This window comes from Cervus canadensis, chromosome 10, assembly GCF_019320065.1.
Source record: "Cervus canadensis isolate Bull #8, Minnesota chromosome 10, ASM1932006v1, whole genome shotgun sequence".
NCBI lineage: Eukaryota > Metazoa > Chordata > Mammalia > Artiodactyla > Cervidae > Cervus > Cervus canadensis.
This window is the reverse complement of record NC_057395.1, coordinates 59,445,277-59,586,827: the sequence shown is the minus strand read 5'-3', so window position 1 is coordinate 59,586,827 and position 141,551 is coordinate 59,445,277. Positions and strand designations below refer to the sequence as shown.

The 141,551-nt window shown below is 47.4% G+C and overlaps 6 protein-coding genes across 17 annotated transcripts in view; 5 read left to right on the top strand and 1 right to left on the bottom strand.

Annotated features, from left to right (window-relative positions):
* Nucleotides 1-2,204, top strand: part of ZCCHC3 (zinc finger CCHC-type containing 3) — a 2,982-nt gene extending 778 nt beyond the window's left edge. Inside the window, exon 1 of the mRNA XM_043479829.1 lies at nt 1-2,204. This exon is cut by the window's left edge and continues 778 nt beyond it. Coding sequence (XP_043335764.1) covers nt 1-748 — 748 coding nt within the window. The 3' untranslated portion in view covers nt 749-2,204.
* A 19,039-nt stretch (nt 2,205-21,243) lies between these two features.
* Nucleotides 21,244-24,490, top strand: SOX12 (SRY-box transcription factor 12). Its single transcript, XM_043479755.1, has one exon. The coding sequence runs from the start codon at nt 21,676-21,678 to the stop codon at nt 22,618-22,620; it is 945 nt and encodes a 314-aa protein (XP_043335690.1). The 5' UTR covers nt 21,244-21,675; the 3' UTR covers nt 22,621-24,490.
* An 8,278-nt stretch (nt 24,491-32,768) lies between these two features.
* NRSN2 (neurensin 2) lies at nt 32,769-44,589 on the top strand. Of its 4 annotated transcripts, none has more exons than XM_043480419.1 (3): nt 32,769-32,874; nt 40,853-41,047; nt 42,685-44,589. In XM_043480419.1, exons 2-3 carry the CDS (start codon nt 40,862-40,864, stop codon nt 43,108-43,110), a joined length of 612 nt encoding a protein of 203 aa, XP_043336354.1. In that variant the 5' UTR covers nt 32,769-32,874; nt 40,853-40,861; the 3' UTR covers nt 43,111-44,589. The 4 variants fall into 4 exon arrangements, with proteins under 4 accessions (XP_043336354.1, XP_043336356.1, XP_043336353.1 ...); XM_043480421.1 differs by lacking the exon at nt 32,769-32,874 and adding an exon at nt 35,550-35,769; XM_043480418.1 differs by lacking the exon at nt 32,769-32,874 and adding an exon at nt 37,841-38,295.
* A 17,392-nt stretch (nt 44,590-61,981) lies between these two features.
* On the top strand, nt 61,982-83,823 carry TRIB3 (tribbles pseudokinase 3). Of its 5 annotated transcripts, none has more exons than XM_043480145.1 (5): nt 70,926-71,234; nt 72,889-73,089; nt 74,822-75,112; nt 78,846-79,138; nt 81,185-83,823. In XM_043480145.1, exons 2-5 carry the CDS (start codon nt 72,952-72,954, stop codon nt 81,672-81,674), a joined length of 1,212 nt encoding a protein of 403 aa, XP_043336080.1. In that variant the 5' UTR covers nt 70,926-71,234; nt 72,889-72,951; the 3' UTR covers nt 81,675-83,823. The 5 variants fall into 5 exon arrangements, with proteins under 5 accessions (XP_043336084.1, XP_043336080.1, XP_043336082.1 ...); XM_043480146.1 differs by lacking the exon at nt 70,926-71,234 and adding an exon at nt 71,523-71,689; XM_043480149.1 differs by lacking the exons at nt 70,926-71,234; nt 72,889-73,089 and adding an exon at nt 61,982-62,110.
* A 6,270-nt stretch (nt 83,824-90,093) lies between these two features.
* RBCK1 (RANBP2-type and C3HC4-type zinc finger containing 1) lies at nt 90,094-106,832 on the top strand. 5 transcript variants are annotated; one of them, XM_043478886.1, is made up of 13 exons: nt 90,094-90,148; nt 90,728-90,825; nt 92,229-92,373; nt 98,420-98,513; nt 98,617-98,815; nt 99,974-100,095; nt 100,171-100,344; nt 101,501-101,661; nt 102,672-102,783; nt 103,440-103,619; nt 104,312-104,491; nt 104,839-104,982; nt 106,143-106,832. In XM_043478886.1, the coding sequence occupies exons 2-13, from the start codon at nt 90,804-90,806 to the stop codon at nt 106,221-106,223; spliced, it is 1,614 nt and encodes a 537-aa protein (XP_043334821.1). In that variant the 5' UTR covers nt 90,094-90,148; nt 90,728-90,803; the 3' UTR covers nt 106,224-106,832. The 5 variants fall into 5 exon arrangements, 4 of the variants coding, with proteins under 4 accessions (XP_043334821.1, XP_043334822.1, XP_043334820.1 ...); XM_043478887.1 differs by having other exon boundaries at nt 90,122-90,148; nt 90,595-90,825; XR_006271482.1 differs by lacking the exon at nt 90,094-90,148 and adding an exon at nt 105,405-105,510 and having other exon boundaries at nt 90,190-90,825.
* Nucleotides 106,833-111,653: 4,821 nt separating this feature from the next.
* Nucleotides 111,654-129,528, bottom strand: TBC1D20 (TBC1 domain family member 20). Its single transcript, XM_043478884.1, has 8 exons — nt 129,314-129,528; nt 121,589-121,774; nt 119,311-119,391; nt 116,534-116,720; nt 116,276-116,377; nt 115,209-115,350; nt 114,196-114,383; nt 111,654-113,932 (listed from the first exon to the last, which is right to left on the bottom strand). The coding sequence occupies exons 1-8, from the start codon at nt 129,381-129,383 to the stop codon at nt 113,677-113,679; spliced, it is 1,212 nt and encodes a 403-aa protein (XP_043334819.1). The 5' UTR covers nt 129,384-129,528; the 3' UTR covers nt 111,654-113,676.
* Between the last annotated feature and the right edge of the window lie 12,023 nt (nt 129,529-141,551).

Sequence of the window (141,551 nt, the reverse complement as noted above, 5' to 3'; positions counted from 1 at the left end):
CCCCGCTGCAGGCCCTGGTAAGGGCCGCTTCCTCGTGCGCATCTGTTTCCAGGGAGACGAGGGCGCCTGCCCAACCAGGGACTTCGTAGTGGGCGCGCTCATCTTGCGCTCCATCGGCATGGACCCGAGCGACATCTACGCAGTCATTCAGATCCCAGGCAGCCGCGAGTTCGACGTGAGCTTCCGTTCGGCGGAGAAGCTAGCCCTGTTCCTGCGCGTCTACGAGGAGAAGCGCGAGCAGGAGGACTGCTGGGAGAACTTTGTGGTGCTGGGGCGGAGCAAGTCCAGCTTGAAGACGCTCTTCATTCTCTTCCGGAACGAGACGGTGGACGTGGAGGACATAGTGACCTGGCTCAAACGCCACTGCGATGTGCTGGCCGTGCCCGTGAAAGTGACCGACAGGTTTGGGATCTGGACCGGGGAGTACAAGTGCGAGATCGAGCTGCGCCAGGGGGAGGGAGGAGTCAGGCACCTGCCGGGAGCCTTTTTCCTGGGGGCCGAGAGGGGCTACAGCTGGTACAAGGGGCAGCCCAAGACGTGCTTTAAATGTGGTTCCCGGACCCACATGAGCGGCAGCTGCACACAGGACAGGTGCTTCAGGTGCGGGGAGGAGGGGCACCTGAGCCCTTACTGCCGGAAGGGCATCGTGTGTAACCTCTGTGGCAAGCGAGGACACGCCTTTGCCCAGTGTCCCAAAGCGGTTCACAATTCCGTGGGAGCTCAGCTAACCGGCGTGGCCGGGCACTGAACACCCGCCTTCCAACCAGGGTGAACACAGAGCCAGCTTACCCCTCTTAAGTGCCAAAACTTTTTTTTAAACCATTTTTTATAGTTTTTTGAAGGAGATCTTCTTAAACCTACAAAAGACATCTCACTCTGCCTTCCTAAATCGAGTTTACTCCTTTTGGCCTTTCCTGAATTTGGTGACTCTGTCATCAGTAATGACTACCGAGAACTGTAGTGTGCAGATATGTTGCCCTGCCCTTTTTTACATTTTATTTTCATTTTTGTATTCGGAGACCTTTTTTTTTTTTCCTGGTACTTTTTTACTTCCTACGCCGTGTCTTCTCCCTTGGTTTTTACCCTTGGAGCTGCCTTGCTCATCTTTATGCCCCAGTGCTAGGCAGGGGCCCAGCACATGGTAGGCACTCCATCATTGTTTGTTGAATTGAGAACATCGTTGACTCTGGCTTCTGTCAGGGTGTTTATCTTTTGCAGTTCATCCCGTTCCCTTTTAATTTGCTGCTTCTAATCTGTGTGGTCTTGAGAATTTTGTGAAACCAGTGTTGTTAGAAGTGTATGTAACCTGAGTCAATAAGCTCTGAATGGTGGCCACGGGCCTCTCCTATGGCATTAGAATGCATGGACTTTGTGACAGCGCTTTCAGTGGCTCAGAAGCCATTCTCACAGAATCATGGAATCTAGTTTTCCTGCTGGAAAGGACCTAAAAGTTGGTTAAGACCAATCCCCTGGTTTTCCAACAGATGAAACAGTACCAGAGAGGTTAGATGACTGGGTCAAAATCACATAGCTGTCTGGTGCCAGAGCTAGCCTAGAGTAGAGTTCCCTGACCCCAAGCCCGGTGCTCATTCCACTACCTCTCACACTTCACAACATTTTCCTCAACACTTGAGGGCCCAGAAAGTCTGCTCTTTCCAGAATAATGAGCCCAGGGAAATGCTAAGACATCATCTGGGGGAGGAAGCAGAAGATTTGGTAGGGGCTTCAGAACACTTGGGAGATATGGAAGGGACAAAGGAACACAATCCAGGGTGCACTCTGATGCCCAGGGTACCACATCTGGACTAAAGTGGCCCAGGTCTTTGTGACCTTTCCCCTCCCCAGCCATCAGTGAGAAGTAGAAGCCCTCCTGAGTAAAGAAAGGTTTACATTTGCACCTTAGCCTCAGTAGCTAGAGCCCCTAGAGAAGCAGCTAACTGGAGCTCATCTGCAACCTCCTGGCTCACAGGAGAAAATGGAATTCTAAGTGAGCTGTTAACTCTAAAATGTACTTGTTAAATAGGCCAAGCGAGAGAGCATTGGGTCTACTAAGTGTTACCGAGTTAAAGTAGAAAAGACAGTACACTGCTTTTCTTACAGTTTTTGTCTTTCCTTTATGTTTTGCTATTTCCTTGTGGCTTAGAATGTAAAATCGATTGTTTAAAGGTTTGTTCTGAATAAATATTTATCTTTTGTATTGCTAATGCTGCTGCACTATTTCCTTTCAAAATGTTGGCTGCATAGGTTCACAGACCCTAGTTCAACCAAGGCTTGCCACACACCATTTGTTTACCTTGCAAATACATGTCTAGCTCCACAGGCAGCATTTTACACCTACTATGTTGTCCCCTGATGCGGAGAAAGACTGAAGGCAAAAGGAGAAGGGGGCAGCAGAGGAGGACATGGTTAGATAGCATCACTGACTCAATGAACAATAATTTGAGGGAACTCCAGGAGAGAGTGGAGGACAGAGGAGCCTGGTGTGCTGTGACTGAACAACAACAAATGTTGTCCCAGGCCCTTGGGAGTTGTTACCTAAACCTCTGCATCAGAATCACTTAGTATATGAAACTAAAATGTTAAGTCTTAACTCAGCTCCAAGGAATCAGAATAAAAAATTCTGACTCCTGATCAGAATCAGGAGTGAGTGGAAATATATTTAATAAGCACCCCAAGCAACTCTTGATGGGCAGCCAAGTTTGAGACCACAGTTCTGAACAGTACTAACAGGAATGAGGGGGACTCTGCCCTCTGGAGGTTACAAACCAGTGGGATAGACAAGGTAAGGTGTCAATTTCATCATCTTACAGTTATTGTAGTTGTACTGAATTCGATACAGATTGTTCATGGGCTTAAAAATAAAATCCTGTCTCTTCCAGCCATAAGGGAGGAAGAAAGTCCAGGAAACTTCCCATAGAACGCCTCCAAGCCTCCCTGGAGACTCTAGACACAACCTTCTGAAGGAATTTCTGTCTCTGAGATGATGAGATGATCTGATCCTAAGAATTAACGTTCCCAGCGTATTGATTCTCGGACTCAGTGATTTGAGGGTATTTCCAGAGCTGATCTGGTGTAGTTGAGGCCTGGATGGCTTTTGGGAATCATGGGTTTCAGAGCCAGCTCAGCCCTTCTCCTTTCCCTCCCTTTCTCCCAAGGCAAACACACTCTTCCCTCCTCCATCCCTCCCTCCCTCTGTCCTCTCTCTCCCCCCTCTTCTACTCTGCCACAGGTTTCCCTCCCTCACAGTGCTGGAGGCCTGTTGGGGGTAAAAGCCTGCATTCATCATAGTCCCCTCCCCCTTCCTCCTAGCAGGCTCTGGGCCAAGGAGCCTCCTTGGAAGGAATCTTCCCTCTCTCTGCCCCTCCCCGCTAACTGCTAACTGGAGGGAGCAGAGGAACAAACTGTTTCCCTGCCCATGCTCTCCCCTCCACCCCCCACCAGCATCTGCTCCAGGGCCTCCTGCCTGGACTGGGCCATGGGCTGGAACAGAACAAACCTCCCCCGACTTCCTCTCCTGATCTAACAGTCCCCAAATTAACAATCCCTCACTGTTCATGGGCTCCTGGGGAGGGTGTCCAGATCCCCAGACTGAGGCTGATGGGCTAGCTGATTTTCATTTCTTCAACTTGCAACAGTACTGAAGGCCATTAGTGCAAGGCCCCAAACAAGGTGCTTTTATACACCTGTGAATAAGACAGTGCACTTGCAGAGGGAGCTACAGATAAGAAATAAGCAATTTTTAAAATAATATTAAGTATTTTTTAATGTTCTAAAAGTATAGAGTTGCCTCAGGGACAGGTCTGGCAGAAGACATGATGATGTCTGGACTGAAACCTGCAAGATGAAGAAGAGTCAGGTGAAGAAGGAAGAGAGATTCAGGCAACAGAAGCAGTCTATGCAAAGGCCTGGAGACTAGAACACAAGGTGTGTTCAGGCTGGCTGGAGAGTCGCAGGAAGATGTGGTTGGGAAATGGCCCAGAGGAAGTGACACAGGGCTTGTCAGTGTTAGAAGAGGCTTGATTTTGTCCTAACACCGTCCACTCTGGCCTCCTTCATTCTGTTCATTTAACACACCAACTCTTTCAAGGCAATGGATTACAGCAAACTAGTCAAGTCCTTTGGGGCTGAATTCTAGAGTCCTGCAAATATAGTTATAATCTGTAATTATACACTGAAAGAAACATACAGAGTGATATGTTTAATAAGGAATATTGATCTGTTCTTGGGGATGAGGGATACCTTCCCAGACAAAATGTTTGAACTGAGATCAAAAGACTATATAAGGAGTTAATTGAGAGATGGGGTTGGAGATTAAGTGGCATAAGGGTATGAGCCTAGGTTTCCATTAGGATGACAAGTATGACAAGCCTATAGTGGAAGGAGGCATGGCAGATTCTAGAAATCAAATGAAGTCCAGTGTTTAGACACACACCACTCTAGGCATTGAGGAAAGTGATGGGCTCTGGGCTGGATATTAGGAAGAATTCCTATAACACCACAGAAATGACCTACCAGGGGAGCTACTACCTCTCACAGAAAGGAGCCAGGAGGCCATCACTGAAAAGATTGAAAAGCTGCTACCCAAGGACAAGACGTCACTGCCAAGTGCTACTGCTAGAGCAGTGAAATGTCAAGACTTGAAGCCAGAAACCATATCCTAGAGTCTCCACAACCTTACTTCCAGGCAAAAACAGCCGACATTGTTTGACTTCTGCCTATTTCCACCTTCTAAACCTCATGCTAGCATACCTAATTGTTGGAGCCCTAGCTTCAATGGAATCAGGAAATGCTTTCGCTTTGCAGCACGTGTAGTACAGAAGGCACATAAATAGCAGGAATGGGAGCTATCTGCTTTCCAACCACACCTGGCACAACCAGTGTGGCAATAATGCAGAGAGGGGGCAGGGGGTGATGGTGCAAAATAAGACTGCAGATCTCTTGGGGAGGTCTGGTCAGCCACATTTAGAATTTGAGTCTAAGAATGATGAGGTGCCATTGAAAGATTTTTGAACAAGGAAGTGACATGTTCAGGGTCATATTTTTAAAAGACCAGCCAGGATACTTTGTAGAGAATGGGACAGAGGGAAGCCCAAGTGTAAAAAAGTCCACCAAGGTGACAGATCAGGGTACCTTGGACCCGGATGATGCAAACAGAGAAAAGCAGGCAGGATAAAGAGATTTCTAGAAGTTGTTAAGTCAACAAGACTTAGACGTGGGCTGGAGGAGAAGTAAGTATCAAAGATGACACCCAAGCTTACAGCCTCTGCACTTGGATAGATAGTGAGGCCATTCCCTGAGATGGAGAACAGAGGAGAAAATCCAAGTTTCGGATGAAGGTCTTGAGTCTGATTTTGGCTTTGTTGAGCTTGAGGTCTCTGTAGAGGATGTCTAAAAAGTGTGGAACGTGTGGTTCAATATCCATAGGTCTTAAATTCTAGCAAGATCTCCAGGTTGAGAAATAAACACAAATGTCCTATAGCAATGATTTTCAAACTACCCACATTCCACAGGTCATACATTTTACATTGCAGCCATCCAACATATACATGTGTATACTTACATATAAATGAAAAAGTTTGTATATAGAAAGAAATAATATTACCTCTGTGGGTGGCGGTGCACTCGTATCTTTTATTGCTTCATTCTTTTATAAATGCTTACATGACCCACAGATTGATTGAATGGGTGCCCATTGGATTGAATAACATAGAGGTCATTGGTGAAGGCATTTTAGAGTGTTGTGAGAAAGAGGTGGACTAAGGAACTAATAATCTTCCTATAATGCAGTCTAGCGTTCTACCCTGTTGCTCTTGGAGTCAGCCTAGCACACAACTCCTTTTCCAAAAGGCTTCCGGGCCCCTTTGGAACCTTGTTCTCAGCTAGAGTGCCCATTACCTTACTCTTTGTCAACTCCAGGTATGACTGGCAAAGAGCTACCAGGAGTTAAGTATGGAGTGGTACGGGAGGAAGCTAAGGGTGACCAGGGGTCTCATCAAACCAAGTTGAAGGTAGAGTTCCATGAGAGCGTTAGCCTTGGGCAAAGCCAGTGGATCAATACAGCACCACTTGCTGGCTTGTCAGCATGACTAAGAATATTTGGGGGAGGATATGTTTTGCGAAAGTAAACAGATACATTATGGAGGAGAATGCAAACTTTGTAGAGTTGTAAAATAAAACATGGACCAACATCTTTGGAAAGCGGTTTGTTTGGCACTATAAAAACTTTAAATTCACATAATCTTTAACACAACAGTCATTTATAGAAGATGAATCTATAGCTAAACTTGGACACAAAGATGTTATGTATCATGATGTTCACTGATGCATTACTTGGGGTACCAAGGACTGGAAACAACCTGATTATCAATTACCTATCAATAGTAATTAGATAGGCTATGGTACATTCAAATAGTGTAACACTATGAAGTTGTTAAAAGGAAGAGCTATTAAAGACCACCTAAGACACATTTTAAAGTGAACAAAGCAAGATATGGTGTGCTTCTGTTTACATTTCAATTTTACTTTTTTCAGCTTTGTTGAGGTATAATTGACAAAATTGAAAGTTATTTAAAGTGTACAATATGATAACTGATACACATATTACATGTTAAAATGATGGAATAAATATATACACATGCTTATTTATGTATAGAATAATCTGGAAGGATATTAGTGAAATTGATAACTATTGTAGCTTCTGAGAAGAACCTGCTATTTAGGATTTGGGATGGAAGGAAAACATTTTCCACAGTATATCCCTGGTAGGGGCTGTGGGGGGTTGTTTCTATTTCATGTATTATCGCTGGCAAAAAAAAAAAAATTAACAAAATGCAAAAGGCAACACAAGACTTGAAATTCCTGTGGACTCCTTAGAAACAGGAGTCCATTTTCTCTCACTTTAAAAATAAGACATTTTGATATGAAAGTTTAAGACTCTAGAGCAGCTGACTCACTGGTCTCCCTACTTCCAAGCTTCGCCTCCTTCCACCCAGGAAAACTGTCCCCCAGGTGAAATTTGATCACAGTAAGGCCCAGCTTAAGGACCTTCAAAGATTCTGTGTCCTGTGTTGGGGGGGTGCCACAGGCCTTGCCTGGCTGCCCAGCCTCCTCTGGGCCTCCCCCGCTCCCCCTGGCTGGGCTCCCAACAATCATTCCAGGAATTCACCCTTCTAGACCCATGGTTAACCCTTTGCCTTCCCTGGTGCTCAGCTCTAATGCCACTTGCTAACAACAGCCTTCCCTAACCTAGACCAAACTCTCTTACACTCTCCCCTCCTTTTTGTGGTCACTGCAGGTACAATATGTTTATTTATGCTGTGGTTTGATTAATATCTGTGTTGAGTTCCCAGAGGGCAAAGAACATGACTTTTTTTTTTGCCCTTGGTTTTAGTTCCAACATTGTGTACTGTACCTGGCATATAGTAAAAGCCCAATAAATATTTATTGCATGGATAATCTAGAGATTACTTAGCTACAGTTAAGTATAGATCAGGATATGTACCTCCTTATCCTTTTTTTTCTTTTATTAAATTGAAGTATAGTTGATTTACAGTGTTGTTAGTTTCAGTTGTACAGCAAAATGACTTTAGTTTTACATATACATATATTCTTTTTCAGATTATTTTCCATTATAGGTTATTATAAGATACTGAATGTACTTCCCTGTACAGTAGGTCCTTGTTTATGTTATATACAGTAGTCTGTAATCTTCCTTGTTCTATGTACATGACATTCAAAATATCCCTTAGCACACCTGTTACTGACTCTACTGAATAAGGGCTTATTCATTCATCTTTAAAAAGCAAATTCAAATTTTGAGATTAACAAATACACACTACTATATATAAAACAGACAACAAGGACCTACTGTGCAGCATGAGGGGTAGTAAACAATAACTTATAATAACCTACAATGGAAAAGAATCTGAAAGGTTTTCCATATACATAATATGTAATTGAATTCTTTGCTGTATATCTGAATCACTATAAATCAACTACATTTCAATTTTAAGATAATAATAATTTTTTTTTTAAAGCAATTCACTCCTTTGGTCTTCTTGCCTTTGGTAAGCCTGAAGGTCAGACCATTCTCCCCATTCCTCTGAAGGCATATCATTGAAACTTAGCCTGCATGGCTCCCACACTGTGAGGCCCAGTGCATTGTGAATGCCTAGCTTTAACAAAACACTTCCTTACCCATGGCAAGAGTAGCTCTGGCCCTGAGCCCTGCCCCTCCTCAGGGGGTGGGGTGGGAAACTGTGGGCACAAGAGGAGCTGCCCACCCAGAGTCTGTGCCCTCCTTTTACAGACCATTCTCTGAGGCCTCATAAGTCCCTTCCAAAATATCCCTACACTCATTTAGAGCCTCTGTGGGCCTCATCCCTGGGTTCATCTCAGCTGAGGGCAGTGCAGCCTGAGGCTTAGGTCTCAGAGTAGCTGTTTGTAAGAGTCAGATGGATGTGGGGGCTGGGGGGATTGCTCATGCATGCTGGGCCCCTCGCTGATGGGGTGGGAGGTAGCAGGACAAGGGTTAGAAACAGGATCCGGTGGGCAGCCCTCCCTGGGCAGACACATCCCGGCTCTGATCTTCAAGGGTCCTGGAATTTTAACTTGAACCTGGCCCTTCCAGGTGGTGGTGAAAATAGATCCAACAAGGAGGAGAAGATACCATATTTAACACATTAAATTGATGGATCACTTCTCACTATAGAGACACATGGTATATGGGCCTCCAGTCACACATTTGTCCTGGGCACTACAAATGTCCCTGTTTGGTGGTGTCATTTCTTAGCTCAGACAAGCCATTTCCTTACCAGAAAAGTAGATTTAATGGTAACTGCCTTATCAGGGCTGATAAGAAATTGAAATAAAAATTCATATAAAGGGTTTGGCAGAGTGCCAGGTCCTCAGTAAACAGTAGCTATCATCGTTATTTTTTCCTTTTTGTCCTCTGGCTATCATCTCCCATGATTCTTTTTTTTTTTTTCTCCATCTCTCAAGATTTTCTAGGTGATATCCAAACTGGTTTCTTATGTAAGATTTCCACACTGCTCTTTCCTCCTCCCTCGTTACCTACGAAATGATAACCTCCTATTCTCTCCACTTAGTCAAATCCAGTCTCTTCTTCAATTACAGGAATAGCTGCTGGTGACTACAGTTTACTGTGTTTCAGGCACCATATTAAGAGGTTGCCAGGCATTATCTCAACTCAGTTCTGACACCGACTTAACGAAGTGGGTACTGTTTATCATCCTCCAAACACAAAGACACTGGGAGCTGGAGAGTCGAAGCATTGCCATCTGGTAGGTGGTAGGGCCAGCGGGAATGAGAACCTGGGGGTCTTACTGCAGACAGGTCTCCCGAATGCCTAGTCACGATCCTGTTTGCCGCCCCCTCCGTCCTTCCAGTGTGCCGGCCAGCCCTCCCTCCTCCAAGCTCCCCAACTCCAGGCTCTTACACCCCTTCGGGTCTGTCTTTGCACTTTCCGCCCCAAAGGAAGGGCGCTTTGTCTCACGCCACGTTGCACACTCACATCAGGGATCCTCCCTCCTTCTGTCCTCTTCCTTCCTCCCTACTTAAGTATCGCTTTCCTACTCTGCTAGGCTTTGTGTTCGTTCACATGCTGAATGTTATCAATGAGAGGTCAAGGGAGGATGGAATTATTCGTCATTTTTCTCTTACATCTTTAACGGGCTGTTTGATTTTTTTTTTTTTTTCCAGTTAGTACGCAGGCCAGGTTTCTCGAACCCAGTTCAAATGCTGCTTGGCTAGGTTGGTTTCGTCGTAAGAAGGCCCTGTCCCCTTAACTCCCAGCCCCCACGCCTCCTCCACCAGAACTCAAATCCAGGACGCCCATCCCCCTCCGGAAGGGGGGAGTTGGGAACGAACGCCGAAATATGAGTGGCTCTTTCAAGCCTCCGTTGCCGTAGAAACCGGCGCACAGGCCTTGGCGGTCCTTTATACCATCCTCCAGCGACGCAGCCAATGGGCCACGAGCTCCATCCCAGGCGTCCCCGCCCCACAGCTGCCCAGCAACCCACCAATGGGCAGGTCTCTTGGCTTAGAGTCCTGCCTTCCGCTTAGGGACAGCACCAGTGAGCTTCGATCCTGCTCCCTCCAGATTCAATGTAGCAACAAGACTCGATTTTTCAAAAGAAGGAATTCTCCAAATTAGAAGGAACTAGAAGTAACGCCTCTGTCAGTTGCAGCCTGGATAATCTTTGGCTGCTATTTTATTTAAGGAGAACAAAACTGTTCCAATTACACAGTATATGTTGTTCTCTACTAAAACAATTTCAGGCAATGAAAATTTAGACAGTGGGGTTGATATCATCTCTATGTGGATTTCTTTCTTTATAGGTGTTTTCATTTAATTTAAAATGATCAAGAAGCTAGTCATCTTTCTTTCTTTGTATTTCAAATGCATACAAATGAAAGACACTGAGGTTTGTTACTGAGTTCCAAGACATTGACCTAAGCAATTGATACTCGACTTTTATTGGACAAAACATACTGAAACCATAGGATAAATGAATATTTCTTTTAATCCATTGAAGAAAATCCATTTTTAAGGCAGGCTGTGAAATTAACACTCTAAAGTCTAAACTAAACGTGTTTCTAAAACCTTATGCCATCTTTTTTAAAACAAACTTTATTTTTGAGAACAGTTTCAGATTTACAGAAAAATTGTTAAGAGATAATACAAAGTTCCTATATCCTCCACTCATCCTGTTTCCTCTATTATCAACATCTTACATTAATACGGGCTTCCCTGATAGCTCAGTTGGTAAAGAATCCGCCTGCAATGTGGGAGACCTGGGTTCCATCCTTGGGTTGGGAAGATCCCCTGGAGAAGGGAAAGGCTACCCACTCCAGTACTCTGGTCTGGAGAATTCCATGGGCTGTATAGTCCATGGGGCCTCAAAGAGTGGGACACGATTGAGCGACTTTCACTTATATTAATATGGTGTATTTGTTACCATTAATAAATCAACATTGATGCATTATTATTAACTAAATTTCATAGCTAAAGTTCAGCTGATGCCAATTTCCTTAGTTTTTACTTAATGTTCTTTTTCTATCCTGAGATCCCATTCAGGATGCCAGATTGCATCTATCTCATGTCTCCTTAGATTCTTCTTGGCTGTGGCCATTTGTCAGACATCAACAGGACGTATTACAATCAATATTGACCTTGATGCCCTGACTAAGGTAGTGTCTTAGGTTTTTCTGCTTTAAAGTTACTCTTCTTTTACCCCTTTCCTTGCTCTCCTCTTTGGAAAAAAGTAACTATGTTTAGCCCACAACATCCACTGGATCACCGAAAAAGCAAGAGAGTTCCAGAAAAACATCTATTTCTGCTTTATTGACTATGCCAAAGCCTTCGACTGTGTGGATCACAATAAATTGGAAAATTTTGAAAGAGATGGGAATACCAGACCGCCTGACCTGCCTCTTGAGAAACCTGTATGCAGGTCAGGAAGCAACAGTTAGAACTAGACATGGAACAACAGACTGGTTCCAAATAGGAAAAGGAGTACGTCAAGGTTGTATATTGTCACCCTGCTTATTTAACTTAGATGCAGAGTACATCATGAGAAACGCTGGGCTGGAAGAAGCACAAGCTGGAATCAAGATTGCCAGGAGAAATATCAATAACCTCAGATATGCAGATGACACCACCCTTATGGCAGAAAGTGAAGAAGAACTAAAGAGCCTCTTGATGAAAGTGAAAGAGGAGAGTGGAAAAGTTGACTTAAGGCTCAACATTCAGAAAACTAAGATCATGGCATCTGGTCCCATCACTTCATGGGAAATAGATGGGGAGACAGTGAAAACAGTGTCAGATTTTATTTTGGGGGGCTCCAAAATCACTGCAGATGGTGACTGCAGCCATGAAATTAAAAGACACTCCTTGGAAGGAAAGTGATGACCAATCTAGATAGCATATTAAAAAGCAGAGACATTACTTTGCCAACAAAGGTCCGTCTAGTCAAAGCTATGGTTTTTCCATTGGTCATGTATGGATGTGAGAGTTGGACTATAAAGAAAGCTGAGCACCGAAAAATTGATGCTTTTGAACTATGGTGTTGGAGAAGACTCTTGAGAGTCCCTTGGACTGCAAGGAGATCCAACCAGTCCATCCTAAAGGAGATCAGTCCTGGGTGTTCATTGGAAGGACTGATGCTGAAGCTGAAACTCCAGTACTTTGGCCACCTGATGTGAAGAGTTGACTCACTGGAAAAAGCCCTGATGCTGGGCGGGATTAGGGGCAGGAAGAGAAGGGGACGACAGAGGATGAGATGGTTATATGGCATCACCAACTCGATGGACATGGGTTTGAGTAAACTCTGGGAGTTGGTGATGGACAGGGAGGCCTGGCGTGCTGCAATTCATGGGGTCTCAAAGAGTTGGACACAACTGAGCCACTGAACTGAACTAGCAAGGAGGAATGTTCTATCCCCTTGAGTGTGGAATATCTATTATACTTCAGTTATTTGAAATTTTTCTGCACTGAAGGTGTGTTTCTTTTCCTTTATTTATTCATTATTTTTATTATTATTATATTATTTTATTACATCAATATTATATTTATTATTATATTATTATTTACTATTATTCATTATTTACATTTAGTCATTATTTACATCAGTGGACTCACAGATGTTTATTTCATACTTTAGGTTATAATCCAGTACTACTTAATTTTGTTGCTCAAATTGGTCCAGATTTGGCCTTTGGGAGCCTTTTTAGTTGGCTCCTGAGTCCCTATGATATATTCCCATCTTTGTGTCTTTTTGTTGTTGTTGAGCACTTACTTACTTTCTGGTAGTATATGTTACCTCAGACTCATCTCGTATATTCCCTGCCCCAGTCCTAAATTAGCTGTTTCTCAAAAGCCCGGATTCCTCTTTTTAGAGAATGGTATTAGAAACCAAGATTTCGACCCTAGGTGTGCTCATTGCTACTCAGATGTTGTTCCTTTTAAGCCTTCCCAACTAACAAAACAAAGAAATAAATGTATATATGCTAACCTGTGTACATACACGTATCTGTGAATATTTCTGTATGTAACCATCTATATCTATATTAAGCTATTAGTTATGAGGTCCTATTTATATTTTCAACTCTAAACTATTACCACATGAATCATTCTAGCCTCCTCCCGTTGCTTATCCATAAATTCCCACTCCAACAATGAGAAACCTGGCTCCCACCATCCACCAGCCATTTACTTAAAAAGTATACATGTATGTCAGTATCAGCATTGTTAACCCATACCCCTGTGTGAAAAGTTATCAACTTTCTGTACACTTTCTTTTGCTTTTAGTTTTACAGACTCTGCTCATTTCTAAAATTACTTAAGTCAGGATCCTCCCCCACCCCCCGACCCCCACCTCACCCCTGCCTTTAGTGGGGTTTTTTCATACGTTTGTGATACCGTTTGATTGCTTTGTCACATTCTGCTTTCCATTTTGGGATTCTCCCCATGTTCTAAATTATTTTTTATAATTTTTCATGCATTAAGATTTGCTGTTTCTATTGTATAGTTCCATGGGTTTTGACAAATGCATAAGGTCTTGTATCCACAGTTATACTACATATTAATAGAAGAGTTTTACCACCCTAAACATTTCTCTGTGCTTCACCTATTCAACCCTCTCTCCCCCAAAACCCTGACAACCATTAGATCTTTTTGCTATCTCTATATTTTATCTTTTTGTACCTTTTTTTAAAAAAGGGAATACACACAATAGAGTATTTTGGTTGTTGCTCATGTTACAATTCATTGACTGTTTACCATGTCCCATGTCCTGAACTATTATGCTCTCCCATTTTGCAGATGCGAAAACTGAGGCACATGAGTTGAAGTAACTTTGTAAAGTCTCATAATGTTGAACAAAGTTTGACTTCGGATCCTGGATGCTTTAATTGTTTAAAGCCCCAGTATGTCCATGCTTGACTTCTGAGTCATCTATGGGAGTCCTCTATAAGTAGCCAATAAGAGGAGAATAACTTATTTCCCAGTTTACCCAGGCACTCTCAGTTTATTTCTGTTGTTCCAGCATAATTAGTAATAGTATCCCCTTTCATGAGCCTGGAATCTTAACAACTGGACCACTAGGGAAGACCCCAGAAAAAATTTTGGTCACCTCCAAAGGAAAAATCTAATGAATTTCAGAGTCAGGTTGTGGGAGTAAGAGTTATATTCTAGGAGGTGTGGAAGTGTACCAATGGGGTGTGCCAGATATCCAAATAAAGTCAGCTCCTCATCTAGTCTCCTTCCCCTTCCTTCTCCCAATCTGATTATTCCCCAATTCCACCAGTCCTATTGGTGCTGCTGAAATGCCTCTGATGCTGTCTTCTTCTCCACATGAACATGCTCCCAGTTCTGGTCTTTCCTCTCTGCCTTGTGCTTCTCTGAATTTCAAACTATATCTCATGGACTGGAAACCCATAATTCCATCAGGATCTTTAATATTTTGGTGATTTCACAGAGAATTAAATGAAATAAAATAAAATCCTCCCTCCCTTGAAAAAAACTACTTATTTTAAAATTTGGAGATGGACAGAAGATTGCCAGCTTTTTATTTTTCCAAGTAAAAATGAGGAAAACCTCCATCTTCTGTATTAGTACTGCCTATTAGAAATATAATACAAGCCCTAAGTGTTATTTTAAATTTTCCAGAAGCTACATTTCATCTTTTTTTTTTTTTGGCCATGCCACGTGGCATGTGGAATCTTAGTTCCTTTGACCAGGGATGGAACCCACACCCTCTGCACTGACAGCCTGGAATCTTAACAACTGGACCACCAGGGAAGACCCCAGAAACCACGTTTTAAAAGGTAAAATAAATAAAGTTTTTGTTGTTTAGTTGGTAAGTCGTATCCTACTCTTTTGTGACCCCACAAACTGTAACCCACCAAGCTCCTCTGTCCATGGAATTTTCCAGGCAAGAATACTGGAGTGGGTTGCCATTTCCTTCTCCAAGGGGATCTTCCCAACCCAAGGATTGAACCTGTGTCAACTGTGATGGCAAGTAAATTCTTTACCACTGAGCAACCAGGAAAAACCACAAATAAATAGGTGAAATTAATTTTAATATACTAGATTTAACCTAATATAGCCAAAATGTTATAATCTCAAAAATATTAATGTGATAGTTTACATTTTTTGTGCTATTTGAAAACCGGTGAGAATTTTGTACTGAAGCACATTTCAATTTGCAGTAGCTATATTTAAGTGCTCGAGAGCAGTGCAGTTCTTTCATGTGCGGTTCTTTCCTGTTAGTCAGTAAAAGAACCCTGTAATGTATACACACATGATCATAATTGTTGAATTTTTCAGAGAAGACATTTAGATGAATCGAAAAATGAATTCCCTTGTTCTTATTGCTTTCTCGCTTTATTACGAAATGTCTTTGAGGACCATGCCAGTTCAAAGACTGATGTTTTAGAGCTAGACTCAGTTAGGGTGGGGAGAGTTGCATGGTGCTGTGACAGCCATGCCCACAGTCGAGTTGGCTCCTTCCTCTTCTCATTGCATGGATATTGAGAGGCTGTGCTGTGCCAAGATGTGCGAGGTGCTGGGGAAAGTGGAAATCAGGTGGGTCCTCTGGGCCCATGGAGCTCCTGCTCTACCATGGTGTACCAAGTAGGACCCTGTGGGCAATGAGAGGGTGTATTGTCTGCAGAGAATCTGAAAACAATAAAACTGATTGAATGTCTGTCTGCATTTTATTATTACCATGTGCCCACAATTCTAAACCATGTCACTGATTAAGACATTCCTCCCTGAAAATCAAGTTGTTGTTCTGAGTCCTATTGATATATTTGTAAGCTTCAAATTGGCATATTTTAATCACTTGTACACTAGTCGACATTATCACCCACGAGGGATTTATATCCCAGCACTCCCAGCTATACATTCAGCCCCTAACACACACCAAGCCAGACACAGTTATACGTGTTAGTTTTGAGAGTAAGTTCATAACAGTCCAGAATTGTTCAAGCTCGCTTCCTGAGTACTTGTGTCTCTAGCCCCTTTGGTACAACATATGGCTGGGTTTAAACAATAGATTGAAAATAAACAATGATAGCCCAGTGATTAGGAAGCTGAAGAACCAGAACTTGAGTTGCTTCAATTCTGTCATTCTATGTGACCACTTGAAGCTTTTGTATTTAAAATTCAAAACAGTGAAACAGTGAACTGCAGAGTGTGGTAACTGCAAATTTTATTATTTAGTAAAATAGTATTATATATAGTATTATTATTTAGAAAAATTATGTTTTACCAAATTTGAATCATATATTTAACATTAAAGTTGATTCTTATTTTTAAAGTATTTTCTTATTTGTTTTTAAATTTTAATGTAATTAATGGGATGGAATTATTGCAACAGACTGCTTTGTGGGTATGTTTTTTTATTTTCTTTATCTTTGCAAGGAAATATATTAAAGTGATTGGAAAGTATGGATCAAATACTCTTTTCCTTTTTTGTACTATAATATTTACTTTTACTGACATGATTACATATACAAAGTTCAATAAAGGAATATTTTCGCCATCCACATTTCTTATCTGGCCATTACCATTAGTATTATTCATTGTGTTTCATGCTTATTGAAAATATTGTCATTTAACAAAGGTGGGTGTTAAACAATTATCTGTTCTGGGACTTGCCTTGTGGTCCAGTGGTAAAAGATACATCTTGCAATACAGGGGACAGGGTTTGATCCCTGGTCAGGGAATTAAGATCTCACATGCCTTGGGGCAAGTACATGCACCTCAACTATTGAGCCCACAAGTGGCAACAAATAAATAAAAGCCCAAACCTGAGCACGCGAACTAGAGAGGAGTCCCCACTTCCCACAACTAGAGAAAGCCCACACACACAACAAAGAGCCTGTGTGCCGCAACTAAGACCCAGCACAGCCAAATAAATTATTAAAAAAATTTTTTTTAATTATCTAAGTATCAGACGAGCTAGGCAGGTCACTGGTGCTCTGAAGAAAGGGAACATGAGGTTAGGAGAGCTCTAAAGAGGCAGACAAGAGGCAGGAGTGCTGGAAAGGTGAGAGAACGGACTTTATAGCACCCTGTGTGGGGAGTCAGGCTTTTCCACAAATTGAAAGTGACTCAAGAAAAAAAAAAGTGACTCAAGACTGAGAAATTCAAAAGAGGAGAGTCAGATAGGTGAGCAGGGGTCAGAGCACGCTTGGCCTAGTGAAAGTCCGGTGTTTATCCTGAGAGTAATGGGAAAACCACTGATGGGTTTTAAGAAGGGAAGACGCATAAGCAGTTTTGTGACTGAAAAACAACATCCTTCTAGCTTCAGGGAGGAGAATGGAATGGAAGGAGACATGCTGGGTTCAGGGACCAGAAAGGAGGCTGGACAGGTACCACGTAAGAGATGATGGTGGTCTGGACTAGTGGGGCAGTGGTGGTGAGCATCTCTCTGACTATCTTTTTAAAGATTTTTTTAAGAATAATTTTTTGGGGAGCTGTATTGCATCTTCGTTGCTGTGTGCAGGCTCTTCTCTGGTTGCCATGAGCGGGGACAACTCTCTAGTTGCGGTGCTGGAGCTTCTCACTGTGGTGGCTTTTCTTCTGATGGAGCATGGGCTCTAGGGCTCGGGGGCATCAGTAGTTGCAGTTCCCGGGCTCTGGAACACAGGCTCAGTAGCTGTGGTGCACGGACTTAGTTGCTCCTCAGCACATGGGATCTTCCCAGACAGGAATCGAACCCATGTCTCCTGCACTGGCAGGTAGATTCTTATCACTGAGCCACCAGGGAAACCCCTGTCTGAGAATTTTACCATCTACCTGCCACAGTCTGGATTAAACAGTTCAGTGGTGAGCCCAACCTTGAACTCCTGTGGCCTGCAAGGTTTAGACTCTGGGACCCCTATTTGAAATAATTCAGGGTAGTCTGTGTGCACAGATAAATACCACATCTCAGTGGCAGCCTGGAGTTTTGGGGTTTGGGTTTCAAAATTTCACTTCCTTCCCTTGGCTCCCAGAGGAATCTGAGCACACTTATGTTAGACCACTGACTTTGATTCATTTAATAAATATGTATTGAGTACCCACTGTGCGCCAGGCACTCTCCTAGGGACAGAGCAGGAAACAAAAGACAAAAATCTCTGCTCTCTTGGAGCTGGCAGTCTGGTGGAGGGGAGATGGGCAAAAAACAATTGAACAAATAAAATATTCTGAAATGTGGTGAGTGGTACGAAGCAAAGAGAAAGGATGAGGAGTTAGAATAATGCAAGCAAAAATTAAAGAGTCTAACAATACCAGACTTTGGACAAGATGTCCAGATGAAGAGGATCTCTTCTATGTTGTTGGTGGAAAAGTAAATTGGTATGGCTTGGAAATTTGACATCACCTTGTAAAACTTAGCATTCATATATATCAGATGCAGCCACCACACTTCCCATAAGATACCTGGGAGACCTTCCAGCACTTGAACACCAAGAACACATTTAGGATTGTTAACAGGAACACTCTTTGTAAGACCAAAAACCTGGCAATAACACAAATGTCCAGGAATAGGACATTAGATAGAAAAAGTCTAGTACATCCATGCAGTGGAAAAATGAATGAACCCTACACAGGTGCAATCATTTAGATGAATTTTACTATAATAATGAGAAAGTAAATATCAGAGTATTACATGCAGCATGGGAAAGTTACTCAGTCAGGTCTGACTCTTTGCGATCCCATGGACTATACAGTCCATGGAATTCTCCAGGCCAGAATGCTGGAGTGGGTAGCCTTTTCCCTTCTCCAGGGGATCTTCCCAACCCAGGTCTCCTGCATTACATATAGCATACCTTTATGCTAAAGCTAAAGGTAAGATAATGTATTTTTAAGAAAACATTTTAAAAAGAGAAAGGAGACATTGAAACCCCCATACACTGCTGATAGGAATGTAAAATGGGGCAGCAAATCCATTGAGACAGAAAGTAGATTTATGGTTGCCTAGAGCTGGGGGTTACAGCAGAGGAAGAGATGGAGGAGTTAATGAGTAGAGTTTCTTTGGGGAATGATGAAAATATTCTAAAACTGATTGTGGTGATGGATACATAGCTCACTTAATATCTCATTTAATTACATATTTTAAATGGGTAAATAGTCTAGTATATAAATTATATCTCAATAAAGCTGCTCAGCTTTTTTTAAGTGTAAGAGAAGGTTTAGGATAGACATTACATCAGGTGAGAGGAAGCAGGGGATGGGATGGGAAAGGAGTTCATGGGGGAAGGTAGGTTATTATCCATGTTCCAGTTCTTGTGTTGGGCTGCTGATGTCACCAGGTTTTACTGTATTATATAAAAATAAGTATATACAACCATGACCCAAACCAATCATGGGCAATGATAAAATTGTCACAGACCAACAATTCTGTGTACCTGAGACACAGGGGAATGGGTGGGCAACAGCAGAGTGGTCAGGGCAGGCTATCTCCGGAGAGTCCGTGTGAACTGAGGCTAGAATGAGAAGGACCAGCCATGTGGGGATGGGGGTGAAGAATTTTCTAGGCTGAGGAGATAGCGTGTACAAAGGCCCTGAGGGTGGTCCAAGCCTTCTGTGTTTGAGGACTATTCAGGAGACCAGTACTTAAAATTCTAATATCTATATATCCCATTTAATCTGTAAAATAGCCATGAGGAAGAAACTGCTTTTTTCTATTTTAAGAACAAGCAAAAGGAGGCACCGGGATGTGAATACAGGAATCCTGACTCCATCGAGCATTGAACTGTTCAGGCTACCGCTGTGAAGGTTTAAACTCGGGGATCGCCAGACCTCAGCTTCCAATAAATGGCCGGAAGAACAGTTTGGTTGGGAGCAGAGCCTTTTCCTTCCGAGTGCCCTGTGCCTTTAAGAGTCGTCCCCTCCCGCCACCGAAGCTCCAATTTCCCTCCCGGGCACCCAGAGCATCACCCCGCCCCCAGCATCTGCGGAGCCGCACCCCGACCCTTCCTCCCCACCCCAGACTTTCCGGCTGCGCTCTCAGCCCCCGCCCGCCCAGGGGCGGGTGAGATCTACAGCCTGAGACAGGCACCTTCCAGCCTGGACACTGCCCACTATGCCCCAGCAAAATGCTACCCTAGAGACCCTCACCCCGACCCCTCCCAGCTCCTGACTCCGTGGAGCGACGCTTCAGCGCCCCAGGGCATCGCCGGGCCCACGTGCGTGCGGTGAAGGTGACCTCCCCCAGGGGCAGCACACGCCCCGCAGTGCCCGAGCGGGCTCACACGTGGTGAGATGGGAGCGCGCAGCCCCTCCCCGCCACGCGCCTCGAGCGTGCGCCTCGTACACGCCCCTTGGCCGGGCTCCGCCCCCGTGCCCGCGCACGCTTTTCCAGACTCGGGAGGGGCAATCGCGCCCCAGTCTGGCACCGGGCTGGCCGCGATGTGGTTGTGGGACCTGAGAATGGGGTACCCACGTAAATTCGAACCTCGCCTAAGAACTGTGAAAAGCGGGAAGTTCGCCCTACTCAGGACCCTCGGTTGGTAGGCGAGGTGTCCCGGCCCCTTCGTCCGCTGAGCAGGGAAGAGAGAGCTGGGACCGCGAGCCTAGGATACGAGTCCTAGTCTGCAGATCTTTGGTGTTTCGTACCTGGAAAGTGGGCGTCATGTGCCCTTCTTTCTCAAGACTCGCGTGGCACCTCAAAGGAGAAGAAAAATATGAAAGAGGTTTGGTTCATCGGACCCAAAATATTTGTTGAGCCCCTATGTGGCTGGATACTAGGCAGGGGTTACATCAATGACACGATGAGGTTGTCCCCTTAAGGAGCTTTCCTGAGCCTACGTCTCTCACCTTCTGTTCTGGGACGGTTCAAAAAGACGCCCCCTAAAAAGGAGGGAGCCGAGGTCCTACCTGGCGGCAGGTGTCACTAAGTAAGCTAAAATTTCAAAGGCAACGCGGGGCGGGGACTGGCTTTGGGAGCCAGATGGGAAGCCTGCTCGGCGTCCCCTCACCCTCCCGCTAGTCCCCAGCCTAAGAAAAGAAACCGACTTCATCCGACACCCCCAATCCCAGCCACCAGACCGCCCAGCCTGGCAGCCCGAGCCCCGCCCCGCTTCGGCAGCCAGCGATTGGGAGATGCAAATACCAGGTTCTCTGCCCAGCAACGGGTGACGCGCCGCCCGATCGCGAGGCGTGGCCCGGCCGCAGCCCGAGCGGGCACCTCGGTGTTTACACGGGGCGGCCCCGCGCGCGCCGCAGCGGCCCGCAGACGGCGAGGGGGAGGGGTGGCGCGCGCGCCGGCGGGGCCGCGCGGGGAGAAAGACACTGGAAGGCGGCAGGGTGGGGAGCGGCGCGCGCGGGCCGCAGCCGAGCAGGAGGCTGCAAGGAGAGCCCGCCGGGGCCTGAGGGGTGCCGTTCCTCCGCCCCCCGCAAAACAATGTGTGGCGTGCTGCGGGGCACAACTTGCCGGAGGCGGCGGGGGCGCGCTGAGCCCGCCTGAGACCGCGCCGCTGACCTTCTCCCCCCCGCCGTCCGTTGGGCCGGAGCGCCCAGCTCCTCACTCCCCAGCTCGCGGGGGCCGGGCTGAGCTGCGGGGCGGGGCCGCCCCTCCGTCGCTGCTGCCTCCTCCCCCACCCCCAGCCGCGGAGGATGCGGACGGCCCCCGGCGGCGTCTAGCGGCCCCGGGCCCAGGCGCGATGGTGCAGCAGCGGGGCGCGAGGGCCAAGCGGGACGGCGGGCCACCGCCCCCGGGGCCCGGGCCGGCCGAGGAGGGGGCGCGTGAGCCCGGCTGGTGCAAGACCCCGAGCGGCCACATTAAGAGACCGATGAACGCGTTCATGGTGTGGTCGCAGCACGAACGGCGGAAGATCATGGACCAGTGGCCCGACATGCACAACGCCGAGATCTCCAAGCGCCTGGGCCGCCGCTGGCAGCTGCTGCAGGACTCGGAGAAGATCCCGTTCGTGCGGGAGGCGGAGCGGCTGCGCCTCAAGCACATGGCGGACTACCCGGACTACAAGTACCGGCCGCGCAAAAAGAGCAAGGGGGCGCCCGCCAAGGCGCGGCCCCGCCCCCCCGGCGGCGGCAGCGGCGGTAGCAGGCTCAAGCCCGGGCCGCAGCTGCCTGGCCGCGGGGGCCGCCGAGCGGCGGGAGGGCCTTTGGGGGGCGGCGCGGCGGCGCCCGAGGACGACGACGACGAAGACGACGAGGAGCTGCTGGAAGTGCGCCTGGTGGAGACCCCCGGGCGCGAGCTGTGGAGGATGGTCCCGGCGGGGCGGGCCGCCCGAGGACCAGCCGAGCGTGCCCAGGGGCCGTCGGGCGAGGGGGCGGCTGTCACCGCCGCCTCCCCAACTCCGTCGGAGGACGAGGAGCCGGAGGAAGAGGAGGAGGAGGCGGCGGCGGCCGAGGAAGGCGAAGAGGAGAAGGTGGCGTCGGGGGAGGAGCCGTTGGGCTTTCTGTCCAGAGGGCCCCCCGGCCCCGCGGGCCTGGACTGCAGCGCCCTGGACCGCGATCCGGACCTGCCGCCCCCCTCGGGCACGTCGCACTTCGAGTTCCCGGACTACTGCACCCCCGAGGTTACCGAGATGATCGCAGGGGACTGGCGCCCGTCTAGCATCGCCGACCTGGTTTTCACCTACTGAGCCCATCGTCAGCGGGGCGCGCACGCCCCCAAACCAGCTGTTTACATACAGGAATCAGGTATTGGGGCCCCTCGGAGGCCGAGGCTGGCACCCCATCTCCCGCACAGCCTCCCCCCTCCTAGACGTGCCCATCCCCCTTCAAATCCAGACTAGCCCTTCCCCCGCAGACACACCCCAAGACAGCCCAACCCCCACCCTTTCTCCGACTTCCGAGCCCTTCCCCATCTTGCCCCCTCCCGCGAGGCACCAGCAGCCAGCCCCCCCCTCCGATACACCTCCCATCCTCTCCGAGAGACCTGTACCCCTCCCCCATTTTGCACACGCCCCTCCTCTTGGCCGGAGGACACGCCCCTGCCCTTGGCTCTAGACTCCCTCCGCCTGCTCCCGGCCCGCCTTCTGTCTCGTTTAGGGGGGCGCTGCAGCTGGGCGGCCCCGCGCCCTCCTCCCTTGCCCTTCCCTCCCGGGGAGGGGGAGGGGCACGCTCCTTTTCCCCCGGGAGCACTGGGACCCCGCCCCCTTCTCGCGCATGCCTAATGCTTCTTGGGAGGAGGGGGCTGGTCTCTGCTGAACCACAAGCCTTGGTCAGCCGCTCTGGGAAGAAGGGGGGCGGATATAGAGCGATCCTGAGAAATCGTTTGATCCAGGAGCCACGGCTTCCGTTCAACCCGACGGGGCGTCACTGCCTTAAATGGGAGGAGCAGTCGGAAGGGGGAGAAAGACTAGCCAGCCCGGAAGGGTTGGTGTGGAGCTTGAAACTCCCAAGTGGCATAGCCCCTTTCCCCTTACGGGGTCGCCCAGCCCAAGTGCACCCCCGCGCCCCCTCACCCCCCACCCCTCACCGACTGCTTGACTGCCTCAACAGCTTGTCTTGGTTCCAAGAAGCCAACCTTTCTTTCCCCCACCTGGGAATTGGGGGCAAGGTTTTTCTCTGGAAATCCTTCAGGAGAGAAAAAGAAAACTCAGAATCAAGACATGTAGTCGTTTGTGTGGGGACAGGGTCCTTTGGTCCGCCCCGCCCCACCCCACCCCCAAGTGCCCTTATCACCTCAGGGCACACTTCCAGCCTGGACTCCCTTCTAAGCCCACCGCCCCTTCGTGTCACCCAGATCCCTTTGCCTACAGTGACAGTATTCAGTGGGAGAAACAAACACGTCGGTACTCAACTAGGGGGTTGAGACTGAGGCATGATAGCAGATGAAGAGGCAAGAAGAGACCCCCCTTTTCAGCAGCTGGTTTGAGAGACCATCACCTGGGCCAGTGAGACTGAAGGGAGGTTCAGAGTAGTGGTGTGCCATTGGCTCCTAGCGCTACTGTGTCCAGTTTGGGGTGCCCTTCGGAAACTCTGCCCCTGATGCTGTTACCCCTCTCCCTCCAACTCCCAGCTCAAGCTCCGCCCCTCCGGCCTCCCCATGCCCCCTTTGCCCTCACTACCTGTATCTCACCGGCGTGTGTTCACCCTCCCGGGTGTGCACACACTCTCATTCACACACACAAATCTCAGGAACAAACGGTCCCAGAGTCCTCCGGGACCCCTGCCCAGGGTCTCTGCAGGGCTCTGCCCCACGCGTTCCCGTCGCTGACAAAGCCACCAGCTGCCTCCTTTAAGCTTGGTGCTCCGGCTCTGGGCCTTTTTGCGCGCGCTCTTTCTCTCTTCTTTCTCTCTCTCTCTCTTTTTTTTTTTTTAAAGAAAAATAACAAAAAAAAAAAGACAATGAAAAATCCCAGAAAACGTCATGTGAGTGAAGAGATGTCACTGTCTGTGGTCTTGGAGAACTAGTCTCGTAGCTGAGGGGAGGGGTCCCTCTGATCTGGGGCACTGGCACCCACAGCAGGACTTAACGCCAGGACTGAATAAAGTGTATTTGCCCCATCTTGCCCTGTGGTTCTACATGTCTTTGCCTTTCCTCAACCCTCCCCAAACAGTTGGACAGATTCAAGTCCCTGTGACTTAGCACCATGCAGGAAGAGCTCGAGGTTCCAGGCAAGGAAGCACCTGGCCCCTCTAGGCCTCTCTGCTCCCTCTGTCTCAGGACTCCTGGTCTTCATTAAGGATGGCAGACTTGTCCCTGCAGAGGCCAGGCAGGTGACATGAATGAATGAGAGTCTGGGTGGACACTGGCTTCATGACCCACTTCAAGGGGAGCAATTGCTCACCTCCTGCCAGTTGTGACCCTGTGGGAGCGCAGCCCACTGTGGCCGGGGGCTAGATATTTCAAGAGAAGATGGAAATCTGGATGTTTCTGTGAACATCTCAATTTCAAAATGAAAGCTGATTCAAATATTTTTTTATATCCTTAGGGACCAAGTGAAACACGTGTGTAGGCACACCTGGTTCCAAGGGCATCAGTTTGACCCTGACCTTAATGAAGATTAAGAATCAGGGTTGACCATGACTGACTTATGCTGATATTTGTTAGAAACCAACACAATACTGTAAAAGCAATTATCTTTCAATTAAAAATAAATAAATTTAAAAAAAAGAATCAGGGTTGAGTCACAATGTCTGGGCCCAAAGCCTGATACCACCACTGAACACCTGTGTGCCCCTGAGCACATTAACTTCACCCTGACTCTTTTTTTCCATTTATGTGACATGGGGATGATAATAACACCTGCTTCAGAGTAAAGTTTGAGGTGAGAGGCATTTAACATGGTGCTCCATAAATTGTATTATTCCACTGTCCAGAGGAGGGATATTAGGGCGAAGGTGCAGAAGCAACTTGTAAAGGGCCTTCAAACAGCCTGGGTCAGAGATAGGGCCCTAAATTTTGGTTTCTGTCTCCTGGTGAAGTGCTATTTTAGGGTGCTGCCTCTCCCTCCCAGCTTGATGGGTGCAGATGGTGTTAGACTGGTAGCTTGGGGTCTGGAGCTGTGTGGGGCTGGTCCTCACACCTAGCATGTAACTGGCCACTAGTGTAGACGTACTGAATGATTGAAGAAGAGCAGCAGAAGCTGCGATGATTCCAGTCCTTGAGATTCTTGCCAGTGTGTTTTGGGAACTGAGACCAAGGCTTTTCAAAATTTTTGTCCCACTGACCCCTGTCCCCCTTATTCTTCCTCTACCAGATCCAGTGAATTCCTTAGGTTGGACAAAGTGTGTCTCCCCAGTAAGAACCAAGGCCATGCGTTCAGACCTCATTTACAGAGGGTATTTTGGGACTGGAATACCCATAGATGTTTTAAAAGAGGACTAGAGCAGGTTTGGGAGGTCTGGGCATCTACAGAAAGGGGGTATGGGAGTACAGGAATTATAGTGAATGCTTCCTCATAGCCTCTGTGATTGGAAGCAAGATGGCCACAAAGCAAAACAAAACCTTTAAGAAAGAAAAGGTGAGGAAGAGAACTGGTTCACCCTGGGGCAGCCTGCATCTGGTATCTGAATGTATGCAATTATAAATCCCTGCCACTTAAGTTTCAACCTTCAGGTGGGACAGACACAGTATCTGACCTGCCCTGCACTGCTAGGTACTCACCCTAGGGCCCCTTCAGGGTGGCTTGGGCTTGTCCACGCTGGCAGCACAGTTTGACTTCCTGTACCCAATCCTGCCTCCACCCTCTTCTTTTCACAGGTCTTTATCCCTAATAAATATCTTGCACCTGAAACTCAGTCTCAGTGTCTGCTTCTGGAAAACTCAGTCTGCAACAGAGGGTGGATGGGACAGAACAAAGGGAATGGGGTCACTGGCCCAGCAACTGCAGCTGAGCTGGGCACCTTTGATGCCCACCCCATCAGGAGGAGTCTCGTTTCCACCAACACTGTCTCCCGACCCTGGGGCTGCACACGTTCCACTCTTTCCAGTCGGCCTCAATTAGAAACCCCAGCCTCAGCCTACAAGTCACTCCAGAGTCCTCAACTGGCGGTGTTCTCATTCGCAGTTCCCTCCCCTAGCCTAGGCTGGAGAGAGAGAGGCTAACGGTCTGTGTTTGCCCTTCACAATGCCCTGGGAGGGGGCAGGGCCGGGAGCGTATAAAACCCCGAGCCAGAGATGGTGCTAGAGTACTGCGGGCCTTGGGCCAACCGCCTCCCCTTCGGAGGCCTTAGTCCCACCCCGACTCCTCCAGTCCCCTGCTCCCAGGGTGATGCGGGGGAGAGGGAACTAGGAATAGAAGAGAGATCATTTATTGTTGTTTTGGTTCTTTCCACTTCAGAAGGAAATGGATTCTGACCTGTGAAAGGTGCAGGCAGACATGCTTATGTGGACTCTGGGGACACCTAGTGGCTGAAAGGAGTAGGACGCATTGGTGGGGGGTTGGCAGGGTGTGTCCCACCCACTCCAATCCTCCATTCATGCTCTCTGACACATCTCTGGGTCAGGTTCCTGGCATAGGCTGTTTGAACCATTGGGTTCCAGGGCTTTAAAAACGCTTATAGGCTGATGTATTGACCATCTGTTCCTATGTAACAAAATGCCACGAAGTTAATGGCATAAAACAACCTGCATCTATTATTTCATAATCTCCATGGGCCGGGAGTCCTTAGCTGGGTTCTCTGCTCAAGATCTCTCAAGGCTGCAGTCCAGCTGTTGGCTGAGCTGTGTTCTCTTCTGGAGCTTGGTGTCCTCTTCCAAAAATCACGTGGCAGTGGGCAGAACTCAGTTCCTTGTGGTTAAAAGACTGAGGCCACTGTTTTCTTCCTGTAAGCTGGTGCCACTCTGGATTCCTAAAAGCTATTCACAGTTTCTTTCTTCACAAGCCCCCTCCCAACATGGTGGCTTATTTTGTCAAGGCCAGCAGGAGAATCTCTGCAGCTTCAAGTCCCTTGGCTCAAGGAAGACTCTTTTAAAGGGCTCACCCAGGGAAATGGCCCTTTTGATTCATTAAATTCCGACTAATTTAATCACATTTACTTTGATCACATTTATGAAATTCCTTCTCCTTTTCCAATAATGTAACTTAATCAAAATAATGCTTATTAGGACTGGTGCTGAAACTGAAGCTCCAATACTTTGGCCACCCGATGAGAAGAGCCGACTCATTGGAAAAGACCCTGATGCTGGGAAAGATTGAGGGCAGGAGGAGAAGGGGACGACAGAGGATGAGATGGTTGGATGGCATCACCAACTCAATGGACATGAGTTTAGCAAACACCCCAAGGTGGTGTAGGACAAGGAAGCCTGGTGTTCTGTAGTCCGTGGGATCACAAAGAGTCAGAATGAACGCCTGAACAGCACTCACAATAATGACATCTATCATGCCCCTTGGTCTCACCCACGCTGGGAGGAGGCGTTTGTGTTAGGCACACACAGAGGGGAGAGGAGAATCTTGGGAGCCGCCTTAGAATTCTGTTTATCAGAACTGTAGAGTCTCAAGCCTTTATCTCCATCCCAACACTGTTAGAGTCAGTTTGTCTACCTGCCTTTTTGTCATCTCCCCTGGGATATCTAATTGGCATCTGAAACTTGGCATGTGTAAAAATGAAGTCTAGTTTCCACAATCCAGCCAAGCCCGCTGCTCCACCCACATCTTCACAACATCTTATATTACTAATAGGCCAACAACCTACAGTCCATGGGGATGTACAGAGTCTGACATGACTGAGCGAATAAGCACCACAACCTCTGGGTCATCCTTGACTCTTCTTTTCTTCACAGCTTCATTAACCTTATAGACTGTTGGTTTTATCTTCACAGTGTGTCCTATATCCTATTACCTCTCACCATTTTCGTGGCCACTCTCCTTGTCCTAGCCCCCACCATTTCTTGCCTGGTATTCTGTACCAGCCGTTTCACTGAACTTGCTTTGCCCTAATCAGTCTTGTTATCCACAGAGCCATCAGAGAAATCTGTTTCAACTATAGATCGGACTATATACCATCTCTGCTCAAAACTCTCCAGTGGATCCCATCTCATTCAGACTAAAAGCCAAAGAAAAAAAAAAAAGCCAAAGAAAATCCTCATCATGGCCTGTGAAACTCCGTGGGATCTGGCCACTCTGTGGCCTACGCTGGGACTCATCTCCTGCCACTTTTCCCTTCTCTCACCACACTCCACACTGGCTTCCTTGCTGTTCCTCAAAACTGCCAAGCACCCACCCACCAGAGGCCCTTTGCACGTGCTGTCCATGCTGCTTGAAATGCTCTTCTCCCAGATACCCACCTGGCTTACTCTCACTTCCTTTGGTCTCAGCTCCAATGTCACTAACTCAGAGTGGTCTTCCCTGACAGTTCATATAAAGTATTACTGTCCCCCTGATGCTAGCTCCTTACTTTGCTTCATTTTTCATAATAGCATTTGCCACTATCTGGCATTTATCACACACAGTTTTTATTTTGTATGTATCTCTCCAACTAGTGTGTAAACTTCATAAGCAAAGAATGGCGTCTGCATTGGGCTCCATGTCTTAGATCACTGAATCATTCATTTGCTTACCCAAGCAACAAACATTTATTAACATCCTGCTTTGCCTCACACTGCTAGCAGCTGGGTGTACAAAGGTGAAAAAAACAGACATGATCCATCCTCACTGAACCCTCAGGTCAGAGGAGCAGAAAGACCAATAAACACAGGAATGGAAATGCATTGATGGAGATGGACAGTGGGGCTTAGGGGGACACAGAGGAGGGCCTTAATCCAGTCAAGGAGCAGGAGGTGATTAGGTCACCTCCTTGAGGAAATGATGTGTAAGCTGTGACTGAGGCCTCCATGGGTTGTTGTGGTTTTAGGACATGGCTACAAGTTCTTTGACATCCCTCCCATGAATTTCCTTCCCCTTGAATCTGGACTGGTCTTTGTGATCCGCTTGTTACTGCTAGGATGCAGGAATGATGCTGTAGGTTTCCAAGCCTAGGTCACAGTGAACTACTGTAAGAAGTCTAACAACCCTGAGATTGTCACGTGATGAAGAAGCCCCCAAACACATGGAGGGACCACGTGGAGTTGTACCAGGTGATACAGACACTGTCAAGGCCCCAGACACATGAATGAAGAAGACTTCAGATGATTCCAGCCCCTAGTCATTCAAGTCCTCCCAGGCAAGGTTCATAGAGCAGAGAAAAACCACCCCCTCTTATTGTTGTTGCTAAGTTGTGCCCAACTCTTTTGTGACCCCATGGACTTTAGCTCGTCAGGCTCCTCTGCCCACTGTATTTCCCAGGCAAGAATACTAGAGTGGGTGGCCATTTCCTTCTCCAGGGGAATCTTCTTAGCCCAGGGATCAAACCCGTGTCTCCTGCTTGGCAGGTGGATTCTTTACCCATTGTGTCACCTGGGAAGCCCCCACCCTTTCTTGCGCTGTCTGAATTCCTGAACCACAGACCCCCATGAGCAAAATGAAACGTCAGCTACTAATATTTGCACTATTTAATTTCGGGGACAGTTTATTATGCACCAATTAAAGTCAGAAGAGTAGGATGAGGCAGATGCAGGGGAAGGAAAAAGCTTTCCAGACACCAGTAAGTTCAAGAGGGAAGACTTGGCAAGAGAGGCTGATATGGGACTTCCCTGGTGGTTCAGTGGTGAAAAATCCATCTGCCGATGCAGGGGGACATGGGTTAGATCTCTGATCCAGAAGATCTCACATGCTGAGGGGCAACTAAGCCCAGGCACCACAACTATTGAGCCTGTGCATAGCAACTACTGAAGCCCAAGCACCCTCGCGCCCACGTTCTGCAACAAGAGAAGCCACTGCAATGAGAAGTCTGCACACCGCAACTAGAGAGCAATCTCCACTCGAGGCAACTAGAGAAAGCTCTGGCACAACAACAAAGACCCAACACAGCTAAAAATAAATAAATTTTTTTTTTAAAGAGAGAGGCTGACATGGAAGGAAGTTGGTTGTGGCTAGAGGGAATGGTGGGGAGAAAGGAGATTGACCGGCAAGAGCATCAAGGGCCCTGAAGGCATTTAGACTTTATTCTGGATCTCCAGATCGCATCCCAAGGATCTTCTGAACACACAAACCTGACCACTGTCAAAAACTCTGTGGTGGCTCCCTATCACCTACAGGATAAAGTCTAAATTTCTTGGCCTGGTCTTCAAGGCTGTTTGTGGTTGATGTCTTTACCGATTTATAGACTTATTTTTCAGCTACCAGCTCTATCCAGTGACAATGCCCTCCCATGCCATTTGTCTTTACTTTTCTTGAGAAATTGGAGGGATTTGGGGCTAATCACCTTGCTGTTTGAGGTCTTAGTTTCCCCATATGTACAGTTAGGTGGTCGGACTAGACGTCTTTAGGAGAATATCCAGCCTGGCATTCCAGGAACCTATGAAACCTGCATGTCTAACTTCTTCCAGGTTGCCTAGCAATGGATGCCAACCCTCTCCCCCATCCTCAGAGGTTTCTTAGCAACCCAGTTTCTCACCCTTGGTTGTTTTCGGGGTTTCCTGTTAACTAAATGAATCTCAAGTTCTGCTTTTTCTCCTCAAAAAAAGTCTGAGACCAAGGAATCTCTTTGGAGACCTGGATACAAGCTCAGAATGAAAAGAAACCTTTTTGAGTCAGTGGAAGATTTGCTATGAGAGGTTACACAGCCCCCGCATAATTTAACATTTCTCCTGCTGAGTGTCTCCTTTTCTTGAATCCGGCCTCTGTGACAATAGACTAGAGTCGAAGCGACACTGGGCCACTTTCTAGACTCTAGTCTTGAGGAACTTGCAACTCTCACCTCTTCTTTCCTGGAATTCTCATTTTTGGGATCCAGTCACCAAGCTGTGAGGAAGCTCAAGAAACTGTGGAGAGTCTGCATGGAGAAGAACTGAGGCCGCTGGCCCTCAGCCCCAGCTTAGCTCCCACTTGACAGCCTTTACCAACTACTTGCCGGCCATGTCAGCAAGCCGTCTTGGAACTGGCTCTTCCCAGCCCCCCATCAAGCCACCACAGCTGATGCTAAATGGAGCAGGCTCAAACCTTCCCACTGAGGCCTGCCAGTTGCAGATTTGTGAGCAAAATAACGATCGTTGCTGTTTTAAGTTACTAAGTTTTGAGTTGGTTTGTTATATTAATAACAACCAGACAAATGCTTTGGCCCAGAAGTGACACGCATCATTCTGTTCATAGCTCACTGGCCAGAACAAATCCCATGGCTTTGTCTAACCTCAAGGGTGAAGCAGTGTATGTCTCTGTTACAGTGATGCAATAAAACCTCTTTGATAAGATTATATATGAGCAGAGCTCTGAATAAAGCCAGAAACTAGCTATGCAGATATCTAGAGAAACAAAAGAAAGAAAGACAGAGAAGCAAACGGGTGCAAAGTCTCTGAAGCCTTGAGGTAGGAGTCTGCCCAGGGTGCTGGGTTCATTCAAGGAAGAACAAGGAGGCCAGTGTGGCTGGAGCCCAGTGAGTGAGGGAATGGAAAAGATGAGATCAAAGACAGAAGTAAGGTTGGGGTTCAGTTCAGTTCAGTGGCTCATCTGTGTCCGACTCTTTGCAACCGCATGAACTGCAGCATGCCAGGCCTCCCTGTCCATCACCAACTCCCTGAATTTACTCAAACTCATGTCTATCCTCTGTCGTCCCCTTCTCCTCCCGCCTCCAATCTTTCCCAGCATCAGGATCTTTTCCAATGAGTCAGTTCTTCGCATCAGGTGGCCAAAGTATTAGAGTTTCAGCTTTAGCATCTGTCCTTCCAATGAATATTCAGGACTGATTTCCTTTAGGATGGACTGGTTGGATCTCCTTGCAGTCCAAGAGACTCTCAAGAGTCTTCTCCAACACCACAGTTTCAAAGCATCAATTCTTTGGCACTCAGCTTTCTTTATAGTCCAACTCTCACATCCATACATGACCACTGGAAAAACCATAGCTTTGACTAGATGGACCTTTGTTGGCAAAGTAATGTCTCTGATTTTTAATATGCTGTCTAGGTTGGTCATAACTTTTCTTCCGAGGAGCAAGTATCTTTTAATTTCAAGGCTGCAGTCACCATCTGCAGTGATTTTGGAGCTCAAAAAAGGTTGGGGGGTGGGGAGCAATTAGAGGCCACAGTAAGGACTGGTTTGCAGTATCTACCACTGCATAAGCAAACTATTACACAGCTTATACCTGAAAACAACACTGTTTTGTTATCTTTCAAGATTCTGTGGGTTTATGGAATTCAGTAGGATGGTTCTTCTGCTCATGTGATGTCCCCTGGGGGCTCAAGCAGGCTGGAACATCCAAGATGACTCACCCACATGATGCTAATACAGTAGTTGGTGCTCCTGTAAGCTGGAAGTTTGGCCGGGGCTATCAAATGCAGCATTTACAGATGGCTTCTTCACGTGGCTTGGATTTCTTCTGCATGGGACTGGGACCCAAGAGGGAGAATTTCACAAGTGAGTATTCCACAAGGGGGTTGAAAAGGAAGCTGTTCCCCTTGAAAGCCAGGTCCAGAGCATTACTTTCATCCCATTCTATTGGTTAAAGTGGATGCTGGGCCAGCTCAGAGGAGGAGGAACAAAGTGATGAAGAGTTTGTGGCCATCTTTAATCCACCAGTCTTTTCCTCTTACCCTGAGTAAGATGAGATGCTCTGGAGGGTTTTGAGCAGGGGAATGAGAGAATCTGACTCACAGTTTATTTATTTATGTTTTCCATTTATTTTTATTAGTTGGAGGCTAATTACTTTATAATATTGTAGTGGTTTTTGTCATACATTGACATGAATCAGCCATGGATTTACATGTATTCCCCATCCCGATCCCCCCTCCCACCTCCCTCTCCACCCGATTCCTCTGGGTCTTCCCAGTGCACCAGGCCCGAGCACTTGTCTCATGCATCCAGCCTGGGCTGGTGATCTGTTTCACCCTAGATAATATACATGTTTCGATGCTGTTCTCTCGAAACATCCCACCCTCGCCTTCTCCCACAGAGTCCAAAATTCTGTTCTGTACATCTGTGTCTCTTTTTCTGTTTTGCATATAGGGTTATCGTTACCATCTTTCTAAATTCCATATATATGCGTTAGTATACTGTATTGGTCTTTATCTTTCTGGCTTACTTCACTCTGTATAATGGGCTCCAGTTTCATCCATCTCATTAGAACTGATTCAAATGAATTCTTTTTAATGGCTGAGTAATATTCCATGGTGTCTATGTACCACAGCTTCCTTATCCATTCGTCTGCTGATGGGCATCTAGGTTTAAAGGCTCATCGTGGCTGCAATGCAGAGAAGAGGCCATTAGGGGCAGAGCAAAAGCATTGGGTGGATGGGAATGGGTGATGGGGGTCTAAGATAGCAGTAGTTGTGCCCAAAGTAGGGCCCTAGCAGCAAGATTTATACCACTGACACTTGGTTGTCCCATATGGTGGCCACTAACCACATGTGGCTGTTTAAAATTAAATTTAGAGGGAATTCCCTGGCTGTCCAGTGGTTAGGACTCTGTACTTCCACTGCAGGAGACCCTGGTTCCATCTGTGGTCAGGGAACCAAGATCCCACAAGTTTCACAGAGTGGCCTAAAAATGGAAACAAATTAAATTAAGTTTTAGAGTAACTAAAATTATATAAAATTTGGAATTTGCTTCCTTAGTTGCACTAGCCACATTTCAAGTACTTAATAGCCAAATATGGCCAGTTAGCTCTGGTATAGGCAGCACAGATATAGAACATTTCTGTCTTTGCAGAAAACTTTACTGGATGGTGCTGACCTGGACCTTCTCATCTCTTACAAGTTTTCACATCTAAAATCTTTGACTACAGGGTCCCACATTCTGACCTTGGACTCCCTTCCTTCCCGTCCACTTATTTTTGGACTGCACTGAGCTCCTCAGCCTGGAATCCTTGCATTTTCTCCAGGTCCATCTGCTCCCCTCCTAGGCTGCCTTCTTCAAGAAGCCAGGATCTGTTGTGAGGTCCATCACGGAATCTGCTCTCTCCCTTTCTCTCTGCACTCCCCATCACCCTCTCCTCTGCCCCACCCATTCGAGGGAACCCTAACCCAGGAGCTGGGGTATCAGCAACCTTCTTCTCTCCCAGTTCTGACATTGCCAAAGAAAGTCACAGCCAAGCAGACTGCTGTCTCCACAGATCATGGCCATAAAACCATGAGAGCAAATTCAGATTCTGCCACATTGTGGCAGACCTTGGGCAAGTGACTTACCTTCCCACACCCAGGGTTTACCATCTATAAAATGGGAATTATCATAGCTCCTGTCTCATAAGGTTATTGAGAAGTAAAATTTCCTGGCACATAGTAAATGCTTAATACGTGGTATCCATCACCATCATTATCATCACTGAGTGTCCAAATCCTTACTGCCCTTTAAAAAAATGGTAAAATATATACAACATGAAATGTATCATTAGCAACATGTGGTATATTTATAATGCTGTACAATCATCACCACTATCTAGTTCTGGGATATCTCCATCACCCCAAAAGGAAACCCACCATGCAGTCACTTCCCATTCCTCCCTTATCCCAGCCCCTAGGAAACAGTAATCTGCTCTCTGTTTCTATGGATTTTCTGAGCCTGGGTATTTCACATAGATGGAATCATAAAATATGTGGCCTTTGTGTCTGCTTTACCACCCTTGGAAAGGGTGCTTCAGAGGGAAGGTACTAAAACCTTCCTTTCTCTGCGGTCAGATGCTCTACCCTGGAGCTATAAGCCCTGTTTCTTAATTGATAACACCTCTTGTTTTCCTAAAGAACATTCAATTTATCACGTTTCTTGTCACTCAACTTCCTTCCCTCCTCACCCGCAAACAATAAAAATAGTAGTAATGACCATAATATATTGAGTTCTTATTCTGTTCCAGGTGCTTTGCTAAGCGTTATCTATACACATCTCATTTTCACTCTTATAACCCTTTTGAGAGGCAATTGTTAATATCGTCTCCATTTTATTTCAGTTAGGGAAACTAAGGTTCAAAGCATTGAAATCACTTAAGCAGAGAGTGGTAGAACTGGGGATTCAAGACTGGCTCTGTCTGACTCCAGAGTTCAACTCACAAACACCACGTCCCTATTCTCAGTGGCCTTCATTCTCTGCTTCCCTGGGTCTCAGAGGACACTGAATCCTGCCTATTCTGCTGGCTCAGTGCCAAACCACCTGCCTATTCATGTGACCTCATCCCTTCCCATTGACTCCCCAGTCCCATCCATCCCCTCTCTCATATCATCGGAGCTGAACCTGATTCAAACCACTGTGGACAGGAATCATCTGGCTGCTGCTTTGTTCACGTGTCTGATGCTTGAACCGGGATGACTCACAGACCAGGCTCAGGTGGGATGGTGGTTACTGCGGGCTCTCCATATGATTCTGGCTTTCTCACAGCATGGTAGTCTCAAGGCGGCAGACTTCTTGCATGGTACCTCAGGTCTCCAAAAGCTAGAGTTCCAGGGGAAGTGCCTGTCTTTTCATGTCCTGGCCACAGAATTCAGAGCATCACCTCCACCATATTCTATTGGTTGAAGCAGTCGTCGACTCACCCAAGATACAAAAGAGGGTACCTATATCCCACCTCATTGTAGGAGAAGCACTAAGGAATTTGCAGCCAGGTTTTAAAACTGCTGCAGGTTATTTCCAATCTTTTTTTTTTAAGTTTGTTTATTTAGTTAGTTATTTTTGGTTGCGCTGGGTCTTCGTTGCTGTGCCAGGGCTTTCTCTAGTTGTGGTGAGTGGAGGCTACTCTTGGTTACGGTGCCCAAACTTCTCATTGCAGTGGCTTCTTTTGCAGTAGAGAACAGGCTCCAGGCACCCGGGCTTGAGTAGTTGCAGCATGTGGGTCCAGTAGTTGCCACTCCCAGGCTCTAGAGCTCGGGCTCAGCAGTTCTGGGGCACAGGCTTAGTTGCTCCATGGCACGTGGCATCTTTCTGGACCAAGGAGCGAACCCATGTCCCCTGCACCGGCAGGTGGATTCCTATCCACTGTACCACCAGGGAAGTCCTGTTTCCAATCTTTTGCTAGTTCGGCACTTCCTTTTACCCCCTAACATCTCTGAGTCCATTCATTTCTGTGCAAGGAGACATCATCTCTAATATGGAGCCTCCTTTGTTCCTACGCTTGAGCTTTCTATCCTGTTCTTCCAAGGGATCAGCAGCCAGACAAACCTTTTCAGAGTGCAGATCAGAGCACATCCCTCCCCTCTTTACAACCTTTCCATGGCTCCCTACTACTCTTGGGTTGAAAGCCAAATTCCTTACCTTGGCTTGTGAGGCCTTGAAAGATCTCAGGTCTGCCTGCCTCTCCAGCTTCATCTCCTGTCACAGGGGAGGCCTTCAGTCTTGACTTCCAGGAATTCCTCTTCCTCTCTCTCTCACACACACACACAATTAAAAGTGTGTAAGTAGTGCATACAAAGCATTTAGAGAAGCCCTTTGCACGCCTGGAGCATCATATATTTGCTACTGTTAGTCTGTGTTCAATACGTGTTTACTGAGCTCCCAGTTCAACGCCAAGTGCCATGTGAGGCTCAGGGATACAATAGTGAGTGAAGAGGAAGTGTCTTCACTTTGCAGAGTTCATGCATCCCTGTGTCCCCCACTTCCAACCCAAGGAAAGACAGACTGGACACTCAGGGCATGAAAGCACATGTGTGCAATGGTGCCTGAAGAAGCTTGGAGAGGCGTGGTGACTTTGCCAAGACCATACAGTAAATGTGGGACAAAGCCAAGGCTGTGGGTGGACACATGACAAGGAATGAGGCTGCCTGGCTAAGGCTGGCTCTCCAGGGAGATGGGCCAGAAGACACACACTGCCCAGGATGGAGCTGGGGTAGGCTGGGAGAGAGAGCAAGGGAGGATCCTTCCAGAAGAGAAAGGACTTGTCTCCCCCAACACCTCCTCCCCCATACCAGCTCCCTTCTCAAGCTAAGTGGCGCGCATCCTCAGCAAGGGGTAGGGGCACACAGAGAGAGAATGGACAGAAGATGGGGGACTCAGGGAGAGGGTGAGGACTTCAGTCAGACAAAGGGCTTCTGATGCAAGCAGGAGGGGACTTCTTAGTAGGAACCCAGAGGGAGAGAGGTGGGGCTCAACCATGGGTGGGGGCTGGGAGAGAGAGCAGGGAGTCTGTGAAGAGGATGGGGCTGTGGCCACGAGATGAGCGAGTGAGGGGTCCCTGAGGGAGATGGAGGCCCAGAGGGAACCAAGGATGCAGTGAGGAAATGGTATTCAGTTGCTCAGTGGTGTCCGACTCTTTGCGACCCATGGACTGCAGCATGCCAGGCTTCCCTGTCCTTCACCATCTCCGGGAGTTTGCTCAAACTCATGTCTATTGAGCCGGTGATGCCATGCAACCACCTCATCCTCTCTTGTCCCCTTCTTCTGCCTTCAATCTTTCCAGCATCAGGGTCTTTTCTAATGAGTCAGCTCTTCACATCAGGTGGCCAAAGTGTTGGAGCTCCAGCTTCAGCATTAGTCCTTCCAATGAATACTCAGGGTTGATTTCCTTTACTCCAAGTGAGGAAATCAAGGTTCAGCAGAGTCAAGGGTCTTTAGTCAGAGGGCTGAGAGATTGATGGAGCAGTCAGGGGAGGAGTCTGAGGGACTGCATGAGAAAGTCGGGTCCAGGGAGGTGGTGGGGTCCCCACCAGGGGTCTGGGGTCTCAGAGAGAGAAGGGACTTCTTGGAAGGGGAGAGGGCTCACTGTCCTGCAGGGGTCCGAAATCTGCAGAGCCAGCCCTCTGGGCGGGCTGACGCCCCCGCCACCCCCGTGTCACCCCCGCCCCCCAACTGCGGCGCAGGCGCCAACACAACCCGCTTCTGCTCTGCTTGTGCTCGCGCTCGGCAGAGACCGCGGACCAAGAGGTGAGCTCAGCCCCTCTCCACTCGCGGCCCGACCCCCGCCCCGCCTCCTCCCAAGACCCGGAGAGCACCCCCATCCCTGCCACACCCCCAGTTTGGCCGTGTCCCTCCTCGGGCAGAACGGCGGTGCCCCAGTCCTGGTGTGCCTCGGGCTTTGGGAGGTGGGGTCCCAGGGAAGGAGCAGGGGTCAGAGGTCTCACCAACCCCCTACCCCCGCACCAGCCCCCACGCTCCGAGACCCTTCAGGGTCGATAGTCTGGGCGGAGGCCTCCAGGACAAGACCCCACCCACCTCTCTGCGGAAAACTCATCCCCATCCCTCTCTGCCTCAGTTTCCCTCTAGGAAAAAGGATGCGCTTAAGGAACCTGTGGTCGGGTCTGAAACAGTGTGCGCTAGTGGGCGGGGGGAGTTGGCCTGCTTTCCTGGGCCTCGGACCCCCTCCCCTCCTCCCCAGCACCTCCTGGCCAGAGCGACACTGGATGCTGGAGTGAGAGGGTCTCGGGGTCTGGGAAGGAGAACTGAGACCCCATAAAGGCGAGAGACTCCATCCATCTTCTGGCCCTTGCGCCTGTCATAGCTCACCTCCTGGCCGCAGCCTTCCTCCCCCAAACCCAGGAGCCCCCTCCTCTTCCTGGAGCTCCTCCCGCTTCCTGCCTAAGGACTGCTCCCCGGCGGTTCCTATGGCAACCTAGGTCCAGGGTCCTCAGCATCCTCTCCCTCCCTTCCCCAGACCGCCGGTCCGCCTCCCGGCAACCCTAAAAGGAGAGGGAGGGGCCAGGTCGACGAGCGCGGGGGCAGCGTCAAGGTCACCTTCCTGCTCCGACGCCAGTGGGATCAGGTGATCATGTGTGTTTGGAGGAAAGGGACAGTGAGATGCAAGGGAGGAGCTAACGCAGGCGTACGAACCCCGCGCCCCTCCCTGCCCCCTTCTAGGCTCCTCCATCAGTGGTCGTTATCTGCTCACCCCCTCCCCCGGGCGGGCCCCGCTCTGGCCACCCCTTTGTAGAGTCCCGCCTCTGCCCGCCTCTCCCCGCCTCTCCCCGCCCCCGCCCCTGGGGGCGCCGGCTCTCTCCACCGACTTCGGTCGGTCTTCTTTCTCCGTCTTTCGCTTTTGGTCTCGCGCTTTTCCCGTTGTCTGTCAATTGCGGGAGAGAGGGCGGGGCGATGTCTTTTACGCTTTTTCCGCTCCCCGCGTGCGTTTTGGGTGAGAGCTGTGGAGAGCTGCGGTTTACGGACAAGTTTTAAAGCCGCACCTCTGTGCCGGTGTGGACCCATAGGATTACCTCCAATACGCGCTGTGTGTGCGTCTGTGTATGGGTGTGTGTGGTGTGTCTCTTTGTGCTGTGGGTTTCTATATGGTCTGCGTATGGCTGTCCGTGTGTCCCTGTGGTGTTTGTGTGCTTGTGTTGGGGTGTGTGTGTGCATCTATCTGTGTATGTCTCTGGTGTGTGTGTGTGTGTATATGTATGTGTGTCTCTGTGGTATCTGTTTGTATGCTGGTGAGTCTCTCTACACAAGGATTTGAGGGCCACAATCTAGAAATGAGAGGGGGCTAGAAATTTGTCTTATCCTTCAGTGTAAGCACATTACTTCATTTTGTTTGAAGCTGTTCAGAGGGCCTTCGAGCCGTTATGGGGTGGAGGGGAGCCCAGTCCCTCCCAGCATCCCCCATCCCCTTTGCTTTTAGTCCTAAGGATGCGTGGATACACAAGTACCCTCCATTCCCTAGGCCTCAGTGTCTCCACCTGTGAGACGCAAGGTCCTTAGAAAGGTGTGTATAGAAATCTGATCTTGAACCTCAGCCCTGTAGCCTGAGGGCCTCTGATTGTCACCATCTGTGGAGTCAAGATATTTTGGGACTTAGAGATTTTTGCCTTCTGAAGGGCAGCCCTGGGGAGGGATCTTTGAGGACCTTGCAGTTTGGGGAGCTCCATCCTGTGGGGCAAGTGGCAGCCATGGCAGTTAACCCCCAAAGTAGCGTGAAAGGTGGGAAATTAAGGGGAAGACATTTGGAGAGGAAATGGAGATGAGGAGCCCTCACTCTAGACATGGGGCTGGAGACATTCAGGATAAAACAACGAAGACATCACAGTGAAAATCACAGAAGCTATCATTTCTTGGCACTGGATAAATAACTGTATGAAGCAGGGATGTGATCAACTCTGTTTTACAGATGAGGAAACTGAGACTCAGAGAGGTGAAAACACTTGTTGGACATCACACAGCCAGGACGTGGTGGATCCTGGATTCCAAACCAGGCAGTCAGGCTCCAGAACCCACGGTCCCAACCTGGGCTACCTCCAGAGTTAACATGCACATTTATTGCCACCAGCAGATTGCTGGGTTATGGGCTAAACGTGCAAGGCCTTGGCTCATTCTCACTATACTCAGGGAAAGACAAGTCAGAATTCCAGAAGGGCAGGCTCTGCTAAGAGTGTGAGGTGCCTAAAATGTGTGGAGAGGTAAAAGGAGCACGAAAATTCAGGGGACCTTGAAGAATCTCCATGGGCAGCCCTCACTGACCCCTCCCTCTGTCCACTGCACCTGGCCCACCCCACAGGGACCCAGGATGCCGAGCTGTGACCGTCCCTGCAGCTGCAGCCGAGGCCCTAATGTGGAAGATGGCAAATGGTATGGGGTCCGCTCCTATCTACACCTCTTCTACGAGGACTGTGCAGGTACCACCCTCAGCGAGGACCCTGAGGGGCCTCCCGTACTGTGCCCTCATCAGTCTTGGCCCACACTGTGCTGGAAGGTAAGGTGGGAAGAGGAGCAACTCGTGATTTCCTGTGGTTTCAGGGAGGAGGTGGGACCAGTGGATGGAAAGGAAAGGGACTGTGTAGCAAGTTAGAGTCTTGCATGTTCAGGCAACAGGAAATCCAACTCAAATGAGTTTCAACAATAAAGGTGAAATATTACTTATTTTATAGAAGAGACCAGAGGTTGGGTGTCTTCAGGCAAAGTTCGGTCCAGCAGTTCGGACCATCACACTCAAGACTCAAGGATCCCCTCAGACTCCCTGTGATACCCTTGCAGCCGCTTAGCATCAGGCGGCCCCCATGTGTTCTCCAAATGGCTGCTTCCATGATGACCCTCAGTCTCTTATTCCATACCATCTGAAGGAAATCAGAATTTCCTCCTGTATTTCCTTCAGAAAAGAAACAATGCTTTTCACTTGCAGAAGTACTGGGAAGTTTTGCATCAGCTCTGATTGGGTCACTTGCCAAGCCCTGAGCTAATGACTATGGCCAGAGCGATGGTATGTGTTGACTGGTAGGAAGAAGGGTTCACCTCATTCAGATCTTCCTGTAGCTTCCCAGTGATATGTTGAGGGACTGTTGCCAGGGGAGTGGAAGACATGGGAGAAACAAACAGTCGATGTCCTTAGTAGCCATGGAGAGGGGTCAGTTAGGGAGCACCATCTGGGTAAAGGTATGGAGGTGGCAGTGAGCCAGGTATTTACAATGCTCTTTGACAAATACTGTAGGAAGTTTGAGACAGAGGGTCCCTCCTCTCTGCTTTCCAAAGGCTTCACTCTAGTGGGAAGGCGAGGTGCCAACCTGCACAGTGAATGCACAACCTCAGGCCCGGTGTACATAGGATGCCAGGACAGAAAATGTCTTCAGTGCCTGGGGTGATCCAGGAGAAAGTATATATTTTAAGTTTTTGATCACCTCCTTATTGCTAAGCAGTGTGCTAGGTTTTGGGGGACACAGAATTTAAGACGATGTGGCCCCTGTCTTTGAGGAACTCCTAGTTATGGTACATTTAGTCATTCTGCAAACATTCCCTCAGCTACTGCTCTGTACGAGCACCGTGCTAGGCACAGAAGACCCCTCGGGAGCCCAAATAGACTGTCTCTGATGTCGTGGCTTTCTCAGTCTGGTATAGCAGGCAGACACCATATACATAGTAACCAAAGTACATGTCCAAGTGTGCACCAAGGTGAGTGCACTGAAGAACAAACGGGCACAGAGTTTGCTAGAGTACAGAGCAGGGCACTTGACCCTGTCCAAGGGTATACTAGAAGGCTACCCTGAAGGGGTGAGGTTTGAGATGCCTGCGATCTGAAGGGTGTGTAGAAGTTAACCCAACAGAGGGATAGAGATGGGACAGAGGGATAAGATGGGACCCAAAGGATGACGGAGGAGGAATCAAGGCTGACAGAAGAAATCCACTGCTAGGTGGGGGCTTCAAGGGAAATTAGTCCACAATCCTCAAGATTCCAAATAGAACATGACAGTTTGTGCCTCTTGTCAGATCCTAGTAGGTGTGTCTATGACCCCATCTCTTAAAGGGTTACCTTTAAGTCCAATTGGGATCCAAGGTGATCCCTTGGCCTGGGGCCCCAGCTGACTCTGACTGCCTCCCAATCTGTCTGCCTCCCTTCAGATCAGCTTGTCCTCTGGTGCCCTGCTTCTGCTGCTGGGTATGGCGGCCCTGATCACTGGCTACGCAGTGCCCCCCAAGTTGGAGGGCATCGGAGAGGGCGAGTTCCTGGTGTTGGATCAGCGAGCGGCCGACTACAACCAGGCCCTGGTCACCTGCCGCCTGGCAGGCACAGTGCTCTGCGGGGCAGCTGGGACCCTGCTGGCCATCTGCCTGATCTGGGCCATGACTGGTTGGCTGGGCCAGGACACCAAGGCGGAACCCTTGGATACTGAAGCAGACGGCCACGTGGAGGTCTTCGGGGATGAGCTGGAGCAGCAGTTGTCCCCCATCTTCCATGATGCCAGTGGCCAGTCTTGGTTCTCGCCACCCACCAGCCACTTTGGGCAGTCCTCTGTGCAGACCATCCAGCCCAAGCGGGACTTTTGAGCTGCCCATGCAGCCAGAGGAGGAGCCAGACCTGGGGTCTAGAGGCTTCCTCCTCCCCACCACAACCCACGTTCCCACCACATCCCTAACTTATCCCTTTCAGTGGGTCCCCTTCCATTGAAGCCCTTAGAAGACCCAACCCCAAGTCAGAAAGTCTGGACCCCACGTCTCTGTGTCCCTTCCCAGGGGTGGGGCCCTAACTCATCCAAGATGCCAGCCTTCCCTGAGTCCCCACAAAACTGCCTACCCATCCCTCCTCTACAAGACCATTCAGAAACAGAAAACACCTCCCTCACCCTGTCCACACTCTTTCCTCTATATGACCTTGGGCAAGTCCCTTAACCTTTCAGACCATCAGTTCCTGCCTCTGTACTATGAGCGATGTGGACCAGATTCTAGAGTTCCATGACTTTCTTTTTCTCCCCAGGATATAAGTATTACCTGCCATAGACAAAGATGGGGGAGGGGTAGTAGGGTCCTTCTTACCCACTGACCCCTCCCTCTGTCGGCTGCACCAGGATGCCTTGGATGAGTCAAAGATGCTCACTAGGACCAAGATAGTGTGAAAGTATTGACCGCCCTACAGTATGCTTTCTGTGCATTTTGCTGTCAGAGCCCCTGAGTCCACCCCATCCTGAACTAGTCCCAGTTTACAGATAAGGTGGTTGAGAGAGGCTAGCAGTCCACCTGCCTGAGTTTGCAGGAACTTGGACCCACGTCTCTAGACTCCTGGGACAGATCTTGTTGTATGGTTAGAGCACGATGCCACACCTTCCTGGCCATCAGGGGACCCCCCTCAGGGGTGGCACAGGTTTGGCCTAAAGAGACTTGTTCAATCACTCAGTCGTGTCCAACTCTGCAACTCCAGGGACTGCAGCATGCCAGGCTTCCCTGCCCTTCACCATCTCCCAGAGCTTGCTCAAACTCATGTCCATTGAGTCAGTGATGCCATCCAGCCATCTCATCCTCTGTTGTCCCCTTCTCCTCCTGCCTTCAATTTTTCCCAACATCAGGGTCTAGTCTCCCAGAGAGACTGGCTGATGCCTAATGGTCCAGATGGCTCAGAAGATACTTTGGATATGCATTTAAATAGTCTCTAAGAGCCAGAAGACAGGAGAACTGGAATGTCTTTGCCCCTCAGAGCCCACCCACCTAGAAACCATCAGCCACAGGTCCTGACCTCACACTGCAACAAATGTGCCTTCTGAAGGCACTGGTCCATCTCCACAGCCACATGCAGCATCTCTGTTCCCAACCACTAGGGGGAGCTCCAAGACAGCTGGAGAAAGGCCCAAGGCCCATGCCTCTACCATCCCCCCTCAGTCTCACCGGAGTCGGGGTATGGGAGGGTAGGGGGCTTTGGGGCAGGCCATCCTGGGAGGGTCCTCAGTCCTCCTCCAGCAGGCAGGCTCTACTGCCTCTCCCCATCTTTCACCCTCCTGCCCCTCCCCCTGCCTTTCAATAAACAGCTGACATGGATACTGACTTTGCTTCTCTTCTCCCTGACCACCAGGGGCTGGGAAGGGAGAAAGGAGACTTTTATGACACCTACTGTGTGCTGGGCAATTAGGTCCATTATTTCTTATTCGCTCCTCACAATAATCTTTTGGGAAAGTGGATGATTATCATCATTTTACAGGTGAGATGGGAAATTTCTCAGCCAACTTGACAAATTTCTGTCCCCATCTCTGAGAAGGATGGGAGGAAGGGGTTCTGAGAACCAGAGCTGGAGCTAAAAGTGGGATCTTTTCCAGGAAAATAAATACAGTTAGCCTCTTCTGGCATTTACTGGGGGCCAGGCCCTGTTCTCAGAGCCTTACAGATAGGAGCTCACTGAACCTTCACGACAACCTATGAGGTGCGTCCTAAGTCGCTGCAGTTGTGTCCGGCTCTTTGTGACCCGATGGACTGTAGCCCACCAGGCTCCTCTGTCATGGGATTCTCCAGGCAAGAATACTGGAATGGGTTGCCATGCCTTCCTCCAAGGGATCTTCCCAACCCAGAGATAGAAACTATCTCTTCCGTCTCCTGCATTGGCAGGTGGGCTGTTTACCACGAGTGCTTATGAGGTGGGTCCCAAGCTGCAGGCTTGGATTTCCACATGAATTCACCTACATGGCGAATCTCAACTACCCCAAACTGTTCTCCTTGCCACCCCTCCCCCTCCAGACCTGCCCTCCTATGCCACCCACACCTGAGGAGAGTGGCCGCTCCAGCCATAACCTTGGAGTCCTCTTGACTCCTGTTTCCTCATAGCCTGAATCCAAGCCACCAACAAGTCCTGTCAACTCACCCTTGGAGACACATCCGGTACCTCAGTGTTCCCCATCATCCTCAAGGCCAGTTCCCTGGATGGAGCCACTGCGAACTCTCATCTGGATTATTGCCCCTGCCTCCCCCTGGTCTCCCAGCTTCCTTCTTCTCTGTGCCCATACATGTGTGCATGTGCACGCACGCACAGAGTTTAATCTTTACAGGGCACTCACACAGATCCTGGATGACATAAGCTAGGCAGTGTGCCCTCCCAGCTTGGAATCCTCTCGTGGCTCCCCGCTCACTTGAAGTAAAAGCCAAAATCTTCCCTGTGGCCTGCAAGGCCTGAAGCGATTTGCTGACACTTCTTGCGTTGTCTTCTCCTGTGGCCTCAGCTCTCACCATCCTGTGGGGCCTCAGCTCCCACGTCCTGTCCGCTCTCCAGCCAGACCAGCCTCCTGATTGTTCTTCCGACATCAAGCCCAGCTTCTGGCTAAGCACTTTGCCTAGCTCTTCCCTGTTGGTGAACTTGGTCATTCCCTTCACCTCCTTCTCAGTGAGCCTTCCCTGAGCAGCCTATTTTAAAAGGTGACCATGCCCCCATTCCCTGTTCCCTGTGTACTTTGGGTCTTTGCTTTCCTATAACATTTTTCACTTTTCAAATGCCAGATAATTTTACTTACGTGTTCTAGCATCGTTTGTTGCCTGTCTACCCTTGCCACAAGGGCAAGTATCTTTGCTTTGTTTACAGACATGACCCACGTGCCTACAACAGAGCCTGCCACTTAGTAGATGCTCAACAGAAATGTGTTGAATAGTTCAACCCTAAGTTTATGAATGAGGACTATGAAACTTAGAGACATTAAGCCACTTCTCCAAGGTCACCAAGTAGAGGCAGAACTGGATTCGAACGCATGCGAATGGCCTGAGGCCGCAGCTTGGGCCCCTGCACTGTGTTGCCCTTTGGTTTGAAGGCTCAGAGTTGGGGGCAGAACATCAAGTGCTCACAAATAGATCTGGATGTTTGTTGCTAGGTGGAAATGTGAACACAGTGTTCAGAGATTTTTTTGTTCCAGAGAAGTTGGGAATCCAAGATTTTATATGAGATGGCATCCATTTTAAACATGTGTTTCAGAATCTGAGCGCTACATGTGACAGAGATTCCTGGACAGCTTCAGACTCTGAGCTGCCATGTGTGACCGCTGACCTGGACCTTCTGGGTTTGCTCTCACAGCAGATCAGGACCAGGGGTAGAATTTCATGCTGACAAGATTGCCCAGAAAATGGAGGCAGCTCCACTCCAGAGTATCTATGTCACGTAATCTTTTGTTTCCAGTTGCCACGTGGGAAGCCAGCCTTTGTCTGTAACCCCAGTAAGTCTCAGGCCTCCCCATAGTCTCATCCCTACAGAGCATCCCATTTCGGAGGAGAATCCAATAACCAGAATTCGTTCCCAATATGCCAACTATCTCTAAAATCCCTGAAGAATGTTGAAAGAGGTTCACTCTCATACTTTGCTAATGGGGGTGTGTGCTGGATGAAATAGTGTTTTCCAAAAGTTCATATCCACCTGGAATCTGTGAATGTGACCTTATTTGAACATAAGGTCTTTGCAGCTATAATAAAGTTAAAATGAGGCCATATTGGATTAGGATGGGCCCAAATTCAATAACATGTGTCCTAAAAAGAAGAGGTAAACTTGGATGTGACAGACAGAGGGAAGACAGCCACATGAAGATGGAAGCAGAGGGTGCAGTGATGTGTCTACAAGCCAAGGAACATCTAGGTTTGCTTGTGACAGCCAGAAGCTAGAAGAGGCAAGGAAGTTTCTTTCCTAGAGACTTCAGAGGGGAGCAAGGCTTGCTGACACCTTGACATCAGACTTCTGGCCTCCAGAACTATGCAACAATAAATTTTTGTTTTAATTTATGGTACTTTGTATACAGCAACCCCAGGAAATTAATGTGGGGTGTGAACTGGTGCAGCCTACAAGAGAGGCAGCTTAGCAACATCCAGATGGAAAGTACATTGACCCCTACCTCTTGAGTAGGTAAATCTGAAGGTTCAATTCTACATGTTGGAACTGCAACATTGTTTAACAGAGAACATTTGGAAATAACCCACCTGTGTTTATTGACAGGGACTAGTTCATAAACCATGGTAACCTTCCATACTGGGACTCTACAGAAAAGAATGAGAAAGCACTTCATGTACTGATCTGAACCGATCTCCAAGTTAAATTGTTAGGTGAAAAGGTGCTAGGTACACAGCTATGACTTCCTCTAAGCCACTTGCATAAAAAGAATAGGTACGGACATTGCTGGTATATGTGTAAAATCTCTTTTGACTTTGGTTGCCTTTGGGGAGGACACTGGGCACTGGGTGGCTGGGTGGCTGGGTCGGGGTGGGAGGGACCCTAGTACCACATGCTCTTTCATCCATTTTGAATTTTGAGTGGTGTGAATATTACATGTTTAAAAATAATCAACCTTAAAATTTTAAAAATAATATAACTGAATACACTTAATAAGGGAGAAGGTACAGATCTTTTTTTGCAGAAGAATTTTTAGTTAATAAATGCAGAAGGATTGAGAGAAATAAGGAAATCGCCCTGAGCACACTGCAGGAATCATTGCTGCAGGTGAAACCCACCTATGAAGGCTAAAATGAATGGGTGAACCTTGAAAGTTAAACAGTAGATTTGCATAGTCTCAAAGGATCTCCCCTCCAGATATTTATTAACTTCCCTAGGTGGGGTGGTAGTGGTATTTAACATGTATCCACAGGTCATTTGATGGTCCACACCCCAGACCTCCACCCCTGGGGCAGTGAAGCTTAGTTCCCCTTCCTCCTAGAGTGTGAGCCAGACTTGGCAACTTGTTTTCTGAATGTGGAAAGAGAAAAATGGTGACCTCACAGTGGAGACATCTGCCAAGCACTATCTTAAGCAAATGATCAAAGTTTGTGTCTCCAATACCAAGTTTAGTTGGTTTTATATGTTACCAAGTCCAACCTTGCTCTGCTTGCCGCATGGCAGGTCAGTAAGTCAGGGGACAGTGTTGAGGGAGGGAATAACGACTTTACAAGGAAAGCCAACAAATGGAGAAGATGGCAGACTAATATCTCAAAATAACCCTCTTATCAGCGTCTGGGTGCCAATTTCTTTTATAGAGCAGAGAGGGGGAGGAGGTGAGGAAGTCCGTAAGTCTTGCAAGTATCTCCTGGAATGGCCAGTCCTGGGAGGGGATGTGTTAGTTTCTTCTCTCTGGTAGCCATTCACAGTGGACAGGATCAGAATGTTTTCCTGAACAAAGGCACTTTGGTTTAACCTTTAGGCAAAGGGTTCAGTTCAGTTCAGTCGCTCAGTCGTGTCCGACTCGGCAACCCCATGAATCGCAGCACACCAGGCCTGCCTGTCCATCACCAACTCCCAGAATTTACTCAAACTCACGCCCATCGAGTCGGTGATGCCATCCAGACATCTCATCCTCTGTCGTCCCCTCCTCCTCCTGCCCCCAATCCCTCCCAGCATCAGGGTCTTTTCCAATGAGTCAACTCTTCTCATGAGGTGGCCAAAGTATTGGAGTTTCAGCTTCAGCATCAGTCTTTCCAATGAACACCCAGGACTGATCTCCTTTAGGATGAACTGGTTGGATCTCCTTGCAGTCCAAGGGGCTCTCAAGAATCTTCGCCAACACCATAGTTCAAAAGCATCAATTTTTTGGCACTCAGCCTTCTTTATAGCCCAACTCTCACATCCATACATGACCACTGGAAAAACCATAGCCTTGACCAGACGGACCTTTGTGGGCAAAGTAATGTCTCTGCTATTTAATATGCTATCTAGGTTGGTCATAACTTTCCTTCCAAGGACTAAGCGTCTTTTAATTTCATGGCTGCAATCACCATCTGCAGTGATTTTGGAACCCCAAAAAATAAAGTCTGACACTGTTTCCACTGTTTCCCCATCTCTTTGCCATGAAGTGATGGGACCAGATGCCATGATTTTAGTTTTCTGAATGTTGAGCTTTAAGCCAACTTTTCACTCTCCTCTTTCACTTTCATCAAGTAACACTGAAGAAGCTGAAGTTGAACAGTTCTATGAAGACCTACAAGACCTTTTAGAACTAACACCCAAAAAAGATGTCCTTCTCATTATAGGGGACTGGAATGCAAAAGTAGGAAGTCAAGAAAACACCTGGAGTAACAGGCAAATTTGGTCTTGGAGTACGGAATGAAGCAGGGCAAAGGCTAATAGAGTTTTGCCAAGAGAATGCACTGGTCATAGCAAACACTCTCTTCCAACAACACAAGAGAAGACTCTACACATGGACATCACCAGATGGCCAACACCGAAATCAGATTGATTATATTCTTTGCAGCCAAAGATGGAGAAGCTCTATACAGTCAGCAAAAACAAGACTGGGAGTTGACTGTGGCTCAGATCATGAACTCCTTATTGCCAAATTCAGACTTAAACTGAAGAAAGTAGGGAAAACCATCAGACCATTCAGGTATGACCTAAATCAAATCCCTTATGACTATACAGTAGAAGTGAGAAATAGATTTAAGGGACTAGATCTGATAGACTGAGAGCTTGATGAACTATGGATGGAGGTTCGTGACATTGTACAGGCAAAGTGTTAGGGTTCCCCAAAGCAGGCCATTATATATAAACAGTATACTTTTAGTGAACAAGAGCAACACAAGTTAAAGTAAAAGAAACAGATCCAACATGTAGTTAGATTTTTGTTCTTCCCTGTAACATATGGACCCCTGAAATGATGTGATGAGACACACACTTCACCCGTGTTGTGCTCTTCTCCAAATCCAGAACTTCAGCCTAATTATGGGAAAACCCAAACTGAAGGACATTCTACAAAACATGTGACAAGCACTCTTCAAAACTGTCAAGGTCACAAAAACAAGGAAAGGTCAAGAAACTGTGAATGATTTCAGGAGAACAAGGAGACATGGCTGAAGGGTATGTAGACACTCCCCATACTGTGTTTGCAAGTCTTCTGTAAATCTAAAATTATTTCCCAAAAAAACTTTAAAAAATAATATAATTGTTCTGGTTAAGATGGAGTAACAGGAATCAGGTTCACCCTTCCCACTGGAAGAACCAAGGAATCCTCCAGGAAACCAATGCATGACAGGAGACCTACAGTCACCCCAACTGACCTCCCTGAGAGAGTTTCAAAGCCATGGCATAGATTTCTATTCTTTGTCTCAATAAATGAACAAGTAGACAATCAGTGGATATGGAAGACTTGAACACTATCAACCACCTTGACCTGATTGACATTTGTAGGGTGTGCCACCCAACAACACTAGAATACACAAGGTTTTGGGCCTCAGTGGCTCCTGGAAACCCAAGGGGCCCGTGGGGGCACCGAATAGACTTAGGAGCTTATAGCTGCCTCAAGGGTGCCCTCTAGTGTTCCTGAAAGGTGATGGTGACTCAGCAGTTTGACAGCTTCCTTGCACCTGAGGGAAGCTGTTCCACCAACCTCAGTTCAGTTCAGTAGCTCAGTCGTTGTCCGACTCTTCGCGACACCCTGAACTGCAGCACGCCAGGCCTCCCTGTCCATCACCAACTCCCTAAGTTTACTCAAACTCAGGTCCACTGAGTCAGTGATGCCAACCAACCATCTCATCCTCTGTTTCGTCCCCTTCTCCTCCCGCCTTCAATCTTTCCCAGCATCAGGGTCTTTTCCAGTGACTCAGTTCTTTGCATCAGGTGACCAAAGTATTGGAGTTCCAGCTTCAGCATCAGTCCTTCCAATGAATATTCAGGACTGATTTCCTTTAGGATGGACTGATTGGATCTCCTTGCAGTCCAAGGGACTCTCAAGAGTCTTCTCCAACACCACAGTTCAAAAGCATCAGTTCTTCAGTGCTCAGCTTTCCTTATAGTCCAACTCTCACATCCATACATGACTACTGGAAAAACCATAGCCTTGACAAGACGGACCTTTGTTGGTAAAATAATGTCTCTGCTTTTTAATATGCTGTCTAGGTTGGTCGTAACTTTTCTCCCAAGGAGTAAGAGTCTTTTAATTTCATGGCTTCAGTCATTATCTGCAGTGATTTTGGAGTCCAAAAAAGTAAAGTCTGTCATTGTTTCCACTGTTTCCCCATCTATTTGCCATGAAGTGATGGGACTGGATGCCATGATCTTAGTTTTCTGAATGTTGAGCTTTAAGCCAACTTTTTCACTCTCCTCTTTCACTTTCATCAAGAGGCTCTTTGGTTCTTCTTTGCTTTCTGCCATAAGGGTAGTGTCATCTGCATATCCGAGGTTATTGATATTTCTTCTGGCAATCTTGATTCCAGCTTGTGCTTCATCCAGCCCAGCATTTCTTATGATGTACTCTGCATCTAAGTTAAATAAGCAGGGTGACAATATACAGCCTTGACGTACTCCTTTTCCTATTTGGAACCAGTCTGTTGTTTCATGTCTAGTTCTAACTGTTGCTTCCTGACCTGCATACAGACTTCTCAAGAGGTAGGTCTGGTGGTCTGGTATTCTCATCTCTTCCCACCAACCTACATGCCCTCTTGTCTCTGAGGTGGGAAGACCTGGAAGAGGAAGGGAGGCTGATGGGCAGGGTCCAAAGCCCGAGCACCAAAGCCTGAACACCAAATACATCACCACCCAGAGGCTGTCCCTCCCTCCTGCGGGCTTGCATCTCCTCCCTTATTCCTGCTGGGGTGGTGGGGGGGAAGTGTGTGTTTATTTCTCAAGTCCAGATTCAAGGGAGCTCCTCCACCTCACCCCTTACTGGATCAAAGAAGGGGTGACCTGAAGATACCATCTGCCTCTGGGGGGCGCAGTGCCAGGGCAGGGAGCTGAGATGCCTTATTGCGTGAGAGAGAAACAAAGGATATTCACACGGGTGGGGAGGTATTAGCAGAGGTGGGGTGAGAGCCTGCTGGGGAGTCCAGGAGCCAGGAATTCAGCAACATTCATGCCCCAAACTCTTCATCCCAAATGAGAACCAGCTGAGAGTGAGCCAGTCTACTTGGGTTCAAGTCTCTGTGGGAGCCTGGGCGTTTCTTAACCTCTCAGTTTCTTTGTCCCTGAAATAGGGACAAAAAGGCTACAAATCCCTTGATATTGTTTGAAGACTTAAGGAGTTTTCAGCCATGCCCGACACCCAGAAGTGCCTAATATTAAGTAAATGCCAGTTATTGTCGAGGAAGAACAGAAATCTGTGGTTCCGAATTAGCTGGCAATGCGCAGGTTCTAATTGGAGATAGCTCAGACAAGGTCCTGCCCTCCAGGGCCTCACAATCTAGAGGACAGGACAGCCCTGTAGGCAGACCACAGAGCCACGCTGTCACTGAAGGACGGGGTAATGTGGCATTACAGAGGACAGACTCCGAGAGATTCAGAGAGGCATACACACCGCACTTGTCCGCAGCGGGCTCTGTACTCACCACTTCTCATTATCTAACTCATCTGGTCCTCAGACGTCCATAACGTGGTTGCCATTATTTCCAGCTCCCCAAAAAGAAAACTTGGCGCAGAGAGTTGAAGCATCCTGCTCAAGTTCACACAGATGAGATCAGAACCCAAACAGCCCAGCTCTAGAATGCTCCATAACACTGGCATCCATAACTGTAGAAATAACCCAGTCAGCACAGATTCTACCAGCTAATCGGCCTGGTAAGGCCGATAGGTTTGTACTCAGAATCCCTCACAGGTCCACACAGACAAGGGCAAACATATATGTGTCTACCCAAATAAACACCAATTCCTGCCATGACAGATGCTGAGAAAATCCTCTGGAAAACCAGCCTAGGGATGGTGTGCACTGATAGAAAAAATGACTTTACAGACACATATATCCATATGCATGTTGATGGAACCATACACAAGCCTTCAGATAAGCATGTTACATGAGTGGGTGCACACCAATATATATTCACGTGTATTCCAACCAGAATGTAAGTTATTGTGATGACATTCTGTAGACACACCGACATAGTGTGTATTTCACTTACTTTACTATTGATTTTTTTTTTTAGCTGCCGCATGTATCAAGCACCTACAGTGTGTAAGTAAGTAAAGATAAGGCTCAGAGAAGTGAAATGTCCTGCCCAGGGTCACACGGCTACTAAACAGATGATATTGAAATTCTGGTCATGTGATATTAGGAAGTGGAGTCCCTCTCTCCTGTTGTGCAGATGTGTTCATGAGTGAACACTCTTCATGACTGTGTTCATGATTCCCACACTGACATTCTCTATGACCTTGAACACATCATGTGTTGTTCCCGGCCACATCCTCACATGTCCGTTCATAGGTGTGCTCCATGCGTGTGTGTGTGGACCATTGACTCTGGTTCCGCTCCAAGTCTCAGCCTGGGTTGGCATCAACTGAGAGCTGCGAGCTTCCTGTCTCAGCCTCACCAAGCCCCAGAGCACATGATTCAAAGCCAGGCCCTGGGCATCAGGCCATCAGGAGCCTGCTGCTGGAAGAACTCGTAAGGTTTCATAAGTATCTGGCCCAGGACATATGATCAGGGCAGGGACGAGGAGGGAGGAAACCAGGCTGTCCGCTCGGTGTGCATCCGGGGAGTGTCCAGGACCGGGTTTGGCAGGAGAAGAGCTGCCAGGACCTGGAATCGAAAGGGCACTTCGAGGATGCAGGCTGTGTGAGGGAGGCAGGGAGAGGGTGAAGGAGACAGCAGCACAGCCCCATCCTGGAGGCCCTGAGCAAATAGTGAGTGAAGGAAGGGGTAATAAATTAATGATGGAAAGAGGAAGGGAGTGCATTTATCCTGTCCACAAGCCTTGAGTGTCTCCCCTGGACTGGCCCTGGGCTGAGCCTGGGGATGCTCAGTGAACAGGATGGACACAGTCCTGCCTTGCAAAGCTGAGAGCTCCAGGGAGACCACAGGCTGGAGGCCTGGGAGGACCTTTGACCCACAGAGTGGTTCAGCCAGTGTGAGCAATCCTCAGCATGCTACAATGTGTGTGTGTGTGTGTGTGTGTGTGTGTACGTGCGCTCACAGCCTGGTACCTGCCAATGCCTGTGAACACCAGTGCTGCCTCCTCCTTCCTCTTCCAGCCCCCACCTGCCCCTGCCCTGCCCTACATCGAAGCTGCTCCTTCCTATCAGCCCACACGCTGGACCCCAGGGCTAAAGACCTCCCAGTAGACAGGCCCCTGGTGCCCTCAACACCCACCTCTCCACCAGGAGCCCCGGAGTTATGAGGAACACATGCAACCCAAAGTCACCTTCCTAGCCCTGTGTGCAAAGGGTGTGCCCAGGCATGTGTCCCACATCCCAAGCACTGGAAACGTTCTAGGGAGGCCCAAATAGGTGTGCAAGTGACACTTTGGCCACTGAGTCCCCACTCTGGGCACAGGCACTGTGCTAAGTGCTTTGGAGATACACTGACCAGCTGGGTAACCTTAGGCATGTCCTTCAGCTTTTAATCTAAAAACTGGATTGATAATAACCACTTCCAATCTCGTTGTTCGAATAACTCAAAGCATCGTGATCTCAATACATGATAATTATTTCTCCTCAGTCCTTGTCTTCCCAATTATATCGTCTATTCTGCAACAGTATCCGCTGGGTCTCATATCTCTGTTTCTCCCAAGACATGGCATCACACAGGACTCACTGTAAACACTGCTGAGCAAAGTTGCTTATTTTTCATATATAATCATGTTAGCCCCTAGTCTCTATATAATCATACAATTTTGAGCTTTTATTATATGTCAGGCATGTGCTGAGCACTTTGCATTCATTCATTCAACAGTTATTAGTTGAACACCTAGAAGGTGCCCAGCTGTGTTCTAGACACGGAGAGGCAGCACCCCTGCCCTCAGGGTTTTTTCCTTCCAGTGGGGGCAGGAGGGACAGACAACAGCAATTTAATTCACAGAGATCATTTCAAACCTTGACAAGTACTATGAATAAAATAAGGTGGAGTTATGGCTTAGAACGGGCTTCCCAGGTTGCTCAGTGGAAAAGAATCTGCCTGCCAATGCAAGAGACACAGCAGATGCGGGTCCGATCCCTGGGTTGGGAAGATACCCTGGAGAAGGAAATGGCAGTCCACTCCAGTATTCTTGCTGGAGAAATCCCATAGACAGAGGAGCCTGGCGGACTACAGTCCATGGGGTCGCAGTCAGACACAACTGAGCACGCATGCATGCGTGGCTTAGAACAGATCTCAGGGACTAGGGTGGGGCACGGTGCTTCCAGAGTGGTCAAGGAGGGCCTCTCTGAGGAGGTGATATTTGACCTGCAACCTGGAGGAGGAGGAGCCTGAAGAAATTCCAGACAGATGGAACAGCCAAAGCAAAGGCCCTGGGGCAGGAAAAAGTTAGTTTGTTCAAGGAGTAGAGAAAAGGACACATGGCTGGAGTGGAAGGAGTGAGGTAGGAGGAGAAGGAGATGACTCAGCAAGCCAGGCAGGGGTCTGGGACTGCTCCTGAGAACTGTGCAGATTCCTGGCTGATTCCAATCGGCTAGGCAGGGGCCTGATTGGAGACTGAGTAGGGATTCCAGCCCAGGTCTGTCCATGCTGCCACAGAGACACATCCAAATGATTCACACCAACGTATGCACATCAGCACACACCCACTCTGCACTCTGACCCACAACGAGGGATGTGGGCTTGACCATCACTAAGTACCCAACTACAGAGTGACTAGCTGAGACAGCCTGAGATTCTAGTGTTTTCCCTATCTTTTTTTTTTTTTTTGCTGCACTGGATCTTCGTTGAAGTTCTCAGACTTAGTTGCCCCGAGGCATCTGGGATCTTAGCTCTCTGCCCAGGGATCGAACCTGCATTGGAAGGCAAATTCTTAACCACTGGACCACCAGGGAAATCCTTCCCTGATGTCTTGAGGGACCAGGCAGGAGGGCTGGATGTTACCTTCACCCACTCTTCCAGAAGCTCTGGGCCAAGGAAAGGTAAAATGGCAGGAAGAGGGGAAGGGCTTCCCGAGGAAGGGGGCGGGAGCTCTGGGGTGACCTGTGGGGGTGCAGAGATGGGAGGAGATGATAGAGACAGCCCATCTGAGAGGAGGAGGGGAACCAGGATCAGAGGGAGCAGAGGGAGTTGAGTGTTTTCAGAAGCACAGCCCCTGACAGGCTGACCTCTGGGCCTCCTTGCACCTCCCTGGGGTCACCTCCCAAGATGGGGTGCTCACTGCCCACCACGGAGATAGCCAGGGCAGCACAAACTTTGAGGACTTCTTCTTCCACTTCTGCTTCATCAGTTCAGTTCAGATCAGTTCAGTCTCTCAGTCGTGCCCGACTCTTTGCAACCCCATGAATATCAGCACACATATACGCAGCTGTAAAATATGAAAAGATTCATCTGTCAGTGCGAGAGAAACATACAAATCTGCACGAAGCCACTTTCTTTTTTATGAATCAGATAGATAAAAATCAAAAGTTTTGATAACACCCTGTGCTGTCCAAGTTGCGGGGAAACAAGCTGTCACACGCTTCGCATCAGGAGGTAGATTGGCACAATCTTAATGGAGTATCACCCAGAAATTTCCACCAAGAGTGCAAATGGACAAACTTTAAAAAAAAATTATTTATTTAATTTATTTTTGGCTTTCTTCTAGCTGTGGCAGGTGAGGGCTGCTCTCTAGTTGCAGTGCATGGGCTTCTCATTGTGATGGCTTCTTTTATTGCATAGCAGGGGCTCTAGGGCTCTATGGTTTGTACTAGATGACATGCAGACAAAGCCCTAGCTCTGACATCCTGTGTCCTCCTGCTAGACCAAGCACCTAGAGAGCAAACACCCTGTCTTCTTGCTCTTTAATTTGTTCAATTCACTTAAACTGAGTAGCTACCATCGCCAGATTCTGGGTTCTCCATTTCTTTCCCTCCACCCCGCATTCCAGTGCCTGGCATGGGAGTTGGTACACTGTAGGGATTCAGGACAAACTTCTCACAAGCTTTAGTGGTTGTGGCTCCTGAGTTCTAGAGCACAGGCTCAATAGTTGTGGCACATGGCCTTAGTTGCTCCTCGTCATGTGGGATCATCTGGGATCAGAGATCAAACCTATGTCTCCTGCATTGGCAGGTGGATTCTTTACCAGTGAGCCTCCAGGGAAGTCCTGCACAAACTTTTGATTTAGCTTCTGGGAAATTACCTCTGCCTTTGTCTCTACTCCCCCATGGATGAACATCACAGCATTGTTTGTAACAGTGAAAGACTGGAAATAATGATATGTTCAATCACAAGGGATGGTTGCAACAAACCAGTACATCCCCACAAGGGAATGTTACAAAGCTGGAAAAAAAAAAAAAAAATCAGGGAATGCTTTTCTGAACTGATGTGGAATAATCCACAAGACAAACTGTTAAATAAATAGGAAGAAAAAAGCAACCTGAAGGTCATGCTATGTATGACCCCATTTGCATAAAAAGGGGAAAATAGTCATAACTTATGTGTTAAAGGAAACACATGAGATTGATTGCCTCCAAAAAGAGGAACGAAGGGGCTGGAGACAGAAATGGGAGGGAAATTTTTAACCCCCTCTACCTTTTGAGTGCCTAGGCTCAGACGGTAAAGTGTCTGTCTACAATGTGGGAGACCTGGGTTCAATCCCTGGGTCGGGAAGATTCCCTGGAGAAGGAAATGTCAACCCACTCTACTACTCTTGCCTAGAAAATCCCATGGACAGAGGAACCTGCTGCAGGCTACTGTCCATGGGGTTGCAAAGAGTCGGACACGACTGAGCGACTTCACTTTCTTTCACATTCACCTTTTGAGTGCCTAAAGAACTATGGATGGAGGTTCGTGACATTGTACAGGAGACAGGGATCAAAACCATCCCCAAGAAAAAGAGATGCAAAAAAGCAAAATGGCTGTCTGAGGAGGCCTTACAAATGGCTGTGAAAAGAAAAGAAGTAAAGGCAAAGGAGAAAAGAAAAGATATTCCCATTTGAATGCAGAGTTCCAAAGAATAGCAAGGAGAGATAAGACAGACTTCCTCAGTGATCAGTGCAAAGAAATAGAGGAAAACAATAGAATGGGAAAGACTAGAGATCTCTTCAAGAAAATTAGAGATACCAAGGGAACATTTCATGCAAAGATGGGCACAATAAAGGACAGAAATGATATGGACCTAACAGAAGCAGAAGATATTAAGAAGAGGTGGCAAGAATACACAGAAGAACTATACAAAAAAGATCTTCATGACCCAGACAATCACGATGGTGTGATAACTCACCTAGAGCCAGACATCCTGGAATGCGAAGTCAAGTGGGCCTTAGGAAGCATCACTACAAACAAAGCTAGTGGAGGTGATGGAATTCCAGTTGAGCTATTTCAAATCCTAGAAGATGATGCTGTGAAAGTGATGCACTCAATATGCCAGCAAATTTGGAAAACTTAGCAGTGGCCACAGGACTGGAAAAGTTCAGTTTTCATTCCAATTCCAAAGAAAGGCAATGCCAAAGAATGCTCAAACTACCACACAATTGCACTCATCTCACACGCTCAAGTAAAGTAATGCTCAAGATTCTCCAAGCCAGGCTTCAACAGTACGTGAACCATGAACTTCCAGATGTTCAAGCTGGATTAAGAAAAGACGGAGAAACCAGAGATCAAATTGCCAACATCTGTTGGACATCAAAAAAGCAAGAGAGTTCCAGAAAAACATCTACTTCTGTTTTATTGACTATGCCAAAGCCTTTGACTGTGCAGATCACAACAGTCTGTGGAAAATTCTGAAAGAGATGAAATCCTGACCTACCTCTTGAGAAATCTGTATGCAGGTCAGGAAGCAACAGTTAGAACTAGACATGGAACAACAGACTGGTTCCAAATAGGAAAAGGAGTACATCAAGGCTGTATGTTGTCACCCTGCTTATTTAACTTAGATGCAGAGTACATCATGAGAAATGCTGGGCTGGATGAAGCACAAGCTGGAATCAAGATTGCCAGAAGAGATACCAATAACCTCGGATATGCAGATGACACTACCCTTATGGCAGAAAGCAAAGAAGAACCAAAGAGCCTCTTGATGAAAGTGAAAGAGGAGAGTGAAAAAGTTGGCTTAAAGCTCAACATTCAGAAAACTAAGATCATGGCATCCAGTCCCATCACTTCATGGCAAATAGATGGGGAAACAGTGGAAACAGTGACAGACTTTATTTTGGGGGGCTCCAAAATCACTGCAGATGGTGACTGCAGCCATGAAATTAAAAGAAGCTTACTCCTTGGAGGAAAAGTTATAACCAACCTAGACAGCTTATTAAAAAGTAGAGACATTACTTTGCCAACAAAGGTCCCTCTAGTCAAAGCTATGGTTTTTCCAGTAGTCATGTATGGATGTGAGAGTTGGACTATAAAGAAAGCTGAGCACTGAAGAATTGATGCTTTTGAACTGTGGTGTTGGAGAAGACTCTTGAGAGTCCCTTGGACTGCAAGGAGATCCAATCAGTCCATCCTAAAGGAAATCAGTCCTGAATATTCATTGGAAGGACTGATGCTGAAGCTGAAACTCTAATACTTTGGCCACTTGATGCAAAGAACTGACTCATGGAAAAGATCCTGATGCTGGGAAAGGTTGAAGGTGGGAGAAGAAGGGGACGACAGAGGATGAGATGGTTGGATGGCATCACTGACTCAATGGACATGAGTTTGAGTAGACTCCGGGATTTGGTGATAGACCGGGAGGCCTGGAGTGCTGCAGTTCACAGGGTCGCAAAGAGTCGGACACAACTGAACTGAACTGAACCTTTTTAATTTTGCACCAAAACATAAATAAAAATATTTTCAAATCTGCCCTCTTGAAAATATTGTATTCTCACACATTTCCTGCTCCCAGTTAAGTTCTCTCCCCCTGGACAGAACATCCTGGGAGAGGAAAAAAGCCTGTCTGCCAGGACAGGTGACCCAGGTGTGAATCCTGGTTCTTTTCTTGGCCCTTCAGATGACCTCAGGCAAGACATGTTCCTCTCTGGTTTGTACTAGATGACATGCAGACGATGCCCCAGCTCTGACATCTTGTGGGCTCTTGCTGGACCAAGGACCTGGAGAGCAGACACCCTGTTTTCTCCCTCTTTTATTCATTCAATTCACTTAAACTGAGTAGTCACCATCAGCAGATTCTGGGTTCTCCATTTCTTTCCCTCCACTCAGCATTGCAGCGCCTGGCATGGGAGTTGGTATCTTGTAGGGGTTCAGGACAAACTTCTTAGCTTTTGAATGAGAAATGGGTGTTTGGGCAGATGCGTGGTGAATAGTGGATGGACAGGTTGATGGTAGATGATGGTTGAATGGATTCATCATTAAACAGTAAATGGATCGGTCTTTAGGACAACAGGCTTCCCTTGACTATGCAACCTTCCCCACAGTTACCATTCATTTTTTTACTCCATTTTGTAGCAAAGGTCTTTGAAAAAATTGTCTGTATTCCCTGTCTCTGATTCTTAGCCTCTCTCAAATCTATTCTAATCATATTTCTATCTTCCCACTCCAGCCTCATTGAAACTGCTCTTGTCAGGGTCATTAAGTGGCTAAATTCAAAGCTCAATTCTCAACCTTCATTTTCTTGACTGATCAATAACTTTTGGGACAATTGAACACTCCCTGCTCCTTGATACACCTTCTCTCTTCCCTTGGCATCCAGATTTCTGCATTCTCCTGGCTGTCAGAAGTACACTCCTCAAGGGTCACTCCTTTGCTTCTCCCAGCCCTTCCTGTTGGACAGGTCAAGGACCCAGTCCCTGCTGCTCTCATCCAGGCTCATGCCCATGACTCCAGATCTATACCTTTAGTGCAGCTCTCTTGCTTGAACTCCAGTGCATACATCCAACTGCCTACCTGACAGCTCCTCCACCAGTCTAAGAGACAACTCAAACTGAGCACAACCAAAGCTGAACCTCTGGTTTCCCCCCGCCACACGCTGGGCTCGCCTCACCTGATGGCAGCTCCATACTTGCAGTGTTGAGGCCAAGGAAGCTTGGAGGCATCCTTGACAACCCCTCTCCCCTCACGCTCCACATCCGAAACATCAACAAGCCTGTTGGCCCTACCTTTAAAATATACCCAGCATCAAATCCATCTCGTCACCTGCATGGCCACTGCCCTGCTCTGAGCCACCAGCATTCCTCCATAGAATTATTGCAACTCTCTCCCCAGAGTCTGTTCAAAGGCTTCCAAAGCTCCAGAGGGTGTGGATCCCCATTCACCTCTCTGACCCCACTTATTGTCTCCTTCCTTCACTGTACCATTCCAGCCCCACCAGCCAGGTCTCCCCCTGGAGTTTGTCATAGCCTTTCCTCCTGCCTAAACAATGTGTCCTCCAGTCTCATGGCATCTACCCGACCACCTTCCCCACTGCCTCCCCCCACCCTGTCCTGATTCTCTTTCTCTAATCTTTTTTTTTTTTACTTTTTTCCCCTAGCACCTATCATCCTCTAACATGCCCTATACTTTAAGTACTTCTTATGTTAATTATTTATTGCATATTTTCTTCCTACTGGGATATAAGCACTTTGTTGTTATTATATCATCTGTTACATCAGATGTATACATGTTATTTTCCCTGCAGTATTCCCAGCCTTTAGAACAATGCCTGGAGGGGAGGGGCCAAGATGGCGGAGGAATAGGACGGCGAGACCACTTTCTCCCCTACAAATTCATCGAAAGAACAATTCAACCCAGAGCAAACTTCACAAAACAACTTCTGATCGCTAGCTGAGGACATCAGGCGCCCAGAATAGAACAATGACTGGAAAGTAGTAAGTACTCAGTAAATATTTCTTGAAGTGAAGTGAAGTGAAGTCGCTCAGTCATGTCAGACTCTTTGCGACCCCATCGACTGTAGCCTACCAGGTTTCTCCATCCATAGGATTTTCCAGGCAAGAGTACTGGAGTGGGTTGCCATTTCCTTCTCCAAATATTTCTCAAATATTTCTTGAATTAATATATGAATGGTTTGATTGATGCTGGAAAGGTATATAGGTGGTGGCTGGTCAGATGGGTGAGGGTTGAATGGAAGGTAGATGGAAGAATAAAGGTATGGTAGGAGAAAATTGAATGGATAAGCAATGGGGAATGGGTTACAGGTGAATAGTAAGTGGATGGATGAGTGATGAATAAATAGGTGGAGGGATTTAATTCATTCAGCTACTATTTACTGAGTACCTACCATGTGCCAGGCACTATACCAGGTACTGGAGATATACTGGTGAGCCGAATTAGCAGGTGCCTGCCCTAAGGGAGCTTACAGCTTAGTAGGGGAGACAGATACATGCATAAATAATATATAATAATTATATATAATTAAACATATGTATAATTCCAAATTATAACATGTACTATGAAGGGAAAAAACAGGGTGCTCTGAGAGAGAAAAACATGGATGTTGTTGTTGTTCAGTTGTGTCCGACTCTTTGCAACCCCAAGAGCTGTAGCAAGCCAGGCTTCCCTGTCCTTCACTATCTCCCTTTCCTTGAAAAATGGCAATAAATGGGAAGATGGAGGTAGATAGGACTTGGGCTGAGCTGCTTAAACTTAATGGTCTCAGCTAGCCACACACACCATCCATTTCCAGACCCAGGGCCCCCCTCACCTCCACCCGTATCTCTAACCTCAGGGACACCATCCTTTCTCTCCCTACGCTGACTCAGCACCCACCTCAGCCCCAGTCCCCCTCCCCGGCCCCGACTCCCCCGCAGTGGCCCTGCCTGACTCCCTGTCCAGCCCCCACCCTGCTGAGTCACAGTCTTGGGGTAATCAGAGGACAGCTCCATGGGGCCCCAGCTCAACCCAGCCCCTTGGCCATCCTCATCCTGGGAAGGCGTAAGATGCTCAGAAAGGAGGCCTGCAGGTGCCAAGCCCCCAATGCTTGTGCCTGCAGTTCCTGATTCTCTGGGCCTGAGGTAAAATTTGGGGCTTAGCTGAGACTGGGATCAGGGGTCAAGATGGGAGAAAGTGGGTGCCCCATCTACTTTCAGCACTCAGCCTGGGACCAGAGTCAGGATCTAGCCATGACTGGGGACAGTGATCAGGGCTTAGGCCACATCTGAAGGTTTAGGTCAAGATTTAGTCAGAGTCCACAGTCAGGGAATAAGGCTTGATCTATGACCAGGGCTCAGTCCAGGGCACCAGACTAGTCTCCTCTTTCTCCAGGGAGGGGCTGAATGGGTGGGTTGGCCTGGACTGGTTGAGAAGCATCTTCTAGTCTAAGGTTCCATCTCCCCGGACAGATGAGCAGCACCAGCCCCAACCCTCCCCTCCATCTCTGGCCTGGGCTAGGTCACACCCCATGGTCCAAGCCTGGCTCAGTGTCCCCAACAATACCTAACTATCCCCACTCTGTTACCCCAGGGTATGGGGTAGGGGTAATGTGGAGTGGGGGTAGGGCTGTGGGACAGGGCTCTGTGCCTGACCCAGGAGGGTGCCTTGCGCAAGGCTTTCTGATGCAACCAGCTGCTGGCTGAACACCTCAGCACCCTCCACCCCACACCCTGGAAGTTTTTCTCAGAAAGGGAAGGCCAGGCACTGGCCTGGACTGAACACTCATAATCCCTTTCCTTCCCTGACCCTGGTGGCTTCAGGACAGGCAGGAGGCAGGTCAGAAGGAAGGCCGGGCAGGAATCAGATGAGTCAGCAACTCATCTGGGGCAGTGACTCCAGGATAGCAAGGGGGTGGAGCTGGGGCTTCCTCCACCCCCAGGGGGAAGGCAAAGATGGGAGTGGGGATCCCTGGAAGACCGGAGAGTGCCACCCCAACACACACAAAACCGTAATTATGTGGCTGAACCTTGAGCCAAACAAGGTCACCAGCTGTCCCAGGCAAGGTCAGAACCAGAAACAAGTTTTTCTCCTGGGTTTCTGGCTCCACCCACCACAGATGGGGGATCAGAACTCCTTTCACTTGAGGAGGGTGTGAGACTTCCCTGGGAACTTTCTCTCTTTCTTGTTGAGACTCCTGAATCGGTGGACTGACGTGAGCCTTTTGCTGTTCAGTTGTTCAGTCCTGTTCTACTCTTTGCGACCCCATGGACTGCGGCAGGCCAGGCTTCCCTTCCCCTTCACCATCTCCCGAAGCTTGCTCAAATTCATGTCCATTGAGTTTGTGATGTCATCCAACCATCTTGTCCTCTGTCATCCCCTTCTCTTCCTGCTTTCAATCTTTCCCAGCATCAGGGTCTTTTCTAATGAGTCAGCTCATCCCATCAGCCAAAGTATTGGAGCTTCAGCTTCAGCATCAGTCCTTCCAATGAATATTCAGGATTGATTTCCTTTAGGATGGACAGGTTTGATCTCCTTGCAGTCTAAGGGACTTTCAAGAGTCTTCTCCAAAGCCACAGTTCAAAAGCCTCAATTCCTCCGCACTCAGCCTTTTTTATGGTCCACATGACTACTGGAAAAAACAGAGCTTTTCCAAAGACATGAGCTTTGGAACCATTCTGGGCTCAATACTCCCACTTTACTGTGTGAACCTGGGCGGGTTACTTCCTCTCTCTGATAACTTGGTTTTCTCACTTATAATATGGGCATAAATTCACTTTTAGCTCACAGGGTTGTGGTCAGGATTCCATGAGAAAGTAGATGGAGGGCACAGCCCAGGCATGCCACAAGGGGGATGCTCAGCTCTCAAGGGTTGTCTGTTTGGGGGCGGGGTTAGCAGCCTGGGCCCCATGGACATAATATTAATCACATATCATCAAGTGCTTACCATGTGCCAGGAACTCTTCTAAGCTCTTTGCCTGTAATGAACTCATAACTTTTCATTTAATCCAATAATAGCTCTCCATAACGGTATGTAGTCCATAACCCTACCAGGAGGAATCTATCCTCAGTTCGATTTATAGATGAGGGTTCTGGGTCTCGGAGTAGTTAAGTGACTTGCTCAGTATCATCCAACTGGATGCACCCAAAGACCGCCTGGCTCCAAATCCCACTGCCTAGCTCCTCCCTTAGGCCAGTGATGTCACCTCTCTGAGTCCCGGTTTCCTCACCTGCCCCCGGGGATGAAAATAGCAACCTGGTGGAGAAGTTTGTGGAGGTAGAGATGATGTAAGGGAGGCACCCACACAGGGCCACGTTGGATCCATGGGCACAAGAATCACATTCCTCGTGAAGAAAACCCAGGGCCGTGGGGTTGAGATGGATCACCCAGCACAGCCATGGGCACCACAGGGCCCCCACTAGGCTGGTGCTGTGCCCAAGTGCTGGTTTTCCTGCCTTCCCTGGGGCCCAGCCTGAGCCAGATCCTGATGTTGAGGGATTTCTGCTGTGCCCCTGGGAAACCCCAGAGAAGGGGGAGGTACCCAGTCTCCTAATAAATGCTCCCCAAGAGGAGCCCAGGCCCCGAGTTGTAACTCTTGAATAACCCACAATTTCCCCCAATGGATTGGCCCAAATCCATTTACCCATCTGTATTATTAGTTTCATAGTGTTTTTCTTTCAGTTGGCTCATTAAAAAAAAAAAAAACCCTTAGGTAAAGTCATGTAAAAGGGAAAATTTCAATCACTGACCTCAACTGGAAAACTGCTATCATTTGCCATAAAGAGAAAGTAACTGTATAATTAAATATGAGGAAAGCAAAACAAAATTCTTAAATCCCAGCCAAATCTCATTTCCTGCTGAAGGCTCTGAACTGAGCTCTGCTCTCCCTTCCTTGCCAGTGAGGTGTTAAAAAGACAGATGCTGTTAAATGAGACTGTCTTCCCCAGTAATTGCAGGAACTGGAAGAAAATCGGAAGAAAATACTTGTATCACAATATGATTCAATATCATTTAATAGAGTCTTGAGATCCTAAAACCTCTGGGCATCCTATGTGTGTAACATATTGGGGAAAACCCTGACCTAATCCAACTCTCTTCCTATTTTACACATGAGAAAATTAAAGCTCCCAAAAACAAGAGGAGGTGACTTGCCCACCATCTCACAGGGCAAGTGACTTCAGCCAGACCTGGAATGCAACCAGAACTCTTTCTAAGGCATCATTTCACTTTTGTGGGGAAAAACTGAAAGAGGAAAGTTTGAAGGACACCAGTGGTGGAATTTCAGGCTTAGAGCAGAAACCAGGGACGTCTGGGTGCAGAGGAAGGAAGCAAGAGTGGCTGCTATGACAGCCATTTACGACCCCTCCTCCCTTCCTTCCTCTGAGTTCCTCCTGGAGGTGCTGAGCATCCTCAGAACTACAGCAAAGAGAAATGCAACCTGCTTGGCTCAGGCATCTAGGCAGAGGGATGTTCTGAGCCTGGAGAGAAGGAAATTCATGAAAGCCAAACTCTCTTTTCAGAAAAGTGCACATTTTTTGCATTTAATTTGAAGAGGGAGTGTTGGTTACCATTTATTTTCTCACCTTTTAAACAAATGCTTATATCAGATTTATATTCCAGGCACTTCACAAACACTGTCATTTAATCCTCACAACAAACCAATATTCATGTTTTAGTCATTCAGTTGTGTCCAACTCTTTCTGACCCCGTGGACTGTAGCCCCGCCAGGTTTCTCTGTCCATGGAATTCTCCAGGCAGGAATACTAGAGTGGGTTGCCATTCCCTTCTTCAGGGGATCTTCCCCACCCAGGGATTGAACCCAGGTCTCATACAATGCCATCTGAACCATCAGGGAAGCCTGACAAAACAATGAAGTAGGTACTATTATTATCTCCATTTTACAGATGAGGAAACTGAGGCACAGAGAGTTTAAGTAGCTTGCCCCAAATCTCCCTACTCAGGAGTGGTGAGATTTGAACCCAGAAAATGTGGTTTGACTATGACATAAGGATGCTTCATGCATTTAATCCTCAGGCCTACAATGCATGGAAGGTATAATTAATTTCATGTTATAGACGCAGAAACTGAGGCTCAAGATTATTTAGCATCTTTGTTGTAGGTTCAACAGGCTCTTCACATTTTGCTATACTCCCTGGCTTCTGTGCCAGGGATTCTTGGTCTCAGTATGCCAGCATTTGCTGCAGGTAACTACTGACCATTTAATGTGGCTAGGGTGATTGACAGGCTTCCTAGGTGGCTCTGTGGTAAAGAATCTACCTACCAATGCAGGACCCACAGGAGATACAGGTTCAATCCCTGGAAATCAGGAAGATCCCCTTGGAGGAGGAAATGGCAACCCCCTCCAGTATTATTGCTGGGGAAATTCCACCGACAGAGGAACCTGGAGGGCTACAGTCCATGGGGTCGCAAAGAGTCAGATACGACTTAGTGACTGAGGATGCACACACGTGCAGGGTGACAGAGGAACTAAACTTTTCATTTTTTTGAATTTTAATTTTAAAACAAGTGAAACAGTTTCTCCATTAAACACAACTTAATTGTTTTGATACTTTAACTTACTATAACCACTGACAATTTTACTTTAGTCACTGACAGCTTAGGTTCCATGTTGATCTGTATCCAAACTAAGTGTAAAATATATGCCACATTTTTACAATTTATTTATTTTGGGGTGTGCTGGGTCTTTGTTGCTGTACACAGGCTTTCTCTGGTTGCGGCGAGCGAGGGGCTACTCTTCATCGCGGTGCCGACTTCTCACTGCTATGGTTTCTCTTGCTGCGGAGCACTGGCTCTAGGCTTGCAGGTTCAGTAGTTGTGATGCATAGGCTTAGTTGCTCCTCGGCATGTGGAATCTTCCCACGCCGGGGATCGGACATTTGTCCCTTGCATTGGCAGGCGGATTCTTTACCACTGAGCCATCCGGGAAGTTTTTGAAGACATTACTATGAAAACAAAATTAGGTTATCTCATTAATAATTTTGTACCATCTGTTGAAATGATCATAAGCTACAGGATAAATAGACTATATTATTAAAATTATTTTCACCTGCTTCTTTTTATTCTTTAATGCATAATTAGAAAATTTGAAACTACATATTAGGTTCACTCTATGTTCTATTGAAAAGTCCTGGTCTAGAGAATTGGGATTGATACCCCTAACTGTGATAAGGTCCCCAGGCCTGGGGTCCATGCCCAAGGTACAATTCCAGTGACCATACCACAAGTCTTAGAGGAGGCTGCCAGGTTGCAAAGATTGTGAAATGTCCCTGGACATTGTGGGCACTGGAGTCAAATTTCAAGTCTGCCTCTTATAATAAGCTGGGTGGTCTTGACTCGTCTATAGCCTAGAAGTGACATTGCCCATTTCACAGTTCTGTAAGTGCCCCAGGGCCATTGCACATACTTTTTCCTCTGTCTCTTCTCATATGTTTCCACTGCCCCTCTTTTTTAAGATCTTAGTTTAAACATCACCTTCCTGATGCTGCTGCTGCTGCTGCTAAGTTGCTTCAGTCGAGTCCAACTCTGTGCAACCCCATAGAGGGCAGCCCACCAGGCTCCCCTGTCCCCGGGATTCTCCAGGCAAGAACACTGGAGTGGGTTGCCATTTCCTTCTCCAATGCATGTAAGTGAAAAGTGGAAGTGAAGTTGCTCAGTCATGTCTGACTCTTAGCGACCCCATGGACTGCAGCCCACCAGGCTCCTCCATCCATGGGATTTTCCAGGCAAGAGTACTGGAGTGGGGTGCCATTGCCTTCTCCTCACCTTCCTGATAAGTCTTACTAAAAATAGCCACCTTGGTCTTATCTGATAGAGAATAGATCTATGCTATTTGTTTAAGAAAACACATGATGCATAACCTATTTTAAATGATCCTGGATTATTGATTTTATTTTCCTGAGAGATGTCTGTCTCCTCCACTGATTTATAAAATCAGTGAGGGCAGGGATGAGTTGGTCTTGTCACTGCTGAGTTCCCAGCACTTGGATCAGAGTCTAACACAGCATGAAAGAGTTAGGACTGTATAAGCAAACCCAGCTACAGTTTGGTTTCAGAGAGGTGCTGGGGAAACAACCTGCCAATCTTTCCTTGTCCTCCACAGCTGTGGGTGTGTCCATAGAAGTCTAAGTCCTGGTGTAGAAAATGAGTTCATTCATTCCTCCCAGGTTTGGGAGTCTCCAGGGTTAAATGAGATCTTAAAACACCCCCCTGCTGTGCCCTGAAGACTGAGACACAGGTGAGCTGGTCCCTGGAGTTCTGCAACCAGGGAAACAAAGGTGACTCCAACTGCCTCCCATCAACTTCTGCCTGCAGGAGTTATTTTTTTTGACATTGGTGAATTCAGACATCATGGCCTTAAGGGGACTGGACTCTCTGGGGCTGCATAGGGATGCTTCACCAAACAGCAAGTGGCACCCGGGCTTTCCAGCCTGGGGTGCAAGTCCTGTTATAGGTACCATTCCTCTCTAAGCCTCTACCATCTCCCACTCTGTTTACTGAGCTTCTACCATTCAGCGGTAAAGAATCCGCCTGCAATGCAGGAGACACAGGTTTGATCCCTGGGTCGGGAAGATCCCCTGGAGAAGAAACTGGCAACCCATTCCAGTATTCTTGGCCGGAGAAATCCCATGGACAGAGGAGCCTGGTGGGCTACAGTCCTTGGGATAGCAAAAGAGTCAGACACGACTTAGCGACTGAACAGCAGCAGCAGCACTATGTGCCACAGAGTGCAAAGCATTTGACATGTGTTAACTTATTTAATCCATTTCATGATGTAGCACAGTGGGTTTGGCAGAGTTAGGGTCTGGGTACACTTACGCAGACTGGTTTCAGGGCTTTGCTGCTGTTCAGTCGCTCAGTTGTATCTGACTCTTTGCGACCCCATGGACTACAGTATGCCAGGCTTCCCTGTCCTTCACCATCTCCCAGAGTTTGCTCCAACTCATGTCCATTGAATTGGTGGTGCCATCCAACCACCTCATCCTCTGTTGTCCCCTTTTCGTCCTGTCCTCAATCTTACCCAGCATCAGGGTCTTTTCCAATGAGTTGGCTCTTCACACCAGGTGGTGAAAGTATTGGAGCTTCAGCATCTGACCTTCCAATGAAGAGTCAGGGTTGATTTCCTTTAGGAGGGACTGGTTTGATCTCTTTGCAGTCCAAGGGACTCTCAAGAGTCTTCTCCAACACCACAGTTTGAAAACATCAAATTCCAGGGTACTTCCTCTTTCTTAACTTCCAGGCTACACTGCCTGCATCAAGTGCTGTGAAACCCACTGGACCCCAGGCCTCTCCAGGGCACCACAATGGTTCTGTTGAGCCCGGAGTCAGCCCCTAAGTCTGTGGTCTTTGCAAAGCTCCTGGGTTATTTTTCTCATAGCTGGGCCTCAGGCTGCCCCTTAGTAGAATGGGGAGAATGGAGCTTCCTGCTGGCCCAGGGTTCTCCTAAACGTTCAATAAAGCACTGGTGGGAAAGTGCTTTATTACCAGGGGAGTACCCAGGGAACTGTTAGGGTTTGTTTTTTTCTCCTCCACCCACCCTGAGAAAGGGTGTTCTTCCTTCCATTTCACAGATGGGAAAACTGAGACTCAGAAAAGCAAAATACTTTTTCCAAGGTGATTGGGAGAGCCAGCCTCTGGCATCGCTTTCAATCTTCGACCGCTGTGCGGGAGGGGTCGGGGGTGGAGGCAAAACACCCCTAGAGGGCCAGAGGGAGGGGTTCCGGGACAGCTAGCTGTACGCATGGGAGGGGCGGGGCGCGCTTGGAGGTGACGGGCTGGGGGGCGGCGGGGGGAGGGGAAGGGGGAGGGGAGCGGGGGCGGGGCTCTGGGGGGGGAATGGTGCAATCCCCGGCCTGAGGGCATCAGGCGGTGGCTGATTAACTCAGGTTTACATCACCCGGGCCGGAGCTGGAGCCCTGCTCTCCGCGCTCCCGAGACACTCGCAGCGGAAGCGGCGGCGGCTCCGCACACGTCCGGCCGCTGGGGACCGAGGCCAGAGCCTCACCCGGAGCCGAGCTCGGCGGCGGCGGAGCAGCGCGGGCCACCGAGGAGTGCCAGGCGACCCTGAGCTCTTTCTGCGCCAGGACCCCGCCGCGTGCTAGGGCAAGGTACTCGGTGGGGGCGGGAGGGGCGGGCAGGCGGGGCGGCTGAAGTTGCCGCGAGTGACACACACAACTTTTAAGGAAGCCCGCCGTCCGGGGAGCGATGTTGGCTGAGTGTTCCCGCTGGGTGACGCGGCTCCGCAGGGCGCGGTGTCTCCGAGTGTGGCCGATCGGGCTGCGGGACGGTGGATCCCCGCTGGGCGGGGAGGCGTGTCCGGGGGAGGAGGGTGTGCGCCGTCCGAGTCTGTCTGAGCGTGGGGCGGGTCCGGAGAGGTGTATGGTTGGGTGCGGGGAGGTCCGTGGTGGGTGCGGGGAGGTCTGTGGGGTCCCTGGGAGTCAGGTGGTCCCGGGTGCCTGTGAGATGTGTTCGTGAAGATTTGCTGGAGTCCGCGTCGGCCGGTGGGTTCCGGGTGGGGCCGTATGTCCGAGGACCGTGCGGAGGCCTGGGCACGGGGCGGCAGGTACTGGCCGTGCCGGGACCCACTGGGGGGCCTGTGGGCGGGGCGGGTGCGGGGTCAAGGGCGGCCTGGACGCTGCGCGCGCGCACAGATGTGCGGGGCCTGATGACCACCGGTTCGCCAGCTGTAGGATGCGCGCGTATTCTGTTTCTGCCAATGGTGTGTGTTGTACCTGTTGATTCTGGGGTGTGCGGGCAAGGCCGCTTATCTCAGCCCCAGGGCCCAGCCTCCTTCCCTTTGCCGGTCCCCTCCCAGTCCTCTAGCAGCCCCTCGGTTTCCGCTCAACCTTCTGCCGGGGGTCGGGGGCGGGGACCGAGCGGTACTCCTGCCGCCCCGCCGCTTCCGCTCCCACGGGAGGAGCCCAGCTGCTGAGGGTGGGGCGAGTCCGCCCACTGCCTTCTCGGTGGGAACTTGGGGTGGGGGTGGGGGGTACAGACTGGACGTGTGGCCTGGTTGGTATCCGTCCTGCAGTCGTGAGTATAGTTGGGAGAGCTCTCCTGCGTGTGCCTGCACCCTTGCGGGTGGAGGGCCAGGTGTGTGTCACTTAAGGACACGGATGCCCCTCTGCCCTGCCCGGGTGCCATGGGGGCCGGTTTGGACGACTGTGTTTGGGAGGGGCGCGTGTACACCTTCCTGCCCTGGGTTATGTGAACATGTGTGTTGGGTGTGACCCACCCTATTCCCCTGGGAGGGACAGGGACCGGCAAGAGTTAGAGACTAGGGGCTGCCTCCATCCTACTTCAGAGATTCTAATCTTGCCCTGTGGCCTGCAAAGTCCTGTATTCATCTATAAACTCAGTTACCCTATCTGTCCAGTGGAGCTCATCCCAAGCAGGACCAGGCTCTGAGCCCTGGATAAGGCCAGAGCAGCCTGGGGTACTGATGTAGCCATGGGAGAGTCACTCCAGGGAGTCTCGCTTTGCAGGACACAAGGCGTCTACATACCCAGGGATCATCTTGCTTTACTCTTGGAATAACCAGCGCAGTAAAGAGTGTTATCCTAGCCTCATCCCTGGGGAAGTTTCTGAGACTCCCAAAGGTAGCACTTCAGCATCTTCAGCTGTGAATAATAATAGTAATGAGCCAATGGTACTGACCATTTCCTGACACCTACCCTGCAACAGGGCCGTGTTAATTTATTTGTATTTTCATTTCATCATCACAAAATCCTGTGGGCTTTGCATCCTGTTTCCACTTTACAGATGAGGTACAGAAAGTCTGAAGAACTTGCCTAAGCTATCCAGCCAGGAGGGGTCAGAGACAGGATGAGATCCAGGGAATATATGATGACAGCCACCCACTACTGCCTTCTCACCAAAATGGGATTACGGCTTTTCGTTCAAGATGGTGGCTCCCTCCCTCCCAAGGCAGCCCATGCATTTGGGAGCAGCAAGACTGGAGAGGTGGGCATAAGCCTGAGAACTGTCTCTGAGTGATGTTCCCTCTAATCCTGCCTGGGACTGTTGGGAAGGTCTTTACCTGGCTGCAGTCCATTGTCCTCTAACAACTCATTCCTGGGCTCCTTGTTCCTCCCCTGGAGCCTGGATGGGTGGGCAGACGGGTCCAGGAGAGGACCGTTCTGCCCTGACGTGCCATCGCCCTCTCCTCCACGCAGCACACACATACACCGTGACACAGCTGTGTGGGGGCGGGGCGGGGAGAGGTGCTTCCTCCGCAGTTGAGTAAGTGAATCCTGGGGCTTCCAGCGACCTTGCCTCCCTGCCTCATGCTCACCTGATGGTAAAACTGAGCTGGCTGGTGGACTAACTCCGCACATAGATCCTGTGATTCTGGGAGCTCTTGGGCCATCAGTTGATTGCAGACAAAGTTCACATTTGAGAAAAGAAATAAACTCCATCTGTTTTGAAGTACCCAAGCACTAAATAAATGTAGAATCTTTATTTTAAAATACTGAAATCGAACATTCCCTTGCCTCCCTACTAAGTCCCTTCCACTCCTGGAGTCTTCCAGGAGGCCAGAAGCTGCTGTGGCCAATTTAGCCTGGGTCCTTCTCGACCTTTTCCTGTGCATTTACACACCTGTGTATACAAATAGGGCTTCTCTGATGGCTCAGCTGGTAAAGAACCTGTGTACAATGCAGGAGACCCAGATTCAACCCTGGGTTAGGAAGATCCCCTGGAGAAGGGAATGGCTATCCACTCCAGTATTATTGCCTGGAGAATTCCACGGACAGAGGAGCCTAGAGGGCTACAGTCCCTGCGGTCACAAAGAGTCAGACATAACTGAGCTACTAACACTTTCACTTTCACACATATCATATTACACACTTGTGGGATTTTTTTAAATAAATGAGATCATTTCATATATATTTTTCAGCAGCTAGCTCTGTTCACTTGACAATATATTTAGTCATTCCAGAAACATCCATTCATATGTACATTCAGTATATACATCATTCATGCATCATCCTTCATCATCCTTTCTCCTCCTCTCCCTCCTTCCATTCCTCCCTCCCTTTCAGAGGTAATAACTGCCTGTGCGACAGCACTCAACAGATACAGTACAAAGTCTTTCTTCCTCGTCTCACCAACCATCAAGTCCATCTCTCCTCTGTACTTTTTTTTTTCACTTAACAGTTCACTCTGGAGATTTTTCCAGTTAGCACATAAAGGATTTCCTCAATCTCTTAAATGGCTACAACTATTTTATGTATGGTGAAATATAATGTATTTAACCAGTCCTAACAATGGATGTTTAATTCATTCTATCATATGGGCTGTAGGAATAACTTTGTACTTGCACCATTGCATCAATATATAGAGAGTTCTTGATCATTTTTCAGAGCTGTATAGTATTCTACTATGTGGCTGTATCATGATGGTTTGACCAACTTCCAACTGCTCGATATTTGGGAGAGTTTCCTACTTTTTGCTGTTAGACACAAGACACTGATGAGCAGCCTTTCACGTATTTCATTTTTTTGGTGAGCATTTTATTTGGAAGATAAATTCTCAGAAGTGGGACACTGAGTCAAGGGTATGTGCATTTGTTCATTTAATACACACTGCCAAGTCACCCTTCATAAAGGCTGTGCCAATGTAGCCTCCCACCAGCAGAGGCAGAGAGGAGCCATCAAGTAGCCTGACTTCAGTGCCTTTCTCCCCTTCTTTCTAGATGCGAGCCAGCCCTCTGGCTGTTCCAGCAAATGTCCCCTCCAGGAAGAAGCGGTTGGAGCTGGATGATGACCCAGACACTGAGTGTCCCAGCCAGAAACAAGCTCGAAGTGGGCCCCAGCCCAGGCTACCCTCCTGCCCGCTGACGCTGAACCCACCGCCTACTCCTGTTCATACTCCTGATGTGACCACTGCCTCCAGGCTTGGACCCTATGTTCTCCTAGAACCCGAGGAGGGGAGCCGTACCTATCGCGCTCTGCACTGTCCCACAGGCACGGAGTACATCTGCAAGGTACGTGTCCCAGAGGCCATCTCCATGAGCATCACTGGGGCTGGGAAAAGGCTTTGGCTCCAAAGAATTGCCAGGGCTGAGGGGCCCTTATGTTAATTTCGTTCTGTGTTTACTGGGGAAGCAGCCAGTGAATACCTAGGCTGAGCTGAAACCAGAAAGGTAAACCAGATGGTCCCAGCCCTGGGGGAATACAGAGCTTAGGCTGTATAATGTGATAAATAGTGTATATATATGTGTGTGTGTGTATATATATATATATATGTGTGTGTGTGTATATACATATAGTGTATATGTACATAGTGTATAGTGTGATTGCTGGGATGAGGCTTAGGGGCCAGGAGTGCACAGAGAAACCTCTATTACATTAGAAGGCAGAGTCAGAAAAGGCTGAGGAGGAGTCAGCCAGGGAGAAGTGGGAGGAGGGGGTTCCAGGAAGGGGAAACAGCTGTCAGAGGCCAAGAGGAGTGAACATGGTACTTCAGAGAATGAAAAAGACTTCATTATGACCAGAGTGGGAAAGGGATGCAGACAGGGCTGGCAGATGAGAGCTAGCAGCCGTGGATTGTAAAAGCATTAGGAAGAAGCCCCACTAGGCTGTGGGGAGCCACTGAAGGTATTTGTACCAGGGGAGGATGAGATATGGTAGACATTAGAACTCCTGGGACCATGGAGGTCACTGGGCCTACTCGTGACCGTTTTATAGATGGAAAAACTGAGGTCATGAGAGAAGGGCCATGCATGAAGCCACATGGCATCAGACCTGGATCCTAGGGCAAGGTCCAGGGTTCCTGACAGAAATCAGAATTCTTGACAGAATTCAGGCGATAGGCAGAGACATGTGACCCCTACAGGACACTGCCAGGTCTCAGCCCACAAGGACAGAGATGAGAAGCATTTGTTGTTGTTGTTTAGTTGCTAAGTCATGTCCAATTCTTTTGCAACCCCATGGGCTGTAGCCTGCCAGTCTCCTCTGTCCATGGAATTTCCCAGGAAAGAATACTGGAGTGGGTTGCCATTTCCTTCTCCAGGGTATCTTCCCAACCCAGGGGTCAAACCTGCATCTCCTGCACTGGCAGGCAGATTCTTTACCACTGAGCCACCAGGGAAGGCCCTGAGAAAGCATAATCATAGGTATCTACTGTGGACAAGGTACTATATTGATCGTGCCATCTGCATCTTTTCTATTTTTTTTTTTGCATCCTTTCTAATATTCACACAATCTATGAGGTAGTTACTATTATTGGGCCCATTCTATAGAGAGAGGACAGGTTCTGAGGCTCAGAAACCTGTGGTTACTCGAAAGTGAACGTGTTAGTCACTCAGTTGTGTCTGACTTTTTGCAACCTCTTAGACTATAACTCACCAGGCTCCTCTGTCCATGGAATTCTCCAGGCAAGAATACTGGAGCGGGTAGCCATTCCCTCCCACAGGGGATCTTCCCAACCCAGGGATCAAACCCAGGTCTCCTGCATTGCAGGCAGGTTCTTTACTGACTGAGCCACCCAAGAAGCCCTGGGGTTACTTGCCACCTCACAAAGCCAGGAGGTGTCAGAGCTGAAATTGGGCCAAGGCAGGTTGAACCCAGAGCCTTGGACCCCATGCTAGGACAGGTGGTTCAGATACAAGCAGGGCAGGTTTGCTCTGGTGGGCAGAGGTAAGGAGGATAGGGGAGACCCAGGTACACAGGGAAGGGTAGAAGGGGGCTGGGTCCCCTTGGGAAGGCACAGAGAGCCAGGGGGACTGAAGCCTCCATCCAGCTGGCCGGGGGATGAGGGGAAAGCAGCAGCAGTGTCTCCAGTTCCTGCTCATGGGGGTGCAGTGGGTGGGGCCACCTCTGGACATCAGACACCAGCTTTACCTGGGCTCTGGCTGCTTGATGCAGGTTCCTAGGTCTACCCCAGGTGTTCTAGGGAACCCTTGAACTCTGGCTCCCCTTCCTGCAGCATCACAGGTTTTTTCTGGTCCCCCTAGGGAGGGAAGTCCATACTGAAAGGAATGACCATGGCAGGCTGTAGTCAGAAGCCCCATGCTTTCACATGGCCCCAGATATTCAGGAACATTTAGGCAATCTACTGGGAGTGCCTGTCCCTACACCCAGTGTGTAGGGACTGTGGGACTGACCTGCTGTTTCCACATTGCCTAGGCTTTTCTGGTCTGCATGTAGAAAGATCAACATCCCGTCTTTCTAGACTATCGCCTTATTCATTAATTCAACAAACTCTCAGTGAGCACGTGTATACTCCGTGCATCATGCAGTATGCACCACACTATAGCTAAAAAGTGGACCAAGATGTGTCCGCACAGTTCATGCTGCAGGTGAATGGGTAACATATATATCAGGTGATCTTAACTGCTATGGAGAAAAACTAGGAGCTGGGAGAGAGAGGAGCGGGCAGGGGAGAAGGTGCAGGTGATCTTAGGTGGGAAGTCCACCTCGGAGGAGGTGACCTGAATAGTGTCTTGAACTGAGGAAGCCAGCCCTGTGGGTATCTAGAGGAGAACGCTCAGGCTGCAGGAAAAGCAAGTGTAAATGCTCAGAGGCAGGGATGCGCTTGCCCTGACTTTTAAAAAAAGTCTCCGTTTGTGGATTGTTTCCTCCAAGCAACCGCAATTGCTTTAAGACATGTACCTACATCTTTTCATGGATTAAATGTGTATATGCTTTATTTATTTTTATTGGCTATATGTCCTAGACAAAATGACAAGCAAAGGGTTTATTTTTTTATTTTACTTTTTTTACAAGCAAAGGGTTTAAAGGCAGATAAACCAAAGTGCATAGACTGCTCTGCCAGTGATGGCCATGTGGCTTCCAAGTCACCATCCTCTGAACATCCTTTCAGAACTATGGAATGGCTTCCATCTAATGTCCATAAACCCCTAGCATCTTTCCTTACAACCTCACCACAGTCACCACAGGCCCCACCTTCCCTCCCATTCCAGCCATACTGAGCTTTGGCTGGGTTTCTAGAGCAGCGCAGTTTCTTTCCTACCTCAGGGCCATTGCACTGCCTGTGCCTCCCACCTGGAAAGCTTACTCCTTGGGCATCTCAATCATTCATGTCACTTCCTCAGAGTCCCTTCTGGACTATACTTTCTAAAATAGGTGTCTCCTGCCAAAATATTTTTTATTTCAGCATTCCTTTGCAATGGTCATCAGAATTTGTAAGTATTTAGTTTTTTAAGTAAGTATTCAGTATTTAGTTTCACTGTCTCATGTATTGGACTGTGAGCACCAGGAGGGCAGGGACCATGGCTGTCGGTCAAGTTATAGTCCCAGTGGCTGGCACAGGTGGGCATTCAATGCCTGCTTGTGGAATGAAGGAAAGGGTGGGTGGGCAGTGAATGCTAGAGAATGGTAGCCATGATGGGTGATGACGACCATAGGTTACTTCTGTATTGTCTACGCTTCCGGATTCCTCTTGATTTAGTTCGTTTGTTCTGGTTACCTGATATTTTTGAAGTATCTCAAGTTTAAGAGCACATAAGCTGGTAGCTAAGAGCACAGATGATGGAGAACAGGGATTTAAATCCCAGCTGTGCGCCTTGCTGGTCGCTAGCCCTCAGCTTGGTCAGTATTGAGTGACATGCAGTGGAAGCGCTGGGCACAGGGCCCAGCCCACAGCAGTGCCTAAAGGATTGGCTGTGACCTGCTGCACGGCCGGCCCCTGCCGCCTGCCCCTGCCGCCTGCCCCCCGGAGTCCCCACCCATGGTCACACCACGCTCTGCCCACAGGTGTACCCGGCCTGCGAGAGCCTGGCGGTGCTGGAGCCCTACTGGAGGCTGCCCCATCAGGGCCACGTGGCCCGGCCGGTGGAGGTCCTGGCGGGCACGCAGCACCTCTACGCCTTCTTCCCGCGGCCACATGGGGACATGCACAGCCTGGTGCGCCGCCGGCGGCGCCTCCCGGAGCCCGAGGCCGCCGGGCTCTTCCGCCAGATGGCCGCCGCCCTGGCGCACTGCCACCAGCATGGGCTGGTCCTCCGCGACCTCAAGCTACGGCGCTTCGTCTTCACCGACCGGGAGAGGTGAGTGTGGCCGCCGAGGAGGCCCCTCGGTGTGGCCTTGACGGATGCTCTGGTCACGCTTAGATTGAGGTGATGCATTTTTTGGCAAGAATACCACAGAAGCCATGGGGCCTTCTCAGCCGGTTATATCAGGAGATTCAGGCTGCTGAGGGGAACTACTGTGATGTTAACCTCGGTCTTTGGTTACAGGGGCTTCTGCCAAGTTGTCCACTGGAAGGCTCCTAATTTACCCTTCGTGTCCTTGGGTAATTCTTTGTCATTAATTTGTCATTAAAAACCTTGAGGGTTTTTAAGGCTTTATGTGTGAATATCCTGTTTCTGCTCAAACTTTTGCCCACTAATTTCACCTGCCATCCATTCTATAGCAGTTACTCTTATGATATTTGCCTAAGGGTGGTTTCTTTTTTAAAAAAAAAATTTTATTTATCTGGCTGCACCTAGTCTTAGTTGCAACATGTGCGATCTAGTTCCCTGATCAGGGATTGCACTCTGGGCCCCCTGCATTGGGAGCGTGGAGTCTTAGCCACTAGACCACCAGGGAAGTCCCTGAAGGTGGTTTTTCCTTTTAAAGCTGGTATTTCCTTTTACCTTTTATACTACAATGACCATGCTTTAAGTAAGAAGTAGAATGTAAATTTTATAATGATTTTTAAGCTTTTCAAATAATTTCAAGCTTAGGGTGAGTACAACACCGCCAGACCTCCCAGAAGTGAGAAAAGTGCTTTCTTCCCTTTTCAAGGCAATAGTTTGAGAAGCACCATCAGTAAATGATAGATAATGGAATCATCCTGGGGTCAAATTCTGGCTCTGCTTCTTTAACCTGTAGTTTGGCCTTGAGCAATGGCTTCATCTGCCTGAACCTTGACTTCATTATCTATAAAATGGGCCAATAATGTTAACGTCTCCACCCACCCCCAGTGCAGTGATTGACAGGACTGGTCAGCATTTTCAGACCGGCACCCAGGAAGTAGTGCCACAGGAATAAGATTAGTAGCAATGGCAATGCTATGCTTACTATTAAAGTAATCTAGAGCACTCTGTGGGAGTTATTTAAAGCAGAAGTTGCTCAGGTTGGTCCACACACTTTTTTTTTCTTTGCACCACATACCTGTTCATTTGTGAGATTTTTTGTTTTGTTTTGTTTTTTGCTTGTTTCCTTTTTTTCTTTCTTTCTTTATTTTTAGTTGAGGGACAATTACAATACGGTGTTGGTTTCTGCCGTACACCAATATGGGTCACGTTCGTTTGTGTTTTTAATTGAAATTGGTTGCTAACTTTTTAAAACCTGGTTTTTTTTTTTCTTTAAAATATGATTTCTGAAAAACATAAATAAAATAAAATATGATTTCTGGGTTATTTTGTGGAAAAGGTGTACCATGGAGGCACCCTGGGAACCATATGACCAGCTTATAGCACTGGCCCTGGGCAGGAGAGAACCAAGGTTCCATCTCAGTCCTGCTCCCCTGGCTGCAAAATGGCATCTTCCTTACAGGCTGTATGAGGGTGAAATGAGGTGTGATAGATAGCTCAGGGCGAGGTACGCCATGGACACTCCCAAATATTAACTGTAGGTTTGTGCTGAGACAGTTGGCACAGTCCCCACTTCCTGTTTCTCATTTTGCTTCCTGCCTAGACCCCAAGTTTGCATCTGGCTTCAGAGAGTTTTAATGCCCTCAGCCCCTCAGCACAGCCCCACTTCCCCAGCCCCCAAGTCAAGATTCAGGCAGGTGAAGCCATCGCTCAAGGCCAAATTGCAAATTAACAAGTAGAACCTGAATTTGACCCCAGAGACATTTGGGAAAATGTGTTCCTCTCAGAGTCCTAGTTCAGATTTAATTGCTGTGTGACCTTGAGAAATGAATAAACCTCTCTGAGCCTAGACTTCTTCATCTGTAAAATGGGATCAGCCAAGCAGCCTCACAGGACTGACTCATGTCTGGCAAATGTCAGCTGGTACTGGGGAAATGGGGGCCACGCAGGGTGACAGTGTGGGGTGGTAGAAGAGGGGGTCCCACTAGCTGACTCCCTGTCTCTCTGCCTGTGTAGGACGAAACTGGTGCTGGAGAACCTGGAAGATGCCTGTGTGCTGACTGGGCCTGACGACTCCCTGTGGGACAAGCACGCATGCCCAGCCTATGTGGGCCCCGAGATCCTCAGTTCCCGGGCATCCTACTCAGGCAAGGCGGCAGATGTCTGGAGCCTGGGTGTGGCACTCTTTACCATGCTGGCCGGCCACTACCCCTTCCAGGACTCAGAGCCTGCCCTGCTCTTTGGCAAGATCCGCCGTGGCGCCTTTGCCCTGCCTGAGGGCCTCTCGGCCCCCGCCCGCTGCCTGGTCCGCTGTCTCCTCCGAAGGGAGCCAACTGAGCGGCTCACGGCCTCGGGTATCTTGCTGCACCCTTGGCTGCGGGAGAATGCCATCCCTGCAGCCCCACCTCAGTCCCGCCACTGTGAGGCTGACCAGGTGGTCCCTGAAGGGCCGGGGCTGGAGGGAACAGAGGAGGAGGGAGAAAGAGATGTGGGTCTCTATGGCTGATGTCACCTGACTGGACTCTCAGCTGCAGACAGTGGGTTGAGCCTAGGGTATCTCTAAGCTCTCTTTTGCCTCTTTGAGCTGAGCCAAACCTTAAGTGCCTTCTGGGAGGAAGAGAGGAGGAGGTGTGTGCAGAGCATGCTGGACACACACACCTGTGCAGACGAGCTCGTGCCCCACCGAGTCTTCTCCGGAGCTCCCTCTGCCAAGCCCTGTTCCGGATGCTGGGAACACAGCAGTGAACGACAGAGACAAAGTCCTGCTCAGAGCGGACAATACTTTCCACGCCCATGAGTCAGTGTCTACACTGAGCACCCACAGTGCAGGGGCTGGCATCCACTCGTGCTGATGCCCAGGCACCTCTGACGTGGGACAGTCCCTGTCACAAACAACCCAGCTGCCTTTGTATCTCATGCCTTTTCAGGGGAATGGAAGCAAACCCGTGCCAAAGGCTCCAGGTCTCTCCCCTGTGATTCAGGACCCTAGAGCCCAGACCAGGCTGGGAATTGTGCTCCCAGCAGCTCTGTCCTCTTGGCCAAGGGCTTCTCCATCCAGGCTTGAGCCAAGGATTTGGGCTGGAAGATCAGGAGTGCAAACCATGAGGCTGGTCCTCATCTTACTGAAAGAGTAGTTTGGAGTGAGGGTCCAGGCCTGTCCACCTCCATGGACCAAGCACCAAGATCAGGCAAGTTCTGTCCCCTGGCCTCCTGGAAAGTCTCAGGTCCAGGGCCCTACATTAACAATATGGGTTTAGATGCCATGAGTGTGTATTTTTTATCTTGCGGCTCATAAAGGAATTAGGAAATGCTGTCATCTCTCTTGGATATTTCGTCCATCTTCTTCTCTCCATCTCTTCTGAGTTTTCCGTGCCTCTGAAACCAGCCTCAGGGTGAAAGGTCAGAGGCCTTGTGTCTCAGTCTCTGAGTGGTTTGTGAGAATAGGAGACCCAATGGGTCTTCTCTCATTTACTCTGTTCTTTCTGGATGTTCCGATGTCTCAGGGTACTGTTTGACTGCAAGTCACTGAAATCTTGAGTCAAAGTGGAAAGAAAGAAGGAGACGAACCAGGAAGTCAACAGGCAGAGAGGGGATGGGCTTCAGGGCTCATTTATTCATCTGGCTCAGTCGGTAAAGAATCTGCCTGCAATACAGGAGAACTGGGTTTGATCCCTTGGTCAGGAAGATTCCCTGGAGAAGGAAATGGCAACCTACTCCAGTACTCTTGCCTGGAAAATCCCATGGAAAGAGGAGCCTGGTGAGCTGTAGTCCATGGGGTCACAAGAGTCAGACACGACTTGATGACTAAACCACCACGGAGCTGTTAGGAAGGACCCTGGCTCCCTACGTTCATTCTGTCTTGGCTCTGTTGTCCCAGGTAACTGCTGGCACAGTGGCTACAACCATCTGTGGTGTCACCTAAGACAGACCCATGACCAGAGGAAGGAGGAGGGTGGTACCTGAAAACTCATTACTCTAGAGTCAGGCTGCCTGGAATTAAATCCTGGCTCCAACACTCACTAGCTATTCGACCCTTGGCAAGTTTCTTAACCACTCTATACCACAGAGACTTCATCTGTAAAATGAGAGATAATAGTACCTAACCCAAGAAAGTTGAATGGGTTATTTTATTTAAAGCACTTAGAATTAACAGTGCCTGGCATAACAAGTCCTCAATCAGAGTTAGGTGTTTCTCTCTATAACTTTTCCACGGGATGAGGAAAGCTTTCCTAGGAGCACTCTGAACAGATTTGCCCACATTCCTCATTGGCCAGACCTGGGCCATGTGCCTTCTCCTGACCAATCACCAGCAAGGGAAATGTAGTTATGTTAATTATCATGTCAATTCTCCAGCAGTTTCCCTGAGGCTCATGCTACATATAGGGAGTTGGGATGGTGGGGGAAAGATACCTGCACAAAATCAAATTCTGAGAGTGAGGAGGAGTGGGAAAAAGTGCAGAGGAAGAGAACTGCGGAAGCTCCCTCAATAGCCTGCTAACTGCAGACAGGTGAGGGAGGCTATTGTAGACTGCCCAGCCATCAGTTGACCCTCCAGCTGACTGAAAATGCAGAGTTCAGTTAGGTTGACCCAGACCAGAAAATTTCCCCAACTGACCCACAGGATCATGGGCTAAATAAAATGATGATTGTTTTAAGCCATTGAGTTTTAGTGTTTTGTTACACAGCAAACGCTAACTGATACAGACAGGGACAAGTCAGCCTCCTCTCTGTGCACCCAGCATCACCCAGAAGAGGGTCCGGCTGTATCTAGGGTCGCATGGAGCTGCCTCCAACCTTTACCCTTCCATTCAGCCTCCAAAAGACCCTGCCCCAGCTCCATCACAAGCTGTGCCCAAGTAGCAAGGGCAAGAGGGGACAGTTCATATAAAACGGGGGCTGCCAAATGGCAGGTCTTTATCTATATTACACAGAGACTCATCACCATCTCACATCAACCCTATGAAGCAAATGCTTTTATCATTTCACTGACAAGAAAAATGAGGTTCAGAGAGAGCAGAAGATTCATCCAAAACCACACAACAGAGAAAAACTCACCTGGTTTTTGCCTTGAAGCAGGAGCTTTTGCCAAGTCCACTCTGAGGCAGCTGTATGAGAACTATCACATAAAAATGTAAATCCTCTCTCACCAAGCAATGCACATAGCCACACCCCTGGCTGCAACTAGTAGGGACTTTCGTGCTCTGTTTGTATTCTTTGGATGATCCCTGTGTAAGAGATTTATAATATCAAAGGTAATGCATGTGCGTTACTGGGAGGTAGGAACTGTTTGACATTTAATTGGGGATTTTCTCTGCAACTGGGAGCTAAACACAAAAGATCATACTGTGACCTGCCCAATTATTCATTCAACTAGCAATTAAACAACTATTCCTAATGCCAATTGTAGGGTAGGCCCCATGAGAGATGGATGCAACATGGTCCTGCCCTCATGGACTTCAGTCCAACAGAGGAGACAGATATTAAACAGGTAACCACACAAATGAAGAAGTTAATCATATCTGTGGTATGTTCTTTGTGGCAAAGACAGGCATCACCACTGTGTCCCATGCTCCCCTACATGCCCTGTCCTCCCTTTCAGTCAACGGGACAAGTTCTGACCACTAATGTGTGTGTAGAAGTGACATAAGGGTGGTCACTTCTAGGCTGAATTGATTGAGAGCTGGTAGGCCTCCATACCAGTCTTTCCCTTCCACCTTGAGGCCTCGTGTTCCCTTAGCTATAAGATAGAGGAGATCCAACCAGTCCATCCTAAAGGAAATCAGTCCTGAATATTCATTGAAAGGACTGATGCTGAAATTGAAACTCCAATACTTTGGCCACCTGAGGCGAAGAACTGACTCATTGGAAAAGACCCTGATGCTGGGAAAGATTGAAGGCAGGACGAGAAGGGGACGACAGCGGATGAGATAGTTGGATGGCATCAGTGACTCAATGGACATCAATTTGAGTAAACTCCGGGAGTTGGCATGGACAGAGAGGCTTGGTGTGCTGTAGTCCATGCGGTCGCAGAGAGTTGGACACGACTGAGTGACTAAACTGAATTGAACTGAACCGAGAGGAGAACCACTGGATTCACACTGGATTTTACTGAGCAAGAAACGAAGCTTCCTGTGTTAAGTCTACAATTTGGAGTTTGTCTGTTGGGCAGTTAGTGTTAATTACCAAAAATAAGAAAAACTTGCTACAAGAGAAGGAAGGAGAATTCTCTTCCCCAGTAACTAGGCTGTATCAGTCTTTGCTGCTTTACAACTCCCCAAACGTCGTGGTTCGTGATTGTCTGGGTCAACAGACAATCAGTGTGATGCTGGTCATTCCTGCAATTGCAGAGAGCGGACAGCTCCACAGGGCAGCTCAGCCTCACTCACTTGGCTCCAGGGAGGCTTGGCTGGGGAGGGTCATTCCTGCTCCATGTGCTCTCGGTGCTGGCTCCTTCATGTGGTGGTCTTGGGGTTTCAAAAAGCAACAAGGGGACTTCACTGGTGGCCCAGTGGTTAAGCATCTGCCTGCCAGTGCAGGGGGCACAGGTTCAATCCCTGGTCTGGGAAGGTCCCACATATCCAGGGGCAAATAAGCCCCTGTGCCACAACTACTAAGCCTGCTCTCTAGAGCCCTCGAGCTGCAACTACTGAAGCCTGTGTGCCTAGAGCCCATGCTCTGTGACGGGAGAAGCCACTGGAATGAGAAGCCCCTGCACCACAAAGAGTAGCTTCCTCCCTGCAAAAAAGTAGCCCCCGCTCGTCACAGAGAAAGCCCACGTGTAGCAATAAAGAACAGCCAAAGATAAATAAATATATAAATAATAATAATAATAACAATCTCCCTAGGTGATGCTGTTGAGCATCCCAGTTGGAGAACCCCTATGTTTGGAGAAAGCCTGCCTCCTCGGGGACTCAGAGAACTCATGTCAGCTCCTCTCTGTGTCTGTTTGTAAAATGGGTGTAACTTGGGCATAAATTCTACCTACCTGTGATGCTAGGATGGACTCACAGATGTGGGGAGCTTTACTGGGTCAAAATCTGAACCGCCACCTCAGTTGTACCAGCTTTCTAGGGAAAAAAGTGTAGCCCTATTCCGTCTTCTCTCCCTCTCCCCTCACCCTGTTTTGTGGTTCTTCACAGAACTTAGCACCACCTGGCAGGACATTCTCATCTGTTTGTCTGTGTGGGTTTCATAAGTCTAAGTATCTGCTTTGTTTATAATTGTCTCCCTAACTCCAATAACAGCTCCTGGCACATAGAGCCGCTCAATAAATGTTCGTGAGTAAATGTGGTTGCCGTGCAGGTCCTACATGCCCAGAGCAGAGCCAAGACACATATTAGCCATGGTTAATGTTTACTGAGCACATATGACATGTCAAGCATGGTTCTAAGTGCTTTACGCGCATTATCTCATTTGATATGTGATAGCCAGATGGCCCTCAGTGATCCGTAGCACCTGGTATCCATGGGTTTGTATAATTCCACCCTACCTTGAGCTGGGTGACAGTAAATAATAGGAAACTGAAAATAAAGAGTATGACTTTAAGGATAGACCATAAAATATATTATGGCTTCTATCTTGCTCTTCTGGATCATCTATTCTAGGAAAAGCCAAATGCCATGTTGCTAGGACACTCAAGTAGCCTATGGAGAGATACATGTGACAAGGAACTTATACATTCCGAAATAACCAGCACCAACCAAGTCTGTGAGTGGGCTTTAATTTTCCAGCCTCAGTCAGGCTTTCAGATAACTGAAGCCCCAGCCAACATCTTAACTATAACTTTTTAGAGACCTTGCACTAAAACCACCTAAGAAGCTGTTCCTGAAATCCTAACTCATAGGGACTCTGTGAGATCTTCATGTTTATTATTGACTAACCCAGTGGCTCAGATGGTAAAGAATCTGCCTGCTAAGGCAGGAGACCAGAGTTTGATCCTTGGTTCCGTAAGATTTCCCTGGAGAAGGGCATGGCAACCCACTCCAGGTTTCTTGCCTGGAGAATTCATGGACAGAGGAAACTGGTGGGCTACAGTTCATGGGGTCACAAAGAGTTGGACACGACTGAGTGATTAACGCACACATAGGACTGAACCCAGGCTTGCATGATACACAGAGTCTACCCACTGAGGTGAAGGATGTCTGAAATGAATGCCAACGCTTCCCTTGAAGGAACAAGGATAAGACCAGAACACTGAAAAAAAAAAATGTATCTGCCTCCAGCACAAATTTGTGCTGGCTGAGAGGAACATGAACCTAAGAAACCAGCAGGCTCAGAAGAAGAAAACAAGCCAACAGGAGTGAAAACCAGCAGAAACAGACACTCAGAGTTCAGACAGCAATACTATCAGAGACATACTATAAAAGAGAAATATTTAGTGCACTTAAATCTATAACAAGCTTGAAACTATTTCTAAAGCATAAGAAGTTATATCAAGTAATGTAATGAATTTGAAAACCTAAATGGATTTGAACTTCTAAAATGAAAAATACAATAACCAAAATAAAACATTCAACAGATGGGTTAAACCACAGATTAGATGTGGCTACAAGGGAACTAGTGAGATAGAAAGCAGACATCAATCACAGATTTAAGAGACTCCATATGTTTTTACACACAGACACATCATAGTGAAAATGCACAACACCAAAGACAGAGATCTTAAAAGCAGTCAGAGGGAAAAGGAAAAAAACAGATTACTTTCAAAAGAACAGCAGTACAAAATGGATGAACCTCAAGAACATTATGCTAAATGGAAGAAATCAATCACAAAGAACCATATATTGTAAGATTAAATTTATATAAAGTGTCCAAAATAGGAAAATTTATAGAAACCAAAGGTAAACTAGCGCTGGGGGGTAAGAGAGTAGGAGATAGAGAGTGTCTGCTAATGGATACAAGGCTTCTTTGCAGGGGTAAAAATGTTAAAAAATGAGATTGTGGAGATAGTTGCACAACTCTGTACTAAAAACCATTAAATTGTACACTTTAAATGGGTGGATCTTATAGTGTATAATTTATTTCTCGGTAAAGCTACTTAAAGAAAGAACAGCAGTTAGACTGACAGGTGATGATGTCTCAACACCAACCATGGAAGTTGGAAGACAACAGAATGCTATTTTCAAGGTGCCCAGCTAGAATTCTATATCCAGCAAAAATGTCTATCAAGAGTGAGGTGTTGGGCTTCCCTGGTGGTTCAGTGGTAAAGAATCAACCTGCCAATGCAGGAGACATTGTTTCAGTCCCTGATCCGGGAAGATCTCACATGGGGAGGAGCAACTAAGCCCATAGGTCACAACTATTAAGTCTGTGCTCTAGAGCATGGGAACCACAACTACTGAGTCTTTACACTGCAACTACTGAAGCCCACACATCCTAGAGTCTGCTCCATAACAAGAGAAGCCACTGCAGTGAGAAGCCCGTGCACCTCAACTAAAGAGTCACCCCCACTCACCACAAATAGAGAAAAGCCTGCCTGGCAATGAAAACCCAGCACAGCCAATGAATAAATAAATAAAATTATTTTTAAAAAAGAGTGAGGTCTAAAAAAAGATTTTTCAAACAAAAACCAAGAAAGTTTGTCACCAGAAGACTAAACCCACAGGGAATTCTAAAACAGCAGTTCTCAAACTTGGCTTTTCATTAGGCTCACCAGAGAACATTAAAAGCTCCTGATGTCTGGACCCACCCCAGACATTCCGAATCAATTGATCTGAGATATTAATCTGGGCATAAGATTTTTAAAAGTTCCACAAGAGATTCAAACGTACAGTTCAGGCTGAGAACCTCTGTTTTTTGGGATCTATTTCAGGCAAAAAGAAAGTGATCTCAGAAGAAAGTCTGAGATTCCTTCACTCATTTAACATAATCCGTGGGCACCTATCAGGTGTTGGGGAACTGTGACTAGACACCAGGAACACAGCAATGAGCAAACAGACAAAGGTCCCCACCCTCTAAAAGAGGGGAACAGACAAAAAGAAAAACAAGATAAAGAAGTAAAATATGCTGTTAGATAGTAATAAATGCTTTGGGAAAAAATGAAGCCAGGAAGGAAAACATAAAATGCTGGATGTATGTGCATGTGTGTGAAATTTCAGATAGAGTGGACAGGAAAAGACTTTTGGTAAACGATATAAAGACTTTTGGCTAAAGACATAAAAGGGCAAGAACAAGCCATGAAGATATCTGGGCTATGGGAAGTGCAAAGGCCCTGAGATGGAAGGGTGTCTGCCTTGTTCCAGGATCTGGGGGCCAGCGGGTGGACTGAGCCAACGGAGAGTAGTCAGAGGAGGAGCCACAGCACTCTGCAGGTCTTGGGAGGACTTTCACTTTTACTTTGAGCAAGGTGAAACCCATGGGGAGTGTTCTGAGGAGTAGCACGGGTTGATTCTAACAGGGCCTACCAGCATCTGCGTGAAAGTGGACCTTAGTGACCAAAAGGGGAAACAAAGAGCGTAGTCAGGAGGCTGGAGGATGGTTCTGGAGGAAAAAGGATGGAGGTGGATTGGGATGGTGGGTGGAGGTGAGAGGTGACAGATTCTGGATCTATTCTGCAAGCGGATCCATAGGATCTGCCAATCCACGGGATGAGGGGCGGGAGAAAAGTTCAAGGGTGGGAAGACAGGAGGATGAGAAGAGCTTCCAGCCTGTGTCCTGCGAAAGCAAACTTCATTTAGTGGCCCAATTAAAAGGTGGAGAGTTAACCGCCGAGAGGCAGCGTCCGGCTGGCTAAGGGTGGGTTCCTTTTGCCCGACCTGCATTTAAATCCGGCTGCGTGGCCTCGGGCAGGTCAGAAACAGAGCCTCGGATTCTTCTGCCAAAGGAGTAGGGATCAGCATGCCCACCAGTGCTGGGGCTGCTGGACTGAGCAAGGGCGGTCTCCGCGCCGCGCCCCGCCCTCCCGGCCCAGTCCCCGCCCCCGGTCCAGTCCCCGCCCCGTGGCCCCGCCCCTCCCACGGCGCTGCTGGCTGGAACCAGCGGGTGAGTGAGGGTCACAGAATCCGGGTCTGGCCCGGGGCGGCGTGGGAACGCCCCGGACGGCGGGACAAGAGCGCCCTGGATTCCCGTGACCCGAGGCGGGGGCCGCCGCCGGGTGGTCGGGCGGGGGTGGCGGGGAGACCCGGATCCGGCGACAATCTTCAGCCCCACTTCCGGAGCCGCCACTTTCACTTTCTTTTCCGCTAAAGCTGCTGCGCTCCTTCTCATGACTGACAGGGGCCGCCGCGGGCGGGAGGGAGTTGGGCTGAAATCCCGCACCCCTGAGGGCGCTCCCGCTCCCAGCAGGGAGAAGGGCTCCGGCCCAGCGCCCTGGCTGTGCGGCGCCCCTCCTCCCCTTCCCCGCAGCCAGGCCTGTCCAGTTTCCTCTGTCGCCCAGAGCCGGCTCGTCTAGGCGCTCCCTCTCACCTCCCACCCGTTCCCCCTCCCAGGCCCCATCCCCGGTCCTCGGGTAATGTGATGCTACCCGATTGCCACCCGGGACCCTGAGGCACCGAGAAGGCTCGGGCCGCGCCAGAGGCCACCGGCTGGGGCTGAGTTTCTCGTGGTCTGCCCCTCCTCTAGCAGGTGACCGGGAGATAGCATTTCCCCGGAGCTGCAGCCCGCCCCCTCCGCGGGGGGATGGGCACAACCACGCCAGATGGACGAGAAGATCAAGAAAGGTGGGCACAGCCTGGGGGCGGCCGAGAAGCTTCGGGTGGAAGGTGGGCCTTGCCAGAACGCGGCCTCTCCTCCCAGAAGGGCCTGGGAGAGGGGTATTAACCTGTCCTCCTGCCCACTTGCCCCTCAGATTCCTCCCTTGCAGGCCGGTTGCTTCCAAGGGCATCTTGTCATTCTTTTATTTGATGCCCCTAAGGCCTCCCATAGGCCAGCTCTGCTGAGAAGAGGGTGTGGAGCTCCCAGAGGGCAAGAGACCACCCACGCTAGTGGGGAACCAGACCTCAATTGACCTGAATACCAGGGTCTTTGCCTTCCACCTCGTGCCTTCCACTCGGGTTGGAGAATTTAAGTTAGGTCATGTCACCAACCTGCTCACATACCCCTGTGTTTGTTCCTAGAACAGAAGCCTAGAGCAGTTGAGTAGCTCACATGCTTTCTGACTTTGCTCACTTCTGCTTTTGCTCATCTCTGCCTTCCCCCATCTGGCCCCTTGCTCATTCTGCTGGGGCTTCATCAGCTTCTCTGTTCTAATCCGACCATTTCTAGACCAAGGTCTTTCATTTTCTCTCCACTTGGAACACTTTTCCCCAACCAGGTCTTGACATTATCCAACATCTCCTGCTTCAGGTCTCAGCTTCAGTGTCACCTCCTCTTCTCTTTCCTGATCTCCTTATCCTGTTCATTTCCTTGCCAGCATGGATCACAGTCTGAATCTTTTTCTTTTGTTAAACTTATTAGTTGTTTTCTTACTGGGCTGGGAAGTCCATGAGAAGAGGGCCCCTGTTTATCTTATTCCCTGCTGAAGCCCAGTTTCTGTGAGAGTGATTGGCACACAGTATGAGCTCAATCCTAAAGGAAGTCGACCCTGAATATTCATTGGAAGGACTGATGCTGAAGCTCCAATACTGTGGTCACCTGATGCAAAGAACCAATTCATTGGAAAAGACCCTGATGCTAAGGAGAGATTGAGGGCAGAAGGAGAAGGGGGCAACAGAGGATGAGATTGTTGGATGGTATCAATGGATATGAGTTTGAGCAAACTCCGGGAGATAGGCAAGGACAGGGGAGCCTGGTGTGCTGCAGTCCTTGGGGGTCACAAAGAGCTGGATACAGCTTAGTGACTAAACAGCAAGAGCTCACTAAATGTTTGTTGGATAAACAAGTGCAAGTATGGGGGACCTGGGAGTATGAAGGGGCAACAGAACCAAATGAGCAGGGGTGGGGAGTGTGAGACAAGGCCTCTCAGAGAAAAGGGACTTTTAAGCTGGGTGCTGAAGGATGTGTAGGAGTTTACCAAGAAGACAGAGAGGAAGCAGCATATATAAAGAATCACCTCCTTCCTCACCCTCCTTCCCCACAAAGAAGAATAAACCCTGTGCTAACCTGCTTGCACTGTGGATTTCAGCTGAGGAGGTGGCCCAGAGACTCACACGAGCAGTGGCTGGTGGGGATGAACAGGTGGCTATGCAGTGTGCTATCTGGCTGGCAGAGCAGCGGGTGCCCCTGAATGTGCAACTGAAGCCTGAGGTCTCTCCGACACAGGATATCAGGTGAGGAGTGCATGGCTGACCAGGAAGCCCAGGGTTCAGAGCTTCCTGAACCCCAGTGGGCTGCAATATAGTGTTGGCCTGTAGAACAGTTAGAGCTTCCCTGCCGGCTCAGTCCGTAAAGAATCCGCCTGCAATGCGGGAGACCTGGGTTCGATCCCTGGGTTGGGAGGATCCCCTGGAGGAGGGCATGGCAACCCACTCCAGTATTCTTGCCTGGAGAGTCCCCGTGGACAGAGGAACCTGGCGGGCTGCAATCCATGGGGTCACAAAGAGTCAGACATGACTGAGCAACTGAGCACATAGAACAGTTAAGTTATTCTTAATGGCAGCTTCTGGTGTCAAGAGCCCCAGCTTCAAACCCCAGCTCTGTCACAAATCAACTCTGCGATCTAAGGCAGATCATTTCACCTCTCAGAGTTGTTTTTTTTTTTAATTTAAAAAATGGAGCAGTAATAGTAGAACTGTTAATAGGGTTGTTAGGAGGTGTATTAGAATGATAGGTCTCATAGAACAGAAAAAAACATATTAACAGTGACATAAACAAGTTTGATGGTAGGCACTCCAGATGTGGAAGCTCTGCTCTCTCTAGTTCTCAGAGCTCCTGCTTCTTTTGTCTTCTTCTTAGGCCATTCATGACCTCCTTTCTCCGGTTCACCTTATGATCCAAAATGGTTCTTCCCGTTCCAGCCATTACATCATCACTCTTGTCAGTAGGAAGGAAGAAGGGCACACCCTCCCACTCTCCTCTTAAGAACACAGCTCACAAAGTTGCACACACTTCTTCCACTTAACTCCTGTGGCCAGAAATTTTTTGCACAGCCACACTCACCTTGAAGGAAGGCTGTCTGCCCCAGGAGACTTAAACTTGATGCTGAAATGCTCAGCACAGTGCCTGGCACATATTAAACACTCAAATGTTTTTTTCCTGCTGTGTAGTAAGACACTTTTACAGTTTCTAATTTTCACTATTGGATCCCATTTGATTTTTTATTGAGATATAATTGACAGACCCTATTCAGCAATTTAAAGTGAATAGTTCGAGGCTTTTAGTATGTTCACAGTTGTGTAACCATCACCATAACCAATTACAGAACATTTTCATCGTCCCATTGGGAAACCACATATCCATTAATAGACACTCCCTATCTCCCGACTTTTCTTTCCTCAACCCCTCAACCTTAGGCAACAACTAATTTACTTTCTATCTCCAGAAACTTGCCTACTCTGGGAATTTCATATGAATGAAATGGAATTATACACTATGTGGCCTTTTGTATCTGGGCTTCTTTCACTTAGCATCATGTTTTCTAGATTCATCCATGTTGTAGCATGTATCAAAACTTCATTCCTTTTTATGACTGAATAATAATCTATTGTCTGGGTATACTGTATTTTCTTTATTAATCAGTAGATGGACATTTGGGTTGTTTCCACTTTTTTGGCTAACGTGCACAATGCTGCTGTGAACATTTGTGTCCAAGTTTTTATATGGACATATTTTTTTCCCCAGTTTTATTGAGATATCATTGACGTACAAAACAGAGTTAGTTTAAGGTATTGTGACTTACAATAAGAAATGTATATTCTTCCTGTTCTTGGCACTGAGCTCCTAAAACCGTTGGTATTTCTTAAGTGATGAGAATGACGAAGGTGCATTTTGTTATGTTAGTGAGGTGATTCTTGGACTGCCCCTAAATTGCTTAAGGATGGAGGCTGGTCATAAGAGGAGCCAGCCCTGTGGTTAGAGAATTGGAATTTTCAGTCTCATCATCCTGATCTCCAGGGAGGGGAAGAGGGCTGAAGGTTGAATCATCAGTAGCCCATGGATTAATCAGTCATACCTATGTAATAAAGCCTCCATAAACACTCAAAAAGACAGGGTTTGGAATTTGGAGAGAATGATGCCCCTTCTCACATACCTTGCTCCATACATCTCTTCCATTTGGCTATTATACCCTTTCGTAATATAGTAAGTAAATATTTCTCTGAGTTCTGTGAGCTGTTCTAGCAAAATAATCAACCCATGGAGGAAGTTGTTGGAATCCCTAATCTATATCCAGTCAGTCAAAGAACCAATGACAACTTGGGGTTTCGATTGGTGTGTGAAGTGGTGGGAGCAGCCTTGTAGGAATGAGCCCACAACCTGTGAAAGCTGACACAGTCTCTGGGTAGAGAGGGCTAGAATCCAGTTGAATTGTAGGATGCCCTGCTGGTGTCTGAAAATTGCTTGGTATTGTGTGGGAAGCCTTCCCTCTCTTTCCCCTTCCACATGTTGGAAATTGAACCTTAGAACCATTTTAGGTGTATGACATATGGTTTAATATATATATATATATGTTGCACAGTGATTACCACAGTAAGTTTAGTTAACATCCATTGCCTGACATAGTAACAAATTACTTTTTCTTGTGACAACTTTTAAGGTTTACTCTCTGAGCAGTTCTCAAATATATGATATTGTTAACTATAGTCACCATGCTGTACATCTCTGCTTTAGAACTTACTTATCTTAAAACAGGAAGTTTGTAGCTTTTGACCACCTTCACCCCTGCAACACCCCGATCAGTCTGTTCTGTTTCTCTGACATTGATTTTTTAAAATTCCATATATAAGTGGTATAATACAGAATTTGTCTTTCTCTGTCTGATTTATTTCACTTAGCACAATGTCCATGTTGTTGCAAATGGCAGAATTTCCTTCATTTTATGGCTGAATAATATTTCATTGTGTATATATATATGGAAATAACTGAAGTAACCATGAATAATAAAGAAACTGTGGTGTGTATATATACAGTGGACACCTATTTTCATTTCCCATTCTATGGATTGTCTTTTCACTGTATTGATAGTGTCCTTTGAAGCACACGTTTTCAATTTTGATGAAATACTGTTTATTTGTTTTCTCTTGTTGTTTGGCTTTTGATGTCATCTAAGATACCTTTGCCTCATCCACAGTCATAAAGGTATACCCTTATTTTTGTTTTTAAAGAGTTTTATAGTTTTAGCTCTTACCTTTACATCTTTGATCCCTGTTGAGTTAATTTTTGTTACACTGAGAGGCAGAGATCCAACTTCATTCTTTTGCTTGTGAATATCTAGTTGTCATAGCACTATTTGTTAAAAAGACTGTTTTGTCCCTGTTTAATATCTTGGCACCTTTGTTGAAAGTTATTTGACCGTAAGTCTGAAGTTTATTTCTGAAACCTAATTTCTAGTCTGTTGCTCTGTATATCTGTCCTTATTCCAGTAAGACAGTTTTTATTATTATAGCTTTGTAGTAAGTTTTTAAAACAGAAGCATAAGTACTCCAACTTTGTTCTTCTCTTTCAAGATTTTTTTTTGGCTATTCTGGGTCCCTTGAATTTCCATATGAATCTTAGGGTTAGCGTGCTAATTCCTGCAAAAAACAGTGAGCTGGAATTTTGACAGGGATTGCATTGCATCTGTTGATCAATTGGCCATTTGATTTCAAATAAAATACTTGTATATCCATTTCTTGATATATGCACTTAAGATGGTATCTGTGTACACTCCTTGTTATGAAAAATGAGGAATTTAACATGCTCATCTCACTGTTCCCTTTTCCTAACTTCCTGGGTTTTGTTAGTACTGCAGTAGAAGTGCTCCCAGTTGACCTCCACTTGATTCCCCCAATTAAATGGCACTGTAGCTGCTGCTGTAAAACATACCGCCGCACACCGCTTGTTTATATCAGTTGTACTTGTTTCCATGGCATAATTTTTGCCCCCCATGGCATAATTTAATAGCTGTTGTATCAATCAATAAAACACGAGTGCTAAAAGAGAATTTTGTATATGAAAACTTAAGTTGATTGCCTTAGAAAGACAAAATAGAGATGCGGTACCCAAAAAAAAAAAAAAAAAAGGCTGTTCATTTTAGGGTGAGTGAATTGTAAAAAAAAAAAAAAAGAAAGTGGTAAAAATCCAAAAGGGCTCTCTGTACTCAGATGCTTTGAGAGTCTTAAGTTCTTGCTCCACTTTAAAGAAGCTGATACTAGAGATCAGAAACCATGTATAATGGGTATAGTTCATACAAAAAGAAAAAAAAAAATCACGGGAAACTCCAGTAGCAGATTTGTACTAAATAAAAAACAAAACCAGTGGCCTTTTTACCTAGCGATTGGCCATTGAATGTGCATTTGTATCCTTTAAGGTAAAATTAAGTGTTAAAGTCTGCAACTATGTCTGCATTTCTCTGCTGTAATGAATTTTCTGACTAACTAATCACTACTGATCTGGTGACAGCAGAAATGAGGGCTCCAACGGTACTTCTCTATTATTGGTGTTAAGGTTATAGGTTTTATTTTATTTTTTAAATTGTATTTATTTATTGGGTCTTAGTTGTGACACATAGGATCTTTGGTCTTCACTGTGGCATGCAGAATTTTTTTTTAGTTATGGCATGTGAACTCTTAGTTGTGGCATGTGGGATCTAGTTCCCTGACCAGGGATCGAACCCGGGCCCTCTGCACTGGGAGCTCGGAGCCTTAGCCACTGGACAACCAGGGAAGTCTTGGTTATAGTTTTTAGATTTTGTTTTCTGAGTAAAATTAAGGCTTCTATGCTTTGCCTCTAGGTTGATACTAAAAATGTAAACCCAGTAAAATAGCATTTATAGTATTTTGATTATGGAAATATTACTCAGTGTAAAATAAGTAGTGCAATTGACACTGTATCTTTCATGTTTCAAAACCCTGTTGCTTGAAGAAGAATGTCTTGAAGGTTAAGATCTTTAAATTTCCTTTCCTTCTTTAAATTCCCTTTTAGTTTTCTATTCTGCATCAGACTCAGCTATTCTTGTTTCTTGTATTTCAAAAACTTTTCATATGGAGAAGTGGATGGTAAACTTTTGTTGTCTTTACGTGTCTAAAACTTGCTCCTTTCATTGATGGTTGGCTAGATGTTGAAAATCTTTATCCTGAGAAATTTTGAAGGTATTTTCTGGAGTATTTTAAAGCAAGTCTCAGATGTTAGCTCATTCATAAGTCTTTAAAACTAATGACTTAAAAAATAACCTCAATACCATTATTACACCTAAAACATTAACAACTCCTTAAAATCCTCTAATACTCTATTTGTATTAAACTTGCCTTGATTATCTCATTAGTATTTTTTTATAGTTGGTTTGCTCTAATCAGGAGCCAAATGAGAATTGACACATAGCATTTCTTAATGTTGTCTAAGTCTTTTATTCACTTTCTCTATTTTTAGTGACATTAATTTTTTAGAAATCTGGCTTTTGATCTCCAGAATTCTCCCACATTCTGAGTTTACGAATTGTCTCCTTGGAGTGTCATTTGGTATCTCTCATTTTCCTTGTGAACCTGTAGATGGATCTGAAGGTCAGATGAGTCAGGAGTTACTGTTAGATTCCCAGCAACTCTTCTTCATTTTCTGATTGTTTCCTGCTGTTCTTGCTTTAACGATACAGCGTTTTCCCAAGTTGCTCTGGAGGTTCTAAGTGGGCTTTTTTCTGTGTCCTGAAATCAGTTCTGTTTTTTCGTCTCAGCCCTCCATTTTCATGCCATTGGTCTTCCCAAAAAGTTTTCGCATCTTTGAGAAGGTTGGTGTTTAAAACCACTTTCTCTGAAATACTCCTGTTTGGATTTAAATCCTGCCTCTAACAGTTATTGTTTACTCAGCAGAGTCACTATAACCTCTCTGTGCTTCCTGTTTTTATCTGTAAAATAGGGGAGACAACAGTACGTGTCTCATGGGTTCATTGAGAGAATTGAGTTGATACATGTTAAGTGCTTTAAAGAGTCTTAGCATACAGTTAATAATAGCTGCTGTGGTTTGGTTAAGGAGCCAATAATAGCCAGTAATACAAGAGACTGAAGGGGCCAGCGCATTAAGGCCCTTGAAGCCACGGGAGTTTGGATTTTATTCTGAGAGCCGTGTGGAGCCATTGCAGGGCCTAAGCAGCGAGTTCTGATCCAGGAGGAAGCACAGGGGAGCGGGAATCCAGGAGCTAGCTGGTGGCTGAGGTTGGACCTTTGTCCAGAGCCCTTGCCCTCCCCGCAGGCTGTGGGTGAGCGTGGAGGATGCACAGATGCACACAGTCACTATCTGGCTCACGGTGCGGCCTGACATGACGGTGGCCTCCCTCAAGGACATGGTGAGTGAGGGGGTGAAAGGGAGGGTGGAGGGTCCCCTTTTGCCCCCACCTGTCTCTGCTCTGCTCCTCCCTCCCTACGCTTCCTGTCCATCCTCCCTGACAGGTGTTCCTAGACTATGGCTTCCCGCCAACCCTGCAGCAGTGGGTGTTTGGGCAGCGGTTGGCCCGGGACCAGGAGACTCTGCACTCCCATGGCGTGAGGCGGAATGGGGACAGCGCCTACCTCTACCTGCTGTCCGCCTGCAACACCTCGCTCAACCCTCAGGAGCTGCAGCGGGAGAGGCAGTTGCGGATGCTGGAAGGTAAGGCTCTGCTCCCTGGTGATGTGGACTCACCTGTGGGCGGAGGGCGGGAGGGAGCGAAGTGTAGAGCCCAGGGGCTTTCCATCAGGGACTTGACTGGAGGACCTTATCCATAGTGGGGAAGAGAGGACAAAGGACACCCCAGGAGGGAGCCATCTGGGGAACCCTTTAGAGAACAGCCAGTCTTGGGGAGAAGGGCTGAGTTCAGTCCCCGCCCTGGCATTTATCAACTCCTTGACCTAGGCAAGTTCCTTCCTATCTCTCCTTCTCAGTTGTCTAAATCGGTAAATTGGATGTAATAGCTAGTTTTTAAATTTTTTACTTCTTATTTTGAAATATTTCAGACCTACAGAAAAGTTGCAAAATTGTACAAAGAATTGTATAAGGAATTCCCATGTACCTTTCATGTGGATTCCCCAGATACTAATATTTTGACTGTATTTGGTTTATCGTTGTCTCCAGGTACAATTATTTATTTATGCATAAATAATTTTTGGAACTGTTCTGAGAGTAGGTTGCAGATACGATGTCCCTTTTCCCTAAATACTTCAGTTTGCATTTCCTTTATAAAAATTAAAAAGGTCATTTTCTTACATTTATTGTACAGTTAGCAAATTTAGGAAATTAACTTTGATATAGTAACACTATCTAATGTGCAGATCTTGCTCACATTTTACCAGTTATCTCACTCATGTCCTTTATAGTGAAAGACCTGGCTCTTGGCCTCGGTGTTTCTCAGTCTTTTTCAGTCTTTGATCTCTGGTCTCCCCTTGACTCTCCAGGCCAGTTTTGTTTTTAGCTTTTCTGTCCTATGTGCCCTCGGGAATGGATTCAGGTTCAGTATTTTGGCGGGGCCACTACAGAAGTGTTGTTTGTCCCTCTCGGTGCGGACACTTGTGTGGACACTTAGGCACACAGGAGATCTGTTTGCAAGCAGGGGTCTTAAGCCGGGTGGATCTAGGAGCAGTGGTGGGTGGAAGGAGGGGCTGTGACCCGTGGGAGCCAGGACACTCAGCCATGGCTGGGCCCACCTGGCAAGAGGGAGCTGGAATGTCCTTGGAGCAGAGAGAGAGGATAGAAGGGGGGTTTGCTGGCTGGCTCAGGGTGTGGATGAAATTGGCTACATGGATCTGCCACCCCTTGAACCCTTCTCCCCAGATCTGGGCTTCAAGGACCTCACGCTGCAGCCACGGGGCCCCCTGGACCCAGTTCCCCCAAAGCCTGGGGCTCCTCAAGAGCCGGGGCGGGGGCCGCCTGATGCAGCGCCAGAGCCCCCGCCGGTAAGCTGCCACACGTGCGCCCTATGCCCCACCCCCCATTTAGTCTCCCTGCCCTCACTGCCCCTCTGCCCCCAGGTGGGCTGGACATGCCCCGGCTGCACCTTCATTAACAAGCCCACTAGGCCCGGCTGCGAGATGTGCTGCCGGGCGCGGCCCGAGGCCTACCAGGTACCCACCTCGTACCAGCCAGACGAGGAGGAGCGAGCGCGCCTGGCCGGTGAGGAGGAGGCGCTGCGCCAGTACCAGCAGGTGGGCGCCGAAGTCCCCGGAAAGACTCCTGCAGCCTGGACGGGGGAGGCGTAGGCCAGAAAGGGAGACACGTCCACATTGCTCCTGACCCCGTTGCTGCCCCCTTGTGATCACACCGATGGTGGTGACCCTGCACTTGACTGTGACCGGCCTCTCCCTGAGGTCATTCACACTATCGCTGAGACCCTGCTTCCCGGCTGTGACGCAAATCCAGGCTTATTTGTGCTCCCCCCTCCCCCATCCCCGTGAGCTGTGGCACCACCGCTGGCTTTGACTTAACTTTCCCATCGTGCACTCAAGGGTACCTGGCTCTGACCCCAGCATCCTAGCCAAGACCCAGACCACGCCCCCGTTTCATCCCGCTGTGACCTAGGTATTGCTCCATTAGCTCTGACCTCATCCTGAATCCTACTATTCCTGACCCCCACCCCCCACCCCTTCCTTTCTGGCTGTGGCCCTCCTAGACTTCCTGAGAGCCTGGACCTAGCGCATCTCTGCCCACTTGGAGGCTGACCCGCCCCTGTTCTGCCCCTCCCACTGTCGTGTTAACACGCATAGATACATAACCCTGAGTGGTTTCCCATTCTGATCCAACGTCCCCATCCCGCCCTTGGACCCATTGCTGGCCATGACCACACTGTGGTCCCATTACAATCCTGGCCCAGACCCCGGCCTCTCTCCCGCCTGGCTCTGCTCCCTCGCTTTATCACCGCCCCCATCCCCCTGCCTTTCCCCCTGAAGCTACCCCTGCCCTGCTTCTTGGCAGAGATGGGAGCCCTGCTTCCCCTGACTCCCCACTCAGGCCCCGGCCCCATCGCCCCCTGACTTGACCCTAGGTTGTAGCCTTAAGCTGCACCTGCCTGGCCTGCCTCCTGCCCCACCCCTGTGTTTGGTCGCCTCGCTCCTGGTCCCACCCTTACCATCTCCAGCGCTTGCCCACTGCCTGGGCCATGCCCAGCCCCACCCTAACCCCAGGATCCTTCCATGAGCCCCCCTTTGCCTCCCATTGGGCGGTCTGAACCATCCTGCCCCCCGCCCCAGTCCTTCCCCCCCCCCCACCTGGTCCTGCCCACCCCCACCCGGTCCTGCCCCCTTCCTGGTCCTGCCCGCCCCTGAGACCCTGACCCGCCCCGCGGCCCCACCCCCGTGTGCCCAGCGGAAGCAGCAGCAGCAGGAAGGCAACTACCTGAAGCACGTGCAGCTGGATCAGCGGAGCCTGGTTCTGAACACCGAGCCCGCCGAGTGCCCGGTGTGCTACAGTGTCCTGGCGCCGGGTGAGGCCGTGGTGCTGCGCGAGTGTCTGCACACCTTCTGCAGGTGCGGGCCCGGCCCCAGCGATGTAGTACCCGGGGCTGGAAGCGGGTGGGGCCCAGGACTCTTCCAGCTGTTTGGGCATCCTCACAAACTTGGGAGGTAGGCACCATGTCCCCGTCTTGCAGAGGAGTGATGTGGGGCACAGAGAGGCTGCACAGCTCAGACCTTCTGGCGCCAGAGCCCGCACCCTCCCGCCCCAGCGCCGGGCCCATGCAAGGGCAGCGAGGCCCTTGCCTGACAGCCTGGGCCAGCCCCGCCCTGCCGCTTGCTGGCGGACAGTCTGCCGTCTGAGGCTCTCCTCCTGGCCCTGGCTGTGGAGCGCATGTCCTCCTTCACAGCACACATTTGATGAGCTGCCTTGGCTGCCAGGGACTGGGCTAGGCCTGGGAATCCCTGAATGCCCACAAAAGCTCGGTTTCTGCCTGCTGAAGCTTACCCTCCCATGGGCAGGCTGATGTTAATCAGATAATCACTGATATAATTGTAAATCATGTCATAAGTTAAGTGTCAGTGGCTTCTGATAAGCAGTGGAGGCCCTGCCCTAGAAGGGGTCAGGGAAACCCCTCGGGAAGCCAGGCTTAAGCAGACCAGGGGGTCCACGGTGGGTGCATGCCTGGCCTGCCTGCAGCAGGAAGGGGTCAGCGTGTCTGGAGCAGAGGGATGGAGCGGATAGGGCATAGGGGCAGAGAGGTATTAGGGAGGGCCAGTCCCCAGGGCTTTCAGGTTTGCTCTGGGTGGGGTCGGATGGGAGGTTGTGAGGAGGGACATGGCTGATCCAGGGAGTCCAGTGAAGAGGCTTCTGCAGTTCTGCAGGTGAGGGGTGAGGCAACCTTGGCTGGAGCAATATGGATAGCAATGAGGTGGACAGACATGGTGGGTTGATGGTAGGCACCAGAAGAAAGGAAGAAATTGGGGAGGAGCCAGCCCGAGGTCAGGCCTCACCATGTGAGGGCCGGAGTCCTGGGGGGTGGGGTTCAGATGACCCCTAACCCCACCCCTCCCCCCTCCCCCAGGGAGTGTCTGCAGGGCACCATCCGCAACAGCCAGGAGGCTGAGGTGTCCTGCCCCTTCATCGACAACACCTACTCATGCTCGGGCAAGCTGCTGGAGAGGGAGATCCGAGCGGTAAGGCCTGGGGGAGGAAGGGGCACCCCTCTGCCCCACCCCCACCCCCCCATCTCAGGGAACTGGGCCGGGAGCTGGCCAGTGGAAACGGGTTTGAAAGTCCCAGTCTTGGGTTCCAGGCATTTATCAAGAGCCTTCTCTGTGTGGGATGCTGGCGGCCCAAGTAGTGGGCAGGATAGAAATTGGGGGAAATAGCTAGTAAGGAAACCACCCTTGTGGGAAAAAGACAGCAGAGAAGTTAACAACAGTGGGGAGAGGACTTCTGGGGCCAGACGGCCCGGGTGACCTCAAGGGCAGATACACAGCCCCTCGGTGCTTCGGTTTGCTCACCTTGAAGTGATAGCAAGAGTGTTAATGGCTCAGTCGTGTCCGACTCTTTGCGACCCTGTGGGCTGTAGCTTGCCAGGCTTCTCTGTCTATGGCATTCCTTTTGGCCATGCTTCGTGGTTCCCAACCAGGGATCAAACCCTCACCCCCTCCATTGGCAGCACAGTCTTAACCACTGGACCGCCAGGGAAGGCACTAACCTGTTCTTTGGGTGGAGTTTGTAAACACTGCTGTGTTGGACTTCATGGGTTGGGGCTTCCTGAGGGTGGCCAGAGGGCATGCACCAAGGTTTCTGAGTCTCGGGCACCAAGGTTGTGGTCTGCTGGCAGCTCCTGAGCCCCGAGGATTACCAGCGGTTTCTGGACCTGGGCATCTCCATTGCGGAAAACCGCAGTGCCTTCAGCTACCACTGCAAGACCCCGGACTGCAAAGGATGGTGCTTCTTTGAGGATGATGTCAATGAGTTCCCCTGCCCCGTGTGCTTCCATGTCAACTGCCTGCTTTGCAAGGTGGGGACAGGGACCCACCCCGCCCAGTCACTCTGGTCCTGCCAGGAGCTCATTGCAAGTCCAAACTTGTTATGGGAATAAGAGAAGGGAGCTGGTATACCAACCTGGTTCCCATGGCTTAGAGCTGTGTGTCAGTGGCCGGGTGTGGCTTGAGTCCTGACCTGAGCCTAACCCTTAGATTGAGCCCTGACCCTGGACTGAGCTCTAAATAACCCTGGCCCAAGACTGAGCCCCAGTCCTGCCCTCTGACTAATCCTGAGCCTAAGTCACAGACCAACCCCAGCCTTGGCCTCAGACTGTCAGCCTCTGTCCTGAATGAGCCCTGACCCCAAACCCAGACTGAGCCCTACCTGACCGTCACTTCAGGCCATCCCTGTCGTCATTCTCTCAACTGATGACCACTGTAGAGACTGGTCTTGAGGGAATAGACAGGGCCGAGCCTGGTCACAGCCCTGTAAGCTCACTCTCAGAGCATTACACCAGCAACCAGGGCAGAACTCAGCTGGGGACAAGGGGCTGTGCCCTGGGGGAGAGGTGCTTTAAGGGTTTCTGTACCTATCAGGACTTAAATAGGTATATATGATTATTATCATATGTGATGACCCTGGCTTCACCACCCTGGCCTCAGTGTCCTCTTCTGTAAAATGGGTATGTAGTTTACAAAGAAAGGCTCTGTCACTGACACCATCTAGGCATTACGTGCTTGTGTGGATGCCTGCTCTGGCCCTAACTCTCTGGGAACTTTCTCACCTCGAGCGCCTCATCTGCTCCAGGCTGTCCATGAGCAGATGAACTGCAAGGAGTACCAAGATGACCTGGCCCTGCGAGCTCAGAACGATATGGCTGCCCGGCAGACGACGGAGATGCTGAGAGTGAGGCTGGGTCAGGGCTGAGGGCCGAGGATCTGAGTTTTGGGGAGCGAGGGGGGCTTCTTAGCCAGGGCTGTGGTTCATGCAGCCCTGGAGGCTCTGAGCTCCTGCTGACATTTCCCCCACCCAGAGACAGGACTCAGGACACGTGGTCAGGTGGCGGGCAGCAGGGAGTGTCAGGGTGAAGGGAGGAGGCTGCAGACACAGGAGAGGAGGCTGCATGCAGCTGGGCCTGGGTAGAGCAGCATGGGAGAGTGAATCAGACTCCAGAGGGTGGCCGGTTTCTCTCTGCAGTGGGGCGGGGGCCAGGGAGCGGGCTGGGTCTGAGGTCAGCACCTTCTCTGCTCCAGACCATGCTGCAGCAGGGTGAAGCCATGCACTGCCCACAGTGCCAGATCGTGGTGCAGAAGAAGGACGGCTGCGACTGGATCCGGTGCACTGTCTGCCACACCGAGATCTGCTGGGTCACCAAGGGCCCCCGCTGGGGCCCCGGGGTGAGTGCCCTGAGGGCTCAGGAGTACTGGGGGAGGGTGCCCGAGAAGTCAGCCCACGGGCCAAGTCTAACCCCAGCGCCTGCATTTGTGAAGTTCATGAACTAAGCTTTTTGCATTTTTTAAAAATGCAAATCAGTGCAATGCATATCAATACCTATGGCTGATTCATGTTGATGTTTGGCAGAGACCAACACAATACTATAAAGCAATTATCTTTCAATTAAAAATAAATTTTTAAAAAAGAAAAAGAGGGAGGCTTGAAGCTAGAAAGCCTGGGTTCTAACTTTTCCGCAAACTAATTGTGTGTCTATTTTTGATTAAATGAGAATAATAAAAGAGAAATACAATTTAAAAAATGGTTGAACGTATTAAAAGGAGCATATTTTATGACATGTAAAAATTATATGAAACCCAAATTTTAGTGTCCATAAGTAAAGTTTTGTGGGAGCCCCGCACATTCGTTGGCATACTGTCTGTGGCTGTTTTTGCACTGCAAGGACAGAGCCCATCTGGCTGGCAAAGCCTCAGGTAACTGTCTGTCTGACCTTTTACAGAAATGTTTGCCCACCCCTGCCCTAGAGGGTGCATGTGGGAATCTGAAGTGGAGGAGTGGGTCCCTGGCTCTGGCACACACTGACTGTGTGGTTATGCTGTTACTCCCTTATCTGAGCCTCAGTTTCTTCTTCTGTAAAATGGGGATGATAGCAGAATCCATCTCAGGCTTCTTGTCAGAATCAAATGGAAAACATGCGGGAGCAGTGGTATCTGTCATTGTGAGGAGTGTTCCTGGAGTTGGGCTGGTGTTGTTCATGTCCAGGCAGACAGTGAGACAGGTGGAGGTGGAAGGAGCACTCCCTCCTGCCGCCAGCGCGCTGACCCCCTCCAAATATGCAACAATTCATCAGGTCCTTTGCGGCTCTGGGTCTCGGGTTGGGTAGATAGAGACCACATAATTGAAGGTGCTGCGAGAGACCAGAAAGGCCTTGAGAGCTGCCTCCATCTGGTAGCTGAGGCTGAGGATCATTCTTAGCAGCAGAATGTGTCCCAGCCAAGGCCCAGGTGGGCGAGCGTGCTTCGTGGGTGCGATGGGGTGCCTGGGGTGGGGGAGGGCACTGCTCTCTTCTCTGCCCTGACCTCTTCTCTCCGCCGTCATCCCCTAGGGCCCAGGAGACACCAGCGGGGGCTGCCGCTGCCGCGTGAATGGGATTCCATGCCATCCCAGCTGTCAGAATTGCCACTAAGCTGAGGATGGCCTGGTCCCCCTGCTGACCCAGCCCCACACCTACAAGCTTCTGTGGGACAGACCTGGTGCTTTGGCTCTGATTTCTGGCCGGGAAGATGCCTTTGTGCTTGGTTGAGACAGGGGCCCTGAAGTGGCCAAGGCCCCTGAGCTGCGTGGATGGCCTTGTTTGCTGTGGGCATTGCAAGGGCCCTGCCTGAGCTGGCCGTTGTCCATGGCTGCATCTGCCCCAGTGCCTTTGTCCTTCCCCTGGGGCTTACCAGCCAGACCTTTCATCTCTCTGCGGCTCCCATCTGTCTGACCCAGCCTTAAACACAGCCCCAGCCAGAGGCCTTGCTGAATGGAGTCTGAGAGCCCCGGATGAGTCCATACATCCCTCGTCCACCACGCTCATCTGCTGAGCACTCAGCCTGCGGCCTCCCCCGTTGGCTTTCTTGGGGTGACTTTTCTCTGGCTTTGCTGTTGGAGGCCTGGGGGCCTCTTAGAATTGCTGCTAATTCTGCTTAGAGCCAGGAGGGAGACCTAGCATCCTGAAGACAGCCCAGCCAGTTCAGCTTCTGTACTTCCTCTTCGCTGCCTGTGTACACTGATTAAAATGGTTTCCCGGGAAGGCCTGAGTGTGATGTCATGAGAGAGAGCGGAGGGGTCCTGGGCTGGGACTCAGCACAGAGTCAGGCAGGGCCCCAGGCTCTCTGGGAACTGCAGTCAAAAGTTGATGCGTTGGCCCTGTCAGTGTAGAATGAGGGTGCGAACAGAGCACAGGGATCCTTGCTCCGGACTTGGCCCCCCTGCACCCACTTGAGGGTGGCATGCTCTGGGTCAACCTTGACCTGGACAGGTGGCTTGCACTGTGTTGAGAGTCTGCCAACTGGTGTCTGCAGGTGTGTGTGGGCTTCAGGCAGGGAGGGAGGGGCTGAGGCAGCAGCTGTAGGCTGGCAGGAAATTCTTGCTGTGAATTTCTAGCCTCTCAGTGGGCATCCACTGTCAGGGAACAGAGATATTTCAGGAAGAGGTGAACATGCCGCTGCTGTGGGGTGATGCTGTGAGCATTTTTAACATCTGAGATAAGATGGCACATTGGTCCAGTGCTCTTTACTAGACCTATTCTGTGCTGGTCAGATGAATAAAATATGGTTCTGGGTGTTCATTCTGTAAGTTTTTACCTCCTACTCGGACCCCTCCTACTCCCCCCTGCCCCCAGTGAAGGCCAGCACACTGTCTGAACTGGGATGTGGAGCATGATTACAACAGGTGGAGGGCATCTTTGTGGCTCACAGTCCAGACTCCAGGAGTTTTGAAAGTGTTAGTCACTCAGTCGTGTCCAACTCTGCAACCCCATGAACTGTAGCCCTCTCTGTCCTCTGTCCAAGGGATTCTCCAGGCAGGAATACTGGAGTGGGTTGTCATTTCCTCCTCCAGGGGATCTTCCCAACCCAGGGTTCAAACCCGGGTCTCCCACATTATAGGCGTATTTACTGTCTGAGCCACCAGGAGTTGGGGGATGTCATTTGGAGGGAGAGGGAGGGGAAGGCTTATTCTAGACCCTAGAAAGGAACTGCCATTCTGTTCCTGGGTGCCAAGGTTCGAGAGAGTTGACCCCAGGCTCTGCGAGCAGAGAGGTGAGAGAATGTGAGCGCTTTCCTGCTCTGCATCGGCTCATGAAGCTTTCCCTCACTGAGAGTCAGAAGGAGTCAGGTAGAGCCACTGACCAGAGGAAACAGCAAGCTGAGCTGAGCTGGGCCCCAGGAGAGCACGGGGCCCACCCAGACCAGGACCAAGTGCTTGCTCTCACCAGCTCCTCCAGCCTCCCTCTCCTGCCAGGGCCTGTCTTGGCCTTGGTGAACCGTAGAGGCCTGTTGTGGAGCAAAGTAGACCACTCTCGGTGCACAGGTACGAACTACTAAGCCCCAGGCTATAACCGGTCTACCTAGTCTTGTTTTATAAACTTGAATTGGTTGCTAGTATTTTTAAATTGAAGATGCTACATTAAAATCTAGATACCCAACTTCTCTTGAAAAACATTGAAGCTCGGTAATCTGGGTCCTCATTTCCACGTGGCAGGTCCAGATCACATGATGTTCCTGATCCAGCTCACTGCAGTCCTTCACTCCTAACGCTTGTCACACTACACTTCCCAGTGTCCTTGCACCATTCTTTTGAGACTGAGTACTAAGAAATGTTAATGAAACGTTTCTTTACCCATGGCTGTATCAAAAAAGAGAGGTCAAGAAGGAACTGGGAACTGCATGGGCCGCATTCTTCACTTGGCCCACTCCATCTGCACCAAGGCAGGCAGTGGGTTTATGTCTGCTGCAGCCAAATGGGGGGCTCAGGAGGGCAAATGGGAGGCTGCAGGGCTGTCCCAGGGTTCTAGCTTCCGGCACCATACATCACATGCCAGAGGGTGAATAATCTAAAATGGGCAGGCTCACAGGTGCTCACCACTGCAGTCAAGTGGAGGTACCACCCTCTCCCAAGGAGTCACCCCAAACAGGGCCCTGGCACGAACTCTCCGGGGCGGACTTGAAACCAAACCCACAGGCTTTGGACTCAAGCCATCTACCTGAGGAAGCAGCAGGAGGTCCCGGATGTACTTGTGTGACACAGTTTTTCTCTCCAAGGCCAGTGGAAGCACACTGCTCAGATAAAGGGCAGCTGCTGATGTGGGCAGGAAGTGGCGGATGGGCCCCACAGCCTGTGTCAGAGTAACACGTGTCTTCTAGCGTCTGGGGCTGCCATGAAAGCCACTCACTCAAAAAGCAGGAAGCTGGAGGCAAGCCCATAGCCTTGCCAACTCACAAAGGCTGCTTGACAGATTCCAACCATATGTTAAGTCTGGAGAAAAGGGCCTTTGAGAACTGGAAAAAAGCAGCAGGATCCACCAGCAGCAAACATGGAGGGGACAGTAGGGCAAATGGAAGAATGCAAGCCAGGCTGAGCCTCAGGCACCATCATCTGGTAGTTGTATTTGGTAGAAGCTTCTGGCCTATTCTTCAAACACCACTTAATCCAGGGATGAGCTCCCGGGGCGCAAGTGCAAGGCTGAATTAAGGTGTTTATTGATCCATATATGTTCACAGGTATGAAATCAAAATACTTGTACAACTTCAGTTTGTAAAACGTTTTCACAAATGTCAGTTCATTAAACCATCCATGGTAGGATGAGACTATCTCTATTTTACTGTCATTGACAAAGAGTTGAGATGTAGTGCCTTGGAGAAGCTCACATTGCCAACAAGGGACACGTTTGCCATCATGTCATCAGTCACTCTCTCCAAACTGAGTTTTGGTCATGGCCCATCCTCACCCTACAAACTGCCTACAGAGGGAGTCCCAGTTGCCTTCCACAGATCTCAAAACTCTCCTCCGCCTGAGCCCCAAGTCCTCTTTCACTGACAATGCACACTCCATCTCTGTACAAAACACCCACACTTTTTATTCAGCTGTTATTTTTAGTTTTCCCTTCAGCCTTGTGTGTTGTGCAGTATTTTCTTCTCTCTAACGCTCTCCCAACTGAGCTATTTCAGCAAGGCTTGTGCAGTACTTTCTGATATCACGCTTCTCCAATTCTCCAACAGCAACTGGGTGTCCAGTAATTCAATCCAATTCTGACACTAACTACCTGGGGAGTTAGCATCAGATGCCACAAGTTAAAGGGCTCAGTCCCACAAGGCTGTCCCATTTCAGATCCAGTTGCAAATGTGGTGCCCAGACCACCTACACTTCTGCCTGGTCAACTACAAGTTCACTAGTTTCTACAAAACCCTCTCAGGTTCAATAATTTGCTGGAAGTGCTCACAGAACTCAAGAAAACACTTCACTTACATGTACTGATTTACTGTAAAGGACACAACTCAGTAACAGCCAAATACAAGGGATGCATAGGGCAAGGAATGGTAGGAGGGCTGCGATATGCCCAAGCCTTCTTGGGCCATGTGATCCTCCCAGCTCTTTGATGTATTCGGCAATGCAGCAGCTCTCTGAATCTCTGAACCAAGAGTTTCTGCAGCACTCAATGACCAGCCTCTCCTCCCTTCCCAGGAGGTCAGTGGTGAGGCTCAAAATTCCCACTATGTAAATTGGTACAGCCACTATGGAGAACAGTATGGAGGTTACTAAAAAACTAAAATGATCCTATAATGCCACTCCTGGGCATATGTCCAGGGAAAAACATGATCTGAAAGGAAATACACACCCCAGTGTTCACTGCAGCACTGTTACAACAGCCACGACATGGGCGCTACCTACACGTCTGCCGACAGAGGAATGGATAAAGATGTGGCACACGTACACAATGGAATACTTCTCATTAAAATAAGTGAAATAATGTCATTTGCAAAAACATGGGTGGACCTAGTCATACTGAGTGAAGCAATTCACACAGAGGAGAAATATGACATCCCTCGTATGTAGAATCTAAAAAAAAAAATGACATGAATAAACTTACTTAGAAAACAGAAACATACTCACAGACTTCATGAACCAGCTTATGGTTGCCAGGGTGGAGGGGTGGGGGTGGGGGAGGGGATAGATAGTGAGTTTGGGGTGAACAGGTACACACTACTACATTTAAAATGGATAACCAACAAGGCCCTACTGTATAGCACATAGAATTCTGCTCAATGTTATGTGGCAGGCTGGATGGGAGGAGTGTTTGGGGGAGAATGGGTACATGTATATGTATGGATGACAAATTTACCTGAAACTATGGATCACTGTTTACCTGAAACTATCACGTTGTTTGGTAATTGGCTATACTTCAATACACAATAAAAAGTTATAATAATTCCCCACTGTATAATCTTTCTGGTGTTCTGTCCCATCCTGAGGCTACTGAGGTGTCCAACCTTAACTCACCTCATTAATATCAACAGAGTTGGAATCAAAAGGAAATCGTGATGAACAACAAAAGACACCCCTATCACTCAGAAAATTCAAAGGCTTTTAGGGGAACTGGTGACAAAACCCAAATATTTATTATACCACACATACCTTTCTTTCAGTTTTCCATTTATCAAAATTCTCTTTAATCAACTATGAAACTGCCATTGAAAATACCTTGCTCCTTCAATGCGGCTCTCTGGTGAGCTCCCAGAGGCAGGGCGGTGGTCCTGGCCAGCCCCGTATCCTCCATGAGTCAAATCAAAGGACAGCATGGGCGGCTGGCCTGTGGTGGTGGGACACAGAGAGCCAACTGATGCCTGCTCAGCTTTCAGCCCCTATGTCTCCCTCTGGGGCAAGGAAACAGTAAACTCAGACAAGTGAGTTCTTGCCTCAGGTGAAAGAGAAACTGTTTCAAGTTCTCCAGGTAAGTCAAAGCCAACCAAGAGTCCATAGCTTAAGGCACAGCTCGAGGTCAGGGGTGGAGGGAGGGAGTATCCAGATGTCTAAAGCCAGAGCCACTCCAACAAGGGAAGAATGACAAGAGGGGTCAGTAATCACATATGGCTGTTTATTTCATACAGGGCTCTGTACAAATTATTTACACATATTCTTTACAGAATAGTAAACCACTTGAAGGTAAAAACTCTTTCTTCTCATTGGCAGGGGCTAATCCTGATGTCAGCAAAGCTATAAAATCATATGAACTTTCTCCTTTCTAGGCCACAGCAGAAGCAAATGCCACCTGTTTTCCTGGAATCCAAAAAACCGTGGCCTTGGGACTCTGATCACATGCACCTCCCCCCTTCCTCTTCCCCATCACTTCCCTTCAGTATTTACAGATAGACCCAAGATTTGTGGCAGGAGGGGCCAATGATGTACACTTGCAAAGATGATGATAAGACAAACTTGCTGTGGAAGACTGGGAATATCTGTCACATCATCTAGATCTTGGGAAAATTCCCGCTGTCTTGATAAATCTACCTTTTCCTAGATTAATCCATTCACATCACGCTAACCCCAGATGGGACTCCTGCTATGGAGAATGATCCGTTGTTTTTGGCTGTAAAGTGCTTAGTGTAACTCATGTAAGTAGATGCCTCTTCTAACCACTCTGCACACTGTGAGAATACGGGGAGGATGTGGAGGTCTGGTGTGGTGGGAGGGAGTGCTTCTGGCATGTTTAAGAAAATACCTGCCAAGAAAGAACAGTGCCCGAGACAGACCAGGAAACGAAAAGTACATGGCTGCTTCTTACCATACACCCCAGTTCTTCAAAGCAGCAAAAGGCACTTTTTTCCAAGCCACAGTTAATCTAAAACAAACCTAGGTTTGCTTACACGAAAAGCCATATCAGAAGAACTGAATATGCATCGTGTTCCCTAAGGCCTGGAGAGTCCTTAGGAAGCCTGGAGCAGTGGGGCTGGCTGTCCCAGGCTCCCACCACACGCTTCAGGCTGCAGTTCGTCCCTTTCTGGGTGCTGACAAGTTCCCAGTGACATTTCCAACCAGGAAGGAGAGACCAGCAGCTGAAGAGATAGGTCAAACGCAAAAGACAAAGCCAAGATCATGACTGGATGCTGATCTGGGGGGTAGAAGGGAGACTGAAGGAAAACATGAAGGAAGGAAGGGAAGCTGGACAGGAAGTGGGCACTGTGGAAGTATGGGGCTGTTTATAAACAGCAGCTCTGGCTGAAGTGAAATGTTAAATGCTTGAGTAGAAAGGAAACCTCAGGGTTTTAGAAGCTAATCCTTCTGATGAGAACTATTTTTTTCTTCCATGAAGGAACTATTATTTTAAAAGTGGTGGTACTTTACATGTTGGATGTGTGTAATTCTAAAAATAGTAGTAAATGTACATTTTTATAACCACTGCGTGGCTTGTGGAAGAGAGTAACAAGAAAAAAAAAAAAAAAAAAGGCAGGCAAAAACCGGCCTATGTCAGGGGTCCTAAAATTAACATTCCTTCCTGTCTGGAAATGCCCAAGTGATTTCTAGGCTGAAAATAGGTAGGATTTACCTACTAACCTAGTTCACATGTGTCTCTTAGATTTCTGACCAGCTTGGAGCTGTTCTTAAAAGGGGCCAATCTTGCTCCCAGGCCAGCCTCCTCTGCCCCATCCCCTTCATTCCCAGGTCTGACTAAAGCAGCAGCTCCGTCCTTCTTTGTCCAGCTGAAGCAGACAGACTGGAGGAGCCGCCAGGAGGGCCTTCAGTGGTCCAGTTTACTTACGAGCAGCCAAGACATTCCCCAGTGACCAGGCCCAGTGGGTTCCAAAGGCAACCAGGAGCTGCAGAGACCCATTTCCTTCAGCATAAGAGGAGGCAGCAGAGAGCTCACTCAGGCCACGAGGGAGAGGAGTTCTGTGCTCAGGCCCCCGAGTGCCCAGCGTCATGCAGGCTCTGCTACTGGCCTCTGAAGCAAAGGCATCCATGGACAGGAGGGAAAGGGTGCAGGAATAGAAAATCCTTGACAGAAACCCTTTTAATAAAGGAAATTCCACCCCCTCCCAATCTGTCCATGGAAGGGTGAGACTGTGACGTCATGTAAGAGGAAGTATCTTCTCTGGCATTTAGGGAAACAGCTGCAGCTGGAACTTTGGGGCCCACTCCAAGGCACTTTTCACCACGGCTAGGGCGGCCGCTCCAAGCGCCACTGTCAGCCCCATCACCGCCAGCTTCACAAAGCGGTTGGTCCTTGGTTTGGTCAGGACATCTTTTGTTCGCTCATCAGGCCGCAGGAGTCCCCGAAACCGCTGTCGCAGTACCATGTCGGGCCTCTGCTGCGCGGATGCCAGCTCAAAGTCTTTGAACGTAGAGGCAGCCGTTCTGCAGAGGAGAAGGAGACAGAAGGGAATGGGATGAAAGAAGGGGAAAAAAAATGGACTAAATAGTCTTGAGGGCAGAGCCATCCACTGCTCAGAAAACTCTTCTTGATCAAGACCCATGAAGTTTCAAGTGGGGAGTCCACTGGCATAAGCGCAGGTCTCTGGAAAAACCACTCCCAGCCCTGTCCCTACCAGACACGCTCGCCCATCACTTCTGCTCACCAACAAACACCCCTGTGCAACCAGTGCCTCGGCCCCACTCACTTCTCGGCTTGCGGCTGGGCAGCTGCCTCTCGAGCAAGTTCGGACGGGGGAAACTGAACAAAGAGGTCTCCTGCTCTACTGATCAGTGTCTCGTAGGGCAGGTCCTGAGGGATCTGGGACAACAGGTGGTGGACCGAGGCCATGTCGCAGTCACAATCCAGGACTTCCTGCTCTCGATACAACACGATCTGTGGGGAGCAAGGCCTTGCGTCAGAGACCAAAACACACAAGGGCTTGGCCCCTTCATTTCATTCTCCTTAGAGGTAATATAAATTAGTACCAAACAGGGCTCACCCAAAATGTTCAGCAAATTCCTGTATCTATCTGGGAAGTGATGCTATACTTATCTGAGTGCTTTTCCCAATGGGCCAGCACTTCCTGCTAGAGGCAAACTTCCACACCATGACATGAAAGGCTGACAAAGGAAGGAGGTTTTTTTTTTTTGGAAGGAGGTTTTTTAGGAGGAAGGAAAGGAGAGAGATTACTGGAGATCCCTTGAGCTCTAGCACAGAAGAAATGGTTCAAAACAGCAGAAAGAATGGTCTTGCTTCCTTCAAAACACAATGAACACCACCTCCACCCTCACGTCTGATAGTTCAGGCCTCTCTAATAACTGGAGGCCCTCATCCCTGACTAAAAACCGTTTCAACTTTCCATTACAGTATCATGCCTCTTCTTTAACCTGGAGTTGGCCATTTGCACTAGCTCCAGAAGTTGTCAGCATAAACCCTGATAATTCACAATGCACATGAGCATTTTAAAGGTTAAGAAGAATCAAACAGTAAACAATCTAACAACTTTGTTTAACCAGCATTTCCCAAACTTATTTTTACACAGAATATTTTGACTCCCATGACTCTCCCAGTAACATTTCAAGAACAGTGTCCAGGATGCCAGCCCAGGAAGTGCTGTCTTTTTTATCTTCCCATAATCACCAGGTTTCCTTTTAGGGAAGATGATCAAGCTGGTCTGGGGGGCACACGCCAAACTGCTGGCTCATGGTCTGTACCTACCACAGCTGCAAAGTAAATGGGCATCAGTGGGTGGCAGGCCAGGAAGAAGTCGTATAACCGCACGACGTGCCTGAAGTCAGACAGGACGTGCCCGAACCAGGTGATGAGCCAGCTGAGCGCAAAGATGGTCCCCACCTCGGCGCTAGGAGCAAGGGAGTGCAGAGGTTAGGTTCCCTGCTGAGTTATGCTGCCCCTCTCCCTGGGCCTTCTTTGTCCTCAGTGCTGTGTGAAGAAAGTAACTGGGGGACATGCTTTCTAGAAAATTCAGCTGCTGATAAATTCAGCATCTTCTCCTCACAAAATATTATAGAAAGTCCTTGCAATATACTCCACATCGTGGCATTAATACCACTGTCGGGTCCTGGTTGGCCTTGTCTCCTTGGGTGCTCTCATAATGGCCAAGAAATGTCAACTCCAGGAACAAGAATCAGCTGTTTTCAGAGAACTACACCATTTTCCTTCTGGGAAAGTCACACTCTTTTGGGGGGCACAGGCATCTATTCTTAGGCTTGAAAACATAACTATATTAATTGTATACTTAACATGAGATGACTGAAACACCTTAAGACACAGTCTTTTTTCTTTTAAAGAGAGGCAGGTATTGGCCAAGGACACACTTCCAACTAAACAGAAGAGAAAAATCATACAAGAATTATAAAGAAATATTTCTTCCCCTTGGTGTGTGGTAAATAAAACAACCTACAGATGGCCTTGGGTCCTATAGGACTCTATACTTCTGTTGTAGCAACAACCTCAAAGTCTACCCTGGCATACTTAGCTCGCCCACCTCTCTCCACTAAATGCAAACTCTTTAAGGGCATGGGCTGTGACATCTGCATTCCTTGAAGACCACAGCACGCAAAAGTGTTCTAAGACTGAGCACAGAACTGAATTATCTAGATTGCTGGTAACTGGAAAGGACAACTCAGAAGAACCTAACACTAATCAACATAAGATGATGACGCAATTAAGCTAGACTTGTGAGGAATAAACAAAGGCTAGGAGAAAGCTGAAGAGGGGTGTCTCTGTGTGTGCATGTGTACACATAAATGTAGACACATATATACCTCTGCATGAAGTCATGGAGTTCTGGATTCACCTGGTCAATGATGGGCATCAGATAGTTTAATATATGCTTGGTATTGTCCATTGTTGGGTCCATGAAATCCCTAGGAGACATTTCAATGAGCTTGGTCAGACCAAACGCTTGGATCAGGGTTGGGGGCAGTTGGGAGTGGGGTTCAACTCACTGAAAACACCAGCTAGAAAACGGGCTGAGGAGTTATCCCCGGGGGGAACTGTCTTCTGCCCTTTTGCTCGGATACCTGAGATGGTGGGTAGACAGCTTCTCTACCAGGGATGTTGCCAGCCTCTCGCCGAGCACCAGCAGAAACGTGACCACGATGTCGTGGTAGCCCTGGTAGTAGTGCAGCTGCGGGTTGCGCTCCAAGATGAGGAGGATGATGTCGATCAGCTCTTCCTGCAGCCCTTCTCTCTGTTCTTCTGGCATGCCTGGAGGAAGGAAGTGGAGGGGAGAAGCACTTGAACAAGGCAAGCAGTCTAGTAACATGGAGGTAAGGAAGACGGTCAGCTGCGGATATGCAGACAAACTGTTTAATAAAGTAAAACAACTTGGCAACACATTCATGATCCATACGCTGGTGATAGTCGTCTGGCCATGTAGGAAAGAGCCACAGACTTGGCAACATTACAGTCGGGGAACCCAGCCAACAACACCATCTTAACCAAGTCACCACAGGGTGTGATGCCAGCAGGGGGACTACTGGGCAGCAGGTGCCTCTTGATGTGCTGGGGTGAAAAGAACTCAACATCGCTTCTGTGGAATTCCTATCAAGAGTGCATCACCTGAATCTTACAAGGAGGAAATAAAAACTGAGGGGGATTTTATAAAGTAACAGGCCTGTCATAAAATACAAAAGAACTAGTCCAGACTAAAGGAAGCTGAAGAGATATGAAGAGTGAATGGAAAATGTACATTTCCTATAAGGAACGTTATTGGAATAAATGGCAAAATATGAGTAAAATCTGTAGATTAGATAGTATTTTTTATTACTGATTTTAAGTGTGACTGTAAAAAAGAATTGTGTTTTTAAAAAACACACAATGAAATATTTAGGGATAAGGGGGCACCATGTATGTAATTTATTCTTAATAGCTCAGAGGGAAAAAACATGTGTATGTATGGTGAAGGAGAGAGAGAAAACAATACTACAGCAAAATCTAGTCAAAGGTTGATGTATAAAGAAATCTGGGAAAAAGCTACCTGGGGAATTCTGTGTCCTATTTTTGCAGCCTTTTTGTAGGTGTAAAATTACATAAAAGCAAAAAATGTAAGAGATGTGTGCTCCCCTCAGAATCAAACTAAATACCACAGGAAGCACTGATCTTGACCCAGAGATGCAGCTGGAAACAGAGGAGCTGGTCTCGGGAGCTCTTTCAGTGCAGGCACCTAGTCTGGCAGCGGTCAGCGTGGCCCCTCAGCTCTTCTGGCTCTTACTATAAAAAAGCCAACCCTTGGCCTCATGACCTGTGTTAGGAGGATGGCACACAAGACAGCTTTCCCACACCATTAGGTTTTCCAGTCAAAAGCTGATCTTGTGAGAGAAAACAGCTAACGCAACAGCCCAGACTGAACTGAAAGAAAGGTTTTTAGGTGACAGTGATGCTCGTCTCTTGTGCACTTTTACCCATCCCTTCTCAAAAAGGCATATTGTAGAAGATAAAAAAGAAAATGGGAGTAAACCAAGTACTGTGGTCAGGTAAAGCAGAAGCAGTGAGAGAAAAAAGTAAGCCTTATTTGAAGTTTCAGTATAAAAGTGGTCAGCTAAGTTCAGAAGAACATGAATGTAAAAAGAATATGAAACCACATGGAAAGTTCTGTCTGGAAGAATAATATCCTGGACTGATGTCACATAAATGGAAGAGGAATAAAGGGCTCAGAAGGAAACCAGGTTACCTAGGGAAAAATATGAGATGCATCTGTCCTGTGTGGTCTCCTCAAGACCAGAGAACAGGAGAAGGGGACTGGACTGTAGGTGTATGTGTTTATCAAAACCAAGACGGCAAGCTACTGGCTACACAAGAATCATAAAAGACTTTCTGGGAACCAAGACTGTAAACAGGAGGGATGCCCTTTAATAAACAAAATCCAATGCCAGAGCATGGGCTCAGAAGAGTGAGGCAATGGGTTCTGAGACTCTTGTTCCCTCTAGCAACTGTCCTCTCTTCAATTCAAGGACTTAAGAGGTGCAGCTGCGAAAGGAAGAGAAACAGATGAGGTCCACTGCCCAGTTCCCTTCACTGTGAAAGTGGAGGCAACTGTCATTCTTAGTATTTCTGGGAATGGAGAGACAATTTCAGTAACAGACTCTTTAAACATGTAGTGACTGGCCTTCATTCTAGTCCAAGGCCCCAGTATATGTATATGCAAGATTGTTTGTTGTTGTTTAGTTTCTACGTTGTGCCCGACTCTTTTGTGACTCCAGGGACTGTAGCCCTCCAGGCTCCTCTCTCCATAGGATTTCCCAGGCAAGAATACTAGAGTGGGCTGCCATTTCCTCCTCTAAAGGATCTTCCAGACCCATGGACTAAACCTGAGTCTCCTGCAGTGGCAGGCAGATTCTTTACCACTGAGCCACCAGGGAAGCCCATAGGCAAGATACTGCTACTTATAAATGAAGGTATTAATAGCTCCTGTTAGTGACATTTCCAAACCTATCTGCTCTTTCAAGTCAGACTGATGGCTCTAGAAATCCCTATGAAGTCTCTTCTGTAGCTCTAATGGGCAGGGAGAAAACCCTCTTCTCTCATTTACCACCTCTAAGCCAAGAGAAATTATTTTGGGCTCAGGCCTTCACAGTGGGGGTCTGAATGGACTGAGTCAATGAAAGAATGACTCAGCAGACTGGGAGCATGACGGGTCCCTGAGGAGGGAGGGTCCTGGACTTGGTCACGTTCTGTGCTAGGACGTAAACATCTTGGGACGAGCAAACCCAACAGTGTAATGTAACTGAAACTGGACTGAAGCCACCCTACCAAACCTCCCCCTCCCCCCTCCAAAGACAGACAGAGCGTGTCTCACCAGGCGGGAACCGCCGTAAAGACCGCCGGACATCCAGGAGCACTTGTTGGTAGTCCTTGCTCATCTCTCGTAGGTTTTTTCCTATTGGAGAAGGAACACGTTATTGTAGGAATGCCTGGGAAGCCACAGCAAGAGCAACACATCCTGGCATGACACAAAAGGCCTGGAAGACACACTCAAGGCTTTTCCTTGAAGGGGATATGACTCAAGATACAACGTGTGGACAGGAACCCCTGGTTTAGTCCCAAACACGCTGTTTCATGCAAGTCATGATGACTGTGAGAGGAAGGAAGACAGATTATCCAGGAGCAACAGAGCAGCAGCGGAAAAGTCAGGAGGCCAGGACCCACTGTGAGTCACTGGGAACCACTCTGAATTTCAAAGTTCACATCTGTAAAATGGGGATTATTCCCTTCCATGTGTACCTCTCAGATTTCTGTTAAGCATCAAGTAAGATCATGAATGTGGAAATCACCGACTGCTGGAAAAACTCTAACATCTATAAAGTGTAGGGAAGATTGAGCTGTTCAGAAAGGAGTATTAAGATAAATGTATTTGGAGAAGAACCCAAGCTCTCTTAACCCTGAAATTCTAAAACTAAAACACTGGTAACAGGAGACAGTACTTGTGTTCAGTTGCTAAGCCCAACTGAAAGCAAGGAGGCAGACTCTAGCTGTTATATATGTAACAAGTGTACATTTCCTTCATAACAGAAATCAAAACTTACCAGAGGAGCCTGTAGAATACTTCCCCACACACAGACTTCATCTTAAAAAGATATGAGAAAATTTGGAATTTGACAGAACACCATCTCAGGATTTAGAGTGTGAATATGGCAATGTCTATTCCTTCCAACAAAAGATCACTGCTCTGAGGCAGCCCAGGTCCAAAGACAATAACAAGTGGCAACTTAAAACATCTACTTGGCTACACCATGAAACTGTGAACTTTTTATTGGTTGTGGCTGTTTTAATCATCTCTGGTACCTCTGGTACCTAATGGCACACATTGGGAGCACAACTGTGTGTGTGTGCTCAATCACTGCATCCCCATGGACTGTAGCAGAATTAGTACTTGCCAAATGAATGAAAGAATCCCCAACACCTGGACTGTTGCCAAACATAGTAGGAAAGCAATAAATGTAAACTCAATGAATGACAGAGTGGATTCAGAGTTTTCTGTACTTTCTTTCTTATTCTGCACTGTATTCTAGAAACTTTTTTTTTATCACATGGGTCTTGCAGATAAAGTACAGTTAGTTGTCCCTTGGTATTTGAGGGGGACTGGATCCAGGACCAAGGATAGCAAAATCCACTGATGCTCAAGTCCCATATATTAAACAGTTTAACATTTGCACATCCTGTTGTATACTTAAATCACCCCTAGATTACTTTCAAAACCTAATAGAAGGTAAATGCTATGTAAATAGCTGCCAGAGCACAACAAATCCAAATTTTGCTTTTGGGAAATTTCTGGAGGTTTCTTCCCCCCAGAATATATGTGCGTGTGCGTACGTGCCTTTTGGCCTTGCCAGGTGGAATGTAGGATCCTAGGTTTCTGACCAGGGACTGAATCCATGCCGCCAGCGTTGGGTGTGTGGAGTCTTAACCACAGGACCTCTGCGGAAGTCCTTTCAGAGTATTTCTGATACATGGTTGGTTGAATCCTTGAACTTGGAGGGCCAATTGAAACAGCTTTTCATAGAATTACAGAATTTCAGAATTCAAAATGTTCTCAGTATTTCCCTATAAAAAGTTTTTTGTTTTTAAGGACTATAAGAGGCATTATATCTCCGTAGAACCCCACGTTTCTCAAATGTCCATCTGTATCAGAATTATGTGGGATTTTTGCTAAAATACAGATTCTTGCTTCTAGGTGAATATAAACTGGAACATGCATTTTGTGTTTTGGCTGCACTGTGTGGTTTGTGGGATACTAGTTCCCGGATCAGGAACGGAACCCAGGCCCCTGGCAATGAAAGCAGGGACTCCTAACCACTTGACCATCAGGGAATTCCCAGAATATATATTTTTAATAAACTCCCCTAACTAGCCAATAATAGCTCCCTCCCTACCTAATAAAAGCTCATTCCATTTTTAATTAAAATTTTATTTTGCAGTTTGGTCTTATTTTCACAGTAGGCCCAAGCATATCCTAAAACGCTTCAGGTGTTTACACGTCTACTCTTGGTTTGAAATGAGCATAAAAATTAAAGACCCTGGAATTCTTTTTTCCTTGCCTCCTAGACAAACTCCCAAGCACTTCTTCCCCTAACTACCTGATATAGGAGGTGGATCATTGGTGTTGACATTGAGGAGCTTGGGCCACACTTTCCGCCTGATCTCGTCGGTCAGGAGCCCTCCTTCACTGATCGCCATGCGTCTAAGGGCAGCCACATCAGTGGGCTCACTGTTCAGAGCCTGGTAGATCTCTGCCACTTTCTTTTTCCTTTTGGCATTAAAGTCTGCAAAACAGAACGGAAAAGGGCATTAGGCACATATTTACCGTGTGTACCTCTTCTGTTCAGGGCTCAGTCTCCTTACTTGGTTTGAAGTAAGGTAGATATATTTAAAGTCAATTTACTGATGAGCATGGGCTTCCGAGGTGGTGCCAGTGGTAAAGAACCTGCTTGCCGAAGCAAGAGACATAGGAGACATGGGTTTGATCCGTGGGCTGGGAAGATCCCCTGGAGAAGGAAATGGCAACCCGCTCTAGTACTCTTTTCTGAAAAATCTAATAGACAGAGGAGCCTAGAGGGCTACAGTCCACTGGATCTCAAAGAGACACGATTGAAGCGACTTAGTATGCATACACACACACTGATTAGCATATATGGTGTGTGAAACACTAAGGAGACATACCATATAAGTAACCAAAAAGGAATTATAGTAAATGCTCAGTACATTTAGGCATATCTAATAGCTACTGTTCATGTTTTCCTAAAGAATGCTGTGCTTCATTAATGCTAAACTTCACAGAGCATTGTTGTTGTTAAGTCAACTCTGCGACCCTATGGACTGCAACATGCCAGGCCTCCCTGTTCCTCACTATCTCCTAGAGTTTGCCCAAGTTCATATCCATTGAATCGATGATGCAATCCAACCATCTCATCCTCTGTCACCCTCTTCTTTTGCCTTCAAACTTTCCCAACAGCAGAGTCTTTTCCAATGAGTCAGCTCTTCGCATCAGGTGGCCAAAGTATTGGAGCTTCAGCTTCAGCATCAGTCCTTCCAATGAGTATGCAGGGTTGATTTTCCTTTGGATTGACTGGTTTGATCTCCTTGCTGTACATGGGATCTCAAGAGGCTTCTCTAGCACCACTAGAGAAAGCATCAATTCTTCAACGCTCAGTCTTCTCTATGGTTCAACTCTCACATCCATACATGACCACATATCTCTTAATATAATAAATTTTCTCTGTTATTTACTTAGGAAAAATGTACATGCATGTCACCAAAATTCAGTATTACATTTTTAAACAAAACCACATGTGAAAAAAGCCTCTGGTTACATGCTAATACAATTGGAAAACATCAGAATCACATGGAGGTATTTTCAAAAGCAGAATGTCAAAGGGTATACTTGGGACTCCAGTGTAGCTAGCGGTAAAAGGGGCATGCTACTGTTTCTCAAGAACCACATTAATCACTGGTGATCAGGAAGTAATGTATTAAGCATCTTACATCCTCATGTGATAGTTTGTTATTTATACACAGGCATTTTGCTGTGTTTAAATTACTTTTTTAGGAGACTAGTTGAGAGTTTTTTGTGGTTAATGTGCATCATACTATAACTGGCTCTATTTAAAATAATGGGGTAACAGGCTCTCAGAATTTTCATGCAAAATGTTTACTTCTAGGAACAGCAAACACAAGAAAAGTTTAAACTATTCAACCCACTGAAGAGATGTCACATAGCAGTGCGCTGAAATCGTCTGAAAAAAGGTATGAGCAGACACCAAGAGCTCAGACAGCTATGGGTCAGGCTAATCTAAGAAAGTATTATGGAAAAGTGAAATTTAAAAAGAAAGGGGAGGATTCAGAGAGGAGAGGAGGAGACCAGAAGAAAGGCTTGAAGACAGAAACACAGGCCCTTTCATTAGGAAGTATTTATGTAGCATATACGAGGGGCAGGGCATTAGTGTTAATGTAAAGTAGAAGATAACACTGGAAGGTAGGTCAGGCCTTAGAAAGGACTAACATCAGAAGGTAAGTGAGGTTTTTAGGACAGACACTAAGCAGCCTTCCTCGTTATGCTCTATTCTGAGGCAACAGTATACAAACTGTTTCCATGACAAAGCTGCATATTGTTAACACAAATGAAAGGTGGTTCCAATAAGCCTGGTCACCTATCTATGAGAGAGAGCTGTGACATAAACCTTATAAACTCAGGCACCGACTGGTTTGGAGTTCCATGCAATTGGAGGTGCAGACAGGATAGGATGCTTTTTCACCCAGGTAAACCTGCTCTCCTGGCTAGACTGTTATTTTCCCTGGTGACCTAGTAGGTGAATCTGCTCCAGGCAGTCTGAGAGATTTCTGGTTTACATCTATATTTCTGGCATAATTAATTGTTCATAGCAAACCCCTCCTCCCATCTGCACTCCCCAAAATGTCCCAGGTTGATGCTAAATTCAATGGTTACTCTATCTAGAAATCAGGAAAAATCAAGTCCCAATTCCCAATCAATCAGCACAGCACCAACTGTAACAAAATGTTTATTTACAAGGTGCTTCAAGCTCTTGGCTTGGACATGTCTTACCATCTATCCATGCACCTACCTGTCCATTAATGTATCCATTCATTTAGCAACCCGTCATTTCATGAGCAACTACTCACAGTAAAGCGCCAGGCTGTGCTGCGCTGTGCTTAGTCCCTCGGTCGTGTCTGACTCTTTGTGACCCCATGGAGGGTAGCCCGCCAGGCTCCTCAGTCCATGGGGAGTCTCCAGGCAGGCATACTGGAGTGGGTCGCCATGTCCTCCTCCAGGGGATCTTCCCAACCCAGGGATCGAATCCACGTCTCCCGCATTGCAGGCGGATTCTTTACTGAGCCACCAGGGAAGATCATGAATACTGCAGTGGATAAACTATCCCTTCTCTAGGGGATCTCCTTGACCCAGGAATTGAACCAGGATTTTCCGCATCGCAGGTAGAGACTTTACTGCTGAGCCACCTGGGAAGTCCATATAACAACATAGGATGAGACAAAATATGAGCAGCAATTGAATTTTTAGCAAAGAAGAAAATAAGATTAAAAAAATTTTTTTGAGTGTTCTTGTACTTTGTACTTTCTACACACCACAAATTAAGAACACTTAAATGGTAATACTGAATATTTTTTGAGGTATCTGATATTTAGAAACCCTATTAATCTATTTGCTAAAAGTTTGGAAATTTTTCCTCAATTATTTTTAGACATATGTCTACCCTGCCCCTTTTTCCACTTAAGCTATTCAGCAATCTGAGGGAAAGGAAAAGTGAAAGTGTCAGTCGCTCAGCTGTGTTCAAGTGTAACCCTATGGGCTGTAGCCCACCAGGCTCCTGTTCACAGGATTTTCCAAGCAAAAATACAGCAGTGAATTGCCATTTCCTTTTCCAGGCGGAAAGGAAAACCACTGCTTATATCTTGGGGGAATTAACACTGTTTGCAATCAAGGGGATTTTTAGTGTGTGTTAGTCGTTCAGTTGGGTCCAACTCTTCGCAACCCCATGGATTGTAGCCCAACAGGCCCCTCTGTCCATGGGATTCTCCAGGCAAGAATACTGGAGTGGGTAGCCATTTCCTTCTCCGGGGATCTTCCTGACTAGGGATCAAACCTGGGTCTCCTGAATTGCAAGAAAGTTCTTCACCGTCTATTTTAACTATTTCTGAACCCAAATCATTGCTCCAATACTTATTTCTCTCAAAATTCTGTTTGGATTCTATTTAAGTCCTACATTTCAAAATTTACTGCTGTCATCCTGATTCTGACGCTCTGTGGGAACTCAATACATATGGGCGGAATAGAATAAATAATTTAACATAGCTACTGTTCCTCTGGAAAAATTGGCCTATAGTAAATGGCATTATTTCCCCATATTACTATTAAGAATATCCTCACTATAGGAATTTCCCGGGTGGTCCAGTGGTTAAGAATCCACCTTCCAACGAGGGAACACGGGTTTAACCCCTGGTCAGGGAACTATGAGCCCACATGTCATGGGCCAACTAAGCCTGTGTGCTGCAACCAGAGAAGCCTGCATGCCACAACAAAGAATTCGTGCTGCAATAAAGATATGACGCTGTCAAATAAATAAATAAATTTTTAAAATTAAAAGAAGACAATACTCATTGTATAACTCTAAATAGATTTATAGGCACTTTGGCCTTTTTCTAAATCTACTGGTGATTCCCAGGGTAGAATGCTGCTCAACTGTAGATTTTAGCTGTTGTCTGTTCAGACCCCAACATCACCTTTCTCAATCCCATATTTAAGTGATAAAATGTTAGTGGAAGATGAAGAAGGCACTCCTATGTGTGCACACACAAATATTTCATTGCACCTAATGTACAAGTTTTGATTGATATAAAAAGGTAGGAGAATATAGAAAAAAACTTAAATGATCTGGAGATGTATAAATTACATAGTGATAAGGTCAACTGTGAGACTACACAATGAGGTAGAAAAAGTTAATCAGAGTCTCAACCGAACAATTAATCTACGCATATCCTCTTTGCTATAGAAGGATAAAAGTCAGAGCTACTCTTGGGATGCATGGAAAAAGGTTAAAATAACTTTCCTCCTCCGGGGGATCTTCCCAATCCGGGGACTGAATCCGCATTTCCTGTGTCTCCTACATTGGCAGGTGGATTCTTCAGCAACTGTGCCACCTGGGAAGCCCAATGTCTAACTATCTATTTTAAGATAAATTTTACATATGGATTTTGGGGTAGGACACATTTCTGGACTTGAGAATGCTTTATTTGGCTTTGGGATAAAAGCCTACATTTCATCTACCGATTGTATGAAGTGAAGTCGCTCAGTCGTGTCCGACTCTTTGCCACCCCCATGGACTGTAGCCTACCAGGCTTCTCCGTCCATGGGATTCTCCAGGCAAGAATACTGGAGAGGGTTGCCATTTCCCTCTCCAGGGGATCTTCCCGACCCAGGGATCGAACCCGGGTCTCCCGCATTGCAGGCAGATGATTTAACCTCTGAGCCACCAAGGAAGCACAGATTGTATACATGTAAGTCAAATCCCCTTGAATCCTTTCTTCTCCAGTTTCGCTCTGCTTATATGAGATGTACTATATATTCCAAAACTGGTATCTTCCAAACTCCTTTATAGTAAAGGTCTTGGCTTTCACAACCATGACAGAATGAAATGACTATCCTACAGCTGGCTGCAAAATATAAGGCACTGCTATAAATAAATCCCTGCTGTCTAAAAAGTAATTAATTCAACAGAGGAAAAAGGAATGATATTGGCACTACTTGACCAGCTCTCCATTAAAATGATCATTTAAATAAGGGGCACTGAAACAGTAGTTCTTAACAACTCTGATAAGGATGACTGAGTCTGTTATTGTCTCAAATCTCTCCCTACTCTGGCTATGGAAGTCAAGTAAAGATTTCTGTTTCCTCAGAGCAACAGGTATCTTCAAAAACATCTGGCTTGGGAAACTTAATATATAGTTAAGGACAATGGCAAAAAATGAGCACTAGCTACGCTTCCTCTAAAAGTTTTTCCACATCAGCAAAATATGTATCAGTGACTTAAATCAGGTAAATGATCTATACACTTAATATGCATCTTATGTGCAAGAATAAAATTCCATACTGATTATTTGGTTTAAGCTTGCATATCAAGAAAGCTTCACAGACTTTAAACAGAAGTTAAAATTAGCAACACATTGTTGCTGTTGTTTAGTTGCTTCAGTCATGTCTGACTCTTCTGCGACCCATGGACTGTAGCTCCCTAGGCTCCACTGTCCATAGGATTTCTCAGGCAAGAATACTGGAGTGGGTTGACATGTCTTTCTCCAGGGAATCTTCCCCACCCAGGGATCGAACTTGTCTCTGGCATTCCAGGCGTATTCTATACCACTGAGCCACCAGGGAAGCTCCCCTAGGCCTTAATCAAAACGATGGAAGAGCCAGTCAGATAGAGAGCCTCCCAGATAGACAGACACCCCCAGCTCCACTCTTTGAACTCCTGATGTTGATGTTGGAAATTAACTTAAAAATTTATGCCTACAAAAAAAGAGAATTACAGTGGGAGAGGAAAACCTAACCTTATTCTGATAAAGTTTAAGTGTTAGTCTCTCAGTCATGTACAACTCTTTGTAACCCCACAGACCCTCCAGGGTCTTCCGTCCATGGAATTCTCCAGGCAAGCATACTGGAGTGGGTTGCCATCCCCTTCTCCAGGGGATTTTCCCAACCCAGGGATCGAACCTGAGTCTCCTGCATTACAAGTGTATTTTTTACCATCTGAGCCACCAAGGAAGCCCTATTCTGAGTAAGGTTCCCATCAAAAATAAACAAAAAAGAAACTGTTTTTGGAGGTCCCAATTAGTTTCAACAAACAGTATGCAAATTAGCAGAGATTCAACGACTACCTGAAAAATAAAGACAAGTATATATGAAGAATGATTGCTCTATCCACTCCCCAAAATGGAGAAAAAGAGAGTAAATCAATCCCATCATAACCTCTACAAAGGAGAGTTAACAGTATTAGTAACCTCTCCAACTCTCCAAGATCATGAAAACCAAAACACCAAAAATAAATAAATAAAACTCCTCTCATCTCTAAATTCCTCCCATTTATCCAGAGAAGCAAAATTCTGGACACTAGAGGATAAAGTCTTGCAACCTAGGCACAGTTGCACTCCAACAGGTCACAAGACCCATATGCCACTTGGGGCAATGACTATTATGCCATGAGGACAGATGTCATACAAACATCAGGAAAGGGTTACAAGGCCAAAGGGCCCAGAGGAGTAATATGAGGAGTGAGCTTCATTTCCATAGAGGACTGGAAGAGGAGAAAAAGGTAATAACAAAATGAACTCAGAGAAACAAAACTTGGGTTGCACTGGTGGTTAGTTCTGCTATGGGAATCATCCACCAGAGGATGGAAAAGTGGGAAAGTTACCTTACTCTTTCCCAGAGGGCAAAGAGATTATTTCACCTGGTACAGAGTAAACGTTAATAATTTTAACTGTCATGTATTAACCAGTCGGTAAAACATATTTGAAAACATAGTGCACAATGAAACTCTTTCATGGAAATTAGTTTAAGGCAGTATAAAAAATAGACTTGCTTTTTACACAATTCAATAACATTAAAATAGGCGGCACAGGATTGGGACAGAGAATAGATTGGTAGTTGGCAGGAGCTGTGGAGAATGGGGCCTGCGGAGGGATGGTCTTTCTTTTTGGCATTAGAAATGCCGTGGAATTAAGACAGTGCGATGGTTGTCCCACCTTGTAAAAATTACTAAGAACCACAGAACTGTACAATTTAAAGGGTGAATTTCACGGTAATTAAAAGAAATGTGTCCAGCGCGTCAATCCAGACGACGACGACCGATGAATGAAGTTTGGAAAACTAGCCTGACCACTAGGGAGGCGGCCCCCCGGAGCCTGCGGACGTGGCCGGACAGTCTCGGCCGGGAGCGAGGCTTGGCCTCGGGTCTCGGACGAGATGGGACGTGGGTCCCCGCCGTCCTTCCCACTAGGGGGCTCGGGTCTGCCGCCAGTGTTCCTCCGGTCCCCTCAGCATCCGCTGACACCCCCTCCTCCCCAATTCCAGGCTGTCTTCCCCTTCAGACATGACACGGGCCTTCAGTCTTTTCCTTTTTCGCTGTCCCGACCCTGGCCGGCGGCCCTGGGCGCAGCCCGCGCGGTCGTCCCTGGCCCCCCGGCCTGCGGCCCCCTCCTCCCGCAGCTGTCCCCTGCCCCCCCGGGCCGCCCCTATCCCGCAGGCCGCTCCTCGGCGCCCTGGCCGGCTTCCGTACCTGTCTTTTCCGCGCCGCCGTCCCAGCGGCGGGAGGTGGGGCCGTCACCCTGGGCACTCCGGACGGCCATGTCCCGGGGGCCCGGGCTCGAGCCCGAGCCCCGGCTGGTAGCGGAGCAGACAGAAGACGCGGCTTCGGCCGCAGGTTCCAGCGCCTGCTCCGTGGAGCGAACTCGGCTTGGTCAGCCCGCGGCGCGCAGGCGTCCCCGCGCCGGCCCCGCCCCACGCCGGCACGTGACCACCCGCTACGCCGCGCGGGCGGCGGCGGGGCCGAGTTTGTCACTGGCGCGCAGGCGCCCTGAGGGGCGAGCGAAGAGCTCGGGGAGCGCGCCACGGAGAGTTTGTTCCAACTGAACTTATAGAGCGTAGCAGTCTTGAAGTAGTGTGTTCAGGAGCAGATTTTTATCATTTCTTTTGATTTTCTTTATCTGTAAAGTGATACGGATGATTATAGAAGTACTGGACTCACAAGAGTTCTTGGGAAAGTGTTTAGAACACTATCAAGAGTATAGACACTACTGGTGGCACTAGTGGTAAAAGAACCTGCCTGCCAATGCAGGAGACGTAAGAGCCGGGTTGGATCCCTGGGTTTCATGTCCATCCTGTGCAATGCAGGATCATGGTCCACCACCACATTGTCAGTCCTTTTTAAAAAGGTCCTCTGAGTAGTTTTCAGGAGCAGTAAAGACTGAAGTTAATCTGATTTTTAAAACTAATATTCAATTTACTAAAATTAGAAATCCTCAAACCTTGCTTTTCCTTGATTTCAACTGACAGTTTACAGTTCCATTCATTAATCTAGTACATTTAACAATCACTTCTTTGGTACTATGAATAAGACCGTATAGAGCCCTCGGAGGACAGACCCGGCCCCCCTCCTCCGCGCCGCCCTTCCCTGCACCCCTCCTCCATGTCCTCTGCTTGTGGCTTGTTGTAGAAAAACTTTAGCCTCCTAGGCCTTCCTCAAGTTCCAAGGAATAAATTTAATTAGAGAAGTGAGAAAAAAAATATAGAAAGGAAGGAAAACAGTCAAACAAGTCAAAATAATAGTTTAGCCAAGGCCCTTTAAGTTCCTTTTCAGGGGCTGTAGATATACTGGGAGCCATATCCTTTGACTTGTTTGGCAGATCCTGAAACCCCCACCAGGAGAAAAAAGTTAACTATATGCTGCCCACAAGCATGTAGACCCCAGTCCAGTTGAAACCGGAAGGTTGATGATGTTGACTCCTGATTACTTCACCACTAAGGAGTAAGAAAAATGTCCAAGAGCTGATTGCACACCATACAACCCCTCCCTCACCAAGTCTTTGAAAACCTTTCCCTGAAAGCCATCAGGGAATCTGGGTCTTTTAAGCACCAGCTGTGTGGACTCTGTGTTGACACCCTGCAATAAATGTTGCACTTTTCTTCTCCACAACCCTGGGTCGGTAGGTTGGCTTTATTGTGCATGGGCCAGCAGAACCAAGTTTGGTTTGGTAACTACCATTAATAAAACTTCATCAATTAATTGCCTTTGAACATTTGCAACTGCATTTATAAATGTAATAATTCACTTTTTAAAGTACCACAAAAATATTTTCAGTGAGTTTAAAACATTTCTAATCTTTAAATCATAGTTGTGATTAAAAGATGTTTATTGCTTTGAAGAAAAAATTAGGTCAACCCAATCTGGGAGTAGCATGCTGAAGCAAGCAATTTGGGATGTTTCTTCCCTTCTCAGTTACTGTGCTGGCCAGTTGAGCCAGCTGGATTCCTGCTTGCAATAGTGATGAGACGTGACTGGCTCCCCCCTCCACCATCACAACTCTACGGCTAAATAGTGTGTGGTTATTGTGAAGTTTGGGCCAGCTCACATCCTCTGTAAAACAAGAAAGTGGCTGGCTCACCGGGAAAAGGGGGAGAGGGCCAACTACTGTCAAGTGCTCAAGAAGAAGGAACAAGGTGTCCCTTAGAGATAATCAGTTTCTGTCCCAGACTGGCACCCCATCTTCTGAATAGCACTTTTTTTTTTTTTTTTGGCAGCTCCATGAAGCTAGCAGAATCTTAATTTCCCGAAGGGACTGAACCCCAGGCCCTCAGCAGTGAAAGCATGGAGTCCTAACCACAGCACTGACAGGGCATTCTTTTTTAATTCTTCCACTCATTCAATCAGTATCTATTGAGTCTTCCTTTATGAGAGCCCCTGCCCTAGCAGGTGGACATATAGCAGTAAATAATAGATACAAAAAAGAAATGAAGAGATGATTAAATATAATTTGCTTCTCTGACTGGCAAAATTTTACAGACTGATAATATCAAATGCTGGTGGGGCTGTGGAAAAAAGGGGCTTTTGAGCAGCACTTACAGTTGCAGTTCATCACCATGGAGTTCTAAATGAGAGGGTGAGCAAAGATGCTAGTGATTTTGCCTCTTAATTTCCCATGTCCACTCTTTTTAGAGATTTAGGCGGCAGGTGAAAATTTTGAAGAAACCTTCCTGAGTCAATAGAAACTAGCCTATGATCTGAACACTGGTCATGCCCACTGCACTGTGGCTTGGGTGTGGAGCCCGCTGGGTCAGTCTGCCACTGACACTGGGAAACATTAATATCTTGGAAGACGCCCAGTGACAAACATGGAGATTACTGTTTGCTCAACAAACGCTCATGGTCCTCCCCCAGCTCATGCTAGGAGCCAACATAATGAAGCTTTAGTCTCTGTGCTCCAGGAAGCTCAGATTAGTAAGGGAGATGGATTTATCAAAGTGTGCCAAGTTTTAGGAAAGGAAGAAACTTAGAGGGTTATGCAAGCCCAAAGAACGGGATCAACCACACACAAGGGTAGAAGAGGGTGATGAAGGGAAGTTTCCTGGGGTAGTGATTTCTAAACTTATATAGAGCAAAGGGCAGCAGTAAGTCAGTTGATGTAGGGAAGACCATTCTAGTGGGAGAAAATAGCACAGGCATTATCTTGAAGCTATGAGGAAGCAAATTGTAGTCTAGAAACTACAAGTGGTTTAGTTTTCTTAAAGCACAGCAGGAAAGACAAAATGAACTTTGACACTAGTAAGGGCAGAGAAGTGTGCAGGGACAAGCCAGACAGAATCTCTTCAACCATACATATTCAGAGTTTGGACTGGATGGAGTCAGCAGGGTGAATTAAAGAATTTTTTTTTTTTTTTTTAGCATTGAATGTGTTCTTTGATGTCATCTAGATTAATCTTTATCTCCAATAAGAATCACTTTCACTTTTCCATATAACAAAAGTTTATGGATGAAACCAGTGCTAGGCTATGAGACAGGCCATAGATTGAGTTGAGTTGTTCAACTTCTAATGGGAAAGAGACAAGTAACCAGGCAATTGAAAAGCCAAGTGAATAGAGCTCAGAAGAGGGCAACCTAGAAATCTGGGAGAACACAGAAAATCCCAGAAACCAAGACTCCTAACTGAGTAAAGGGCACAGGAGCACCCGTTAGGTCTGTGTGGTAGGCAGGATTCTAAGATGGTCCCCAAAATCCCCACTCCGTGGTGTACATGCCTGATGAATTCCCTCCCTTTGAGTGTGGGCAGCACTTGTGACCATAATAGGATCTCAGTCTCATGATTCAGTGATGTTATATGGCAAAGATGAAGGCATTCTGCAGAGGTAATGAAGGTCTTAGATCAGTTGATTCTGTAGTCAACTTAAAGATTGGCCTGGGTGGACCTAAGCAACTCATTTAAAAGAAAGTGCAGACCTTCCCTAGAGACGTTCAAAGTAGGGGATAGTCTCCTGTAGGCGTTTTATCAATTTGTGGTGTTTTCTTATAGAGCAAAGGGATGGACAATTTCACCACCCCCTCCCCCGCCCAAAAAAAAAAAAAACCGCTCAGGCAAAAAGATACACTGGTTCACATTAAATGGAAAGTTGTTGCCCCTCTACATCTCCTGTCTCTCAGCTGCCCATCTCTTCATGTTGATTGCATTCTTCTACAGGTCCTGGGTTCATAACATGACTCTGGCAGCTCCAGGTTTCACATACTTCCTACATCTGACTCTATGAAATACAGCTGAATTGTCTTTGTTTCTGCATTTCCAAGAAAAGTTCCCAAACCCTGGTGCTGAGAGTGGGAAAGAGGTGGAGATTAATTTATGATTGCCCTAGGATTTACAATACACATCTTTAATTTACCAATTTGCCTTCAGATAATATCCTGCTTTCATGGGAATTATAAAGACCTCACAACAGTAGATTCCCATTTCCTCCCTTTTGTTCTTCATGCTGCTATCATATGCTTTTTAAATTCCTTATGTTGCTTATTAAATTCCTTCCTCTTTCCCTTCTACCCCAACCCTGCCTCAACTTACACTTGCAGGCAACTGCTTAAGCACATTCTGTCACTACATTAGCTTGCATTTTCTGGAATATTATATGGATGGAACCATATAGTATGTAGTCTTTTTGGTCTAGTATTCACTCAGCATAATATTCTAAGATTGATCCATGTTGTTGCATATATCAAGTTTATTACTTTTTATTGCTTAGTAGTTCATTATATACTGCAGTTCATTTATTCACATTTAAAAACTTTAACATGCTATAAATACACAATTCATTGTTAATATTTTTGCTTTAGATTAGGGGTTAGCAAAGGGTAACTCATACATGCCAAAATCAGCTCACTGACTGATTTTGTACAGTCCATGAGCTGAGTGACTTTTACAATTTTAAATTATTGGCAAAAAAAAAATCCAAGTAGGATAATTTGCAGCACATAAAACTTATATGAAATGCAAATCTAAATCCATAAATAAAGTTTTACTGAAACACAACCACGCTTTACCTAGTGTCTAAGACTGCTTTCATGCTACAGCAGAGTGGTTGCAATAGAGATCATGTCATCAGCAAAACCTAAGTCATTTATTTGCTCCTTTACAGAAAGTTTGCCTACCTCCTACTTTAGATTTAAGGCAATTAAATCTTTTAAAAATTTACTTTCATCTATTCCATTTACAGTACTCTTTCATTGTGTAGGTCCAAGTTTCTGTCTGGCATCCTATTCCTTCTGTCTGAAGAACTTCCTTTAATATTCCTTTATTATTTCTTCCAGTAACATATTTCCTCAGTTTTTCCTTGTCTGAGAAAAGGCTTTATTTCCCCCCTCATTTCAAAAGATATTTTCAGTGGGCATAGGATTCTAGATTGAGTTTTTACTTTCAGTACTAAATTCACTCCATTGTCTTCTAGCTTGTATGGTTTCTGATAATTCTTAAGCTTCCTCTACATGCAATGTCCCATTTTTTTTCTCCCCTTTGGGTTGCCTTTAAGATTTTTTCTTAACCTTAAAAAAAAAATTTAAAGAATACTTTATTTTTGGCTGCACTGGGTCTTCATTGCTGTAGGTAGGCTTTCTCTTGTTGTGGCCAGTGGGGAGCTAATCTCTAGCTGCGGTACATGGGCTTCTCAGCGCCATGGTTTCTCTTGTTGCAAAGCAACGGCTCTAGGGCATGCAGACTTCAGTAGTTGTGGCACACCACCTTAGCTGGCATATGGAATCCGATCCTGGAACCACAGCTTTGTAAAGCAGAAGCTATACTCTGTGAAGCAGAACCAAGCAACACACATGGATTCTGATGGCAAGTGCAGGCCTTGGCAGCTCGAACTTGCTAAGGCAGGGCCTCTGTCAACTCAGCTCCAAGTATCCCCTCCTCTGCAAAGGCTTTCTTGATCATTCTCCCCTCTTCAAGAGTTCAAGACTTCTTTCTTCCTAAGGAGTTTTTCTACAACATCGTATCACAAACTCACCCTTCAGAAGCAACTACAGCTAAACTTTGTTTTCTTCTAAACTCTTTTCCCAGAGGCAGCCTTTTCAAGTGCCAGAGGAGTCTTTGTTTTTACCTTCAAAGACACTGAGGTTGTCTTCTCTCTCCCTTGGGGCATTCAAATCCTAGCCCCTAGCCCACCTGTATCCAAGTCACACGTCCTGGGGCCCACTGTGACTTCAATACCCACTTACCTTCAGGATGAATTCTGTCTTTCTTTCTGCCATCTGGAAATTCCCACTTCTTTCTTTGAAACTGGCTATTTATTTTAAAGTAAATTAAGTTATATCAGCATCCTCACATATTTAGAGGTAAGTACCTATCTTTAGAGCAATCCACTATGCTGACTAGCAATATTTTTTTCTCCCTAGGGAACAATTTGTTTTCTGCTTTTCTGTTTGACAATAACACATTTCTCCATGGTTGTGCATCTCATCTCTCCCAATCTCCAGTGTTTAGCATGGGGCCAGGCTCACAGACATCAGCATATGTTTACTGAGGGGCATATTTTATAAAAAAATGAATTCTGTAAAGACCAGTCAAGATGAGTAGAAAAGTAACCCTGATTCTGGACTGAGGGGATGAAGTTGAGTGGGTGAGCAAGGAATTAGAATGAGTAAACAGCTATGAGAATTTAGGTTTCTTCATAGGAAGTTTACCACAGAATTCTCAGAACTGTTCAACAGAGAAGCAAATCCTCTCTTTCTAGATAAGTCTACAGATGTCTATCTATAGCTGAGACTCTGACTCATAGGATGAAATCAGGAAACCACTTGCCAGCTGCTGCTACTTTTCCTTTTTATCATAAGAGGAGCCAAGAAAATTCTGTCAAAGCAGGTGATGCAAGAGTGAAGCTGATTCAGAAATACCCAATCCCCTCAAGAACTTCTCCAAGAAAGGGATTGGCCATCCTGTAGTCTCCCATCTGGGGGTGTCTGGGGAAGAGCTTCTTACATCGAGGTCACTAAGAATCCCTGGTGATTATGACCACAGGGAGACAAATCCAGACTGTAATTTGCTGTAGTGCAAGAATATTTGGCTTTCAGTAGAGAAAAATTCAGAGACAAGAGTGGTAGGATCTTAGAGGCAAAGAGTGATGGGGGTGAGAACAGGCCAATGCTGGCCTTCATACAAATTAGAAACAACCTGCATCTGTTGAAAACCTGTCATATTTAGGGCATGGATTTTTTTTTCTTCTAGAACCAGATACTTAGAGCCTTCTGCTGCAAAATTATAGAAATAAATGCACAAGTCTACAGCACTGCACAGCTTATGTGGCATCTTTTCCTGCACATGCACATGACCTACACAATTACACACAATTCAGAGTGGAAATGAATCTCAGCCTAACTTGACTATGTGCCAGACACTGTGGCAAGCATTTGTATCTAACCTGAATAACCACTTTACAAAATAGATACCAAGACTTAAGTTTTACATATGAAAACAATATTAGAACCTCTGGGGCAGGGAGGAAGAGAAGAGGGGCAAAAGGGGCTTCATTTGTATTGGTAATACAGACTCGGGTGGGTTCATGGGTGTGTTACAATTCTTTACAACTTGGTACATCTAAAAAGTTTTACAATGATAATTTAAGTCATCTGTAAGGATTCAAGAGGTTAAACTACTGATCTAAAACTATACTCTTGTGTAGCGTAACTCTCAGCAGAACCAGAGCATGTGAAGTTCAACTAGGTTACTTCTTTGCAGTAGTTAAAATTTACCACAGAATCACAGTAAGGTTATAAAATCTAGAAAGCACTTGTCTACATTAAATTTGACTCCAGAATCAGACTACCCTGTGACACCCTCTGTATGTCTGTTCTACTTGGAGAACAGCCTGAATTTCACATTATTATATACAAATGGTGTAAAGCAGGGATATTGTGTGTGGCATCTAAGTCTCCTAAATTGGTCAGGATCATTGCTCAGCCTTCAGCCACTTAAGATTTCACCAAAGGCTCATTACATTACTAAATAAAGCAGCAAACATTAAATAAAAATTTTGTCGTGTTAATCCAGTCTAGCCTATATCTTGTAATTACAGCTGCAAACCTATGAACAAGGATCTTCTGACCTTAAGATCTTATCCAACAATACTTCCAATTAACTTATTATATGTGAGGGAGGAGGAAGGTGGAACTGGGAGTGTAGGATGGAATTACTATTTATTGAGCACCTACTAGGAACCTGGTAGGGCTTCCCCGGTGGTGCTAATGGTAAAGAATCTGCCTATTAATGCAGGACACTGCTAATGCAAGAAATGCAGGTTCAATCCCTAGTTCAGGAAGATCCCCTGGAGAAGATAACAGCAACCCAATCCAGTATTCTTGCCTGGAAAATTCTATGGACAAAGGAGCCTCCCAGGCTATATAGTCCATGGGGTCACGAAGAATTGGACACCACTAAGTATACACACACACGGTGCCAAGCATTTTCCCTGTGATACTCCACTGATCTTCAATTCTGAGGGATATTACCACATCCTCATAAAAGGCTTTTATGAGGATGCACAGATTCACAGATTAGTAAAACATACAAGGTCATCAGGGAGTTCGCATGCAGGGTGGGAGAGAGACAAAAATAACAAGTTCAGGTGTTACTAGGAAAAAGGGCACAGGGACAGAGATGGTAGTGGGGGAAGCAGAGAGAGGTGACTTTAAATATGGTGGAGATTAAGGTTTTTAGACCCATTTTTTAGAAGACAGAACTGGGGACAACTTTACTTCAAAGACTTCTGGTGACCATTTGTCAAGCAGGAAAAAATCCCAGGAAGAAAGCCTCTTTCGCATGCACACTACTAATGATCAGCCACAGTCCTCAAAGCTGAGGCACAAGGGAGGGTGAAATTACCAGCAGGGACGTAGGCAAGGACTGAAAAGACGAAATAATTACTCAAACCCAACTCTAATCTCAGGGGAGAAATCTGCTAGTGGGAATGGTGACAGAACTAGGTATTTTTTCAAGAGATACTTATAACACACTTGACAACAGGTGAAACATGATGAAATTTAAAGACTGAGAGGAAATAAAAAAATTTTGAAATCTGTCAACCAATCCGCAATGTTCTCTACTATGTTAGGATTACAGTCATTGGCCACACCCTGAAGTTCTAATTTTACAAAGTATATTCCTCTGCCTCTAATAGGCCCACTCTAATAATTTAACCTTCCTATCTGTCTCATGGATAAAATAAGAGATAATGTCAGAAATTAACATTCAATTAACCTAGGCATTTCAGATACATGATATTATGCAATGGCTCCTTTTATCTAAACCATGTTTCTCAACTCCCAATATTAATAATATATGGATGCACTGAACATTTAAAGAAAACTAGGAATCTGGGATAACAGCATCTCCTGATTTCAACTTTATTTCTTTAAATGAGAAAGAATAAATGGCAATTCAAGTATATAATGTTGTAGAATATACTCATTTGACATCAGTAAGCAACTACGTGGATCATGACAAACTGTGGAAAACTCTTCAAGAGATGGGAATACCAGACCATCTTGCTCGTCTCCTAAGAAACCTGTACACGGGTCAAGAAGCAACAGTTAGAACTTTATATGGAACAGCTCACTGGTTCAAAATTGAGAAAGGAGTACAAGGCTGTTTATTGTCACCTTGTTTATTTAACTTATGATGCAGAGCACATCATGCAAGATGCCAGGCTGGATGAGTTAGTTACAAGCTGGACTCAAGATTGCCAGGAGAAGTATCAACAATCTCAGATATGCAGATAACAACACTTTAATTGCAGAAAGCAAAAAAGAACTATAAAGAGCCTCTTGATGAAGGTGAAAAGCTGGCTCAAAACTTAGTATTAAACTAAGATCACGGAATCCGGTTCCATCACTTCATGGCAAATGGAAAAAAGGTGGAAGCAGTGACATCTAAAATCACTGTGGATGGTGATTGCAGCCATGAAATTAGAAGATGCTTGCTTCTTGGCAGGAAAGCTATGACACACCTAGACAGTGTGTTAAAAAACAAAGACATCACTTTGCCAACAAAGGTCCATATAGTCAAGGCTATGACCTTTCCAGTAGTCCTATACAGATGTCACAGCTGGACCATAAAGAAGGCAGAGCACCAACGAATTGATGCTTTCAAATTGTGGTGCTGGAGAAGACTCTTGAGAGAGTCCCCTGGACAGCAAGGAGATCAAACCAGTTAATCCAAAGGAGAATCAATGATGAATACTTGGAAGGACTGATGCTGAGGCTCCACTACTTTGGTCACCTGATGCAAAGAGCCAACACACTGGAAAAGACCCTGATGCTGAGAAAGACTGAGGGCAGAAAAAGGGGGAGACAGAGAGTGAGATGGTTGGATGGCATCACCAATTCAATGGATATGAACTTGGGCAAACTCCAAGAGACGGCAAGGGACACGGAAGCCTAGTGTGCTGCAGTCCATGGGGTCACAGAGAGTCGGACACGACTTACCAAATGAACAACAAAAGCCAACTCTGTTTCACCTCTTTTACTGGCCTTTTCATAGTTTCTATTTAAGCTGCCAAATGTTACCATAAGCTCACCAGTGGACCTTTTATTCTAGGCCCCAAGACTGCAAATTGCCTCCCACACTGGGAGGTATCTCCAAGACTGATCTTCCACAGGGCTTACTGCCATTAACTAACACTGGTCTTTTCTGCTAACACACTGTCTCTATGGGCCTTTATGCACCAACTCAAACTTTCTAAAATCAGTGTCAGAGCTGAAAAGAAGCTCAGAAGACATCTCATCCAGTCTCCCCCTGACTGAACACACAGAGGTCCCAAGACAGCCAGAGGAGAAAGAGGTCATACTTTGAACTACCTGCTAAGTCAGGGCCAAGGACTAATCCTCCATATAAGGGGCCAGGGGAGTTAGGTTTAACAGGTGCCAGACACTTGATATTTACTCTCATTCAATCCCAAAGAAGCAGTGGCTCCATTTTGTGGATGATGAAACAGATCCAGAAGTAACTTGCCAAGTAGCCAAGTATGTAACAAGGGCAGGAATGAAACCAATCCTGTTTAGCAACATCATGCTCTCTTCATTGTATCCCTGTTAAAAACTCCTAGACTTCAGTGCTCCTCCACCAACCTTAATCCATCCCACATCACATTGCCATCAACCCAGTATTAAATTCAAAGCACATGAGAACTAAGGAATCTATAACACACGGTGTCGGCAGGAGAAGCATACTGCTCAGGCTGCAGGGACATTTCATTTGTTTAAATGTTTTTTATTAAAAAAAAAAAAAAAAATTAAAGACCTTCATGGCACAACTTCTTCCCAGCACAATTTATGTTTTCGTTATACCAATTACAATACAATTACAACCAATAAATCATTGAGGTGGGGGGGGGAAACTTATGACTTCAAACTTAAAAGTGGGGGGAGGAGCACTTCAATGTTAAAAAAATACTTAAAAAAAAAAAAAAAAACTTTCAGAGTAACTGCCAACACATCTGAGACTGGCATTCCAAATCCTGCCATCTAATCAATGCAAACAGGTAGTGCTGAGAAATGAAGTGTCCCAATACAAGGTATACAGATGAGGTAATTTACAACAACACAGAAGTTGTTACTCTGTAAACCCTTGTCCCTCCCACCCACCCAATTGGGTCTTTTTTAAATTTTTCATGCTTCTGCAGTAACTCCTTAAGTAGCATTTTTAAAACTTCTATTTCTTTTAAAAGGCTCTTGGGTAGCATTTCAGAGTCCTCTGCATTCACCTTCAGCTTCCTTCAAGGTCTGATGCATGTTAGGAGGTCCAGATATTTGCAGCTTCCCACATCAGCCTCAGCTACACCTAGGTTGTTCTCTGAGCTACAAGGATGTGATGTAAAATCTTGATTTACAACCCTCCTCCCCACCTCAGAAGTAAGAATTTATTAGTCCTGTTCAAATCATAATCCAGTGCAAATGAAATCACAGACTGCATCTCTGGCACATCTGGTGCTTTGAGCTTCTGCACAGATTCAACATGGTAACCCCCTACAGCATTCTAGGGCAAAAAAGGGTCAAGAACAATAAATATCCACTGTATGTGGCCACAAAGAAGAAAATCACCCTGCCACACAGTCAGAATGTTTTCCCTATGGTGGAGAAACATAAAAGAAGGCTTTAGCTTTCTCTAAAGTTTACCATTATATTTACTAAAGCCACCACCTTGATAAAGTTACTAGAGCCAAGATGGGTTACAAAGTTAGATAAGTTCATTAAATTCAACTCCTCAAACAATTATGTTTACCTCTGCTGCCCGGGTGAGAAAAATTTGTAAATCTATAAAGGTAGGAGAATGGGGAACTAAGACTTCAGGTCTTAAAATATGTTGGAAGAATTTTTCCTAGTCCCCACAAGCAGCTACTGTAATGGAATAATAGGAGATAATACAGAGCTGATGGTTTTGCTATTGTGCTTAAAAAACTAGGCTTCCTCAGTGAAGCACCTGATAAACTTA

Coding starts and splice junctions, on each gene's coding strand:
- SOX12 (XM_043479755.1), top strand. CDS start 21,676: ATGGTGCAGCAGCGGGGCGCGAGGGCCAAGCGGGACGGCGGGCCACCG.
- RBCK1 (XM_043478886.1), top strand. CDS start 90,804: ATGGACGAGAAGATCAAGAAAG. Junction 92,374..98,419: donor TCTCCGACACAGGATATCAG/GTGAGGAGTGCA, acceptor CCCTCCCCGCAG/GCTGTGGGTGAGCGTGGAGG. Junction 100,345..101,500: donor CGCTGCGCCAGTACCAGCAG/GTGGGCGCCGAA, acceptor CCGTGTGCCCAG/CGGAAGCAGCAGCAGCAGGA.
- TBC1D20 (XM_043478884.1), bottom strand. CDS start 129,383: ATGGCCGTCCGGAGTGCCCAGGGTGACGGCCCCACCTCCCGCCGCTGG. Junction 119,392..121,588: donor TGATCCACCTCCTATATCAG/GTAGTTAGGGGA, acceptor CTTCTCCAATAG/GAAAAAACCTACGAGAGATG. Junction 115,351..116,275: donor CTCCATGACTTCATGCAGAG/GTATATATGTGT, acceptor CCTTGCTCCTAG/CGCCGAGGTGGGGACCATCT.
- NRSN2 (XM_043480419.1), top strand. CDS start 40,862: ATGCCGAGCTGTGACCGTCCCTGCAGCTGCAGCCGAGGCCCTAATGTG. Junction 41,048..42,684: donor GGCCCACACTGTGCTGGAAG/GTAAGGTGGGAA, acceptor GCCTCCCTTCAG/ATCAGCTTGTCCTCTGGTGC.
- TRIB3 (XM_043480145.1), top strand. CDS start 72,952: ATGAGATCCAGGGAATATATGATGACAGCCACCCACTACTGCCTTCTC. Junction 73,090..74,821: donor GGAGCAGCAAGACTGGAGAG/GTGGGCATAAGC, acceptor CCTTCTTTCTAG/ATGCGAGCCAGCCCTCTGGC. Junction 79,139..81,184: donor GTCTTCACCGACCGGGAGAG/GTGAGTGTGGCC, acceptor CTGCCTGTGTAG/GACGAAACTGGTGCTGGAGA.